The sequence below is a fragment of the Hemitrygon akajei genome, unplaced genomic scaffold (assembly GCF_048418815.1).
Source record: "Hemitrygon akajei unplaced genomic scaffold, sHemAka1.3 Scf000158, whole genome shotgun sequence".
Lineage (NCBI taxonomy): Eukaryota > Metazoa > Chordata > Chondrichthyes > Myliobatiformes > Dasyatidae > Hemitrygon > Hemitrygon akajei.
The window spans coordinates 844,491-988,669 of record NW_027332044.1 but is presented as its reverse complement, the minus strand read 5'-3'; the positions used below and the strand labels follow the sequence as shown (position 1 = coordinate 988,669).

The following is a 144,179-nucleotide window of genomic DNA, read 5'->3' as shown; positions in this document are numbered from 1 at the left end:
TTCTCTGACAAGCAATGCAACACCTCCGATTCAATCAAACCTGAAGCAGTGAAATCAACGAATATTTAGTTGCCAATCACACACCTCCTGCAGCAATATTTCACTAATTGCTACAACATCATATTTCCAGGTATCAATCCATGCTTTAAGCTCATCCACCTTTCTTACAATGCTCCTAGCATTGTAAGAAATAGATGCATTTAAAAAACTCTCCACCTGTTCCTCTCTGTTTATCCCTAACGGTGCAAACAACTTTGTTATCATTTTCTTCCTTCTCCCCTATATCTTCGGTCTGAGCGCACCGCTTCTCTATCAGCTGCCTATCCTCCCTCACACACTGTCTACAAGCTTTCTGTATTTGTGAACTAACCTCCTCTGCCCTAGTCTTTTCAAATTGATTCCCATCCCCCAACCATTCTAGTTTAAAGTCTCCCCAGTAGCATTAGCAAATCTTCCGGCCAGGATATTTGTCCCCCTGGATTCAAGTGTAACCCGTCCTTTTTGTACAGGTCACACCTGCCCTAAAAGAGGTTCCAGTGATTCAGAAACTTGAACCCCTGACCCCTGCTCCAATCCTTGAGCCACGAATTTATCCTCCAACTCATTCCATTCCTATTCTCACTGTCGCGTGGCACAGGCAGTAATCCTGAGATTACTACCTTTGCGGTCCTTCTTCTCCACTCCCTTCCTAGCTCACTATGTTCTCCGTGCAGGAACTCTTCCCTTTTCCTACCTATGTCATTGTTACCTATATGTACCACGACCTCTGGCTCATCACACTCGCAATTCTGGATATCATGGACGCGATCAGAAACACCCCCGACCCTGGCATCAGGGAAGCAAACTACCATTCGGGTCTACTGACTGCGATGACAGAATCGCCTATCTGACTCCTTAACTATCGAGTCCCCTATTACTACTACCTTCCTCTTCTTTTCGCGACACTTCAGAGCTACAGAGCCGGACTCTTTGTGCCGGTGGCTCGGCCACTGTCGTTTCCCCCAGTTAGGTTGACCCAACCCCCCCCCCCCCCCCCCCAACAGTACTCAATTAGGAGTACTTAATGTTATGGGGTACAGCCACTGGGGAACTCTCTAGTGCCTGACTCCTCCCCTTCTCTCTCCTAACCGTGACCCACCTGCCTGCCTCCCGTGACTCTGGTGTGACCACCTGTCTGTAACTCATCTCTATCATCTCCTCCCTCTCCCTGACCAGACGAAGGTCATCAATCAGCGGTTCCAGTTCCCTAACACGGTCCCTTAGGAGTTCCAGCTCTGCGCATCTGGCGTAGATGTACACGTCCGGGAGACTCGGAGACTCCAGGACCTCCCACATCCGACACTGAGAACAATATGCTGCCCTCACACTTATAATTCCCCCTTTTTTCAAATAACAGGAAAATGAAAAGCTAAACCGCTGACTGCTGGATAAGGCTTTGTTCCTTTTAAATCTTCGCTGCATCACTGCCCAACGTCACACGCCTGCGCAGTCCCGCCTCTCTTAAGTCGGATGAGAAGTAGAAAAAACCAAAATGGCTCCCGCCTCTCTCCCGTTCTGATCCTCAGACTTCCTTCTCCAAATGTGGGAACTGACATGGGCTGTGGGAAGAGAGTGCGAAGCGGGAGTCTTTTGGTGGTTGACACAGATCTTTAGGGAGAAGGCAAGGCATTGGGATTATTTTGGGGAGTCGCACGGGAACTTGAGTTGAGAGTGGGAAGTGCAAGTATTTGGGGGACCAGCACGGGGCCGTGGGGAGAGAGTGGAGCTATGGAGCTCTTTTGGGATCTGACCCAGTTTGTGGGACAGAGTGGAGCTATGGAGCTCTTTTGGGAACTGACCCAGGTTGTGGGAGAGAGTGAAGCTATGGAGCTCTTTTGGGAACTGACCCAGTTTGTGGGAGAGAGTGGAGCTTTTGAGCTCTTTTGGGAACTGACCCAGTTTGTGGGAGAGACTGGAGCTATGGAGCTCTTTTGGGAACTGACCCAGTTTGTGGGGAGAGAGTGGAGCTATGGAGCTCTTTTGGGAACTGACCCAGGTTGTGGGAGAGAGTGGAGCTATGGAGCTCTTTTGGGAACTGACCCAGGTTGTGGGAGAGAGTGGAGCTATGGAGCTCGTTTGGGAACTGACCCAGTTTGTCGGAGAGAGTGGAGCTATGGAGCTCTTTTGGGATCTGACCCAGGTTGTGGGAGAGAGTGGAGCTATGGAGCTCTTTTGGGAACTGACCCAGGTTGTGGGAGAGAGTGGAGCTATGGAGCTCTTTTGGGAACTGACCCAGGTTGTGGGATAGAGTGGAGCTATGGAGCTCTTTTGGGAACTCACCCAGTTTGTGGGAGAGAGTGGAGCTATGGAGCTCTTTTGGGAACTGACCCAGTTTGTGGGAGAGAGTGGAGCTATGGAGCTCTTTTGGGAACTGACCCAGGTTGTGGGAGAGAGTGGAGCTATGGAGCTCTTTTGGGAACTGTCCCAGTTTGTGGGAGAGAGTGTAGCTATGGAGCTCTTTTGGGAACTGACCCAGTTTGTGGGTGAGAGCGGAGCTATGGAGCTCTTTTGGGAACTGACCCAGTTTGTGGGAGAGAGTGAGGCAGTGGGAGCACTTTTGGGAGCTGACCCAGTTTGTGGGAGAGAGTGGAGCTATGGAGCTCTTTTGGGAACTGACCCAGGTTGTGGGAGAGAGTGAGGCAGTGGGAGCACTTTGCGGCCTGGATCATGTCTGTCGGGAGAGAATGATGGGACTTTGGGGACAGACACAGATCTGTGGGGAGAGAATGGTTTAGTGGGAGTACTCTGGGGACAGAGACACGTTCGTGGGGAGAGCATGGGAAGCGGGAGATATTTTGGTGATTGCCACAGGTCTCTTAGAAGAGGGTTGGGCAGTGGGATTATTTCGGGGACCGGCACGGGGCTGTGGGGAGAGAGTCAGGAAGTTGGTGTAGTTTGGACTGACACCGATCTGTGAGGTGGGAGTGGTGAGTGTGAGTCCTTAGGCAGAAAACACAGGCTTGTGGGGAGACAGTAAAGATGTGGGAGCATTTTGAGGACTGTCATGGGGCCTTGGGAGACACTGGCGCTGTGGGAATATTTTGTGGACCGACACGGGCCTGTGAGGAGAAGGTTGGGTACTGTTATTATTCTTGTCTCTGACACCGATCTGTGAGTAGAGAGTGGGGCAAGTGATTACTTTGGCGACTGACACTAGGCTGCAGGGAGAGTGTGTGTCAGTTGGCGTCTTCTTGAGACTGACACAGGGCTGTGCTGGAAAGTGGGTTTGTGGGAGATGTTGGGGCGCCACAGGTCAATGGCGAGGGAGGGCTTCAGTGGTTTTGGGGACTGACTTCTGGAGGTGCGTTAAAATTGTTTACCCCTCTTTGACAGGAAAGTGGCTTCGAATGTCGTGTACAGGATGTACGGTGGAGACCCCGAGTGCGTTGTATGTTCATATGACTTTGAGAATAAACCTTGCAGTCAGGTTCGTTATCGCTTCATCTGTGAGAAGTCTGCAGCTTCGTGCACAGATATGACTGGAAAGATCCAGGAACTGTGTCAGCAACCAGTGGGACCGACTTGGATATAATGATAAATCCCTCTTTCTCCACATTTCTCTTAACCACTCGCACTGACCATCCCGCGCCGCTGCCCCTCACTCTTACCCTGTTCTCCTCTTTCCTTCTATCGCAATCTTACTCACCATATTGCCCTCTCTTTACCCTCGTCTGTATAAAGTCTCACTCTCATCCCTGTCTTGTCTCGCCTTCTCTGTTTCATCCCCATTTTTCTCACCTCGCTTTTTTGCCTCCCTCTCCCAAAATTCCCCCTTCTGTTCCCGGTCTCTCTCTCGATTCTCTACTCAGTCTCTAACCACTCTCCCCATCCGACTGTGTCTCTTTTATCTAACCCAGCTCGCTCCCCCCTTCTGTCTTAAGCTACTCTCACCTCAATCATGTGTGTTAATGTTCTCGATACCCCAGTCCTGGGGAAATAGATTGCACGCATTCGCCGTATCTGTGTTCCTCGTGGTTTTGTACACCTCTGTAAGGTTACCGAAAAAGGTCTCAGAATTCCCACCCTCGCTCCATAACTCAGTCCCTCCTGTCCCGGCAGCATCCTCGGAAATGTCCCTCTGCAATCTTTCCAGTTCGTTGAGATTTCTCTCAGAGCAAGGCAAGCAGAACTGAACTCCATAATCCAAGTGCGGCCTGACCGACGTCATCTGCAACTGCAACGTGACCTCCGACCCCCGTACTCAGTGTCCTGACTGATGAAGGCAAGCGTGTCAAATGTCCTGTCCACCTGTATCGCATCTTTTCTACCGGATTCACGGTCTGTTTTATTATCTGTGACTTTGACCACCTGAGATTTGTTCTTTTGAAGAATCAGTAGGGCGCAAATATGTAAAATTAATGTCAAATGCAAAAAGCTAATAAATGCCGCAAAAATGTGGAGGTGGTGCTGATGCGTTCAGGAATATGTCGACGGAGGGGAAAAAGGCGTTCCTGGTTCATTGAGTTTTCAGTCTCCTGTTCGTCATCAACCCCCCTTCCCAGCCGACCATCCTCGTCACCGTCATCCGCCACTTCCCCTGCAGCCTTCCCCGTTTCCGCCTCCGCCATCTTCTTCTACGCACCCTGTCTCCATCACCCCTCCTTCCCCTACACACCGTTCCGTCTCCGTTATCTCCTCCTTCCCCAACTCCTCTCCCCGTCTCCCTGACCCGCTCTATCCCCTGCAGGTCCTCCACGGTTCCATTAACACTCTCCCTCCTCTACACGTCTCCCTCTCACTGATTATATGGAATTATGGGGAGGAGGGGGAGAGGTGACGTCTGGTGTTACACCACCCAGCTCCCCTTCCTCCGGATCTCTCGGTTCTGAGCCTCTGCACTGTTCTGTGTGAACAGGCCGATCGTTTGGTTCGACAACACTTCATCTCAGTGACTGATATTTGAACACCACGTCCGTTCCCCCACCAAAACCACCCCCACTTCCAAATCTCTCCTGTTCCCTGCACATCCTCTGAACAGAAACGCACGCATATTCTCACAGCCGGCACACAATTCAAGACTTCAGGAATGGCGAAGTTTTGGGGATTTGTGATAGGGAAGGAGCTTCGCAATATCGGAGTTTCTGAAGGGATCCAGGGGGAGTGAGCTTCAATTTGTGTCTGAACCCGGGTGTGTCCGATAGGACGTTTCGGAGAATGCGTCACCAGTGTCTAACTTCAGGAGAGTGTGATGCGACTGTGTGAAGGGAGCTTCACTGTGTCTGAACACAAGAGCGTGTGATGGGATAATGTGGAGGGAGCTTTACTCAGTGTCTGACCCCGGAAGTGTGTGTTATGGCAGTATGGAGGGAGATGCACTCTGTGTCCGACCCTGGGCGTGTATGATAAGACGTGTGTGTGTGTGTGTGTGTGTGTGTGTGTGTGTGTGTGTGTGTGTGTGTGTGTGTGTGTGTGTGTGTGTGTGTGTGTGTGTGTGTGTGTGTGTGTGTGTGAGAGAGAGAGAGAGAGAGAGAGAGAGAGCGAGAGAGAGAGAGAGAGAGAGAGAGAGGGGGGGGGAGAGAGAGAGAGAGAGAGAGAGAGAGAGAGAGAGAGAGAGAGAGAGAGAGAGAGAGAGAGAGAGAGAGAGAGAGAGAGAGAGAGAGAGAGAGAGAGAGAGAGAGAGATGAGCTAGATAAGAGGGAAAAACTGGCGGGAATTGGATTTGAGTGGAAGTCAGAGGGTTTATCTCTTTGAATCTTCAAGGAGGAGATTCTCGGGTGAGAGAAGACACAGAACTGTTGGTTGGTTTGTTTTCTGTTTAATTATTGTTTCTTTCTGTATAATCGCAAAGTCAGAGCAGTAGCAATGTCTGGCAGGAGAGTTCAATAATCCTTTACGAGATGTGGGAAGGCAGGGAGACCTCGAGAACCGCTGACAACTTCACCTGTAAGAAGGTCATCCAGCTGCACCTTCTAACACACTGCGTTACAGAGTTGGAACTGGAACTGGATGAACTCGGGATCATTCAGGAAGGCGAGATTGTGATAGGGAGGGCATATAGAGCTGTATTTGCACCCAGTGTGTAGGATACAGGAAACTGGGCGACGGGCAGTAAGATGAAAGGGATAAAACAGCCAGAGCTAGTGCAGAGACACCTTGTGGCCAAGCTGCTCGAGTAGCAGGTAGACCATTTTGGATACTTCTGGATGCGAGGAGAGAGGTGCAAATGACCAAGCAGGGGAAAGGCTCACCGGTCAGGTCTCTGGCACTGAAATATGGCGAGCTGTGTCAATAGGGTTGTCCTTTTTAGGGGAACGGAAAAAGATACTGTGGACGAGAGGGAGATTCTTCGATGGTATGCGTTCGTTATCGTCCCCCGTATATCGGTAGGAAAAGGCAGCAGGTTCTTCAAAATTATGTATGTGCAGGAGTGGACAAAATTAGAAAGAATATTCAGTTTAAGATGTGGTTATAGAGGTAGGGTTGGAACGAGGTATTCAGACTTGTGTATCTCTGGGCTCCCTTCTTCCGAATGTGCGCCCTCTACAGGCGAGACAGTTTAATTTCATTCCAATTCAATTCACTTTATGTTCAATTGCAATTCCATCACACATGACCGCTAGAACAGCTAAACACAGTACCTACTGTCACACGAGGTACAAAGCACGCTTAATATGTATAAAATTGAAAGACATACAGCATATGTAGGATATCAATAAAATACTGTAGTGCATTATGTGCATACACACACACACACACACACACACACACACACACACACACACACACACACACACACACACACACACACACACACACACACACACATAAGCAGCTTAAGGGTCTGGGCACTTTAAAAGCCACTGAAATATGCAAACTACAACAGCTGAGCTTTTCTTCCGCCAAGCGAACACTGGGGGGCAGCACAGAGTCCTGACTGGAGGCCGCACCACACCGCCCCCACGTTGTGCAACTCCTTCATTTTCTCTGCCATCGAGCAACTTTCTCAGTTTACACCTGAACCGGAGTGGAACTAATATCCTAGGGGGATATTAGTTGTCACAGAGATTGGTGGGTGATTGGAACGTGCTGACAGTGCTGGTGGTGGAGGGAAATCCATGAAGGCGCTTAACTGGCTCTTTAACAGGCACGTGGGTGTGCAGGGAATGGATGGAGACGGATGTTGTGTCGGCAGAAGGAATTCAGTTTAATTGGTATATCACAACACTTGGGCCGAAGGGTCTGCTCTGTTGTGTAATTTACGTTCTCTGCTCTGTAGAAAGAGCAGAGACATTTGAGCTCATCGGGTGGGTAGAGCAGTGTGTTGGGTAGAACAAAGAACTCGACGATTTATCGACAAACAGAGAGAAAGGCCAATTCACTGACTGCATAGGCCGTGAAAAAAGACACACACCGACACAATCTTCAAAGGGACACTGACTCCTTCTTCCCCATCTCCTCTTCCCGTCTCCCTGATCCGTTCCGTCCCCTACACTCTCCACGGTTCCATCAACCCTCTCGCTCCTCTACACCCCTCGGTTCATCTGGAATTCTGGGGAGGAAAGGGGAGAGGTGACGTCTGGTGTTACAATACCCAACCCCCTCCTCCGGATGTCGATCTCTGGGTTCTGATCCTGTTCACTGCTCTGTGTGGACAGGCCGGTCTTGCGGTTCCACGCCACTTTCTCCCATGATCATTATCTCAACACCACGTCCCTACTCCCTCCCCTCAACCTCTTCCACTTCTCTGCTCTTCACTGCTCATCATCTGAACAGAAAAACAGCGCAGTCTCCGAGACAGACACACAATGAAGGACTACTAGAACGGAGGAGAGCTGGGGGTGGGCAGAGAAAACCAGCTTCTGAACCCCGGAGTGTGTGAAAGGATCGGGGGTAGGGAGCTTCAATCTGTGCCTGACTCCCGGTCTGGGTGATGGGGCGGTGTGGGGTAAATTTAATTCATTGTTTGAATCTGTATCCGTGTGATGAACCGGAGCAGAGTGGGCTTACCTCGGAGTAAAGGGGTGGGCAATCGCAGCAGCCATTGTTAGAGTAATCTGAGTGAAAAATAGAGGGCTATCAATTTGATGCGATAAGGAGGAGAGTCTAGGGTCAGAGCAAGCCCAAAAAGAAACTGTTGGTAGATTTGTTCTCAGTTTATTTATTGTTTTGTTTATAATTGCAGTTTGAAGGAGCAGTAAGCATGCCTGGCAGGAGAGTTGACTGCTTGCCTTGCGGGTTGTGGGAGGGCATGGAGACCTCCAGCGTCCCTGACAACTTCACCCGTAAGAAGGTCATCCAGCTGAACCTTCTAGCACTCTGCGTTACAGACTTGGAAATGGAACTGGATGAACTCGGGATCATTCGGGAAGCTGAGGGTGTGATAGGGAGGACATATAGAGAAGTATTTACACCCAAGGTGTAGGATATAGGAAACTGGGTGACAGAAAGGTAGGTGAAAAGGGTTAAACCTCCAGAGACAGTGCTGAGACCCCTTGTTGCCAACCTGCTCAATTAAAGATAACGCACTTGGATACTTCAGGATGGGAGGAGAGAGGTGCAAATGACCAGTCAGGGTAAAGTCTCACCGGTCAGATCTCTGGCACTGACTATCGTTCTGTAGCTCAGAAAGGAATGGGGTGAGATGTGGTGAGCTTTATCGATAGATTGTTCTTTTTTAGAGGAACAGAAAAGAGGTACTGTGGACGAGAAGGAGATTTCTCGATGGTATGTGGTACCCAGATTTACAGCGCTGTGGCCCGGATTGGGGAGAATGCCTTATGAGATTGAAATGAACGCGACGCTTTCTCCTTGGAGCGACGGAGGATGAGTGGTGAACTGATAGAGGTGTGCAAGATAATGAAGGCCATTGATCGTGTGGATAGACAGAGGCTTTATCCGTGGGCTGAAATGGTGAGCACAAAAGAACATTGTTTTCTGGTGCTTGGAAAGAGGTACAGAGGAGGACTCAGGATCATTGTTGTACGCAAGGAGTGGTGAGTGCGTATAATGGGCCGCCGGCGGCGGTGGTGGAGGCGGAAATGATAGGGGCTTTAGTGATACTCCTGGATAGGTACAAGGAGCTGGTATAATAGAGGTCTATGGGTAAATCCCAGGCAGATCTATGATAAGGACATGTTCGGCACAGCTTTGTGGGCCGAAAGGCCTGTGCTGTGCTGTAGGATTTCTATGTTTCCATGTTTCTATGATCTTGGCACCAGGATATAGGAAGGAAGAGTGAGCCGGTTCTGCAAATTATGTATGTGCAGGCGTGCCCAAAATCATAAAGAACATTCAGTTTAACATGTGGCTAAAGAGTTAGGTCTTTATATATGTGAATCACTGCACTCTCTCCCACGGAATGTGCGACCTCTACCGACGAGGCGGTTTCATTACATTTCGTTTCAACTCAATGTGTTTAATTATAATTCTGTCACACAGAAATGCCCATGAATACAGCCAGGATCAAGCTGCTGAGCACAATACAAACAGTCACACACGGCACAAAGCACACAGTTGATGTCACAAGTTCACGTACACCTTAGCCAAATGTATTTATACTCAGTTTTTCACAACTCCTGATATTTAATCCTAGGAAATATTACTTGTATTAAGTCTGTTAGGATCACTACCCTTTTTTAAGAATGCGGAATGTCAGAATAATGGTAGAGAGAGTGATTTATTTCAGCTTTCATTTCTTTCCTCACATTCCCAGTGGGTTACAAGTTTACATACACCTCGGGTGAAGTCATTAAAACTTGTTGCTTAAACACTCCACAGATTTCATATTCGCATACTACAGTTTAGGCAAAACGTTGAAAACATTTGCTTTGTGCATGACATGTGTAACTCTTCCAGCAATTGTTTACAGACAGATTATTTCACTTTTCTTTGACTATATCACAATTCCAGTGGGTCAGAAGTTTACAAACAACAAAATAAAGCAGTCAAGACGTCAGAATCGAGATGTGGACCTCCACAAGTCTGATTCCAAACGCCTGAAGGTCCCTCGATCATCTGAACAAACAGTCGAAGGCAAGTATAAACACCATGGGACCATGCAGCTGTCATACCGCTCAGGAAGGAGACGCATTCTGTTTCCTGCAGATTAAAGATTAAAGTACTTCGGCGCAAAAAGTGCAGTTCAATCCTAGAACAACAGCAAAAGACCTTGTGAAGATGGTGGAGGAAACAGGTAGACAAGTGTCTATATCCAAAGTAAAACGACGTAATCTGAAAGGATGCTCAACAAGGAAGAAGCCACCGCTCCAAAACCGCCATTAAAATCCAGGTTTCTGTTTGCAAGTGCACGTGGGGACAAAGAACTTACATTTTGGAGAAATGTCCTGTGGTATTATGAAAGAAAAATTGAATTATTTGGCCATAATGACCATCGTTATGTTTGGAGGATAAAGGGTGAGACTTGCAAGCCGAAGAACACCATCCCAAACGTTAGGCATGGGGGTGACAGCATCATGTTGTGGGGGTGCTTTGCTACAGGAGGGACTGGTGAACTTCACAAAATATATGGCATCACGAGGAAGGAAAATTATGTGGATATATTGAAGCAATATCTTAAGACATCAGCCAGGGAGTTAAATCTTGGTGGAAAATGGGTCTTCGAATTGGACAATGACCTCAAGCATGTCTCCAAAGTTGTGGCAAAAATGATTCAGGACAACAAAGTCAAGGTATCCGAGTGGACATCACAAAACACTGACCTCAGTCCGATAGAAAATTTGTGGGCAGAACTGAAGATTGTGTGCGAGGCAGGAGGCCTACAAACCTGACTCAGTTACATCAGCTCTGTCTGGAGGAATGGAACAAAATAACAACCTATTGTGAGAAGCCGGTGGAAGACTACCCAAAAAGTTTCACCCAAGTGAAACTATTTAAAGGCAATGCTACCAAATACTAACAAAGTGTATGTAAACATCTGGCCCACTGGGAAAGTGGTGAAAGAAATAAAAGGCGAAATAAATAATACTCTCTACTATTACTCTGACATTTCACATTCTTAAAATAAAGTAGTGATCCTGACAGACCTAAGGAAGGGAATGTTTTCTAGGATTAAATGTCAGGAATTGTAAAAAAAAACTGAGTTCAAATGTATTTGGCTACGGTGTATGTAACCTTCTGCCGTCTGCAGTCAACTGTACGTGTTATGCATAAAACAGAAAGATAGCATTCATATGCAGATATCATTAAGATATAATCACGCATTATGTACATACACACACACACACACACACACACACACACACACACACACACACACACACACACACACACACACACACACACACACACACACACACACACACACACACACACACACACACACACACCTTGAGCCTCCAGGCACTTTTGTCTTTTGTCGAGCGAACTCTGTCACAGGCAATTCTGGGGATTATGAGTGAGAGTTGACGTCTGGAGTTACACCTCCCCCGTTACACCGGATATCTATCACCAGGATCTGAGCCTCTCCACAACTTTACAGGCACAGGCCGGTCGAATGCTTCCACACCACTTGCATCAGTGTCTGCAACTTCACCACCCATTCCCTGGCCTCCTCTCTCCTCCCCTTCCTTCCTCTAACGGCAGCACACAATCCGCTCACACACACACACACACCATCTCCGAGAGACACACACGATTCAAGCCGAAAATCGTGTTGAATTTCGGCTTGAATCAACACGCCGAAAGGCTGGGTGTTGGTGAGTGGGGAGACCGGAGGAGGGAGAGGGTTTCGTACTTTTTTCGAATTCTAGTAGAGTGTGCTGCGATGGTGCGGGAGGTACTTCACATGTCTGACCCCGGGAGTGTGATGGGATAATATTTGGGGAGCGTTGCTGGTTATGTGACCCTGGAAGTTTGTGATGCGACAGTGTGGGTGGAGCTTCACTCTGTGTATGACTCCGGAGTGAGTGCTGATACAGTGTGGAGGGCGCTGCACTCTGTGTCTAATCCCGGCAGTGCGTGATGGATCGTTGCGGAGGGAGCGTTACTCAGTGTATGTTACCAGGGAAGTGTGATGGGATTGTATGGAGTGATTCTCGCTCTGTCTTTGACTCCTAGTCATGGGTCAGTGGATTTCGGCGTTTAAACAGTCCAATCAGAGATAGTGACCAGGAAAATGGCAACTTGCACGTTCTGCTCCAAAGGCTAAATCTGACCCATTTCTCTGACCTGCACTCTCCTCCCCTTCCTTCCTCTTGTCGCAGCACACCATTCATTCTCTATGATTCTCATGTGGGTGAGTGAGCAGCACGATGTCCTGTTCCATATAGTTACCAATGAAATCGGCATGCATGGGAAGGTGGTTCTGCAAAGTGAGGTCAGGGATTTTGTAATTAAATGAAAGAACAATAGCCCTACCCGCCCTATTGAGGCCGTCCCAGAAAACGGCAAGAATCAAAAGTTTGAGCATGATGCGACTGGTGCCCTGACCTGCGTATATTTAAAGGCAAGAAGCTTTAAAGAAAGGGCTGGGGAAATAAATCAACACTTTGAATTATGACATTGTAGACATTGTTGAGAATGAGGGTGTAGAGGGAGCAAGCAGGAAATCACGATATTTCGGGATTCACTATTTTTAGACATGAGAAAGAGGAAGGAATTACAGGAGGAGGGGTGACATTACAGGGCTGAGAAAATGTCACCGCAGTGCACAGTCAGAACAGACAAGAGAACTCGTCTCGGTGAGGCTTTATCGGTGGAAATGAAGAATAAGCAATGTATGACGGTGATCATGGGGCTACATTATAGACCAGACAACAGTCCGCTGGATGAAGATGAAAAAAATCTGTCGAGAGATCGCTGACTGTTGCAGGAAAAGTAAGATTGTGTTAGGAGGTGATTTCAGCTTTCCACCTGTTGACTGAGTCCCATACTGAAACAGGACCAGTGGGACAGTGTTTGTCAAACATGTTCAGGGAAGATTCCGTAATAAGTACGTAGAAGTCCCAATGAGAGAGAACAACGCTTAATCTCCTACCAGGGCATGAAACAAGTCAGGTGTCGGAGGTATTTGCAGGGTGTTCTTTGTATCCAGTCATGATGATCATAGAGAATAGGACAATACAGCACAATACAGGCCCTTCGGCTGACAATGTTTTGCCGGCCATTAATCCATGCCTGACATAAATGGATAATACGAGGGATATAACATTAAGGTAACTGGAGGAAATTGTAGAGCGGATTTCCGATGTAAGGCTTTTTTTTCCCTTTCGCTTACACAGAGAATGCTCCGGGCTTCGCACATGCTGCCAGAGCCGGTGTACTTGACTGAAAGATTCCGGGAGTTTAGGCGACACATGAATGAAAGTGAAATAGAGGATTATACAGAGGAGTCATTTGTTATATCTTGGAATAGGTTCAGTGACGGTGGGACTGGTGCAGAAAAGACGGCTTGCATCTGAACTGAAAGGAGAGTAATGTCCCAGCGGCAAGGTATGTTAGTGCTGGACGCCAGGTAAAGGGGGGGGGGAGAGGAGGTGTAATTTTAATAACCAGGGGAATGCGAATCGGACTGCCAGATCACTGGAGAACTCACCTAGTGAGGTGTTCCCTGTCCAAAGTTTTTCGAGGAATGAATTAGTAGAGTTCGCAAACTGTTGAACGAAACAAAAGGTGATGAGAGGTGATTTTAACTTTCCAGATTTTGACTGGGAATCCCACACTGTAAAAGGACTGGGGAGAGTAGAGTTTGTCGAATGTGTTCCGGATAGTTTATTACATCAGTACCTGGAAGTCACAAACGCGGGAGTGCGCGATACTTGATCTGTTTTTAGCTCGATCTCGACGTTTAAGAGATAGTTTAGAAGGAAGGGGTATGGTCGGTATGGTCCCGGTACAGGTCGACGGGAGTAGGCAGTTTAAAAAGCTCGGCAGAAGGGCCTAATTCTGTGCTGTACTTTTCTCTGACACTTTAACTCTGACTCGTTGATTCCTTGGTCGCTGATTCACAACAGACCACAGGTTGATCACACAAAGGACAGAGAAAATATCAGAAGTTGAATTATTGGACCTAAATTCAAAACGACAATTCGCGGATATTTTTGGGTATGTTTCGAGGTGGTTACAAACTGCCCCGCCCACTGCTCCAACCGCTCCCTCTCGCCGATCTGGGAAGAGGCCAGATGATGAATTGATTTGGAACATGCGGGTTGTTTTTCTGTGAGAATCGGGGCTCAGGTATGTGTGTCAGTAGCTGACTGGCCCTGCACATTCTTCAGAACAGGGAGCGGCCTTTCTGCTGAAACCAAATCCAGACAGTTCGACGATTCACTCTCATTCGACCCTAAATAAAATCACTTTAATATTGTATTTAAGCAGCTCTGCTTCAGAGAAGAGCGATAGGATCTTTAACGTGATTCAATGAAAACTACCTGGAGTCTCGAACCAGCAACGTTACCGGTGACAGCTGCTGCCCTATTTGCAGGGAGTTTCCAGTATTTTATTTTTTACACCAGACTCGCATCATCTGCAGCAGTTATTTGAACTATATATATATATACACTCAATATATATAATAAAACAAATATTTGAAAATTATAAAGAAGGATTGAATAGATTCGAAATGTATTCCTTTGAATAAAGATCTCACAAAGGTAGTCAATAGCATAAATGCAAGCAGTCGGTTTCCACTGAGGTTGTGTGGAGCTACAAGCAAGAGGTCATGGGTTAAGGGTTGAAGATGAAAAGGTTAAGGAGAGCATGAGAGGAACCATCTTCACTAGGCGGGTCGTGAGAGTGTGGAACGAGCTGCCAGCTACACATGTCCATGCGAGTTCGATTTCAACATGAAGAGATAGTTTGGATGGAAGGGAAACGGAGGACTTTGGCCCAGTACAGCTCCAAGCAATTAGGCAGTTTAAGTGGCTGAGTCGAAAGACCTGGTTCTACCATAGAACGATAGAACCATCGAACATTACAGCACAGAAACAGGTCTTTTGGCCCTCCTTGGCTGTGCCGAATCATTTTGTTGCCTAGTCCCACTGATCTGCACCTGGGTCATATACCCTCCAAACCCCTCTAATCCATCTACCTGCCCAAGATTTTCTTAAATGTCAAAAGTGAGCCCGCATTCACCAGTTCATCTGGCAGCTCATTCCACACTCCCACCACTTTCTGCGTGAAGAAGCCACCCCATGTTCCCTTTAAACTTTTGCCCCTTAACCCTTAACCCATGACCTCTGCTTTTTTTCTCACCTGGCATCAGTGGAAAAAAGCCTGGTTGCGTTCATTCTATCTACACCCATCATAATTTTATACACCTCTATCAAATCACTCCTCTTTCTCCTACGCCCCAGAGAATAAAGTCCTAACCTATTCCTCCTTTCTCTGTAACTCAGTTTCTCAAGTCCCGTCTACGTTCCTATGTCTCCTTGATCTCTGATTCAAAACAGAGAAAACGGGATGATTAAACAAAGATCAGAAATAATTATCAGAAATTTAATTTTTCACAGCTTACATTCCCCAATAATATTCTAAGAACTAGTATATGTTCTGAAGTCTTTTCAAGCTGCCACTTCCTGCTACACCACACGCTGATCTTCGTAACCATGGTAACACACAAAATTGTGGAGGAACTCAACAGGAACGGTAGCATCTTTGAAACTGATAAATAAGTCGAACTTTCGGGCCAAGACCTTTCAGTGGGGAACTGGAAAGGGAGAGTGAAGACGGCAGATCATGGACTGATTTAGAAGATGCGGGTGGTTGTTCTGTGAAACTCGGAGCTCAGGGTCTGTGTGTTTTCATCCGCTGGACCCGCAAATTCCTTCGAACAGGGAGCGGCCTTTCTACTGAAACCAAATCCAACCGGTTCTACAACTCACTGTCATTCAGGTGTGAAATCATTCACTTTTATAATGTATTTAACAATTTCTGCTGCAGGGAAGGCCGATAGAGCCATTAATTTGTCTTAAGAACCTGGGGTCTCGAACCCGCAACGTTACCCGTTACCGTGTTGCGAGTGTTTGCTGCGAGTTTCCAGCATTTTACGTTCCCCTCGGACTCGCATCATCTGCAAGTATTCTACAAGTTTTTTCAGGATTCCTTCAAATAATTAGTCCTTGGCATTCGTTACTGCAACATTAACTTGGCTATGTTCCCAGTTACCGTTGCCAGTAATTTTTAAATGTTTCCTGTAACCTTGAGGGTAAGGGGGAGGGAGAGGCTGATGGAAAGGAGGAGAGTGCGGTTTGATGGAGTGAGCAGGCGGAGGAGGAGCAGGACGAGTGCCTAGAAGTTGGAGAGGGGAAAGAGGAGGGTCGGGTGAGGGAGAGGAAGGGTTGTGGACGAGGCGGGCGAGTGGGAGGGGTGAGAGAGAACTGCAGTGAGCAAGAATGGTGAGTGACTGGGAAGCAGAGGAGAGAGGAATGAGTGAGGTGGGCGGCAAGGAGGGAGGGATGAGTGAGGTGGGCGGCAAGGAGAGAGGAATGAGTGAGGTGGGCGGCAAGGAGAGAGGAATGAGTGAGGTGGGCGGCAAGGAGAGAGGATTGAGTGAGGTGGGCGGCAAGGAGAGAGGGGTGTGTCGGGGTACTGTTTGCATCTCGTGATCACTATGCCACCAGATTCAAAGCAAATATGGAAAAGGGTATCTGCGTGGGTTCAAATTAGAATTTGGAAGGGAAAGTTTTGATGGTATCGGAAATGACACTGTGGAAAGGACAGGCCTTTTTTTGGAAAAGGCGTTCTAATAAGCGGGAGACATTCAAAGGTCAAATTTTGAGAGTATGGTATATATGTGCCGATCAGAATAAAAGGCAAGGGTAAGTGGTTTAAGGAAACTTTTTTTTTTGGAGAGATGCTGAGGCTCTGGTTACACGATAAAAGGAGTTCCACAGTAGGTATGGGCAGATAGGTAATGACCGAGTGTACGAAATGCAAGGTAACACTTAGAAAGAAAGCAAGTGTGCTAAATGAACGCTTTGGGTGAAGGCCAGTACTAACGGATTATACAGATCAGAACAAAAAGTTTGCAAGGGATAGCACTGGTTTTCTGAAGGATCAGAACAGTAAACCATACATGGAGCCAAAGGAGAATGGGGAGATGAGGAGATGGAAGAGATGGATTTCCTGCATCTGAATTTACTCGGGACAAGGATACAGAGTGTGCATAAGTCGTGAGGTCCTGGTTCCACTGTGGATTAGAGAGGATCCTTTGTTTCAGAAAAGGTCTAAAACACTGTGAGAATGTTATTGGCATGTGAGTCTGATATCATTAGTGGGAAAGATATTAGGAGCTATTCTAAGGGACAGGATATATGAATTATTTGATAGACATTGATTATGGATAGTCGGCATGGCGTCGTACGTTGTTGGTCTTGTCTCAGCAACCTTATAGATATTTTTGAGGGTGCTACCGCAAAAAGATGATGATGTCAAGGCAGTGGAGATAGTCTTCATGGACTTTAGAAGGGAATTACTAAGGTCTCGTATGGAAGGAGTCTCAAGGCAGCCCAATCACACGGCATTCAATAAACTGGGTGAGACATTGTATTGGTGGGAGAAACCGGAGAGTAGCAACATCTGGTTACCTCTCTGACTGGAGTCCTGTGACTAGTGAAAAGCTGCAGAGATCAGTGCTGGCTCGGCTTTTCTTCGTCATCGAAAGCGACAATCTACATGATACTGTAGTTAACTGGGTCTGCACATTTGCAGACAATGCCAAGATTAGGGGCGTAGTGGATAGCGAGGAAGGTTATCATGGCTTGCAGCGGGAATTGGACCAGCTGCAAAGATGGTCTATAAGACGTCAAACGTGATTTAACGCAGGCAAGTGCGAGGTGTTACACTTCGGTAGGAACAGCCAGGGTAGGGACTACAACAGTGAACGATAGAGTACTGAGGAGTGCGGAAGAACGAAGGGATCTGTGGTTACAGTTCCATAATTCATTGAAAGTAATGCGGCTGTTAGATAAGGTAGAAAAGAAAACATTTTCAAATACACGCCTTCAAAAATCTATGTATTGCGTACAGGAGATGGGATGTTATGTGGAAGTTGTATAAGACTTTGGAGAACAGTGTGAAGGATTGGTCACCGATCTGCAGTAAACATGTGAATAAGGTTGTCGGAGTAATGAAAAACATTTTAAAGGATGTTGCCAGGTCTGGGTGACCTGAATTATAGGACAGATTGAATAGATTGTAAGATTGGGAGGATATTTGATCGAGGTATAAGGCATATAGGTAGGGTAAGTCCAAGCAAGCTTTCTCCACTGGGACTGCAATCAGAGGTCGTGGGTGAAGGGTGAAAGATGAAAAGTTTAAAAGGAACATGAGCGGAAACTTCTTCGCTCAGACGGTTATGGAAGGTGCGACCAGCAAATATAGTGCATGCGCACACGATGTCACAGTTTATGCGATTGTTTGGTTGGTAGGGGTATGGTGGACTGTGGCCCAAACACAGGCCGATGAGATTAGGCAGTTTAAATTCCTCCGCCGAAGGTCTGTTTCTGTGCGATACTGTTCTATGACTCTTTGACTCCTTGATCTCCGATCCATAATGCAGACAACAATCTGATTAAATGATGGCCCAGAATAAATATCAAAATTCACGACTAATTCCCCAAGCATATTCCAACAGTGCAGATATGTTCGAAGTCGTTTCACACTGCCTTTCCCACTGCCCCACACGCTCCCTCTCGACAAGGAAGGGAAGAGTCGGAAGTGGACAGGTTGAATTTGTGGGCAGGGTGGAAGTTACAGGCAAAGGGGATGAAATCGAGGAACTCAGCAAGGGTGCAGGAAGCAGCACCAATGCAGACGTCAATGTTGCGGAGGAAAAGTGCGGGACAGTAATCCGGATGTGTGTGCGCAGTTAGTGATGGCGTCGCTGAGAGAATGGTACATGTAGGGGCTGATGAGGGTTCACGGAATCAGGGATTAATAGGGCAGCGTGGCTACAGCGTTGTATCCTGCTGGGATCTGATGAGATTACTGGGAAATTTTCATGGGAAGGATTAAGGCCATTGCCATATGTCGCTCGTAAAGAGTTAGGTTCAGAAGGAGGGATCAGTGAGGCTGTGTGAGGTCTTTAGGTGTCTGTAAATCATCACGGGTGTCCGCGGTTTCAATGCGGAATTGATAGTGCGTTCTGGTGTGGGAGGTTTGGGCTCAGTAAGACGGGCTTTTGGGAAAACGTGTTCTTTTGGGAACTGGTAGAGGATGGATGGGTTTATTGAGAGAGCGTAGTAACGGGGGTGGTCAGTGGCGGAGGCTTGTGGCGAGATCTGGTTCAACGGGTACTGCAGATGATTGGTGATTGGAAGAGGCTAATGAAAGAGTTGGGGTGTCTGTGTTAACGATCTAATGCCAAAGATCTGTCTGTGTGGCTTCCTGAAGACATGCGCAGTCAGTGCGAGAGTGTGGTGAAACTCTCGTGACTTATTATTGGGAGTCACATGAGGCGGCGCAGTGAGCGAACCCAAATGTACGACACAGACACTGAAGCACTGGGAACAGGACTAACATTATCCAGAAAGCAAGGGAACTCGGGACATGGACATGGGCACAGCAGCCTGGAATAATACTCCGAGCCAGAGAGTGGACAGGGACCTGGAACCTGAGTCTTGACTCGCGCTCGGACCCCGGATCTGGGCGAGAACGAGACTTGGCTACAGGACTGGACGTGGAACTCCTGCAGAGGACGAGGCACATTGACAGGACGAGAACACAAAGCCTTGACTTGGACAGGACGCGGGAACTCCTGCACAGGAAGAGGAATCTCCAACATCGGGCTGGGCGAGGTACCCCTGGACTAGAAGAGGCACCAGAACTGGGTGAGTACATGAAGTACTGGACTGGAGCACAGGAACACAGAGCCTTGGACTGGAACATAGGAACACAAAACACAGAGCCAGGACCCATCATTGGGAACAGGGCGTAGGTCTGGGGCTCATACACGGAACGCAGAGCCAAGATACCTCCTTGGGAACAGGACTAAGGGCCGGGGCTTTACACGGAGTCAGGACACGTCCTTGGAGACAGGACGTAGGGCTGGAACTCGTACACGGAACACAGAGTCAGGACCCCGCCTTGGAAATAGGACCTAGGCCCGGCCTCTTCTTTGACATGGACACTTAAACATGGGGCCACAAATGGACAGTTCCAAGCTCAACGATAGATAGTTCCTTATCTTGGCATGGCAAAGCTCCGGTCTCACTCCGGCTGTTCATCTTGACGGCGATACAGGCGAGGACGCAGGCAAGGTAGCAGGCGAAGCTAACAGTGGAAGATTAAAGACGAAGGTTAGTGTCGAAGTAACTGCCAGGGATTCAGAAGGGAGGGGATAGGAGGAAAGGGAAGAACAGTCCAGCAGCCTGAAGCTGAATCCCGAAGCTATTTATGGAGCCAGCCTAAAACGAGAAACAGGTGTCTAACTCAATTAAGGCACCAAATGGAACCAGGGAAAACTGGAAAACCCGGAATACTGATGTACGGACCGTGAACCAGAATGCGGATTTCACGGACTGGACCATGACAATAACACTGGTTAATATTTTAGCATTGTCATATTTCCGCTATTCTATTCACCTTCCTCTACATCACTGTTATGCTCCTCCAAACATTTCCCGGTCTTCATTAATATTTATAAAAATGTGTTCCTGCTAAGTCTTCCACTAGTCCAGAAAAATTGCAACGTATCAGGATTCTGCATTGTTTCTGTAGAATAGCGGTTCCTGTTATTCCACGATAGAAAATCTTGTTGGCAACCCTGGGCTTTAAAAAGTCAGTAATCGCCCCTTTTTATTTGCTTGCTTATCTTCTGCTTCATCGAAGGATTCCATCCTGTTAGTAGTAATCAATTTGGATTTACCAATCCCGTGCCACGGTTACTCTAACAATGTAGCCATTGTCCAAGTGAATGCATATACAATTCATTCTCTGCATTTCTATTTGCTGTGTGGAATCTGCTTGGATCGTTGGTTAGATTTTTTCGAGACACATTCATTCAATTCTTCCAGTTCGGACCGACCACAATGAGATCAGAAACGCTTTATCTACCTTGCTTCTGCCCTTCAAACTCATATATCACCCCGGTAGATTCCGTCACTATTTCTATATTTCAAGGGTAATCGATCCCTCCCTCCATACCTTCACACAGAACGGAAACTCAATAGCTCTCAGAATTTATGTTTTCTTGTTTAGTTGGCTAGAAAAGTAAAGATAAAAGAAATAATAATGTTTAGTACTGTGATTTATCTTTCTGAAGCAAAATTGAAAGACGCACTTTAGTTCTGTCAAAGCTAATGTAAAAGACATCGTTATAACAATAACTGACGCATCAATGCCGCTTTCCGGAAAAAGTTAGTGTCAGGTTTTTTCTATTCGTCCAATGGGATCGCAGGTGATAGTGTCTTACATAGAAACATGGAAAACCTACTGCGCAGTACAGGCACTTCGGCCCACAAAGCTGTCCCGAACATGTCCCCACCTTAGAACTACCTACGGTTTACCCATAGCCCTCTATTTTCTAAGCTCTATTTGGCCATCCAGGAGTCTCTTAAAAGACCCTATCGTTTTCGCCCCCATCACAGCCGCCGATAGCCCATTACACACACTCTCGACTCTCTGCATAAAAAAAACCCGACATCTCCTCTAAACCTACGTCTAAGCACGTTACAACTATACCTCTCATGTCTTGTCTCATCCACTTAATTTAATATCCCTCAGCAGTGAGCAACTCCTTCAATTATGGAAGCAGTGGATCAGCTGCATGAACCTCCTGCTGAAACTTTCACACTGCGGAATATCAATATCCACGAATCGACATTGATCGTTGTGTTCATAAAATAACGTGGAAATACTTTCCGTCATGCAGTTAGCATTGAGCATGGGAATGTATTCATCACCTCACAACGTTGCTGGAAATTTGAATTCAATTGGAATAAATCAACAGAATAAAATCCCTCCTCCCACTTTGTCTGGGAAGTTGGTTCCACAGGGACATTTCAGTTGTTTCACTCGGGATGTTCAGGTGTGTAGACCTACGGCCCGGTCTGCTCCGGACCAACAATGACTTGACCTGCTGCAAGTTCAATCTGCGTTTGCACAGCTGTGTACAGTCTGTCGTTGCTGATGTTTACACGATATAGTTACTGTTCTATAGGTTTGCTGAGTATACACGCGCAACAAAAAAAAAATCTCGGTGTTATGTATGGTGACAAGTAAGCACTCTGATAATAGATTTTACTTTATACTGTTGGAACACAGCAGGCCAGGCAGCATCTATAGGGAGAAGCACTGTCGACGTTTCGGGCCGCGACCCTAAACGTCGACAGTGCTTCTCCATGTAGATGCGGCCTGGCCTGATGTGTTCCACCAGCATTTTGTGTGTGTTGTTTGAATTTCCAGCATCTGCAGATTTCCTCGTGTTTACTCTGATAATAGAATTTACTTTGGAATTTGAACTGGAATGTCAAGGCTTTGAAGACGGTGCAGACGACTTTATCAGGGCATGGACTATAACATGAATTTGGATAAACTTGGGTTATTTTCTCTGGAGGGGAGGAGAAGGAAGGTACAGATGACAAGTTCATGAGAAGCATGGACGTTGTAAACGGACAGTATATATTTCGCAGTTGAAATGTCAAACAACAGAGGGCATACATTTTAAGTGAGACGTGACAATTGCAATGTGGATATGGGGTAATGTTTTTTTTTAACGCAGACTGTGGATCGTGCCTGGAATACGTTGCTTGGGATGGTGGGTGAAGCAGGTACATTAGGGATTTTAAAGAGACACTAATATAGGCACAACTGTTTACATTAAGCGGAGGAAGATTTAGGGTAAGTAATTTTTAAATAAATTTCCACAGAGAGAGGGGAAGTCAAGAATGCCCTGCCGAGGGTTATTATGGAGCAGATGCATGAAGAACAATTAAGAGACTCTCAGATAAGCACAGGGACGACAGAAATATGGAAGTTTGTAGGCTGTGAGTGGGGAGAGGTTCGAGGTAGTTCGGCGCAGGAGAGGGATTTGGGTGGCTGGAGCAGGTAGAGTGCTGGGGTCAGCGAGGAGAGTTCGGCAGGAGAGGCGAGTGAGGACAGCGCAGTTGCGGTGGTGGGGGAAGGGAGTGTTTCGGGCATGCAGAGTGCGGGCCGGTGGTGGGAAGTGAGGTGAGCGCAGTCGCCGGAGGTGGGGAACGAGATCCTGGGCATTATACTCTTAATGAAGATACATTCCAGATTTTTAAGAGACTTTCATAGGCGTGGGGATGATGTGACAATGGAGAGTAATGGGCTGTGCAGTACGGAAGGGTTTGACACCACAGCAGCGAAAGAGCGTGGATATGGTGGGCGCAAGACGAGCGCGGCATGCTACAGCAAGGACAGTAGGCCGGTGGCAGGTGCAAAGAGTGACCCCAGGCGGATAGGCGTGCACGTTGAGCAGGCGGATGGGGGCGGGAGAGCGTGGGGAGTTAGCGAGGAGAGCGCGGGTTAGGGAGCGAGGAGATAATGGGAGAGGGAGCGAGGGAGGAGAGCGCGGGAGGCAATGAGACTCTGTGAGACTGCCCTTCATTAGGCTGGAAAGGAGATGATGCTGTGCCGTGAGGTTATATGGACCGCTGTCACAGTGCACTGGGTGCGCGGTGCAGCGGGAATCTCAGGTCTGTGTTCGTTCCTCTTAGCTGAGTCACCGACACCAAGACAGAGAGTTACAGCGGTTTATTGATTTCATCGTGATAAACGTAAAATAAACAATGTGTGAGCTGCTGACGTGCGGGAATGAATAAGCTGCTCCCGACTCACTCGCAGTCGCACACAATTAACTGACCGGCGACAACGAGTGACAATTTGAATAATCAGTCCCGTTTCTCACCGTCACTCTGCATCGGGGAACCGATGATTATAAAATCACACCAGGGCAATGTCCGAGATCGCTGCAGACCCAGGGTTACTACCAAGGCACTTGCTAATTTAACATCATTATCGAGGCAAGACTGCCGAATGAACTGTCCTCAGACCAAAGTGACAAAAACGATCCCCTTCCCGGATAATCCCACCCAGGACAGTAGTGTTCCAGACTGACAATGGCTTCCGATGTAATTCCGGTCTGTGTAATTCCACGGTTCCCCTTGGCGAAACCTGAACCAGGACATCCGGCGGAAGCAGGGCCACTGCACTGTGGACGGAAACACTGGCTACGGGACTGTCTCTGACGTCAAGGCACGCTCCGCTGGAGCCGGAGTCTATTGGAAATAATTCTGGAGAACGGCCGTTAATGGCGACAGTTAAAGGTAAAACCGGGAAGTCTGCCTGAATGTCCCCATTAGACGTGCGAAAATGTTCACATATCCCGATGGTCAAGTATCACTCTCAGTCCAGGTCTGGGTTCCTGGAGATAACTCAATTCCTTCTCCCCGTTTTTACTGAACATATTCCCCACCAGCCTGAAACAGATGGGAGAATAAAGATGAAATAAACAGATTATACAACAGTGTTAGTAACAGGGGACTGGGGTTAATGTTTAAACAACGCTGACAGACAAATAACACCAGAAAACGCACGCATCCGCTGTTTGTTAATCATATTGAACCTTAACACTTACACGATCCGCTCCAGACTCGGGAGTGCTAGTATAAGGCGACGAAGAGCGGGGACAGATCGGTCTGTGAGCCAGTTTGATTCCAGGTTCAACCGCGTTATTAATCGGTTTATAATGATAGCTGAAACGAGATCCTCGACGCCAGAATCTGATAGATGGACACCAGCCAGCCTGGAGATGAGAGAGAGTGAGGGTGAAGGACACAGAGAGACAGGAGACGGTACAAATCCCCAGTGTTTAACAGTAACACAATTACTGATCACAATAATGCTCAGTGTCAGACACCCAGTGACTGTAAACACTATCTCCCACAGTATGGCACTTACCACAGTCTCTGAATTTTACATTCCGGGTTCCTCAGAGCCGCAGACAACAGTTTCACCCCTGAATCTCCCAGTGTATTGGCACTCAGGTCCAGATCCGTGAGTGATCGATTTGTAATGAGATCGCTGGCGAGATCCTCAGCCCCAGAATCTGTCAGACCGACTTTGTTCAGCCTGGAGATGAGAGAGAGTGAGGGTAAAGGACACAGAGAGACAGGAGACGGTACAGATCCCCAGTGTTTATCAGTAACACTATCACTGATCACATTAATGTTCAGTGTCAGACACCTAGTGACTGTGAACACAATCTCCCACAGTCTGGTACTTACCGCAATTTCTGTATTTTACACTCTGGGTTCCTCAGAGCCGCAGACACCAGTCTCACTCCTGAATCTCCCAGTTCATTATCACTCAGGCTCAGCCCCATCAGTGATGGGTTTGTACTGAGAGCGGAGGCGAGATCCTCGGCCCCAGAATCTGTGAGACCGACATTCCCCAGCCTGAAGATGACAGAGAGTGAGGGTGAAGGACACAGAGAGACAGGAGACGGTACAGATCCCCAGTGTTAATCAGTAACACAATTACTGATCACATTAAAGTTCAGTGTCAGACACCCAGTGACTGTAAACACAATCTCCCACAGTCTGGTACTTACTCCAGTTCCTGTATTTTACACTCCGGGTTCCTCAGAGCAGCAGACACCAGTTTCACTCCAGAATCTCCCAGTTTATTCTTCCCAAGTCTAAACACAGAAAAATTGATGAACAAAGTGATTCAAACCGTGAGTCACTTGGATATTTCAGGAAACATTAAACCCTTCCGTAAATCACTGATCGGAGTTCCCATCACTGTCAATGTCCCGCACTGCCCAGCACCAGGGTATTCACCCAATGTCAGTAATTTAGTCTGTCGGAGTGACACTGTAAACTCCACGTATTCTGGCTCATTCCCTGAATGTTAGAAAAGTGTTCCTGACCTGAGAGGGTCGGAGGGAGCAGTGTTGAAAGGTGGGAGGAAGTCCCACAGTGAGAAAGATTTGTGAATGAGGAATGCGTCGATGGGAGAAGGTGGGGGAGATCCCACCTGAGGTAAAGGGATGTGAAGTCTGAAGCTGCAGAAGGAAGGGGGATGAAGTAGAGTGATCCCACAGAAGAAAGGAAAGCACATCCTATAGAAGGAAGGAGGATGTTGAAGAGATCCCAGAGGAAGATACCGATGGGAAAAGATATTCCGACAAAACGATCCGATTCAGAAATAGATTTCACGGGAGGGGTGGGTCTGAACTGAGGTCCACAATCGGTAGAGGAGTTACCCGAATGGGATCTGGGTATCTGCTAGTGAGCCGTCACACGGTTAGACTGAGGGTGAGAGTCACACACGGGAAAGTGTGGGGTAGGACAATCTCTCAATGATATTTCTTTCCTTCTCACCGGGGCAGTCTGCTGATGGTCTCTTGTTCCTGACAGGGAAGGCTATGTGAAGCTCCGACCCATCTGCTACAGTCAGTGTCGGTCTGGGTGTCAGTAACAGTGAGAAGGAACATTGCCAATGGACGTGTCATGGGCAGCGAGAAACACGGCCATTCCGGTGTTTTACTGCCATTAAACCAACGGCCGTTGTTCACTGAAGTCACCAACATCCAACAAATTCTTGATATCCTTGGATAATTACTCACCAGTTGTTTGTCACATTATTTGAGTTTCTGAAATTTACATATAACCATATAACAATGACAGCACGGAAACAGGCCATCTCGGCCTTTCTAGTCCGTGCTGAATGCTTACTCTCACATAGTCCAACTGACCCGCACTCAGCCCATAAACCTCGATTCCTTTCTTGTCCATATACCTATGCAATTTTATTTTAAATGACAATACCGAACCTGCCTCTACCATTTCTACTGGAAGCTCGTACCACTCAGCTACCACTCTCTGAGTAAATAAATTCCCCCTCGTGTTACCCTTAAACTTTTGCCCCCTAACTCTCAACACATGTCCTCTTGTTTGAATCTCCCCTGCTCTCAATGGAAAAAAAAACTGATCCACGTCAACTCTATCTATCCCCCTCGTAATTTTAAATACCTCTATCAAGTCCCCCCTCAACCTTCTACGCTCCAAAGAGTGAAGACCTAACTTGTTCAACCTTTCCCTGTAACTTAGGTGCTGAAACCCAGGTAACATTCTGGTAAATCTTCTCTGTACTCTCTCTATTTTGTTGTTATCTTTCCTATAGTTTGGTGACCAGAACTGTACACAATACTCCAAATTCGGCCTTACAAATGCCTTGTACAATTTTAACATGATCTCCCAACTCCTATACTCAATGCTCTGATTTATAAAGGCCAACATAACAAAAGTTTTCTTCATCACCCTATCCACAATTTTACCAAATTTGAAACAACACAATGGGACTATTTCACAGTTCAGTGCGAGAGATAAATCAAGTTACCTCAACTCCTGACACTTGTGCAGCCCGGGTCCCAGCCGCTGGATTCCTTCACACTGAATGTTGCATTTCTCCAGGTTGAGGTGTTTTATTGTATCACAGAGTCCGAAGGCATGAGACAGGACCGCGCAGTCAACCGGGGTCAGTGTCATTCCACTGAATGAAATTGTGTCCACGGACTCCAGTGCGTCCTGAGCCAGTCCACGATTCTGAGACTCAAACAGGTAGTGCAATGTGTTCAGGAGGCGCCTTTTACCAGCTTCATTCCATGTGTTTCCACTCTGGCGTTTAACCTCCTCCCTCACCCAGTCAATCACGCGGCAGGTTGTTTGATTAGGAAATGGGCCCAAAAACTCCACCAGGCCCCGAGCTGTCATTGGGTTGGAGAGACCAGCAACAAAGCGGAGAAATACCTCAAATCGTCCATCTGTCGTGTTGCGGTCTACAGTGAGGAATTTCAGGATATCCCCAGGATGTGGATTCAGGAATTGTGCGACTGCAGCTACAAACTCTTGGATGGTGAGGTGTGGGAATGTGTACACCACGCTCCGGGCAGAATCCTCTCTCTCCAAAAGCTCCATCAGGAACCCGGACAGGAACTGGGAAGGCTGCAGATTGTAGTTGATCAAATCTCCACCTGTAAACACAATCTTCTTCTCGAACACTCCTCTGTAGGCCATCTGTCCAAGCCTGAGTAACACATTACGGGGGTTTCCAATCTCACGGCCGTGGTTTTTCAGGATGTTGTAAATATAGTAGGAGTACAGTTGAGTGATGGTCTTGGGAACTCGCTGCGGGTCCCTGACTCTTTGTGTAAAGACGGGGCCCAGTGTCAGAGCGAGGATCCAGCAGTAAGAGGGGTTGTAACTCATGGTATACAGGATCTCGTTCTCCTGCACGTGTTTGAAAACAGCTGCGGCTAACGTCTGATCTTCAAAATACCTGATGAAATATTCCTTCCGTTCCTCACCAACAAATCCCAGGATTTCAGTCCAAACACTGATATCAGCCTTTTCCAATAAATGTAACACAGTGGGGCGTGTGGTCACCAGCACTGAACACCCTGGGAGCAGCTTGCCCTGGATTAAATTGTACACAATGTCCGACACTTCACACCACCACTCGGGATCTGGGCACTGGTGCTTGGGTTCTGTGTCTCTCCGACTGTCAGCAAAATCGATTCTGTGTTTGAATTCATCCAAACCATCGAATATAAACAGCAATCCCTCTGGGTTGTTCCAGACCTCTCTCAGGATATTCCCAAAGTAAGGATACTGATCCAGAATCAGTTCCCTCAGGTTTATTCTGCAGTTGCTGGAGTTTAAATCCCGGAATTTGAAACAGAAGACAAAGTGGAATTGTTGGTATATTTTCCCTGTGGCCCAGTCGTAAACAATCTTTTGTACCATTGTCGTTTTCCCGATCCCCGGGACTCCGGCCATTACTACCGAGCACCCCGAAGTTAATCGTGTGAAGAATCTTTTCATTTTGTCCCGAAAACTGTGTGAGTGACTATTACGAAATAGATGAGGAATTTGGACTTTCTCCAGCTCTTTGCGGAGATGTTTCTGTCTCCACTCCTCGTGGTCTCTGCCTCTTGCCAGCAGCTCATGTTCCACCAGTGTCCGATCTCGAACTGTAGAAATGACCGTGAGCTCAGCGTATCGATCAACCAGCTGGAAAACCTTCACCTTCTCCCTCATCAGGATCGTGTTCACTCTGAGTGTTTCAGTCTGTGTCCGCAGAGTCTCCATGTGCTTCTGTCGAAGATCTGAGGACGGACAGAAGTAGGTGGTCAAAGCCTGATCTGATGAACACGGAACATCCACTTATTTCCCCTATTTTTTTAAAAAAGGCATTGTTTGGGTGAAATCGGGAAATCAGAGTTAAGAGTGTGTGAAACTCAACGATGTCCCAGAAACGTCTCTGATCTCATTCAGATCCGCTGTTGGTGTTTGCAGGTTCCCCGGTGTTCCAGCGAGCACCAAGTGGACACGTGATCCTGGAGAGGAGAGTGTTGTGTGGAGTTGGTGGTTTCACTGCTTTCGCTGCCCAGCTTATGCTGTACTCTGCAACACTGCAGACGGTAGCAGTGGGTACGGGGGGCGTACCGTTTTGGATACTGTTTGTGGGGATGACCTACCAGGGACAGGTTGCAGTGGTTGTGTCTCCGGCACCGAGACTGGATCCTCAGCTCAGAAGGGAAGGAGGGAAAAGAGGCGTGGGTGAATACCCGGATGTCGAGGTCCAAGTAGGGACCAATGCCGTGGATAGGAAGAAGGTGGAGGTCCCGCAAAGACAGTTTAAGGATGTAGGTGCAAAATTGAAGGACAGGACTTTCAGGGTTGCAATCTCAGGATTAGCGTGCTGCGTGCTAGTGAGGCTAGAAATAGGGAGATAATGCAGCTAAATACGTGGCTAAAGAGTTGCTGTAGGAGGGAGGGCTTTATGTTTCTGAAAGATTGGGCTTTGTTCCAGCGAAGGTGGGACCTGTTTCGACGGGACGTGTTGCACCTGGACTGGAGGGGGACTAGCATCCTTGCGGCAAGATTTGCTAGTGCTGCTCAGAGGATTTGGACTAGACTTTCGGGGGAGGGGAACCAGAGTGTCAGAGCACATCCTGAGGTGTTAAAGGATACTGATCATGCGAGAGCTGCAAATATAGTAAAGCCAGATCTAACATATAGGGGCTTTGATAAAGAGAAGCAGGATAAAGTGTATAAAGGTAGCAAGGCAGAAGGGCTAAAGTGCGGGTATTTCTTTGCAAGAAGCATCAGGAGCAAAGGTGATGAACTGTGAGCTTGGATACATACATGGAATTATGATGTAGTGGCCATTACAGAGACTTAGCTGGCACCAGAGTAGGAATTGATTCTCAATATTCCCGGATTCCAGTGCTTTATAAGGAATAAGGGGGGTGGGGGGAAGAGGGGTGACATTATTGGTCCGGGATACTATTACAGCGACAGAAAGTTTGGGTAATGTAGCAGGAATCGCTTTTGAGTCAGTATGGGCGGGGGGCAGGAACAGGAAGGGAGCAGTTACTCTATTGGGAGTATTCTGTAGGCCCCCTAGTAGCAGCAGAGATACCGAGGAGCAGATTGGGGTGCAGATTTTGGAACCGTGCAATAATAACATGGTGTTATCATGGGTGACTTTAACTGCTCGAGTACTGATTGACATTGATTAGTTCTGATGGTTTAGATGGGGCAGAGTTTTTTAAGTGTGTCCAGGAAGGATTCCTGTCACAGTATGTTGACAGGCCGACTAGCGTGAATACCATACTAGATGTAGTATTAGGTAACGAACCGGGTCAATTCACAGATCTCTCAGTGGGTGAGCATCTGGGGGACAGTGATCACCACTCCTTGGCCTTCAGCATTATCATGGAAAAGGTAGAGTCAGAGAGGACAGGAAATTTTGAGCAGGGCAAATTATAAGGGTTTAAGGCAAAAATTTCCGGGTGTGAATTGGGATGATGCTTTTGCAGGGAAATTTACTATGCACATGTGATCGCTGTTTAAGGATCTCTTGCAGGATGTTAGGGATCCATTTGTCCCGGTGAGGAAGATAAAGAATGGTAGAGTGAAGGAGCCATGGGTGACAAGTGAGGTGGAAAAGCTGGTCAGGTGCAAGAAGGCAGCATGGTTTGGGAAGCCACGATGAGATGGTTCTATAGAGGAACAGAGGGTAGCAAGAAAGGTGCTTAAGAAGGTGCTGAGGAGAGGAGAAGGGGGCATGAGAAGACCTTTGCGAGTAGGGTAAAGGAAAACCCCAAGGCATTCTTCAATTATGTGAAGAACAAAAGGATGACAGAAGTGAAGGAAGGACCGGTTAGAAATAAAGGTGGGAAGATAAGACTGGAGGCTGTGGAAGTGAGCTAGGCTCTCAATGAATACTTTTCTTCGGTATTCACTAATGAGATAGAAACTGATGACGCTGAGGACAATATGAGTGAGGTTGATGTTCTGGAGCATGTTGATATTAAGGGAGAGGAGGTGTTGGAGTTGTTAAAATACATCAGGACGGGTAAGTCCCCGGGGCCTGATGGAATATTCCCCACTAGCCCAGCGAAGATATTGCGGAGTGTCTGGCTAGGATCTTTATGTACTCGTTATCCACGGGAATGGTACCAGAGGGTTGGAGGGAGGCGAATGTTATCCCCTTGTTCAAAAAAGGTAGTAGGGATAGTCCAGGTAATTATAGACCAATTAGTCTTACGTCTGTGGTGGGATAACTGTTGGAAAAGATTCTTACAGATAGGAACTATGGGCATTTAGAGATTTATGGTCTGATCAGGGACAGTCAGCATGGCTTTGTGAAGTGCAGATCGTGCCTAACAAGCCTTATATAGTTCTTTGAGGAGGTGTCCCGTCATATAGATGAGGAGAGTGCAGTGGATATGATCTACATGGATTTTAGTAAGGCATTTGTAAAAGTTCCACACGGTAGGCTTATTCAGAAAGTCAGAAGGCATGGGATCCAGCGAAGCTTGGCCAGGTGGATTCAGAATTGGCTTGCCTGCAGAAAGCAGAGTGTCATGGTGGAGGGAGTACATTCGTTTTGGAGGTTTGTGACTAGTGGTGTCCCTCATGGATCTGTCTGGGACCTGTACTTGTCTTCATTTTTATTAACAAATTGGATGTTGGGGTAGACACTTGGTGGTGTTGTGAATAGTATAGAGGACTGTCGCAGAGAGACATTGATAGGATACAGAAGTGGGCTGAGAAGTGGCAGATGCAGTTCAACCCGGAGAAATGTGAGGTGGTACACTTTGGAAGGACAAACTTCAAGGCAGAATACAACTTAAATTGCAGGATATTTGGTAGAGTGGAGGAGCAGAGTGATCTGGGGGTACATGTCCACAGTTCCCTGAAAGTTGCCGCACAGGTAGATAGGGTAGTTAAGAAAGCTTATGATGTGTTAGCTTTTATAAATCGAGGGACAGAGTTTAAGAATCGCGATGTAATGATTCAGCTCTGGTTAGGAAACACTTGGAGTACTGTGACCCGTTCTGGTCGCCTCAACTAGGAAGGATGTGGAAGCATTGGAAAGGGTACAGAGGAGATTTACCAGGATGCTGCCTGGTTTAGAGAGTATGGATTATGATCAGAGATTAAGGGAGCTAGGGCTTTACTCTCTGGAGAGAAGGAGGATGAGAGGAGACATGATAGAGGTATACAAGATATTAAGAGGAATAGATAGAGTGCACAGCCAGCGCCTCTTCCCCAGGGCACCACTGTTCAGCACAAGAGGACATGGCTTTAATGTAAGGGGTCGGGAGTTCAAGGGGGACATTAGAGGAAGCTTTCTTTACTCAGAGAGTGTTTGGTGCGTGGAATGCGCTGCCTGAGTCAGTAGTGGAGGCAGATACACTAGTGAAATTTAAGAAACAACCTGACAGGTATATGGGGTAATTTAAGGTGGGGGGGGATGTTACATGGGTGGCAAGGTTTAAAAGTCAGCACAATATTATTGGCCGAAGGGCCTGACAGTTGTATACTATTCTGTGTTCTATATTCTATGCTTCTTCTTTGACTGACCGGAATGTCTGTTTAGCAAACTCATAGATTTCTCCAGGTGCACAGCCGAAGACCTGGACGGTAAAAAGGTGTTCTGAAAAAAGCAAATGGTTATCCGTCCGCCAGCCACAGCTCAAGGAGTGTCGCCTGAACTCTGACAGTCTCGAAACATGCCTCTAAAGACAGGTATTCAGGCTCTCAGTGTCATGGTCCGGTCCGTGAAATCAGCATTCAGGTTCACGGTCCGGTCCCGTTCCTTATTCCAGGTTTTCCGGTTATCTCTATTTTCTGTTGAGGCAGCTTATTCTCGTTTGGGCTTGCCTCATAAATAGCTTCGGGATTCATCCTCTGGCTGCTGGATTTCTCCTGTCCAAACCCCCTGTCTGTATCCCTTCCCTTCAACTTCCGCCTGGAGACCTGCCTTGCCTCGCCTTGCCTCGCCTCGACTCTGCCTGGAGCCTTTCCTTGTCTTGCCTGTGTCTGGAGCCTCGCACTGTTTTCAACTCTCTGTCTATGTCCACGCCTTCGCTAGGTCGGTTCGGCCGATTTGCCGCTACCTAGCGTTGGGAACTATGGCGTCGTGTGCAGCGTTCTGCGTAATGAGTCCCGGCCTTGCGTCCCGTACCCAAGGAGGGGTCCAGGCTCTTGGTTTTCTGTAATGAGTCCCGGATTTGCGTCCCGCACCCAAGGAGGGGACCTGCTCTGTGTTCTGTGTTATGAGTCTCGGCCCTACGTCCTGTACCCAAGGAGGTGTCCAGGCTCGGTATTCCATGTTCCTGTCTCTTCCTCGACTAAAGCTCGAGGTTCTTGTCATGTCCATGTGCCTCGCTCAACACAGGAGTACCTTGCCCAGCCCGGTGCTGGGACTCCCTCGTCCTTTGCTGGGGTTCCCTTGTCCAGGAGTCTCACGTCCAGTCCTGTTGTCTCTCCCTCGACCAAGGTTCTGGGTTCTCATTACGTCATGTGCCTCGCTGAGTACAAGAGTACCTTGCCCAGCCCTGTGCTAGGATTCTCTCATCCTGTGCTAAGTTTCCCTTGTCCCGTCCAATAGTATCTGGTCCCGTCCTGTTGCCTCTTCTCGTCCTGTAGCCTCGGCTTGCCCTCGCCTTGTTTTGGAGTCCGAGCCCGAGGCAAGACCCAGGTTCTGGGAACTTGTCCAGTCTCTGGCTCGGAGTCCAAGGCCAGACTCCTAGTTCCCAGTTCCATGTCCTGGTTCCGCTATCCTTGTCAAGTCCTAGCCCAGGCCCGGAATCGTTGTCTCGTCCGGGGCCTGTGTCATGTCCAGCGTCCTTTCCTCCCCATTTCCCTTGCTTCCTTCTCAGCCTAGTCCTGTTCCTGGTAGTTCAGTGTCTGTGTCATGCTTTTGGGTCCACTCCCAATTCCCCCCCCCCCCCCCGTATGACTCTCAGAGCGAAATAAAGACTTTGAAATGTCCTTTCCATCGCTTACCTTTCAGATGCTTGGGCACTTCAGATAAACCCCGCTCAGTGTCCATGTAGGCGAACTGGCCGTCACCTGTTCAAACAGATTAAACTGCATGAGGTCTGTACTGTGTAATACTGGAAATTCATCAGCATTTACATCTGCAACACACAGTGTATTGTTCACCCTACCATGTTCCCGTATTTCATTCAGTATTCTGCTCAGCTTCGGTAAATGGTGATGTAGTTTCACAAAGGATTCCCACATCACCCTCCGGGCCCCCGGACCCTTCTCCATTACCAGATCCAGGAGGAGTTTGGAAGCGCCCGCTCGGTTTGCCTTCTCCACCAGCTCAGTCACGCTCTGTAATGAACAATGGGTAATACATTGAGTAGCGGAGGGGTGGGTACAAATCAACCCTGAACATGGACAGACCCACCACATTCTACTCACTGTAGATCACTCACAACCATTGAAGTGTTCATAGCGGGGTAAAGATTTTAAAAGATGCGAGCGGGGCCAGTCAGGAGTTCCTGCACGCCACAGATGGCGGGGTAATTATCCACTTGACGAATTTTAAGCGGAGCACACATAGCGTGAGTGAGCCAGAAATAGAGTGGGGATTTGAGGTTTTGTGTCAGAGAGGGTTCAGTGCGGAGAGGCGGAGGCTTTAGGTAGATATTGGGTAATACTTTACCTCTTTTTCATGATTAGAACAGTGGGAATGCCAGGCAGAATAGTGGAATGCTCTTCCTACAGGGTGCAGCAAGACAGGGGTAGCCCGACTACTGCCCCTTCAGGCATTTCGTCCAGCTGCAGCTTCTTACAGACTGTGCTGAGGAATTGGAGCTGGAACTGGATGACCCCACGATCACTCAGAATGCTAAGAGGTTGACTGACAGACTGTTCAGGGACGGAGATATACCCAAGGCGCAGTCCATATGTAATTGTGTAACTGTCAGGAGGGGGGAAGGGGATAGGCAACCACTAACGAAAACCCCTCTGTAACAGGTATATATATCATTGTGCTTCGGGGTATTGCCCAGCAGAGGAAAGCCACTGCGATTATGCCTCTGGCACAGAGTTTGGTTTTGCGACTCAGAAGGGATGAGAAGTGGTGAGCTGCACTGACAGGGGGAGTTCAATGGTCAGGAGAACAGACTGGAGATTCTTTTTACGAGAACGAGACTGTTGAATGCTGTCTTGCCAATGTCAGGGATATCTTCCATCGAGTCTGACACATTCTTAAGGGCAGGATGAGTTGCCAGCGATCATGGTCCACGTTGGCACCAATGACAAGAGTAGGAAATGTGATGAGGTCCTGCAAAGTGAGCTTATGTCATTAGATGCTAAGCTAAAGGGCTGGAACTCCAGGGTTGTGTTCTCAGGATTGCACGTGCGAGTGAGGTCTGAAGTAGGACGATAATACAGTCTAACGTGTGGCTGATCAGATGTTGCATTATGGAGGGCTTTAGATATTTGGATGATTGGGCTCTCTTCCAAGGAAGATGGGACATGGAGAGAGGTGATCGTTTTGCACCTGAACTGGAGGTGGACTGATAACCTTGCGGGAAGGGTTGTTAGCGCTGCATAGGGATAGGGGAGGTGTTAAACTAGAGTTGCAGGGGGATGAAGAACAAGAATGGATGATGGAGTGGCTGTGTAGGAAACATGTTGTTAAGCCATCTTCCAGAGTCAGGACACTAAAGGGTGAACATGGGAAACTAATGCTCCGAGTTGTTTATTATTTCAATGCAAGGATTGTTGTAGGAAAGGCAGATGAACTTAGAGCGTGGATCAGCACATTGAATTACAACATTGTAACCATTGATGTGATTTGGTAGGAAGAGGTGCAGGTCAGACTGATCAGCTTTTCTTTGCGATACACGTGATTCCATAGAGCGGGAGGAATTAAAGAAGGAATTGAAAGATACTTTGCCGGCTACAGAAAGAGTTTACAAGCTGTGATACTTGCCAAAGGGGGTGTTACTAAGTACTGACCATGCAGGGTGCCCTGAATTTTGCATGGCACTGTATCTATTCAGGATATACACAGAGTATTTAGAGTGAGGCAAAATTGTAGTTAAATCATGGACGCTATATTAATTACAGATGAGGAGGTATTCGCTGTCTTGAGGCAGATTAGGGTGGACAAATCCCCGGGGTTTTCCTTCGCATCTTGTCTGAGGCTAGTGCAGAGACTGCAGGAGCTCCAGCAAAGAAATTTCAAACGTCCGATGCGAAAGTGTTGAGGGATAGATAATGTTCTGCTGTTTGAGAAGGCTGTATGAATAAGCCAGGGAATTACAGGTCGGTGAACCTGACACCAGTGGTAGTAAAGTTATTGGCAGCTATTCTAAGAGACTCGATATGAGTATTTGGATGGACAAGGATTGATTAGGAATTGTCAATATTGATATGTACCTGGTAGATCCTGTCTAACCAATCTTATCGATTCTCGGGTCAGTTACCAAGCATGTAACGAAAACACGTCAGTGGATGTTGTCTACATGAACTGCAGCAAGGCCTTTGGCAAGTCCATCATAGGAGCCTGGTCAGTACGATTAAGTCGCTTGGCATTCATGACATGGCAGCAAGTTAGTTTAGATATTGGGCTTGTGAGAGAAGCTAAGACAGGTAGTGGAGGTTTGCTTTCTGACTGGAGGCTTATGAGTAAGTGGTGTGCTTCCGGGACCAGTGCTGAGTCTGTTGTTGTCTGTCATATATATCACATATTAAAACTCTGGATGATACTGTGGTAAACAGGGCCAGCAAATCCGTGGATGACACCAAAGTAGGGATAGCGTGGAAGGTTATCAAAGCTTCGAGAGGGACTTGGAACAGCTCGAAAAGGATGGATTACAATTGTCAGTTAGAATTTAATGAGCGCAAGTGTGAGGTTTTGCATTTTTTGTGGGCAAACCATGATAGCACGAAGACATTTATTGGTAGGGCATTGAGCAGTTTGGTAAAACCAAGGTATCAGGGAGTAGAGATCCAAAATTTCTTGAAACTGTTGTCAAAAGTAGATAGCTTTGTAAAACATTAAGGGCTTAGGTCTTCATAAATCAAAGTTTTGAATACAGAAATTGGAATAGAGGCAGATTTATTAGAGTTGTTAGGGAGGGTTTAAACTAATTTGGCGGGGAGTTGGGAACCAGAGTGTTAGGGTTGAGGACGGGGAAAACATAGATGATAGAAAGGATATGGCAGGCGATAAGGACAATAGCAGCCAGTGCATGAGTTACAGAGTAATAGACGCGTGGTGCTGTTAGAACAGGGAGCAGCAAATGCTGGACTGAAAGTGTTATACTTGAATGCACGCAACAAAAGTAATAAAATGGACGATCTTGAAATTCCGCTAAGATTTGCAAATATGACATAGTGGCCATCTCTGAAACTTGGCTAAAGAATAGTTGCAATTTTGAGCTGAAAGTCCAAGGATATATGCTATATCAGAACGATTGGATAGTAGGTAGAGGGGGTAGTGTGGTCCTGTATACATGAAATAATATTAAATCATTAGAATGTGTTGAGATAGGATTTGAAAGTGTAGAAACTCAATGGGTTGAGTTAAGACATAGCAAGGGTAAACGGACCATAATGGCAGTTGTATAGAGGCCTCCAAACAGCAGCCGGGATGTAGATTACAAATTACAGCAGAAGATAGAAAAGGCGTGTCAAAAGTGCAACGTCATGATAATCGCTGGCGATTTTAAATGACAGTGGATTCTAAATACCAGACCACAACTGGACATCAAAAGTGGGAATTTGTAGATTGTCTGAGAGATGGCCTTTTTAGAACTGCTTGCTGTTGAGTCCACTTGGGGATCGGCTGTGATGGATTGGGGGTTGTGCAATGATCGGGACGTGAAAAGAGAGCTTAAGGTTCAGGAACATTTAGGATTCAGTGGTCAGAATATGTTCGAGCACTTTGAAATTTGAGAAGAAGAATTTAAATTCTAATCTGTCGGTATTTCAGTGGAATAAAGGAAATTATAGTGGCATGAATGGGGAACTGGTCAAAATTGACTGGAAAGAAACACTAGCAGGAAGGACAGCAGAGCAGCAGTGGCTGGGGGTTACGCGAAAATAAGGAGGGAAAGACAAGACAGCTATATTCCAAACAAGAAGAAATTTTCGAATGGAAGAAGGAGTCTACCGTGGCTGGCAGGTGAAGTCAGAGCCAAAGTGAAAGCAAAAGAGAGGACATACAAGGAAGCCATAGCCCGTGGGAAGATAGAGGAATCAGATGCGTTTAAAAGCTTGCAGAAGAAAACTAAGAAGATCATTTGGCAGGAGAACATGAATTATGAAAGGAAGTTGTCGACTAATGTCAAAGAAGATACTAAAAGTTTTTTTTTAAGTATATAACGTGTAAAGAGAGATAAGGGTCGATATGGGACCAATAGAAAATGACGTTTTTAATATTGTAATGAGACACGCAGAAATGACAGAGGAACTGAATGTGTATTTTGCATCAGTCTTCACAGTGGAAGATGTCTGCAGTATAGCCGACATTGAAGAGTGTCAGGGAAGTAAAGAATGTGCAGTTTAAATTACGACTGAGAATGTGCTCAGGAAGCTTAATGTTCTGAGGGTGGATAAATCTCTAGTACCTGATGGAATGCACCCTCAGGTTCAGAAGGAAGTTGTTGGAGACATTGTGGAGGTATTAACAATGATGAATAGTCGATAGATTCTGGCATTGTCCACGATGACTGGAAAATTGCAAATGTTACTGCTCTATTTAAGAAGGTTGGGAGACAGCAGAAACGAAACTGTTAGCTTGACATCAGTGGTTGGGAAGTTGTTGGAATCGATTGTTAGGGATGAGATTACGGAGTAGCTGGAGGCACAGAAAAAGTTAGGTCAGTGAGGACTAGATGGGTCAAAGAGCCTGTTGTTGTACAGTGGAGTTCAATGTCTACGACTAGGTCGAAGTATGAGAGGGTCGTTGTTGATTTTCCCCGGGGTAACTGTTGATGAACCACAGAAGGTTCACACTTCACTCCCAGGCTCCATGAGGTGTCCAGTGTCAGCAGACAGCTGGGAATTGGCAGTGAGGAGCAGACAGCAAATTCTGACCTTTTGTGCACGTGTGGTAATGTTGAGAAAGAAGTTTGGATTGAAATTGTCGGCTGTCTCCTGTGGAATGTCGAGTTTGGTATGGTCTGGCTGGCAATAGGTGAATGCACTCCAGTATCAGAAGGACGACTGGAAAGCTGTTTATTTGTAATTCTGCAATAGCTTTAGATGCTTGGAATATTTCCAGTGATACTGATTTTGCACTTTTCAATGTTAGTAGTACATGTGGTGGTAGTTACAAACTCATTGTGGAACAGTCACAAGGATCGGAACGGAACGGAACCATGAGGCATGTTGGGATATTAACCAACAAAACGGTTCAGCAGTTTAACAGAGACGATATTCAGCTCTGCCTGGTGAATTGATGATGGGGTTTAAGGTAGACTCGAGAAATGAGCTGTGAAACTATTCACTATATATTTGATTTGTGGGACACCCGGGGGTTTTCAAGAGAATACAGGCTAATGAATGGCCCTTAAGGTCGAGCATTGGGAGCATGATGTGATGTCAGACAGAGAGGTGTAAAGTAGTTCTCTGTCCGTCAAGTGTCACACACTAGAGTCACCTGTCAATCCTAACCTGTCCAAAATTGAATGTGTTCAGAAAACTGGTCAGAGGCTTGTATTGGTGAATAAAGGCTCAGTATATCCGCAAACGAAAACTCTTTTCTTGATGTTGACCACAAACATTGAAGGATTTTCATAGCCCAGAGGTGCAGTTACACGGGTTCTGTCGGTCTATGATAAATTCAGTAGAATCTACACTCAGTGTACTTCCCTCTCACTTACGTGATACTCTGGCCCGGTGAAGTGATGATCATGTGTTAACATGAAGCCGACTCCCTCCACACCCTCCTCAATCGCCTGCTCCAGTCGCCCCTTGTAGAATCTCGTCAACCGGAACAGTTGGTGATCCTCACAATTTGACAGGAAGGCGGAGATGGCGGAGTTCAGATCTGTAGTCAGTCAAAGAACATAAAATAGTAGATGTACCATGCGCAATGAGACACGATGCCAAATTAAACCAATCCCATCTTCAGGAACATGGTCAATATCCCTCCGTTCCTGGCCTACGCATGAGTTCAAACGCTTCTTAGATGCTGCCGAGTGTCCGTTTCCAGTCCCTCCCTCGGCAGCACATTCCAGAAACTGATCTATCTCTGAAGACAACATGTTTCCTAGATCCCTTTTGACCTTTCCCTTCTAACCTTAAGCCTATTCGCTCTGGTATTTAACATTTACCACGAGTTACAGATTATTTACCTTAGCTATGACTATCATGAATTCATACATTTCTCTGAGAAAAGGTCTGTGTCCACAGGTCCAGAGAAAGCAACCCAAGGTTGTTCGACCTCTCTCGGAAGCCAATATTCTGTATTCATTGCGAAACACATTTGCACCCTCTCCAGAACCTCCACATCATTCACGTGATGTGTTTATCAGATCAGTGCACAATACTGATTTTTTTTCTTAACCAACGTTCATCCAGCTACAACACAATTTTCAAAAATACATACTCACACCACCACTTGTCGTTGCACGCTACCAATTGTGTTGCCAATTCCAGGAAACTATGCACATCCATCACATGACCCGTCCGTACATCAATCTTCCTAACGGTCCCAGCATACACTGTGCACATTGCTCGCGAACTTCACCTCCCAACGTTCAACTCCTCATATTTGCCCTAATTAATTGTACCTGGTGACTGTCTGTTCATATTTATAATTGGATGTTGAATATTTCGACAACAGTCTCAAATATACACGACACCGCCAACTTCTGTAAATCGACGAATCAGTCCACCCATGTGATTATGTAATCGTTTTGAGTAATGCATAGTTAATTATTAATGTATTTACATCACACACGACACATGGCGAAGCAGTGACCCTTGCGGACACGGCTAGTCACATACCTTCACCCAGAGGAATGCTCCTCCAGTCCTGACTCTACTTTATGTCAGCAAGACATCTTTGAAATCAATGTACAAAGTCTCTGCTTAACATTCCTCCAGCGGAAATGTCGATTGTTGATTTCCCTCTAGAGATGCTCCCTGACCTGCTGTCCGTCCAGTATTGTGTGCGTTGCCTTCTCTACTTACCCTCTTGTCTCAATTTTATCTCATTCACTATATATTGGTAGCGCACTCAGATTCCCTGTTTAAAATTTCTCCTGCTCGCTGTCTCCTGCACAGCCACAGAAAATAGACTGTGGGAAACACCCCGCACCTCCACTGTCAGACAACCCAAAAATCCGGGGAGAATTCACCATTTCCCTTCTAAACGAGAAAACAACATCTGTTTCTCTCACTGGCTGTCGGAGGCGTTTCGCACATCAGGGCGTACCTAATACTGACAGAAATTTCATCTGCTCCCTGGACCGTTACATTGCGCGCTGTTGTACTCCTGTCTGAGTTACCCACACCCACCTTATTCAAGAGCTCCTTCTCCTTTCAGTCAGGTGAAGATTAGCCTGGAGTTAATCGACTATTTCCGTTGTTAGGTCCCTGCGCTGGACCTGATGAATTGTTCCATTGCTCAAGGCGCTTTACTAGTGCGATCAATGACCCCGTCTGTTATCACTTTTTGTGCCCCTTTAGCGCCCACGTTTATTACTGTGAATTATTGATGATTTGACTAGACGTGTACCATGATGACAGAGTTTTAATGAGAAAAAGCCCAGTGAGCATACCTGTGTCCATTCTGACTCTGACTGACGTTGGTTGCTTATCGTCGGCTTGTCCGCCTTCCGGGTGGAAGAAAGCACCACCTGCTGGCGATTATCTGAGTTACACAAATAAAACAGAGAGAGTCAGTTACTCTGCCCTTCATAATTTAAAACACTTCTGTAAGGTCGCTGCTCAGTTTCCTACATTCCATGGAGGAAAGACTCAGATTAGCATCCTCCCCAGCCTTCTGGCCCTGACAACATACTCGCAAATCTGCCCTGCACTGCTTCCACTTTAATCAAGCCTTTTCAAACGGATTGGCTGGAACTATAATTTGTACTGCAAAGACAGTCTCACCAACGACTTATACAACGGACCTATAGTGGTTAACGCAACTCTTTACAGTTGGAACTACCCGGTTTCAATTTCTGAAAGTTTATGAGAGTTTGCATGTTCTCACCGTGATCGTTTGGTTTTCCTCCGGGTGATCCAGTTTCACCCCAGTCTTAAGACGTGCAGGTGGACAGCTTGTAAATTGTCCTGTGACAAGACTAGGGTTAAATCAGGGGACTTACTGGGCACATGTTATCTCAATGAGAATAGTGTCCCAACTCCTGCACTCAGTACCCTGACTGATGAAGGACAGCGTGGCAAACACCCCTTCACAGCCCCGTGTCGCCGCAGTGAGTGAACTCATCAGTCCCTCTGGCCTCTGACAATCTCAGACCAGGAGCTCCCAACTCCGGCACTCAGTACCCTGACTGCTGAAGGACAGCGTGGCAAACACCCCTTCACAGCCCCGTGTCGCCGCATCGAGTGAACTCTTCAGCGCCTCTTGTCTCTGACAATCTCAGACCAGGAGCTCCCAACTCCTGCACTCAGTACCCTGACTGATGAAGGACAGCGTGGCAAACACCCCTTCACAGCCCCGTGTCGCCGCAGTGAGTGAACTCATCAGTCCTTCTGGTCTCTGACAATCTCAGACAAGGAGCTCCCAACTCCTGCACTCAGTACCCTGACTGCTGAAGGACAGCGTGCAAACACCCCTTCACAGCCCCGTGTCGCCGCCGTGAGTGAACTCATCAGTCCCTCTGGTCTCTGACAATCTCAGACCAGGAGCTCCCAACTCCGGCACTCAGTACCCTGACTGCTGAAGGACAGCGTGGCAAACACCCCTTCACAGCCCCGTGTCGCCGCATCGAGTGAACTCATCAGTCCCTCTGGTCTCTGACAATCTCAGACCAGGAGCTCCCAACTCCTGCACTCAGTACCCTGACTGTTGAAGGACAGCGTGGCAAACACCCCTTCACAGCCCCGTGTCGCCGCATCGAGTGAACTCTTCAGACCCTCTGGTCTCTGACAATCTCAGAACAGGAGCTCCTTGTTGCAATATTCAGAATGAAACTGAAGACCATCAGGAAAACCTACGGACCAGAAGTTTGATGTTGATCGCATCCCTCAAGAACATGACGTGGAGGTGAAGAACAGATTCATGGATTAAACTTGGTGGAGAGAAAGCCAGAAGAACTATGGATAGAAGTAAGGATCGTTATACAAGAGGTGCCAACAAAAAGTATTGCAAACACAAAGGAGGCCGGGAAAGCAAATTGGCTTTCTGCGGAGGCTGAGCAGTGAAGAGACGTGAAGGCCAATGGAGATTGGAACAAATACCTCCAACTGATCACAAAGTTCAAGAAGATATCAAGGAAAGATACGGAAACTTCCTCAAAGGAGCGATGCAAAGAAGCTGAAGAAGCCAACATTAGAGGAAAAAAAAACAAGAGATCTATTCAAGAAGATTTCAGAAATTAAAGGAAGATTTTATGCAAGAATGAGTATAGGAAAAGACAAAACAAAGGAAGGACTATTTTGAAGAAAAGATATCAAAAAGAAATGGCAGGAGTACAGGAAATATCCCAGTAGCAAATACACCTGTAGTGAATTCCTCATCGATCTAGAGCCAGATATTCTGGAAAGTGAAGTCGAATTGAAAACTTTGCCAATAATAAGGCTGCAGGATGAAACAGGAGTTCAGCTGAATTGTTTAAAACGTTAAAAGTTATGCTGTAAAAGTGCTGCATGCAATTTGCATGCAATCTGGTAAACGTAAAAATGGCCTTTAGACTGGAAAAAAAGAACAGTTTATATCCCAATTCCCAAGAAGGGAAATGTAAAGGAATGTCATATTTCCAACAATTTCACAAATCTCACATGCGAGCAAGGTATTGCTAAAGATCATGCAAGCAAGCCTCCAGCAATACACAGAACGACAACTGCTGGATGTACAAGCTGGTTTTAGAAGAGGTAGAGGCAGTTGCGCTGTGCTCCAAATTGCTAACTTACACTGGATAACAGAGAAATCGAGAGAATTCCAGAAAAGTATTTATCTGTGTTTTATTGGCGATTTTAAAGCCTTCAACAGTGTGGACCACATAAACTGTGGCAAATCCTTAAAGAAATGGGGATACCTGGACATCTGATCTGCCTTATGAGAAACTTGTACGAAGATCAGGAAGCAACAGTTAGAACTGACCACGGAACAACAAACTGGTTCAGGATTGGGAAATGAGTGCAAGAAGACTGCATACGGCCACCCTGCTTGTTTTATTCCTATACTGAACACATCATGAGCAATGCTGGCATCGAGGACTCAAAGTGTTGGAATCAACAGACAGACAGACAGACATACTTTAATGACCACGAGGGAAAAAGGGTTTCGTTGCAGTCGCACCAACCAAGAATAGTGTAGAAATTTAGCAATATAGAAACCATAAATAATTATATAACAGTAAGTGGAATAAGTGGAATTAGTCCAGGGCCAGCCTATGGGCTCAGGGTGCATGATACTCCGAGGGAGGAATTGTAAAATTGCCGGATGAAACATTAACAGCCTCAGACATGCGGGTGATGCTACTCCAATGGCTGAAAGTGAGAAGGATCTGTGGAAGCTTCTAATGAACGTGAAAGAAGAAAGTGGGAAAGTTGACTTGTTCCTCAATATTAAGTATACCGGCCAGCCCTATCAACTTCGTGGTAATAAATGGAAAGGAAGTTGAAACAGTAACAGATTTTGTCGTTTCAAAGATTTCTATAGATGGTAACTGCAGCCAGGAAATTAAATAGCTCTTGTTTCCGGACAGGGCAGTAATAGGAAATTTAGATAAAATTCAGAAGCGCAGAGACATAACATCGTTTACGAAGAACCGTAGAGTCGGGTCTATGGTATTTCCAGTTGCGATGTATGGCTGTGAGAGCTGGACTGTTAGTGAGGCTGATTACAAAATAATCGTCGACTTTGAAATTAGGTGCTGAAGGAAAGTGTTAAGAGTACATCAGACAGCAAGAAGATCGGACAAGTCAACACTTGAAGAAGTAGAGGCAGACTGCTGACCAGGAGTATTGAAAAGCTCCAATGTTTTGGCCACATGTAGTGCGCGCGAGGGCAGTGGGCGGGCGGTGAGCTGGTGCGCGCGAGGGCAGTGGGCGGGGCGGTGAGCTGGTGCGCGCGAGGGCAGTGGGCGGGGCGGTGAGCTGGTGCGCGCGAGGACAGTGGGCGAGGCGGTGAGCTGGTGCGCGCGAGGGCAGTGGGCGGGGCGGTGAGCTGGTGCGCGCGAGAGCAGTGGGCGGGGCGGTGAGCTGGTGCGCGCGAGGGCAGTGGGCGGGGCGGTGAGCTGGTGCGCGCGAGGGCAGTGGGCGGGGCGGTGAGCTGGTGCGCGCGAGGGCAGTGGGTGGGGCGGTGAGCTGGTGCGCGCGAGGGCATTGGGCGGGGCGGTGAGCTGGTGCGCGCGAGGGCAGTGGGCGGGGCGGTGAGCTGGTGCGCGCGAGGGCAGTGGGCGGGGCGGTGAGCTGGTGCGCGCGAGGGCAGTGGGCGGGGCGGTGAGCTGGTGCGCGCGAGGGCAGTGGGCGTGGCGGTGAGCTGGTGCGCGCGAGGGCAGTGGGCGGGGCGGTGAGCTGGTGCGCGCGAGGGCAGTGGGCGGGGCGGTGAGCTGGTGCGCGCGAGGGCAGTGGGCGGGGCGGTGAGCTGGTGCGCGCGAGGGCAGTGGGCGGGGCGGTGAGCTGGTGCGCGCGAGGGCAGTGGGCGGGGCGGTGAGCTGGTGCGCGCGAGGGCAGTGGGCGGGGCGGTGAGCTGGTGCGCGCGACCGCAGTGGGTGGGGCGGTGAGCTGGTGCGCGCGGCAGATGTGGAGGCTGTAGAGTCAGGGATAGGGAACGGGGAGTGCGTCCCTCGGTCCCGGACTGTGCTGGCTCGCTCACTGAATGAGTCAGAAGTTCGACACCTTAATACAGCTGGGGCAGACGTTTAACACACAAAGCTGAACGCAAATCATTAAATCAAGCAAATCGCTTGTGTTCAGTTCAACTGTATAAATACAATAATATCTCCCTTCACATACTAGTAAGCTTACATTAATTGAATTGTCAGAGTTCTTCCAGTCAACGCAACAAAACCCACATTTGGACCACCCGTCCCCTCGAAACTGCTGTGCAGATAATGAGATCACGGCTGAACTGATCTAAAATGTCATTACGTATTCCCCCATGTGGATCCCTGCATCACTTCAAAGCCGTCTTTGCCTCCACTGGCCATTGTGGAGAAGAGTTCAAAACACCCTCAATCGACACAGGAACAATAGATGTATTGTTCTAAAATGGGAAATTCCGGAAACGGAGTAGGTGCTTGCTGTTTGCATCTCACACCCTTGCTTTGAAACTGGTGGGGGCTAATCTTAAACTTCATCTGACCGGTGGAAAATGTCACTCGTGCAAACAGAAAACAGCAGGAACACAAAGAGCACCAGCAGCAGAAGTAGCTTAAAAAACCACAAATATCTCCGTGTTCGCTGATGCAAAGCACAGACAACTGGTTAGTTGGAAATAAATATGAAAAATAAATATCAGAAGTTGAATTATTCTCACCTTAATTCCCCAAGAACATGCTGACAATGTGGGTACTGTGGGCCGTTTCTGTGGGCCCCGCCCACCGCCCCACACGGAGCTTTCGTAACCATGGCAACACAGAATGCTGGAAGGAACTCAGCAGGTCAGGCAGCATCTATGGATATGTGTAAACAGACGACATTGCGGAACCAGACCTTTAATCAGGACTGGAGTGGAAAGGGTAAGAGGGCAGATGATTGACTGATTTGGAAGATGGGGCTTGTTGTTCTATGAGACTCGGTGCTCAGGGTTTGTGTGTAAGCGGCTGCCCGTCAGTGCGCGTTCCTCAGAACAGGGAGCGGCCGTTCCGCTGAAATCCAATCCAACCGGTTTGACAAGACACTGTGGTTCAAATGTGAAGGCAGTTTAATATTGTATTTAACCCTTTCTGCTGCTGGGAAGAGCGGTGGAACCAATGGCGCGATGTAAAGAAAACTACCTGTGGCCTCCAAGGTGACTGGATTGTTTCTCCACAGATGCTGCCTGGCCTGCAGAGTTCCTCCAGCATTGTGTGTGTGTTGCTCGGATTTCCAGCATCTGCTGTTTTCTCTTGTTCGAGAGAGATCGGTGACGGGTCGCTGCCCCGTGGGATATTTCATATGTTTCTACCAGGGCGAAAGATTCCTTCTGCTCGCTCTCAGTATTACCCAGCTCGCGTCTCTTAATCCATTTGGACAATTGACTCGTTAGCACGAACACGTCAGGACTCCCTTCCCCGACGAAATCCACTCCCGATCCCGAACAGAGCCTAGCCTCGCTGAATAGTTGTGCAGAATCATAGACAACACTTACCTCTGATGTCGTAACCGGTTGGTGTTCAGTGTGGTCCCGGAAAAACAGTCCGATATCCGGGTGTGACGGACAATGATCCTGGAACCGGTTTGTTCTCCCTGTACGGAAAGTTGAGTCTATGCTGCTGCTCCCGAGGACATTCGGCTGTGAACCGATGGACAGGGCCGGGTGAACTGGGGTAGAGCGGGACTGCCGCGGTCCGGGTCACACTAACTCTCACCGGCTCAGGACGGGTCTGACTGCGGGAGGAGGCGGGAGTGTGATCAATGTAGCAACCCTAAAGAGGAAAACAAACAGGCTGCGTTAACCTTTCTGTCGGACTTCCGCCCAGATCCCTCCTTTTTCTTTCATCGCAACCAGTGGGGCGGAGTTTCTCTGTTTAACCCAGTCAGTCCCAGGCTAAGAATTTGATCCAGCCCGGGTTCTGGGAGGGTCTGAGCTTCCGCCCCCTGTGTGTAAACAGGACTGCCCGGCGTAGGTAGTTTCAGCTCCAACGTCACTCACCTGTTCAGGTGCGGGGAGCCGCCTTTCTGCTGAAATTAATCCAAACACATCCGACCATATATATTCACACTCAACTGTAATAAATCTGGTCAAAGATTTCCTCAGCGCCTCTCGATTCAGGGGAATTGATTAACTCTAACACTAGAGATTATTGCAGTTCCATCTGGACAACTATTATTACAAGGAACCCCGTCGCCCACGGTTAACAGCGGGTTTCTTTCCACAAGCAATGTTTGTTGGTTCACACCCCGCCGGTAATACTTGTGGAATTGGTTTCCGGCCATTCCAAATGGCCAGACGTTTTCCCGGGAAAGGTCTCCTGGACCGGTTTATTTTAAAAAAAAATCCTTGAAGAATATTTTCAAGCCAACTGCAGACGGTTCGAGTTTGAGATAAACATAAGGTGCTGGAAACTCGCGGCAAACAGGACAACAGCTGTCACTGGTAATGTTGCGCGTTCGGGACCCTGGGTCAATCATGTTAGAGATTATCTCGCTCTTCCCTGCAGCAGAAAGGGTTAAGTACGATATTGAAGTGACTTTCTTTGCGTCTGCAGGAGGGTGTTATGCCATGCTGACCATCCCGGATCAGTCAAAGTCTATCCACATAGTCACAGATCTGGTCCCTTACAATAGCTTTCAATGACTTTTCCACTACTTACATCAGGATTCCCGGCCTCCAATTTCCTGGTTTATTTTTGGAGGTTTTCTGAAGCAGTGGAACAACATTATCTATCTTCCAGTCTTCCGCTCCCTCACATGTCGCTGTGGATGATTTAAGATCTCTGCTCGGGCCCTGCAATTTCTGCGCTTGCCTCCAGACCATGCAGGGGAGGACCTTGTCAGGTCCTGCAGATTCATCGTCCCTAAGACAGCAAAAACTCCTTCTCTCTAATCTGTATGGGGTCCATCTATTACATCAAGTCCTTTTACAGTATGGGCGTCCCAGTGCATATGAGAAAAGTTAAATTCACCTACCATCACAAGTTATGTTTCTACAACAGACTGCAATCTCTCAGCAAATCTGCTCCACTAAATCCCACAGAATGTTGGGTTGTGTAATATAGCCCCATTAATGTGGTCGTATCTTTCTTATTCCTCAGTTCTGCCCATAAAGCCTCACCAGAGGAGTTCTCCAGTCTTTCCTGACTGAGCACTACCGGGACATTTCCCTGCCACCCCTCCCCCATTTAAAACAATGGAAACCCAGAGCAGCCAGTCCTGCCTCTCCTGCAACCAAGCCTCACGAATGGCTACAATGTCATAATTCCACGTGTTGATCCATGCCCTGAGCCTATCGGCCTTTTCTTCAATACTTCTGGCACTGAAATGTACGCAGCTCAGAACATTATTCGCACCGTGGTTAACCTGCGATTCCTGACTTTGTCTGTGGTCCTAACAACATCTGTTTGCGAAACCTGGATAAGTACATGGATGGTAGGGGATGGAGAGCAGTTCAATGGGGCTTGGCAGACTAATAGTTTGACAGGGAGACCGGGAACCCTGCACAGCAAAACGCAAGGTGTTTGATATAATGACTGTAAATCATGCACGGTAAAGCTCCCGGATTGGGATATGGTGATTGATAATAGCGCTTAACGAGATAGAGAGACTGGGAATCGTGTCTGGTAATAGTCCCCATGTGGGCTACGGAGATTGGGAACCGTGCATGGTAAAACACCCGCTCGGGGATGGAGACGGGGAACAGTGGGCGGCAAAACTCCCCATGACGAATCGCGAGACAGGGAACCGTAACCTCACTGTGGATTTGTTCAGTGATGTGTGATAGACCATGACTAACATCCGTGCCTCTGTGAATGGATGAATAGTTTGTCTGATAATTCTGACCAGACTCAGTGCCTCTCTCACTCATCCATGTCTCTCTCACTCTGGTCTCTTCTATATCCCTCTCCCTCTCCCCTCCAAACTCACCACCATTCACCCTCACCCCTGCTTGCTCGCCACCCGCTCGTACTCACCCTGCTTTCTGCACCACACACTTTCAGTCCTACCTCGAACCCTTCCTCACCCCTCTTTCATTGGCGGCATTCTCACTCAGCTATTTTTCTTCGCCGCTCATCTCAGTCACCCTCCATCTTCACTTCATAGTCCACACCGCACATGCCTGTCAGCCATCTTACTCATCCCTCTCTCCTCACCTCCCCAATCACTCAGCCCTTCGTGCTCACTACCCTGTCCGTCACCCATCCCACCACACCCCCACGTACTCAACACTACTCCCTTACTCCCTCTCTCACCTCACAATCCTCAGCTCCACTCTCTAACTTACACAATGTCACTTCATCTTTACTCCTATCCCTCACACTCTCCCTTGGGCTCACACAGCACCTTACTCCTTCCTCTGTCTCCCCCTCTCTCCCATTTCTTTCAATCTCCACACCTCTCTCCCCTTCTCACTCGACCACACACCCACCGCCCACTCCATTTCTCTCCCTCTATCTCCCCTCCTCTCCAGCTCTCTCTCCCATCTCTATCTCCCTTTCTCTCTAACCCTTCCCCCCTCTCTCTCCCTGCTGTCTCCCCTTACACTCACTTTCATCTTCAGCTTCCTGTTATCCTGTTCACACCTCACTCTGCTCCTGCCCCTCACCCTCACCTCGACAGCACTGAAAGGATTCGGGGAATCTGTAACTGGGAACGCGGCAGGTTCCAGCTCCGTGGTGATGTCCTTCACATTAAGGGAAGACGCGATTGGGAGAGACATGGACTGATTTATTTAAAAGATCTTTGGAGATTATTTTAACCCAACTGCAGATAATGTGAGTCTGAGGTAAACACAAGATGCTGGAAAGTTGCAGCAAACACGGCAGCAACTGTAAATGGTAGCGTCACGGGTTCGAGACCCTAGGAAATGTTCTTTAAAACACGTTAAAGTTTCTAACACTCTACCCTGTAGCTGAAATGGTTAAATACAATATATAAAGTGACCTTGTTCACACCCGAAGGAGAGCGAATTGTTAAACTGATTAGATTTTATTTCAGAAAAGAGCCCTTCCCTGTACTGAGGAATGTGCCCGGACCAGCAGAGCAGGAACGCAGACCCTGAGCTCAGAACAACAACCCGCATCGTCCAGGTCAATGATCTGGCCTCTTCCCCCTTCCTTTCCAATTCCACAGAGGGATCTCGGCCCGAAACATCAAATTCTTATTCAGTTTCATAGATGCTACTTGACCTGCTGAGTTCCTCCAGCATCTTGAGTGTGTCCCGTGGGTACGAAAGATCGGCGAGAGGGAGCGTGTGGGGCAGTGGGAAGGGCAGTGTCAAACGACTTCAAGCATATCTGCACTTTTGGAATGTTATTGGGGAATTAGGTGTGAATAATTCAACTTTTGATATTTATTCTGGGCCATCATTTAATCAGACTGTTGTCTGCATTATGGATCGAAGATCAAGGAGTCAAAGAGTCATAGAACTGTACTGCACAGAAACAGCGCTTCGGCCGAGGAATTTAAACTGCCTAATCTCACAGGTCTGAGTGTGGGCCACAGTCCACCATAACCCTACCCACCAAACGATTGCTTAAACAGCGACATCGTGCGCACATACACTGTCTTTGCTGGCCGCTCCTTCCATAACCGTCTGACCGAAGAAGTTTCCACTCATGTTCCTCTTAAACTTTTCATCTTTCACCCTTCACCCATGACCTCTGATTGCAGTCCCAGTGGAGAAAGCTTGCTTGCACTTACCATACCTATCTGCCTCATAATTTCGAATACCTCGATCAAATATCCTCTCAATCTTCCAACCTATTCAATTTGTCCTTTAACTCAGGTCACTCAGACCCGGCAACATCCAAATAACTACAGTGTCATGTAGATTGTTGCTTTCGATGACGAAGAACAACCGAGCCAGCACTGATCTCTGCAGCTTTTCACTAGTCACAGGGCTCCAGTCAGAGAGGTAACCAGATGCTGCTACTCTCCGGTTTCCCTCACCAAGACAAAGTCTCACCCAGTTTATTGAATGTCTTGTGACTGGACCGTCTTGAGAGTCCACCCATGCGAGACCTTGGTAATGGTCTACTTTCAATTCAATACAATTACTTTCTAAATTCGATGAAGAATATCTCCACTGCCTTGACTTCATCAACTTTTGTGGTAGCACGCTCAAAAGTATCTATAAGATTGCAGAGGCAAGACCAACCACTTACGACGCCATGCTGACTATCCATAATCACTCAATGTCCATCAAATAATTCATATATCCTTTCTCTTAGAATAGCTCCCAATATCTTTCCCACTACTGATATCAGACTCACCTGCCTATAACGTTCTCACAGAGCTTTAGACCTTTTCTGAAACAGATGATCCTCTCTAATCCACATAGGATCCAGGACCTCACGACATATACACACTCTGTATCCTTGTCCCGAGTAAATTCAGATGCAGGAAATCCATTTCTTCCATCTCTTCATCTCCCCATTCTCCTTTGGCTGCATGTATGGTTTACTGTTCTGATCCTTCAGAGGACCAATACTGTCCCTTTCAATCCTTTTGTTCTGATCTGTATGATCCGTTAGTACTGGCCTTCACCCAAAGCGTTCATTTAGCACACTTGATTTCTTTCTAAGTGTTACTTTGCATTTCGTACACCCGATCATTACCTAGCTGCCCATAACTACTGTGGTGGGTATGGTAAAATCTGTGGTACTGTATGGGTATGGTAAAATACTGTGGTAAAATCATCCTTTTATCGCGTAACCAGAGACTCAACATCTCTCTCTCAAAAAAAGTTTCCTCAAACCACTTACCTTTTATTCTGATAGGCACATATATACTTCATACTCTCAAAATTTTACCTTGGTATGTCCCCGCTTATTAGAACGCCTTTTCCAAAAAAATGGCCTGTCCTTTCTACAGTGTCATTTCTGATGCCATCAAAACTTTCCCTTCCAAATTCTAATTTGAACCCACGCAGATACCCTTTTCCATATTTGCTTTGAATCTGGTGGCATTGCGATTACGAGATGCAAAGAGTATCCCTACACACCCCTCTCTCCTTGCCGCCCACCTCACTCATTCCTCTCTCCTATGCGTCCCAATCACTCACCATTCTTGCTCACTGCAGTTCTCTGTCACCCTTCCTACTCGCCCGCCTCGTCCACAACCCTTCCTCTCCCTCACCCGACCCTCCTCTTACCCCTCTCCAACTTCTACACTCTCATCCTGCCCCTCCTCCGCCTGCTCACTCCATCAAACCGCACTCTCCTCCTTTCCATCAGCCTCTCCCTCCCCCTTACACTCAAGGTTACAGGAAACATTTAAAAATTACTGACAACGGTAACTGGGAACATAGCCAAGTTAATGTTGCAGTAAGGAATGCCACGGACTAACTATTTGAAGGGATCCTGAAAAAAGCTTGTAGAATACTTGCAGATGATGCGAGTCCGAGGGGAACGTAAAATGCTGGAAACTCGCAGCAAACACTCGCAACACGGTAACGGGTAACGTTGCGGGTTCGAGACCCCAGGTTCTTAAGAAAAATTAATGGTTCTATCGGCCTTCCCTGCAGCAGAAATTGTTAAATACATTATAAAAGTGAATGATTTCACACCTGAATGACAGTGAGTTGTTGAACCGGTTGGATTTGGTTTCAGTAGAAAGGCCGCTCCCTGTTCCGAGGAATGTGCGGGTCCAGCGGATGAAAACACACAGACCCTGAGCTCCGAGTTTCACAGAACAACCACCCGCATCTTCTAAATCAGTCCATGATCTGCCGTCTTCACTCTTCCTTTTCAGTTCCCCACTGAAAGTCTTGGCCCGAAAGTTCGACTTATTTATCAGTTTCAAAGATGCTACCGTTCCTGTTGAGTTCCTCCACAATTTTGTGCGTTACCATGTTTACGAAGATCAGCGTGTGGTGTAGCAAGAAGTGGCAGCTTGAAAAGACTTCAGAACATATACTAGTTCTTAGAATATTATTGGGGAATATAATCTGTGAAAAATTACATTTCTGCTAACTTTTTCTGATCTTTGTTTAATCAACCCGTTTCCTCTGTTTTGAATCAGAGATCAAGGAGACATAGGAACGTAGACGGGACTTGAGAAACTGAGTTACAGAGAAAGGATGAATAGGTTAGGACTTTATTCCCTGGAGCGTAGGAGAAAGAGGGGAGATTTGATAGAGGTGTATAAAATTATGATGGGTGTAGATAGAATGAACGCAACCAGGCTTTTTCCACTGAGGCCAGGGAGAAAAATAAAACAGAGGTCATGAGTTAAGGGTGAAGAGGCAAAAGTTTAAAGGGAACGTGGGGGGGGGGCTTCTTCACGCAGTAAGTGGTGGGAGTGTGGAATGAGCTGCCAGATGAAGTGGTGAATGCGGGCTCACGTTTGACATTTAAGAAAAACTTGGACAGGTATATGGATTAGAGGGGTTTGGAGGGATATGGCCCAGGTGCAGATCAGTGGGGCTAGGCAACAACATGTTTCGGCACAGCCAAGAAGGGCCAAAAGGCCTGTTTCTGTGCTGTAATGTTCTGTGGTTCAAGAACCAGGCCTTTCGGCTCAGCCACATAAACTGCTTCATTCCTTCGAACTGTACCGGGCCAAAGCCCTCCGTTTCCCTTCCATCCAAACTATCTCTTCATGTTGAAATCGAACTCGCATGGACATGTGTAGCTGGAAGCTCGTTCCACACGCCTAGTGAAGATGGTTCCTCTCATGGTCTCTTTAACCTTTTCATCTTCAACCCTTAACCCATGACCTCTTGCTTGTAGCTCCACGCAACCTCAGTGGAAACCGACTGCTTGCATTTATGCTATCAACACCCCTCATTTTGACTACCTCTGTGAGATCTTCTTCATTCAGAGGAATGCAATTCGAATCTATTCAAGAAATGCTTAAATACAATATTAAAGTGATTTTGTTCAGAGTCGAATGAGAGCGAATCGTCGAACAGGCTGGATTTGGTTTCAGCAGAAAGGCCGCTCCCTGTTCTGAAGAATGTGCAGGGCCAGACAGCTACTGACACAAATACCTGAGCCCCGATTCTCACAGAAAAACAACCCGCATGTTCCAAATCAATCCATCATCTGGCCTCTTCCCAGATCGGCGAGAGGGAGCGGTTGGAGCAGTGGGCGGGGCAGTTTGTAACCACCTCGAAACATACCCGAGTATATCCGCCAATTTTCGTTTTGAATTTAGGTCCAATAATTCAACTTCTGAAATTTACTCTGTCCTTTGTGTGATCAACCTGTGGTCTGTTGTGAAACAGCGACCAAGGAATCAACGAGTCAGAGTTAATGTGTCAGAGAAAAGTACAGCACAGAATTAGGCCCTTCGGCCGAGCTTTTTAAACTGCCTACTCCCATCGACCTGTACCGGGACCATACCGACCATACCCCTCCCTTCTAAACTATCTCTTAAACGTCGAGATCGAGCTCACATAAACCACTCGTTCCGGCAGCTTATCCCACACTCTCATCACCCTCTGAGTGAAGAGGTTTCACATCGTCCCCCTTTATGTCTGCACCTTACACCGTAACCAAACACGCCTGGTTGTAGTCCAGCCCCATATGAGCGGACCAGACCTATCTTTTATGCATATTTACTTTGAGTCTAATGGCATTCGGATCACTGACTGGAAAGTGTCCCCTACGCAAACGTCTCTCATCGGATCTCTCTCGTTTCCTAAAAACAGATCAAGTATTGCACACTCTCACGTTTCTGACTTCCAGGTTCTGATGTACTAAACTAACCGGAACACATTCGACCAACTCTACTCTCCCCAGTCCTTTTACAGTGTGGGATTCCCAGTCAAAATCTGGAAAGTTAAAATCACCTCTCATCACCTTTTGCTTCGTTCAACAGTTTGCGATCTCTACTAATTCATTCCTCGAAAACCTTTGGACAGGGAACACCTCACTAGGTGAGTTCTCCAGTGATCTGGCAGTCTCGTTCCCATTCCCCTGGTTATTAAAATTACACCCCCCCCCACCCATACCTGGCGTGCAGCACTGACATACCTTGCCGCTGGGACATTACTCTCCTTTCAGTTCAGATGCAAGCCGTCTTTTCTGTACCAGTCCCACCGTCACTGAACCTATTCCAAGATATAACAAATGACTCCTCTGTATAATCCTCTATTTCACTTTCATTCATGTGTCGCCTAAACTCCCGTAATCTTTCAGTCAAGTACACCGGCTCTGGCAGCATGTGCGAATCCCGGAGCATTCTCTGTGTAAGCGAAAGGGAAAAAAAAGCCTTACATCGGAAATCCCCTCTACAATTTCCTCCAGTTCCCTTAAATTATTTCCCTCGTATTATCCATTTATGTCAGGCATGGTTTAATGGCCGGCAAAACATTGTCGGCCGAAGGGCCTGTACTGTGCTGTATTGTCCTATCCTCTATGATCATCATGACTGGATACAAAGAACACCCTGCAAAAACCTCTGACACCTGACTTGTTTCATGCCCTGGTAGGAGATTAAGCGTTGTCCTCTCTCGTTGGGACTTCTACGTACTTATTACGGAATCTTCCCTGAACATGTTTGACAAACTCTGTCCCACTGGTCCTGTTTCAGTATGGGACTCAGTCAACAGGTGGAAAGCTGAAATCACCTCCTAACACAATCTTACTTTTCCTGCAACAGTCAGCGATCTCTCGACAGATTTTTTTCCTCGTTATCCAGCGGACTGTTGTCTGGTCTATAATGTAGCCCCATGATCACCGTCATACATTCCTTATTCTTCATTTCCACCGATAAAGCCTCACTAAGACGAGTTCTCTTGTCTGTTCTGACTGTGCACTGCGGTGACATTTTCTCAGCCCTGTAATGCCACCCCTCCTCCTGTAATTCCTTCAGATTTCTCATGTCTAAAAACAGGGAATCCCGAAATATCGTGCTGTCCTGCTTGCTCCTCCTACACCCAATTCTCAATAATCGCTACAATGTCATAATTCAATGTGTTGATTCATTTCCCCAGCCCTTTCTTTAAAGCTTCTTGCATTTAAATATACGCAGGTCAGGGCACCAGTCGCATCATGCTCAAATTTTTGATTCTTTCCGTTTTCTGGGACGGCCTCAATAGGGCGGATAGGGCTGTTGTTCTTTCATTTAATTGCAAAATCCCTGATCTCACTTTGCAGAACCACCTTCCCATGCATGCCGATTTCATTGGTACCAATATAGAACAGGACCTCGTGCTGCTCACTCACCCACATGAGAATCATAGAGAATGAATGGTGTGCTGAGAAAACAGGACGGAAGGGGAGGAGAGTACAGGCCAGAGAAATGGGTCAGATTCAGCATTTGGAGCAGAACGTGCAAGTTGCCATTTTCCTGCTCACTATCTCTGATTGGACTGTTTAAAAGCCGAAACCCACTGACCCATGACTAGGAGTCAGAGACAGAGCGAGAATCCTTCCATACAATCCCATCACACACTCCTGGAAACATACACTGAGTAACGCTCTATCCGCAAAGATCCATCACGCACTGCCGGGATTAGACACAGAGTGCAGCGCCCTCCACACTGTACCAGCACTCACTCCGGGGTCATACACAGAGTGAAGCTCCACCCACACCGTCGCATCACAAACTTCCAGGGTCACATAACCAGCAACGCCCCCCAAATATTATCCCATCACACTCCCGGGGTCAGACATGTGAAGTACCTCCCGCACCATCGCAGCACACTCTACTAGAATCAGAAAAAAGTACGAAACCCTCTCCCTCCTCCGGTCTCCCCACTCACCAATACCCAGCCTTTCGGCTTTCCAGTAGTCTCGAATTGTGTGTGTCTCTCGGAGATGGTGTGTGTGTGTGTGTGTGAGCGGATTGTGTGCTGCCGTTAGAGGAAGGAAGGGGAGGAGAGAGGAGGCCAGGGAAAGGCTGGTGAAGTTGCAGACACTGATGCAAGTGGTGTGGAACCATTCGATCAGCCTGTGCCTGTCAAGCTGTGGAAAGGCTCAGATCCTGGTGATAGATACCCGGTGTAACGGGGAGGTGTAACTCCAGACGTCAACTCTCCCTCATACTCACCAGAATTACCTGTGACAGAGTTCGCTCGGCAAAAGACAGAAGTGCCTGGAGGCTCAAGGTGTGTGTGTGTGTGTGTGTGTGTGTGTGTGTGTGTGTGTGTGTGTGTGTGTGTGTGTGTGTGTGTGTGTGTGTGTGTGTGTGTGTGTGTGTGTGTGTGTGTGTGTGTGTGTGTGTGTGTGTGTGTGTGTGTGTGTATGTACATAATGCGTGATTATATCTTAATGATATCTGCATATGAATGCTATCTTTCTGTTTTATGCATAACACGTACAGTTGACTGCAGACGGCAGAAGGTTACATACACCATAGCCGAATACATTTGAACTCAGTTTTTTTTTACAATTCCTGACATTTAATCCTAGAAAACATTCCCTTCCTTAGGTCTGTTAGGATCACTACTTTATTTTAAGAATGTGAAATGTCAGAATAATAGTAGAGAGTATTATTTATTTCGCCTTTTATTTCTTTCACCACTTTCCCAGTGGGCCAGATGTTTACATACACTTTGTTAGTATTTGGTAGCATTGCCTTTAAATAGTTTCACTTGGGTGAAACTTTTTGGGTAGTCTTCCACCGGCTTCTCACAATAGGTTGTTATTTTGTTCAATTCCTCCAGACAGAGCTGATGTAACTGAGTCAGGTTTGTAGGCCTCCTGCCTCGCACACAATCTTCAGTTCTGCCCACAAATTTTCTATCGGACTGAGGTCAGTGTTTTGTGATGTCCACTCGGATACCTTGACTTTGTTGTCCTGAATCATTTTTGCCACAACTTTGGAGACATGCTTGAGGTCATTGTCCAATTCGAAGACCCATTTTCCACCAAGATTTAACTCCCTGGCTGATGTCTTAAGATGTTGCTTCAATATATCCACATAATTTTCCTTCCTCGTGATGCCACATATTTTGTGAAGTTCACCAGTCCCTCCTGTAGCAAAGCACCCCCACAACATGATGCTGCCACCCCCATGCCTCACGTTTGGGATGGTGTTCCTCGGCTTGCAAATCTCACCCTTTATCCTCCAAACATAACGATGGTCATTATGGCCAAATAATTCAATTTTTCTTTCATCATACCAGAGAACATTTCTCCAAAAAGTAAGATCTTTGTCCCCACGTGCACTTGCAAACAGAAGTCTGGATTTTAATGGCGGTTTTGGAGCGGTGGCTTCTTCCTTGTTGAGCATCCTTTCAGATTATGTCGATATAGGACTCGTTTTACTGTGGATATAGACACTTGTCTACCTGTTTCCTCCAGCATCTTCACACGGTCTTTTGCTGTTCTAGGATTGATTTGCACTTTTTGCGCCGAAGTACTTTAATCTGCAGGAAACAGAATGCGTCTCCTTCCTGAGCGGTATGGCAGCTGCATGGTCCCATGGTGTTTATACTTGCCTTCGATTGTTTGTTCAGATGATCGAGGAACCTTCAGGCGTTTGGAACCAGACTTGTGGAGGTCCACATTTCGATTCTGACGTCTTGACTGCTTTATTTTGTTGTTTGTAAACTTCTGACCCACTGGAATTGTGATATAGTCAATTAAAAGTGAAATAATCTGTCTGTAAACAATTGCTGGAAGAGTTACACATGTCATGCACAAAGCAAATGTTTTCAACGTTTTGCCTAAACTCTAGTATGCGAATATGAAATCTGTGGAGTGTTTAAGCAACAAGTTTTAATGACTTCACCCGAGGTGTATGTAAACTTGTAACCCACTGGGAATGTGAGGAAAGAAATGAAAGCTGAAATAAATCACTCTCTCTACCATTATTCTGACATTCCGCATTCTTAAAAAAGGGTAGTGATCCTAACAGACTTAATACAAGTGATATTTCCTAGGATTAAATGTTAGGTGTTGTGAAAAACTGAGTATAAGTACATTTGGCTAAGGTGTACGTGAACTTGTGACATAACTGTGTGCCTTGTGCCGTGTGTGACTGTTTGGATTCTGCTCAGCAGCTTGATCCTGGCTGTATTCATGGGCATTTCTGTGTGACAGAGTTATAATTAAACACATCGAGTAGAAACGAAATGAAATGAAACTGCCTCGTCGATAGAGGTCGCACATTCCGTGGGCGAGAGTACAGTGATTCACATACATGAAGACCTCTTTCCAACCCTAACTCTTTAGCCACATGTTAAACTGAATGATCTTCATGATTTTGGGCAAGCCTGCACATACATAATTTGCAGAACCGGCTCACTCTTCCTTCCTATATCCTGGTGCCAAGATCATAGAAACACGGAAACATAGAAATCCTACAGTACAGTACAGGCCTTTCGGCCCACAAAGCTGTGCCGAACATGTCCTTATCTTAGATCTGCCTAGGTTTTACCCATAGACCTCTATTATACCAGCTCCTTGTACCTATCCAGGAGTATCACTAAAGCCCCAATCATTTCCGCCTCCACCACCACCGCCGGCGGCCCATTCCACGCACTCACCACTCTTTGCGTACAACAATGATCCTGAGTCCTCCTCTGTACCTATTTCCAAGCACCAGAAAACAATGTTCTTTTGTGCTCACCATTTCAGCCCTCGGATAAAACCTCTGTCTATCCACACGATCAATGGCCTTCATTATCTTGCACACCTCTATCATTTCACCACTCATCCTCCGTCGCTCCGAGGAGAAAAGGTCGCGTTCATGTCAATCTCATAAGGCATTCTCCCCAATCCGGGTCACAGCGTTGTAAATCTGGGTACCACATGCCATCGAGAAATCTCCTTCTCGTCCACAGTACCTCTTTTCTGTTCCTCTAAAAAAGAACACTCTATCGATTAAGCTCACCACATCTCACCCCGTTCCTTTCTGAGCCACAGAACCATAGTCAGTGCCAGAGACCTGACCGGTGAGGCTTTCCCCTGCTTGGTCATTTGCACCTCTCCTCCCATCCAGAAGTATCCAAGTGTGTTATCTTTAATTGAGCGGGTTGGCAACAAGGGGTCTCAGCACTGTCTCTGGAGGTTTAACACTTTTCACCTACCTTTCTGTCACCCAGTTTCCTGTATCCTACACCTTGGGTGTAAATACTTCTCTATATGTCCTCCCTATCACACCCTCAGCTTCCCGAATGATCCCGAGTTCATCCAGTTCCATTTCCAACTCTGTAACGCAGAGTGTTAGAAGTTGCAGCTGGATGACCTTCTTACGGGTGAGGTTGTCAGTGACGCTGGAGGTCTCCATGCCTACCCACAACCCGCACGGCAAGCAGTCAACTCTCCTGCCAGGCATGCTTTCTGCTCCTTCACACTGCAATTATAAACAAAACAATAAATAAACTGAGAACAAATCTACCAACAGTTTTTTTTGGGCTTGCTCTGACCCCAGACTCTCCTCCTTACCGCATCAAATTGATAGCCCTCTATTTTTCACTCAGATTAATCAAACAATGGCTGCTGCGATTGCCCACCCCTTTACTCCGAGGTAAGCCCACTCTGCTCCGGTTCATCACACGGATACAGATTCAAACAATGAATGGCATTTACCCCACACCGCCCCATCACCCAGACCCGGGGGTCAGGCACAGATTGAAGCTCCCTCCCCCCGGTCCTTTCACACACTCCGGGTTTCAGAAGCAGGTTTTCTCTGCCCACCCCCAGCTCTCCTCCGATTTAGTAGTCCTTCATTGTGTGTCTGTCTCGGAGACTGCGCTGTTTTTCTGTTCAGATGGTGAGCAGTGAAGAGCAGAGAAGTGGAAGAGGTTGACGGGGAGGGAGTAGGGACGTGGTGTTGAGATAATGATCACTGGGAGAAAGTGGTGTGGAACCGCAAGACCGGCCTGTCCACACAGAGCAGTGAACAGGTTCAGAACCGAGAGATCGACATCCGGAGGAGTGGGGTTGGGTATTGTAACACCAGACTTCACCTCTCCCCTTCCTCCCCAGAACTCCAGATGAACCGAGGAATGTAGAAGATCGAGAGGGTTGATGGAACTGTGGAGAGTGTAGCGGATGGAGCGGGTCAGGGAGACGGGAGGAGGAGATGGGGAAAGGAGGAGATAACGGAGACGGCAATGAGTGCAGTGAACGGAGGGTTGATGGAGACGGTTGGTAAAAGAAGATGGCGGTGCTGAAAATGAATGTTGGGAAGATCGATATCGGGTGTAGGGTGTGGGGATGTGGTGGTGTGACACCAGACGTCACCTCTCCCTCATACTCCCACAATTGCCTGTGAACACAGAGAGGGAGGAGATTGGAGGGACGACGCATGTGGGATATTTTCGGGGATTGAGGAGGTAAAGGATCCAGGAAGATCGGCGATTAGCGAGACGGGACGTGTGCAGGGCAGGGAATGGGTCACGGAGACGTGGTAGCCTGTAAGGGAAGGGGGCTGAATGAAAGTGAATTGGTGTTGTGTAAGGAGAGTGTGACAGAGTCAGGGAGTAGTGCAGGAGAAGGAGAGGTTGACGAAGACGGCTTCGGGTTTAAGTGATGGGGTGGGTCACGTGGACGGGGAGGGGCGTAGTGAATGTTGGGGATGATCCAGACGGAGAATGTTTGCAGGGTAGGGACTGTGTCGCGGAGACGGGGTAGATTGTAAGGAAGGGACGGGTGACGGAGACGGGAGTGATGTAGTGGAGGGATTATCTGACGTGGACAAGGAGTAGTGTAGGAGAGGGAGTGTTTGAGGGAATCGATGAGGGGTTTTGTGCAGGGAGGTTTTTGTGCACACATCGAGGAAGTTTCCTTGTTGCAGTGCAGGGTCTGTCAGTGTGTGGGTGTGACGATGAGGGGCGAGTTCGTATCACGACGAGGGTTGTGTTGGTGACACAGAAACACTGTTTTTTTCTGTTTCACTTTGAAGATGGTGTCGGTCTGTCTCTTTTTCACAGCCTCTGCCGTCTGTGAATTGGTCGTTCCCTCTGTTTTTCAATAGATAGATAGATAGATACTTTATTCATCCCCATAGGGAAATTCAACATTTTTTCCAATGTCCCATACACTTGTTGTAGCAAAAACTAATTACATACAGTACTTAACTCAGTAATAATATGATATGCAGCTAAATCACTAACTCAAAAGCATTAATAATAGCTTTAAAAAAAAGTTCTTAAGTCCTGGCAGTTGAATTGTAAAGCCTAATGGCATTGGGGAGTATTGACCTCTTCATCCTGTCTGAGGAGCATTGCATCGATAGTAACCTGTCGCTGAAACTGCTTCTCTGTCTCTGGATGGTGCTATGTAGAGGATGTTCAGGGTTTTCCATAATTGACCGTAGCCTACTCAGCGCCCTTCGCTCAGCTACCGATGTTAAACTCTCCAGTACTTTGCCCACGACAGAGCCCGCCTTCCTTACCAGCTTATTAAGACGTGAGGCGTCCTTCTTCTTAATGCTTCCTCCCCAACACGCCACCACAAAGAAGAGGGCGCTCTCAACAACTGACCTATAGAACATCTTCAGCATCTCACTGCAGACATTGAATGACGCCAACCTTCTAAGGAAGTACAGTCGACTCTGTGCCTTCCTGCACAAGGCATCTGTGTTGGCAGTCCAGTCTAGCTTCTCGTCTAACTGTACTCCCAGATACTTGTAGGTCTTAACCTGCTCCACACATTCTCCATTAATGATCACTGGCTCCATATGAGGACTAGATCTCCTAAAGTCCACCACCATCTCCTTGGTCTTGGTGATATTGAGACGCAGTAGTTTGAGTTGCACCATGACACAAAGTCCTGTATCAGTTTCCTATACTCCTCCTCCTGTCCATTCCTGACACACCCCACTATGGCCGTGTCATCAGCGAACTTCTGCACATGGCAGGACTCCGAGTTATATTGGAAGTCTGATGTGTACAGGGTGAACAGGACCGGAGAGAGTACGGTTCCCTGCGGCGCTCCTGTGCTGCTGACCACCGTGTCAGACCTACAGTCTCCCAACCGCACATACTGAGGTCTATCTGTCAAGTAGTCCACTATCCAATCCACCATGTGAGAGTCTACTCCCATCTCCGTTAGTTTGTGCTTTAAGATCTTGGGCTGGATGGTGTTAAAGGCACTAGAGAAGTCAAGGAATGTAATCCTCACAGCACAACTGACCAACTGACAACTGACAAAAGAAAATAAATCGTCGAGTTCCTTGTTCTCCCCAACCCCCTGCTCTTCCCACCCGATGAACTAAAATCACTCTGCTCTTTCTACAGAGCTGAGACCGTAAATCACACAACAGAGCAGACCCTTCGGTCCAAGAGTTGTGATATACCAATTAAACTGAATTCCTTCTGCCGACAAAACATCCATCTCCCTCCATTCCCTGCACACCCATGTGTCTGTTAAAGAGCCACTTAAACGCCTTCTTGGATTTCCCTCCACCACCAGCGCTGCCAGCACGTTCCAATCACCCGCCAATCTCTGTGACAACTAATACACCGCTAGGATATTAGTTCCACTCCGGTTTAGGTGTAAACTGAGAAAGTTGCTCGATGGCAGAGAAAATCAAGGAGCCGCACAACGTGCGGCGGTGTGGCGCGGCCGAGAGGCGGGACTCTGTGCTGCCCCCCAGTGTTCGCTCGGCAGAAGAAAAGCTCAGTTGTTGCAGTTTGCATATTTCAGTGGCTTTTAAAGTGCCCAGGACCTTAAGCTGCTTATGTGTGTGTGTGTGTGTGTGTGTGTGTGTGTGTGTGTGTGTGTGTGTGTGTGTGTGTGTGTGTGTGTGTGTGTCCACGCACATAATGCACAAATAATGCACAAAAGTATTTTACTGATATCCTACATATGCTGTATGTCTTTCAATTTTATACATGTTAAGCGTCCTTTGCAGCTCGTGTGACAGTAGGTACTGTGTTTGGCAGTTCTAGCGGTCACGTGTGATGGAATTGCATTTGAACTTAAAGTGAATTGAATGGGAATGAAATGAAACCGTCTCGTCTGTAGAGGGCGAACATTCGGAGAAGGGAGCCCAGAGATACAGATGTCTGAAGACCTCGTTCCAACCCTACCTCTTTTACCACATTTTAAACTGAATATTATTTCTAATTTTGTCCACACCTGCACATACTTAATTTTGGAGAACTTGCTGACTTTTCCTACCGATATAGTGGTGACGATAACGACCGAATACCATCGAGGAATCTCGTTCTCGTCCACAGTACCTCTTTCCGTTCCCCTAACAAAGACAACCCTATCGATACAGCTCGCCATATTTTATTCCCTTCCCTTCTGAGCTACAGAACCACTGTCAGTGCCAGAGACCTGACCGGTGAGACTTTCCCCTGCTTGGTCATTTGCACCTCTCTCCTCCCATCCAGAAGTATCCAAAATGGTCTACCTGTTATCGAGCAGCTTGGCCACAAGGGGTCTCTGCACTAGCTCTGGCTGTTTAACCCCTTCCATCTTCCTGTCTGTCGCCCAGTTTCCTGTATCCTAAACACTGGGTGCAAATACAGCTCTATATGCCCTCCCTATCACCCTGTCGGCTTCCTGAATGATCCCGAGTTCATCCAGTTCCAGTTCCAACTCTGTAACGCAGAGTGTTTGAAGGTGCAGCTGGATGAGCTTCTTACAGGTGAGGTTGTCAGGAGCACTTGAGGTCTCCCTGCCTTCGCACATCTCGCAAAGGATTATTGAACTCTCCTGCCAGACACTGCTACTGCTCTGACTTTGCGATTATAAGGAAAGAAGCAATAATTAAACTGAAAGCATATCAATCAACAGTTCTGTGACCTCTCTCACCCGAGAATCTCCTCCTTGAAGATTCAAAGAGATAAACCCTCTGACTTCCACTCAAATCCAATTCCCGCCAGTTTTTCCCTCTTATCTGGCTCATCTCTCTCTCTCTCTCTCTCTCTCTCTCTCTCTCTCTCTCTCTCTCTCTCTCTCTCTCTCTCTCTCTCTCTCTCTCTCTCTCTCTCTCTCTCTCTCTCTCACACACACACACACACACACACACACACACACACACACACACACACACGTCTTATCATACACGCCCGGGATCAGACACAGAGTGCATCTCCCTCCATACTCTCATAACACACACTTCCGGGGTCAGATACTGAGTAAAGCTCCCTCCACATTATCTCATCACACACTCTTGTGTTCAGACACAGTGAAGCTCCCTCCACACAGTCGCATCACACTTTCCTGAAGTTAGACACTGGTGACGCATTCTCCGAAACGTCCTATCGCACACGCCCGGGTTCAGACACACATTGAAGCTTACTCCCCCTGGATCCCTTCAGAAACTCCGATATTGCGAAGCTCCTTCCCTATCACCAATCCCCAAAACTTCGCCATTCCTGAAGTCTTGAATTGTGTGCCGGCTGTGAGAATATGCGTGCGTTTCTGTTCAGAGGATGTGCAGGGAACAGGAGAGATTTGGAAGTGGGGGTGGTTTTGGTGGGGGAACGGACGTGGTGTTCAGATATCAGTCACTGAGATGAAGTGTTTTCGAACCAAACGATCGGCTTGTTCACACAGAACAGTGCAGAGGCTCAGAACCGAGAGATCGATATCCGGTGGAAGGGGAGCTGGGTGGTGTAACACCAGACGTCACCTCTCCGCCTTCCTCCCCATAATTCCACATAAACAGTGAGAGGGAGACGTGTAGAGGAGGGAGAGTGTTAATGGAACCGTGGAGGACCTTCAGGGGATAGAGCGGGTCAGGGAGACTGGGAGAGGAGTTGGGGAAGGAGGAGATAACGGAGACGGAACGGTGTGTAGGGTAAGGAGGGGTGATGGAGACAGGGTGTGTGGAAGAAGCTGGCGGTGTTGGAAACGGGGAGGGCTGTAGGGGAAGTCGTGGATAACGGTGACGAGGAAGGTCGTCTGGGAAGGAGGGTTGATGACGAACAGGAGACTGAAATCTCAATGAACCAGGAACACCTTCTTCCCCTCCGCCAGCATATTCTTGAACGCATCAGCACCACCTCCACATTTTGCGGCATTTATTAGCTTTTTGCATTTGACATTAATTTTACATATTTGGTCCCTGCTGATTCTTCAAAAGAACAAATCTTAGGTGGTCTAAGTCACAGATAATAAAACAGACCGTGACTCCGGTAGAAAAGATGCGATACAGGCGGACAGGACATTTGACACGCTGGCCTTCATCAGTCAGGACACTGAGTACGGGGGTCGGAGGTCACGTTGCAGTTGCAGATGACGTCGGTCAGGCCGCACTTGGAGTATGGAGTTCAGTTCTGCTTGCCTTGCTCTAAGAGAAATCTCAACGAACTGGAAAGATTGCAGAGGGAGATTTCCGAGGATGCTGCCGGGACAGGAGGGACTGAGTTATGGAGCGGGGTTGGGAATTCTGAGACATTTTCGGTGACCTGACAGAGGTATAGAAAACCACGAGGGACACAGATCAGGCGAATGCGTGCACTCTATTTCCCCAGGACTGGGGTATCGAGAACATTAACGCACATGATTGAGGTGAGAGTAGCTAAAGGCAGAAGCAAGGAACGAGTTGGGTTAGATTAAAGAGAGACAGAGGGAAGGGGAGAGTGGGTAGAGACGGAGTAGCTAATCTTGGGAGAGACAGGAAACAGAAGGGGGAATTAGGGGAGAGGGAGGCAAGAAAGCGAGGTATGGAAAATGTGGATGATACAGAGGAGGCGGGAGCGGAGAGGGATGAGAGAGAGGATTTATACGGAAGAGGGTAAAGAGAGGGCAAGATGGTGAGTAAGATTGAGATGGAAAGAGAATAGGGTAAGGTGCGGGGCAGTGGCGCGGAAGGGATAGTGTGAGTGATTAAGAGGAATGGGGGAGAAAGAGGTGTTTATCATTTGTTACGTACCCGTGGGTAGAGACGGAGTAGAGAATCGAGGGAGAGACCGAAATAGACGGCGAAGGGTTGGAGAAAAGGGAGACAAGAAAGCGGGGAGTGGGGGGGGGGAGGAAACTGCGGATGAACTAGAGGAGGCGGCAGTGAAGAGGTATGAGAGAGAGAGAGTTCAGAGGGACGAGGGTAAGTGAGGGAGTGATGGCGAGTAAGAATACGATAGAAGGAAAGAGGAAATAGGGTTAGGGTGAGGGGCAGCTCGAATGGGGTAGTCGGTAAGAGCACTGGGCAGAAAGAGGGTGTTGCATTTGATTCAAGTCTAACCCACTGGCCGTTGACAAACATCCTGGATCTTTCCCTTTTACATTCGCTGCATTTGAACCTTCCAGCGTTCATATGGTACACAACTGTCGTGGCCACTTTCCTGTCAAGGAGGGTTAAACAATTTCAAAAGGAACTTTCCCTAAAATATGTGACACGCTCCCTCACCATTGAACTGCGGAATAACCCAAAATCTCCAAAATCACTGATGCCCTCCCTCGCCGTTGACCTGTGTCACGCCAACATCTCCCACAACCCCACTTTCCCAGCACAGCCCTGTGTCAGTCTCCAGAATACTCCTACTGACCCACTTTCTCCCTACAGCCCTGTGCAAATTCCCAAAGTAATATCATGTCCTACCCTCTCTCCACAGACCGGTGACAGACACCAGAATAATCCCAGTACCCCAGCGTCTCCCCACAGGCCCCAAAATACACCCCTAGCGCCACTCTCTCCGCAAGGACACATATCAGTCTCCAAAATGCTCCCACTGCTTCACTCTCTCCCCACAGGCCTGCTTTATATCCCAAAGTACTCTGACCTCCCACTCTCACCCCGCAGATCAGTACCAGGTCAAAGTACACCGTAGGTTACAGGAGGATATAGACAGGCTGCAGAGCTGGGCAGAAAAATGGCAGACGGAGTTCAATCCAGACGTGTGACGTGATGAATTTTGGAAGGACAAACCAGACTACTGAGTACATGGTTAATGGTCAGTTACATAGAGTGTGGATGAACAAAGGCTATTTGCTGTTCATAGCCATACATCCCTTATGGTCGCTGCACAGGTTGATAGGGTAGTTAAGAAGTCCTATGGATGGCAAGCTTCATTAACAGGGGGAATGAGTTCAAGATTAGACAGGTCATGTTGCAACTCTACAAATCTCTGGTGAGACCGCACTTAGAGTATTGTGTTCAAAACCCTGCAGTGTATAACGGACACCTTCCTCCCTGACACCATAACCCACTTCATCTTCAAATCCCTCCGCGTTTCCCTCAAACCCTCACTCTCCTAAAATCCTCCCTGCCTGTCACATAGAACCTCCAGAGCCGCCTCCCGTCTGTCACACCCTCCCATATAAGCTACCCCGTGACCCATTCCCTTCCCCACGACCCTCCCTGTTTCCGTGAACATCTCCATCCCCGACAGCATACCACATCTCAGTCGCTTCACCCCATCCGCAGATCTCCATCCTGGTGTTCACAGGGAATTCTGCCGGGAATGGGGTGGAGTTTACACCTGCTTCCCGCCACAGGTTATCGTTCTCTCGGTTCTGAGCCTGTCCACAGCTCTGAATATACAGGTTGATCGTGTGCACAAACAACACTTTCTCCAATTGCTACAATCGCACCATCTTTTCTCTAGCCTCCACTCTCCTCCTCTTCCTTCAACTTCCCTCAACACACCATTGGATCACACGCACTCACAGACATCGACACACACACACACACACACACACACACACACACACACACACACACACACACACACACACACACACACGCACACACACACACACGCACGCACGCACGCACGCACGCACGCACGCACGCACACACACACACACACACACACACACACACACACACACACACACACACACACACACACACAGATAAGCTGCTTGAAACCCTGTGCACTCAATGCCACCGAAATCTACCACAACAGAGCTTGTCTTCTGCCGAGCGAACACGAGGGGGCAGCACAAACTCAATAGCTGGAGTCCGCGCCACACCGCCCCGGGGTAGTGCAGATCCTTCATTTCCTCAGCCAGCGAGCAACTCTCTCAGTTTACTCCTGAATTGCAGTGAAACTAATATCCCAGTTTGAAAGTTGTATCATTAAAAAGGAAACACGAGTGCATCTGCAGATGCAGATCTGTTAGTTCAACCCACCAGTTTACCGCTGTTTCAGTCATGCTAATGTATATATGATTTAGGCTGGGTGGCGGCTTTAATGGTTAGGATAAACATCGCGGCGGTGCTCAGTTAGGAGAGACTGAAGAACTCTTCGAGGTGAGGCGTTGAATGTGCAACTGAGGAATAGGGAAGGTATGTATATATAATTCAGACAGAGGCGAGGCTTTAAAGGTGGAAGTGAGGAATGAGAGGGCATGAACTCCTTCACGGGGCGACATTATCGACCACCGAACAGTCTGGGGATTTAGCGGAACAATCCTGTGGAGAGTTCGGAGTCTGTTGTAAGAGACATCAGGTTGTGACATTGGGTGAGTTTAACATTCTTGGTATTGACCATGAGCCTCACACTGTGAAAGGATCTAAGGATAATATGTCAAATGCTTTCAGGAAAGCTTCCTACCACCGAGAGTGGGTAATAGTTGATCTCCAGCTACGGAATGGGACAAGGCAGCGGACAGAAGTTTGTACAGGGGACCACTTTGCATCTAGATATGGTAATGCCATTAGACAAGAGGTAACTCGGAAAGGATTGCTGTGAGCGCGGGTTTACTTTCATATCGAGGTTTATAGCATTACGAGACGTATATAGAACAGATAGTGTGCATTTTTTCCTCGCAGGGTTGAAATATCCGATACCGGAGGGTCCGCATTAAGGTGAGAGGGTGTAAGTTCAAGGGAGATGAGTGTCGCAGGTTTTGGTTGTCACACAGATTGGCGGGTGATGGAACCCGCTGCCAGCGCTGGCGGTGGAGAGAGAACCATAGAGGCGTTTAACTGACTCGTTAAAACACACGTGGGTGTGCCGGGAATGGTGGAAGAAGGACATGGTGTCGGCAGAAGGAATTCAGTTTAATTGGTACACAATAACCTTTGAACTGAAGCGTCTGTTCTGCTCTGTGGAAAGAGAAGGGAGTGATTTCTATTCATCGGATGGGAAGCGAGGCGGGATGCGTAGAACACGGAATTTGAAGATTTATCGACAAACAGAAGGAACAACCAATTCACGGACGGCCTAGGCTGTGAACAAGTCACACACTGACACCATCTTCACAGTGTTACTGAAAGACCTGTTACAGTGTTTAAGTGAAACCGACACAGACCTCGTCGTGACACGAACACACTGACAGAACCTGCTCTGCAACAAGGAAACCTCATGGTCTTGTCATAACGCCCTCCCACAACAAAACCCCTCCACGACTCTGTCAAACACACGCTCACCTTAAATGTGTAAATGGTTATCTGGCCAAGCGACTGCGTTTCGTGACGGTGGAGGGAAATTCGTTATGTGCCTGACCCAGGAAGTGTGAAATGGAACAGTGTAGAGGGAGCTTCACTCTGTGTTTGACCCCGGGAGTGTGTGATTGGACGGCGTGGAGGGAGATTCACCTTGAATCTGTCCCCGTGTGGGTGTGGTGGGACGATGTGGAGAAGCTTCACTCTCTGTCTGAAACCGAGAATGTGAAGCGACGTTTTGGTTGGAGCTTCCCCCTGTGTCTCACCCGGAGAATGTGTGATGGATCGTTGTTGTCACACAGGGCATGATTCCAAGTGTGTGTAGTGGGATTGCATGGAGGGAGCGTCGCGCTGTCTCTGGCTCATAGACATAGGTCAGAGAATTTGGCGTTTAAACAGAGTCCAATCAGAGACAGTGAGCAAGAAAATGGTGACTCACACCTTCTTCTCCAGAGTCTGCAATCTGAGAACCCTTTCTGTGGCCTCCACTCTCCTCCGCTGCCTTTCTCTTCCCTCAGCACACCCTTCCTTCTCTATAGCCTTTAAGAGGGTGTGTGAGCAGCCAGAGAACCTGGTCCATATTGGTACCAACGACAATGTATAGGGAGGAGGTTCTGCAAAGTGAGGTCAGGGTTTTAGTTATTACATTGAAGGACAGGCCCACCACCCGTCCCATTGAGGCCAGACTTTGGGATATCATGCTGTTTAGCGCTTGGCTCAGGAGTTGGTGTTTTTAGGTGGGCTTCAACATTTGGGAACCTTGTGTTTTTTTTTTCCCAAGGAAGTTAGGATCTGTACAGAGAGATGGAAGGCAGTTAACACCTAAGCTGGAGGGGAACTAATAGATAGATAGATAGATAGATAGATAGATAGATAGATAGATAGATAGATAGATAGATAGATAGATAGATAGATAGATACTTTATTCATCCCCATGGGGAAATTCAACTTTTTTTTCCAATGTCCCATACACTTGTTGTAGCAAAACTAATTACATACAATACTTAACTCAGTGAAAAATATGATATGCATCTAAATCACCATCTCAAAAAGCATTAATAATAGCTTTTAAAAAGTTCTTAAGTCCTGGCGGTAGAATTGTAAAGCCTAATGGCATTGGGGAGTATTGACCTCTTCATCCTGTCTGAGGAGCATTGCATCGATAGTAACCTGTCGCTGAAACTGCTTCTCTGTCTCTGGATGGTGCTATGTAGAGGATGTTCAGAGTTATCCATAATTGACCGTAGCCTACTCAGCGCCCTTTGCTCAGCTACCGATGTTAAACTCTCCAGTACTTTGCCCACGACAGAGCCCGCCTTCCTTACCAGCTTATTAAGACGTGAGGCGTCCCTCTTCTTAATGCTTCCTCCCCAACACGCCACCACAAAGAAGAGGGCGCTCTCCACAACTGACCTATAGAACATCTTCAGCATCTCACTACAGATATTGAATGACGCCAAACTTCTTAGGAAGTACAGTCGACTCTGTGCCTTCCTGCACAAGGCATCTGTGTTGGCAGTCCAGTCTAGCTTCTCGTCTAACTGTACTCCCAGATACTTGTAGGTCTTAACCTGCTCCACACATTTGAGCGGGAAGATTTGCCGGGACTGTGCAAGGGAGTTTGGTGCAGACTTGTTGAACCCGAGTTGCAGGGGTTGGGGTTTAAAGCTTGAGAGCAGGCAGCGAGTTGGTATGGTCAGATGTTGTAAAGAGCTCAGACAGAGGCAGGAATCAGAAGGTTGAGCATGATGCGACTGGTGTCCCGAGCTGCGTATATTTCAATGCTGGAAGTTAAAGAAAGGGAGGTGAGCTCAGGGCACGAATCAACACTTTGAATTATTACATTGTAGCCATTGTTGAGGATTGGAGGCAAGAGGGAAACACGGGACAGCACAATATTTCTGCGATCCCTATGTTACCGCAGTGCAGAGTCGGGATAGACAGGGGAACCCGTCCAATTGACGAATTATGGGTGGAGATGAGGAATCAGAAATGTATGAGCATGTTCATGGGGCTGCATGAGAGACCAGACAGCAGTCCGCTCGATTAGAAGGAACAAATCAGGAGAGAGATCGCAGACTGTTACAGGAAACATTAAGATTGTGATAGCAGGTGATTTCAGCTCCCCACGTATTGACTGAGTCCCATACTGCAAAAAGACCAGTTGGGTGGAATTTGTGAAAAATATTCAGGGCAGATTCCATAATGAGCACATAGAAGTCCAACGAGAGAAATATTAATACATGATCTCCTACTTCGGAATGGGACACGGCAGGTGTCAGAGGTTTGTGCGGGGGGCACGTTTTGTATCTACTGATCATAACGCCATTTCTCTCAAGGTAATTATGGAAATGCATGGGGCCAGTACTCGGGATTCGACTCTCAGCTGGATCAAGGCCAAATTTGTTGGGATCAGAAAGGACTGGAATGTGTGGATTTGGACAAGCTGCGGTCTGGCAAATGTGCATTTGGTAATGTCGAACCCAAGCGCTGTTTTATCTCAGTGTCGAAGGGAGCGGACTACACCGTGAATAGCGGGAAGTGTTGAAGGTGAGAGGGAGTTCTGTGTATAAGGTTGGGGAACACACACTATGAATGGGACAGGGCCCCAGTGCCCTCAATGGGACACTGAAAACCGCTTGCGATGACACTGCCACACACCCCACAGTGAGAGCGACACGTCTTTCATCGTGACACCATTTTACCAACACGCCACAGTCCACCCCATCTCTTCCCCTCATAAACACCTCCGATCACCGTGAGACACGGCCTGCCCTGCACAACTGCCCTTCCCCGGCATTCTCACCTGCCCCATTCCGCCGGTTATCCGTTTCTCGGTTCTAGGGGCACAGGCCGGTCGTGTGGACCGACACCACTTACTCTAAAGTTTGCAATCTGAACACTCTGTCTGTGGGCTCCACTCTACTGCCTTCCTCCCTCTTCCCTCAGAAAACCATCGCGTCACACGCATACACAATCCCCGAGGGACACACTCAATTCGGGACGACTGAATGCCGAAATGCTGGGTATTGTGAGAGGGGCGTTAGGGGGATGGAGGGAGTTTCGCCCTTTTTTGACTCCGGTAGAGTGTGTTAGGGTTAATGTTAGGGTTAATTCGAGACTGCCATTACAGGTCAGGAGTGGCTCACGTAATGCGAGGGAGGGGGGAAGCGAAACTGGGGATTCCGCTACACCGAAACTACCAGTGTCACGCGATTCAGTAAACAAAAGAAACAGGTAACTCGTGAGTGTATGGCGTCGGGCCAATAAGATGAACACAAGTGCCCGATATTACCTAATATGTAGCGGGGGGTTGTGCTGGGGGGGGGGGGAAGGGATATAAATAAGAGCAGATTGTAAGGGGAAGTCGGAACGCGCCTTCTCCAGCGACTCCGTCGATTCGCTGTGCCAGTTACGGATTCTGCAATAAACCCAAGTTTTGTAATATTCCGGTGTTGGTTGTCTCTCTTCCTAAACGAACACAGGGCAGAATTTCAAGCCCAACATTTGGTGACCCCGACGTGGGGAGGGAGAGACAACACAGGCCGGCGGGTCCGACAGCAGACAACCTGCGGCCGCAAGCTCGACTAAGGTCAGGAAGTGCCTGTTATATCGAAGACTTCCACTAGATAGTTAAATCACTGAGTTAGATCTTGTCTGCTGACGGATCCTCACCAACCCCAAATTACCCTGGGAGAGATCATTCCCGGTGCAGAATCGTGACTGGTAAGTACTAACTCTTATCTGTTTTTAGGAAGATCCTCCGCCCGTGGAAAAGTCTTCTGAGTGAGGGTACCCGCCGCCCACGAAGGGCATAAAAGTCTCAGGAGTGAGGAGGAGAAGAGAAAAGTGTCGCGGTACACCATAGTACACAGGGATACTGACGGCGCCTACCTTAGACTGGTTGTTAAGAGTAGAAATCTCCCACGCGAAGGTCAGGTTTTGAAAGGCGACCGTCCAACATTTGATCCTCTCTGTGTACTAGGGAGCCATGGAGCACTTCAATTTCGAGTTACCAAAACTCAGACATTTGTGTGTTGAGTAACAGAGTATATGAGAGTTTTAGAAATATGGTAAAATTGATAACTGTGCGAGTTCAATAATCTAACAGTGAGCAGCCGCAGGGGTCGGACACCATCAAGGTAGGAGTGGAAGTGTTCCTCCGAGGCCGGGGAAGCTCACCTGGAACGGAAAACGGTGGCATGGTCCATACCCTGTCACCGAGGTCTCCAACAGGGCATTAAAAGGTAAGAAGGGAGGGGGACAATAACTGGCATCATTTTCTACTGGCTAAATAAGACCTCTGGCAAGTGGGGAGCGTTTCTGGGACAGTCGGCTCTAGGACTATCTATTTCAATTGCTATCTTTATCACGTGTGGTTGTTGTTGCATACCCTGTATTAGGACCCTAGTCATCCGGACTATAGATCGAGCCTTGACTGGAAAGAATGGACCTCCACCGGCGTAACAGGCACCCTTGTTCCCGGTGGAAGGGGAGGACACGGCCCTCCCGGAAAGCGGACGCGCTATGGGAGGACACGGACTGAAATGGACCATGGCAAGGGGGGGATTGTGAATTTGTTCTTGAATAAGTTTTCTGAAATGTTGCATGCTACTTGTAAAAATTGCGGATGTTTAGGGAACCCCTACCCATATTTTGTGACCCTAGGTCGGACAAATCAGGATAAGCAAATAGGGAGGACACGCCAAAGAGTGCCGGTGGACGCTCACCTCCCTGCCTGATCCCGGCAGCCGCGGAAAAGCATGTAATGGATGTGGCCTCTGGGAGGCCAAGGGAGGGAGTGTTAGGGTTAATGTTAGGGTTAATTCGAGACTGTCATCACAGGTCAGGAGTGGCTCACGTAATGCGAGGGAGGGGGGAAGCGAAACTGGGGATTCCGCTACACCGAAACTACCAGTGTCACGCGATTCAGTAAACAAAAGAAACAGGTAACTCGTGAGTGTATGGCGTCGGGCCAATAAGATGGACACAAGTGCCCTATATTACCTAATATGTAGCGGGGGGTTGTGCTGGGGGGGGGAAAGGGATATAAATAAGAGCAGATTGTAAGGGGAAGTCGGAACGCGCCTTCTCCAGCGACTCCGTCGATTCGCTGTGCCAGTTATGGATTCTGCAATAAACCCAAGTTTTGTAATATTCCGGTGTTGGTTGTCTCTCTTCCTAAACGAACACAGGGCAGAATTTCAAGCCCAGCAAGTGTGAGGCGATGGTTCGGCATTTAATCAGGTTCCAGACAGCGGCAGGGAACGAGAAAATGGGAACTCACGCATTCTGCGGAGCGCATAGAAAACGGTACTTTACCGAAGTGTTGGGGTTTGAGCAGCGACCAATCACGGAACGGGATTCATCAGCAAGTGGAAACAAACACAAGGCAGCGGCAAGCGGAGCGGCCATTGTTGAAGAGGCAGTATCGGACTGGTTGTTAGAGGCTTTATCACTTAGATGCTTCAGTTAGGAGAGATTTCAGCGAGAAAAGGCATCAAACTTCAAAAATATGTTTGCAGTTTATGAATTGTTTCCTTCTCGATGATGCTTAATTCGGTGTGCGGACAACTGGACGTCATGGTCCATGTCCGGACCAATGACATCGGTATGAGTAGGGAGTTGGTTCTGCAAAGTGATGTCAGGGATTTGCCTGTGAATTTGATGCCCCGGTCCACTACCCGTCCCAGTGAGACCAGACTAGCGCTAGGGTTGACTTTGTTAGGGTAACAGAGAAATGGCTCTGCGGACGAGAACGTGGTTTCCTCAATGGTATGCGGCCGTTAAATGTACCTGTATTGTAGGTAGGAAGAAAGAGGCCGTTCAGTATGTGCTGGCGTAGTCAAAAAATTAGAAAGAACATACAATTTAACAGGTGGATTAAGCGTTTGGGTCGGAACGAGGGCTTCAGATTTGTGGTTCATTGGGCTCGCATCCAAGGAAGCTGCGACCTCTACAGGCGAGATGATGTCAGTTCATTTCAATTCAATTCAATTTAAGTTTATGACGTCAAAAAGTGAAAGGAATTAAAGGAGGAGGGGTGACATTACAGGGCAGAGAAACTGTCACCGCAGTGCTCAGTCAGGACAGACATGAGAACTCGTCAACATCAGGCCCTTATGGGTAGAAATTGGGAATAAGAAATAAATGACCATGTTCTTGGGGGTAATTTCTATGTAATTACGAGAGACACAGGTAGACCAGACAGCCGGTATACTTTTTTTTCTGGAGCGGCGTAGTCTGAGAGGAGAGCAGATAAAGGTCTATATCATTTCGAGAGACAGATAGACGAGAGAACCGGTACATTTCTCCCCTAGGATGGAAATGTCAAATACCGCAGAGTTTAAAGTGGGAGGGGGTATGCTTATAGGAGCTGTGATGGGCAAGGTCTTGCTTGCACAAATAGCGTGTGTGACTGGAATGTTTTCCCAGGGTTGGTGAGTGAGACAGATCGATAGAGGTGTTTAAGTGCTTCTTTGACACTGCGCGTGGATGTACAGGGAATGGAGGGAGATGATGATTGTGTAGGCAGAAAGGATTTATTCAATTGGTTTAGCACAAGATTGCGGGCAAAAGGTTCTCCTTTGTTCTGTTGTCTGATTTCACTGCTCTGCGGGAGGGGTAGAGAGAGATCTGAACTCAGAGGGCGGGTAGAGCAGGTGTGACGAAGATCAGGGAATATGACGATGGATTGACAAAGACAAGGAACGATATTTCCACAGACGACATGGGCAGTGAACGGCCCACAGGGAGAGCCTGTTCAGACTCAAGCAGATGGCTAATCTGCGTTTTAACAGATTCCTCATTAGTTCTTCATGTTTTGCAGACAGGGAAGGGGGGTGTGAAACTAGGGTTGCAGGCGGATGGGAAGCAGAATGCCAGAACATTTAGTGCAGAGGTGTTGGGAGCGACATCTGTCCCACATCTGCGAGTGCACGACCAGGGGTGCGCCGTTCACAAACTCGGCCGGCGAGGTGTGCAGATCCTCTTTGCACACTGTGCGAATTCGAAGCAGGACCCAGGGATTCTCGTCCACCCAGTTAGGTCCTCTCAGGCGGGCCATGAGTGCTGACTTCAAGTGACGGTGGAAGGTTCCCACTACTCCGTTCGACTGTGGGTGGTAGGCAGTTGTGTGGTGTAGCTACATTCCCAACAGCCAAACCACAGGCTGGAGGTGAACTGCGGCTCTGTCGGAGGTAATGTGGACCGGTACCTGTAGAATTCTGAATTCCTTCTGCCGACACAACGTCCGGCTCCCTACATTCCCTGCACATCCACGTACGTGTTAAAGAGCCACTTAAACGCCTCTATGGATTTCCTCCACCATCAGCCTTGCCAGCACGTTCCAATCACCCGCCAATGTCTGTGACATAAAACTTGCCAAATTCATCTCCCTTGAACAGAAGCTCTCTCACCTTAATGCAGGTCATCTCATATTAGACATTTCCAATCTGGGGGTAAAAGATACAAGATGTTTGGGCTCTTTGCGTCTCGTATTGTTATAAACCTCGAAAAGAAGCTTAACTCGAGATTACACCTTTCCTTTTCCATAATTACATTGTATCTAATGGCATTACCATCACTAGAGTCAAAGTGATCACCGACACAAACTTCTGTCCCCTGGCTTGTCCTGTTCGACAGGATGAGATCAAGTATTGCACTCTCTCATTGGGACTTTCTATCTACCGATTAAGGAAACTGTCTTAACTGATTAAGAAATCTATCCCAGCGGTCCTTTCACAGTATGAGGCTCAAGGTCAATACCAAGAATGTCAAACTCACCCGATGTCACAACCTGATGTCTCTTACAAAAGACTACAAGCTCCCAACAGATTTGTTCCTCTAACTGCACAGGACTGTTCGGTGGTCGATTATATGTGCTTTCGCAAGACTAAAGCAGCGGCACACTGGAAGGTTGAGCAAGCAAATCTGCGTCTCCTACAACCAAGTCTTACTATTGGCAAAACTACGGTGCTTCCAATTTTTGGCCCCTGGCCGGAGCTCATCTGCCTTTCGTACAATACTTACTGCTTTTAAATGGACGCAGCTGAGAACATGAGGCCCAACGGGCTCAACATTTTGCTTGCTGACTTTATCTGAATTCTTAACAACATCTGTCCCAACAATGAGTCTACAATCTGTTTAATCATTCTGGTTATCATCCCCCTACATCTTTAGCTTAAACAGCACAACGACCCATCTTTTAATGGCAAACCTTCCCACTGGTACATTAATTCAGCTCCGGTTCAGGTGTAAACTGAGAGAGTTTCCAGCTGGCGGAGAAAATGAAGGAGCTGCACAACGAGGGACGGTGTGGCGCGGCCTTCAGTCAGGACTCCGTGCTGCCCCCAGTGTTCGCTCGGCAGAAGACAAGCTCAGCTGTGGTAGAATGTAGATTTCGGTGTCTTTTATAGTGCCTAGGACCTCAAGCTGCTTATGTATGAATCTCTTCGCGCGCGCTTGCTTGTGTGTGCGTCTACATAAAGCATGAAAGTATTTCACTGATATCGTACATATGTTTGCAAACTTTCTATTTCATACATATTATGTGTGCTTTGTGCCTCGTGTGACAGTTGGTTTTGTGTTTAGCAGCTTGGCCCTGGCGGTCATGTGTGATGGAATTGCAATTAAAATTAAATTGAATTGAATTGAAATGAAATGAATTCGTCTCGTCTGTAGAGGCCGCACCTTCCGAGGAAGGGAGCCCGGTGACTCACATATCTGAAGAGCTCGTTCCAAACCTAACTCTTTAGCCACATTTTAAAGTGAATGTTCTTTCTAATTTTGGCCACACCTGCACACACATAAGTTTGGTGAACCGGATCCCTTTTCCTACCTATAATCTGGTGAGTATATTGACCGCATACCATCAAGAAATCTTCTTCTCGTCTAACATAACCTTCATTTCCCTTCCCCTAACAAAGACAACAGTATCGAAACAGCTCAACACATTTCACCCCCTCCTTTCTGAGCCTCAGAACGATAGTCAGTGCCAGAGAACTAACGGGTGAGACTTTCCCCTGCGTGGTCATTCGCACCTCTCTCCTCCCATCCAGAATTAACCAAAGTGGTGTATCTGTTATTGACCGGGTTGACCACAAGGTGTCTCTGCACCGGCTTTGTCTTTTAATCCCTTTCACCCTCTTGTTTGTCACCCGGTTTCCTGCATCCTACACCTTGAGTGTTAATACTTCTTTATATGTCCTCCCTATCACCCGTCAGCTTTCCGAATGTTCCCGAGTTCCTCCTTTTCCAGTTCACACTCTGTAACGCCGAGTGATAGAAGGTGCAGCTGGAAGGCTTTCTTTCATCTCGCAAGAGGAGCATTCAATTCTCCTGCCAGGCATTGTTACTGTCATGACTGTGCGATTATAAAGAAAGAAACTATAATTAAACTGAAAACAAATCAAACAAGTTTTTTTTTCCTTCAGTCACCCAAGGTGCAAAGAGGTAAACCCTCTGACTTCCACTCAAATCTAATTTCCCGCCACCCTTTAGGGTTATCTGGCTCATCACACATACACACACACACACACACACACACACACACACACACACACACACACACACACACACACACACGCGCGCGCGCGCGCACGCACACACACACACACACACACACACACAAACTCTCTCTCTCTCTCACACACACACACACACACACACACACACACACACACACACACACACGCGCGCGCGCACGCACACACACACACACACACACACACACACAAACTCTCTCTCTCACACACACACACACACACACACACACACACACACACACACACATTCAGGCACAAAGTGAAACTCTCTCCACACAGTCGCATCACACATTCCTGATGTTAGACACTGGGTGACGCATTCTCCGGACAGTCCTATCGCACACACACTGGTTCAGACACAATCAGAAGCTTACTCCCCCAGGTCCCTTCAGAAATTCCCATGTTCAGAAGCTCCTTCCCTATCACCAATTTCCAGAACTCCGCCGTTCCTGAAGTCTTGAATTGTGTGCCGGCTCGGAGAATGTGCGTGAGTTTCTGTTCAGAGGATGTAAAGAGAACAGGAGAAAATTGGAAGTGGCAAACACGAGGAAATCTGGAATTTCAAGCAACAAACACAAAATGATGGTGGAACGCAGCAGGCCAGGTAGCAGTATTACCCGCTGAGCTTCCCGAATGATCCCGAGTTCATACAGTTCCAGTTCCAACTCTGTTAAGCAGAGTGATAGACGGTGCAGCTGGATGAACTTCATACAGGTGAAGTTGTCAGCGACTCCAGAGGTCTCCATGCACTCCCACAACCCGCAACCGGAGCATGCAACACTCCCACCAGGTATTGCTGCTGCTCTCACTGCGATTATAAAGAAGGAAACGATAATTAAACTGAAAACAAATCAAGCAACAGATTTGTGCCTCTCTCATCCAAGACTCCCATCCTTGTAGATTCAAAGGGATAAACCCGCTGACTTCAACTCAAATCCAATTTCCCTCCACTCTTTCCCTCTAGTCCGGCTCAGCTCTCTCTCTCCCACACACACACACACACACACACACACACACACACACACACACACACACACACACACACACACACACACACACACACATTCAAAGACTGAGTGAATATCTCTCCACACCGTCCCATCACATATTCACTGGGTCAGACACTGAGTGATGCTCCTTCCACACAATCCCATTGCGCACTTCCATTATCAGACAAGAACTGAAGCTCCCTCCATACTGTCCCATCACACACTACCGTGGTCAGTCACAGACAGAAGCTCCTTCCACACCGTCACATCACACATCCCCAAGGTCAGACACAGAGTGAAGGTCCCTCCACACCTTCCCTTTCTTTGACAACAGAAACTCGCCAAACTCATCTCTTTTGAACGTCCCCCCTCTCACGTTAATGCAGGTACTCTGGTGTTAGTCATTAACCCCCCCCCCCCATGGGTGACAGATACAAGCTATCTGGGCTATTTGCGTCTCGTATTGTTATACACCTCAAAGAGAAACTTAATTCGTGGTTACAACTATCCTTTTCCATAATTGCCTTGTATCTAATGGCATTACCATCTCTAGATGCAAAGTGTTCTCCGACACAAACCTCCGTCCCCTGGCGTGTCCTATTCGATAGGATGAGATCAGGTATTGCACTCTCTCATTGGGACATTAATCTACTGATTAGGGAACCTTTCTTAACTGATTAAGTAAACTATCCCAGTGGTCCTTTCACAGTGTGAGGCTCACAGTCAATACCAGGAATGTTAAACTCACCCGATGTCACAACCTGATGTCTCTCACAACAGACTCCGAACTCTCCACAGGTTTGTTCCTCTAAATCCCCAGACTGTTCGATAATGTAGCCCCATGAACGAGTTCATACCTTTCTCATTCCTAATTTCCATCTTTAAAACCTCGCCTCAGCCTAAATTATATGTACATCAGCACGACTAAAACAGCGGTATACTGGAAGGTTGAGCTTACAAACCCGCCCCTCCAACAACCAACTCTTACTAATGACTAATCTATCATGCTTTCAGTAGTGGGCCCCTATCCTGAACTCATCTACCTTTCGTACAATACTTACTGCTTTGAAATGGACGCAGCTCGGAACATGAGTCCCAGCGGGCTTAATATTTTGCTTGCTGACTTTATCTGAGGTCTTAACAACATCTGTCCCAACAATGATTCAGCTATCTGTTCAAACATTCTGGTTATTATCCCCCAGCAATTCTAGCTTAATCACCACAACAGCCCTTTTTTTAATGGCAAACTTTCACGCTGGGATATTAGTTTCACTCCAGATCAGGTGTAAACTGAGAGAATTGCAAGATGACGGGGAAGATGAAGGAGTTGCACAATGTGGGGCGATAGGGCGCGGCCTCCAGGCAGAACTCGGTGCTGCCCCCAGTGTTCGTTCCGCAGAAGACAAGTTCATTTGTCGTAGTTTTTGGATTTCGGTGACATTTAAAGTGCCTAGGACTTCAAGCTGCTTATTTATATACGTGCGTGCGTGCGTGATGACCTCCTTGCAGGTGAAGTTGGCACAGACTCTGGAGGTCTCCATGCCTTCACACATCTTACAAGAGGAGCATTCAACTCTCCTGCCAGGCATTGTTACTGTCATGACTGTACGATTATAAAGAAAAAAAACGATAATTCAACTAATGTTTTCTTTTTCTTTCATTTTCTTATATATACACTTTTTACGTTGCGGGGGGGACGGGGAGCTTTGAATCGGTTACTACGGGATTCACGTGTGTAATCATGGCGATTGCCATGACCCGTACAACAGAGGGGGGTAATGTTGTGTTTTTTTTCTTTCACAACATTAGTAGGGGGGTATTTTGTTTTTTTCGTTATACTCTATTTTTCTTTTACTTTTTTGCCTGGATGATTGGTGGGGACACACATAGCAACATGGAGACTTCTAAAAGGATTTCCCAAGATACCATGAAAGTTGAAAGATTAGGTATTATTATAGATTGGAGTAACATAATTAAAAATAATGACTAACTTATTGAATTTTTTAAGTTTTAATGTTAATGGGCTTAATGGACCAGTAAAAAGAAAAAGAATGTTAACATATATTAAAAAAATGAAAATAGACATAGCTTTCTTACAAGAAACTCATTTAACGGACATAGAACATCAGAAATTAAAAAGAGACTGGGTTGGAAATGTTATTGCAGCTTCATTTAATTCAAAGGCGAGAGGAGTTGCAATATTGGTTAATAAAAACTTACCAATTAAAATACAAAATGTATTAATTGATTCGGCAGGAAGATATTTAATTATACATTGTCAAATTTTTTCAGAACTATGGACACTTATGAATATTTATGCACCAAATGAAAACGATGTAAAATTTATACAGGAGGTCTTTCTGAATTTGGCTAATGCACATGATAAAATATTAATAGGTGGAGATTTTAATTTTTGTCTAGATCCAGTTTTAGATAGATCAATAAAGGCTACTACAAAATCAAAAGTAGTAAAACTAACTCTATCATTGATGAAAGATCTAAATTTGATTGATATATGGAGAAGAATCAATCCAAAAGAAAGAGATTATTCATTTTATTCAAATAGACATAAAACATATTCAAGGATAGATTTTTTCTTATTATCAACGAATATTCAAGATAGAGTGAAAAATGTGGAATATAAAGCAAGAATATTGTCTGATCACTCTCCTTTAATAATGACAATGATTATGATAGATAAAGAGGAATCAATTTATAGATGGAGATTTAACTCAATTTTACTAAAACGACAGGATTTTTGTGATTTTATGAAAAAACAGATTCAGTTCTTTTTCGATACAAATTTACATTCAGTTGATGATAAATTCATACTGTGGGAAACAATGAAGGCATATTTGAGAGGTCAGATAATAAGTTATACTTCTAAAATTAAGAAGGAATATATGATAGAAATAGATCAATTGGAAAAAGAGATTATAAAATTAGAAAAAGAATCTCAAAGAAATATGACAGAAGAAAAACGAAGACAACTTATCAATAAGAAGTTAAAATACAATACACTCCAGACATACCGAACAGAAAAAGCAATTATGAGAACTAAACAGAGATATTATGAACTAGGTGAAAGATCACATAAGGTCCTTGCATGGCAATTAAAAACAGATCAGGTTTCCAAAACAATAAATGCAATCCGAACAAAAGTGAATAAGGTTACTTATAAGCCTCTAGAAATTAATGAGGCTTTTAAGAACTTTTATTCTGAGTTGTATAAATCAGAATCAAACAACGATGATGCTAAGATAGAAAGATTTTTAGCACAAATAACTCTTCCAAAATTAGATATGGAAGAACAGAAGGGATTGGGTATGCCTTTTACAGTGAAGGAAGTTGAAGAAGCTCTAGGATCACTTCAAAGTAATAAATCCCCAGGAGAAGATGGTTTTCCGCCTGAATTTTATAAAAAGTTTAAAGATTTATTAATTTCTCCTTTTATGGAGTTAATACATCAAGCGGAAAGAACACATAGACTTCCAGAATCTTTTTCAACAGCTGTTTTAATAGTGTTGCCAAAAAAAGATAGAGATCTTTTAAAACCAGCATCATATAGACCTATTTCTTTATTAAATACTGATTATAAAATAATAGCAAAAATCTTATCTAATAGATTATCTAAATGTTTACCAAAATTAGTGCATATGGATCAAACAGGATTTATCAAAAATAGACAATCGGCAGATAATGTAACCCGATTAATTAGTATAATCCATTTAGCGCAAAAGAGGGAGGAAATGAGTGTGGCAGTTGCTTTAGATGCAGAAAAAGCATTTGATAGATTGGAATGGGATTTTTTATTCAAGGTATTGGAAAAATATGGATTAGGAACACCTTTTATAAGATGGATTAAAACCTTGAATACTAATCCCAAAGCTAAAGTAGTGACAAATGGTCAAATTTCGACACCATTTCAGTTAACAAGATCAACTAGGCAAGGTTGTCCATTATCACCTGCTTTGTTTGTGTTGGCAATAGAGCCATTAGCTGAATTAATTAGAATGGACCCAGATATTAAGGGTTTTAGAGTTAATAGGGAAGAATATAAGATTAATTTATTTGCTGATGATGTTCTACTTTATTTAACAGATCCATTACACTCATTGGGTAAATTATCTTATAGACTAGAAGAATATGGGAAAATATCAGGTTATAAAGTAAATTGGGATAAAAGCGAAATTTTACCTCTTACTAATGGAGACTATAGTCAATGTCGATTAATAACTCAATTTAGATGGCCGGCAAATGGTATAAAATATTTAGGTATAAGAATTGATAATGACACAAAAAACTTATATAAATTAAACTATTTACCACTTTTAAAAAAAATTCAGGAGGATCTTGATAAATGGATGGCATTACCAATAACATTAGTAGGTAGAGTAAATACTATAAAAATGAATATATTCCCTAGACTACAATATTTATTCCAATCATTACCAATACAATTACCCCAGAAGTTTTTTCAAGAGATAAACAAATATGTGAGGAAGTTTCTTTGGAAAGGTAAGATGTCAAGAATATCGTTGGAAAAATTGACATGGAAATTTGATCTAGGAGGGTTACAACTTCCAAATTTCAAGAACTATTATAAAGCAAATCAACTTAGATTTATTGCATCTTTTTTTGAGAAAGATAAACCGGCATGGATTAGAATAGAACTGGACAAAATAGGAGAAAACGTACCAGAAGATTTTATATATAAATGGGAATCTAAATGGATACGGGAAAAAAAGAATCTCCTATATTAAAACATTTGATTGATTTATGGAATAAGATAAATGTTGATGATGAGACAAAAAAATCTTTATTAGTAAACTATCCCAGTGGTCCTTTCACAGTGTGAGGCTCACAGTCAATACCAGGAATGTTAAACTCACCCGATGTCACAACCTGATGTCTCTCACAACAGACTCCGAACTCTCCACAGGTTTGTTCCTCTAAATCCCCAGACTGTTCGATAATGTAGCCCCATGAACGAGTTCATACCTTTCTCATTCCTAATTTCCATCTTTAAAACCTCGCCTCAGCCTAAATTATATGTACATCAGCACGACTAAAACAGCGGTATACTGGAAGGTTGAGCTTACAAACCCGCCCCTCCAACAACCAACTCTTACTAATGACTAATCTATCATGCTTTCAGTAGTGGGCCCCTATCCTGAACTCATCTACCTTTCGTACAATACTTACTGCTTTGAAATGGACGCAGCTCGGAACATGAGTCCCAGCGGGCTTAATATTTTGCTTGCTGACTTTATCTGAGGTCTTAACAACATCTGTCCCAACAATGATTCAGCTATCTGTTCAAACATTCTGGTTATTATCCCCCAGCAATTCTAGCTTAATCACCACAACAGCCCTTTTTTTAATGGCAAACTTTCCCGCTGGGATATTAGTTTCACTCCAGATCAGGTGTAAACTGAGAGAATTGCAAGATGGCGGGGAAGATGAAGGAGTTGCACAATGTGGGCCGATATGGCACGGCCTCCAGGCATGACTCGGTGCTGCCCCCAGTGTTCGTTCGGCAGTAGACAAGATCATTTGTCATAGTTTTTGGATTTTGGTGACATTTAAAGTGCCTAGGACTTCAAGCTGCTTATTTATATACGTGCGTGCGTGCGTGCGTGATGACCTCCTTGCAGGTGAAGTTGGCACAGACTCTGGAGGTCTCCATGCCTTCCACATCTTACAAGAGGAGCATTCAACTCTCCTGTCAAACATTGTTACTGTCGTGACTGTGCGATTATAAAGAAAAAAAAAACGACAATTCAACTAAAAAAAACAACCAATAATGTTGTGCCTTCTCTCACCCAAGACTTATTCTCCATGCAGATTCAAAAAGATAAGCCCTCTTACTTCCACTCAAATCCAATTTCCCGGCATTCTTTCCCTATTACTTTACCTCATCTCACTCACACACACACACACACACACACACACACACACACACACACACACACACACACACACACACACACACACACACACACACACACACACACACACAGATACAAACACTGAATGGAAATCCCTCCATATCGTCCCATCCAACACTGATACGTTCAGTCAGAGACTGAGTCTCGCTCCACACCGTCTCATCATACACTTCCGGGGTCAGACATGGAGTGCATTTTCCTCTACACCGTCATAACACACACTCCCGGGGTCAGACAAGTACTGAGCCTCCCTCCACACCGTCCCATCACATATTCACGGGGTCAGTCACAGAGTGAAGGCCCTACACACCGTCACATCACACATTCCCGGTATTCGACACTGAGTGATGTTCCCTTGACAAAAACGCAGCACACATTCCCAGGGTCAGACACAGAGTGAATCACCCTCCACACCGTCCCATCGCACACTCCTGAAGTTAGACATCGGGTGACGCTTTCTGTGGACCGTCCTATCGCAGACACCCTGGTTCATACACAAACTGAAGCTTACTCCCCCGGGTCCCTTCAGAAACTCCCATGTTCAGAAGCTCTTTCCCTTTCAACAATACCCAGAACTCCGATGTTCCAGTAGTCTTGAATTGTGTGTCGGCTCGGAGAACGTGCGTGTGTTTGTGTTCAGAGGATGTGCAGGGAACAGGAGAGAATTGGTGCGGAAATGGACATGGTGGTAAGGTAGCAGTCACTGGGATGAAATGTTTTCGAAACAAACGATCGGCCTGTTCACACAGAGCAGTGCAGAGGCTCAAAACCGAGAGATCGATATCCGGTGGAAGGGGACTGGGTGGTGTAACAACAGACGTCACCTCTCCCCCTCCTCCACATAATTCCATATAAACAGAGAGAGAGGGAGACGTGTACATGTGGGAGAGGGTCAATGGAACCGTGGAGGACCTGCAGGGGATGGAAGGGGTTAGGGAGACGGGGAGAGGAGTTGGGGAAGGAGAAGGTAACGGAGTCGGCACGGAGTGTAGGGGACGCAGGGGTGATGGACACAGTGTAGAAGAAGATGGCGGTGGCGGAAACGGGGAGGGCTGTGGAAAATCGTGAATGACGGTGACGAGGATGGTCGGCTGGGAAGGAGGGCTGACGACGAACAGGAGACTGAAAACACAATGAACCAGTAACACCTTCTTCCCCTCCACCAGCATATTCTTGAACGCATCAGCACCACTTCCACATTTTTGGGGCATTTATTAGCTTTTGTGCATTTGACATTAATCTTACATACTTGCGCCCAACTGATCCTTCAAAAGAAGAAATCTCAGGTGGTCTAAGTCACAGATAATTAAACAGACCATGAGTCCGGTAGAAAAGATGCGATACAGGTGGACAGGACATTTGACACGCTGGCCTTCATCAGTCAGGACACTGAGAACGGGGGTCGGAGGTCACGTTGCAGTTGCAGATGACGTCGGTCAGGCCGCACTTGGAGTATGGAGTTCAGTTGTGCTTGCCTTGCTCTAAGAAAAATCTCAACGAACTGGAAAGATTGCAGAGGGAGATTTCCGAGGATGCTGCCGGGACAGGAGGGACTGAGTTATGGAGCGAGTTTGGGAATTCTGAGACTTTTTTCGGTGACCTTACAGAGGTGTAGAAAACCACGAGGGACACAGATCAGCCGAATACGTGCACTCTATTTCCCCATGACTGGGGTAACGAGAACATTAACGCACATGATTGAGGTGAGAGTAGCTAAAGACAGAAGCGGGGTGCGAGTTGGGTTAGATAAAAGCGACACAGTAGGATGAGGAGAGTGGGTAGAGACAGAATCTCTAATCGAGGGGAGAGAGTGGAGCTATGGAGCTCTTTTGGGAACTGATCCAGGTTGTGGGAAAGAATGAGCTAGTGGAAGTGAAAGCTAATCGAGGGAGAAACCGGGAACAGAAGGGGGAATTGGGGGCGAGGGAAGCAAGAAACCAGGCTGAGGAAAACGGGGATGAAACAGAGGAGGCGGGAGTGGAGAAGGATGAGGGAGAGACATTAGAGGGACGAGTGTACAGAGATGGTAAGATGGTGAGTAAGACTGTGATAGAAGGAAAGAGGAGAATAGGGTAAGGGTGACTGGCAGCGGAGCGGAGGGGTTAATGTGAGTGGTTAAGAGAAATGGAGGAGAAAGAGGGTTTTATCATTGTATTCAAGTCGGTCCCAGTGGTTGGTGACAGAGATCCTGGATCTTTTCAGAAATAACTGGGCACGAAGGTGCAGACTTCTCACAGATGAAGCGCGTGCGAACCTCATCGCAAGGTTTACTCTCACTCTGCCATGTACATACACCACACTCGGGGTCTCCACCGGTCAGCCGGAACATGACATTCGAAGCCACTTTCCTGTCAAAGAGTGGTAAACAATGTCAACACACCTCCAGCAATCAGTCCCCCAAACCACTGATATCCTCCCTCGACATTGACCTGTGGCACCCCAACATCTCCCACAACCCCACTGTCCCAGCACAGCCCTGTGTCAGTCTCCAGAATATCCCACTGACCCACTCTCTCCCTGCAGCCCAGTGTCAGTCACCAAAGTAATCCCTTGCCCGCTCTAACAGCAGATCGGTGTCAGAGACCAGAATTATAACAGGACCCAACATTCTCCTCACAGGCCCGTGTCAGTCCCCAAATTATTCCCACAGCGCCAGTGTCTTCCAAGGCCCCATGTCAGTCCTCAAAATGCTCCCACTTCTTTACTGTCTCCCCACGGGCCTGTGTTCTCTGCCTAAGTGCTCACACTCACCAATCCCATCCCACAGATCAGTGTCAGTCCAAACTACACTCACCGCCTGACTCTCTCCCCACAGCCCCGTGCCGGACCCCCAAATAATCCCACTGCTCAACCCTCTTCTCAGAGACCTGTGTCAGTCACCAAGACACCTCCCGTTTCTCATGCTCTCCCCACGGACGTGTCTCAGTCCCCAGAGTACTCCCATTGAACCATGCTCTCCCCACAGATCTGTGTCTGTCCCCACAGTACACCCCTCCCTCATTCTCCGCTCACAGACAGGTGCCAGGCCCCAAAGTGTTCCCACTGCCTCACTCTCTCCCGCAACCTGGGTCAGTTCCCAAAAGAGCTCTATAGTTCCACTCTCTCCCCACGGACACGTGCTGGTCCCCAAAATAATCCCAATGCTTAGCCTTCCCATAAAGACCTGTGTCAACCACCGAAAGACAGCCACATCCCACTCTCTTCCCACAGCCCATGTCAGTTCCCACATTTGGAGAAGGAAGTCTGAGGATCAGAAAGGATTTTTTTCTTCTTCTCACTGCAGTTAAGAGAGGCGGGACTGCGCAGGCCTGTGACGTTGGGCAGCGAAGCGGGGAAGATTTAAAAGGAACACAGCCTTATACAGCGGACAGCGGAGTGAGCCGGGAGCAGAGTAAAGGGCTCTTAAGGGATTTGGCGTACCAGGCTTAGGTGGAAACGGGCGAAGCAAGGTAGGTTTTGTTTTAATTTTTCCTTTTATTTGAGGAAAGGGGGAATTATGAGTGTGAGGGCAGTTTGTTGTCCTCGGTGTCTGATTGGGAGGTCCTGGAGACTCGTAGCCTGCCGGACGTCCGCATCTGCGTCGGGTGCGCCGAGTTGTAGCTCCTAAGGGACCGTGTTAGGGAACAGAAGCTGCAGCTCGATTACCTTCGTCTGGTCAGGAAGAGTGAGGAGATGATAGAGATGAGTTACCGGCAGGTGGGCACACCAGGGCCACAGGAGGCCGAAGGTGCGTCAAGGTTAGGAGAGGGAAGGGGAAGAGTCAGGTAGTAGAGAGTACACCAGTGGCTGTACCCCTTGAAAATAAGTACTTCTGATTGAGTACTGTTGGGGGGGGGGGGGTGGGGACAACTTACCTGGGAGAAACGACAGGTGCCGTGCCACTGGCATAGAGTCCGGCCTGTAGCTCAGAAGCGTAGGGAAAGGAAGAGGAAGGTAGTAGTAATAGGGGACTCGATACTTAGGGGGTCAGACAGGCGATTCTGTGGGCCCAGTCAGGAGACCCGGATGGTAGTTTGCCTCCCTGGTGCCAGGGTCCGGGATGTTACTGATCGCGTCCAAGATATCCTGAAGTGGGAGGGAAAGCTGCCAAAGGTCGTGGTACATATCGGTACCAATGACATAGGTAGGGAAAGGGAAGTGGTCCTGAAAGGAGAATATAGGGAGTTAGGAAGTAAGTTGTGAAGAAGGACCGCAATGGTAGTAATCTCGGGATTACTGCCTGTGCCTCGCGACAGTGACAGTAGGAATGGAATGAGATGGAGGATAAATGCGTGGCTGAGGGATTGAAGCGGGGGTAGTGATTCAAGTTTCTGGGATCTCCATTAGGGCAAGTGTGACCCGTACAAAAAGTATGGGTTACTCTTGAATCCTAAGGGGACAAATATCCAGGCGGGGAGATTTGCTAAGGCTACGGGGGAGACTTTAAAATAGAACGGTTGGGGTGTGAATCAATCTGAAGAAACTGGGAGAGGGCAGGTTATTTCACAAATAGAAAAAAAGCTAGTAGACAGTGTCAGAGGGAGGATAAGCAGGTGATGGAGAAGAGGAGCGCTCAGACCGAGGATGTAGGAGAGAAGGAAGAAAAAGATAATAAAGTTGTTTGTACCGTTAGGGATAAACATAGAGGAAGAGGTGGAGAGTTTTTTCAATGTATCTATTTTAATGCTAGGAGCATTGTAAGAAATGTGGATGAGAGAGCATGGATTGATACCTGGAAATATGATGTTTTAGCAATTAGTGAATCATGGTTGCAGGAGGGGTGTGATTGGCAACTAAGTATTCGTTGATTCCTATGATGAAGAGATGCAATGGGACATCTTCCTCGACTGCGCAATCTCACCTCTGAACGCACGAGAACTAACTCCATATTTTTCTATCAGGTCTGATAGAACCGGGGGGGCAAGAGGGGGTGTCTTACATTATTTGTCAGAGAAAATATTACAGCAGTGGTAATACAGGATAGATTAGAGGGCTCGTTTAGGGAGGCTATTTCGTGCGAATTGAGGAATGTGAAAGGTGTAGTAAAAATTCTAGACCAGCTAATGGGGAGCGAGAATTGGAGGAGCAAATTTGTAAGGAGATAGCAGATATTTGTAGTAAGCACAAGGTTGAGATTGTGGGAGATTTTAATTTTCCGTACATGGACTGGGAAGCCAATTCTGTAAAAGTGCTGGATGGTTTGGTGTTTGTAGAATCTATGCAGTGTAGTTTTTTTGCAGCAATGCATAGAGGTACCAACTAGAAAAAGGGCAGTGCTGGATCTCCTGTTAGGGAGTGAGATAGGTCAGGTGATGGAGGTATGATTTGGGTTCCATTTGTCATTTAAACAAATGGATAGGCATATGGATAGGAAAGGAATGGAGGGTTATGGGCTGAGTGCAGTTAGAGGGGACTAGGTGAGAGTGAGCGTTCGTCACGGACTAGAAGGGCCGAGATGGCCTGTTTCCGTGCTGTAATTGTTATGTAGTTATATGGTTCTATTAATTTTACTGCACACTCTGTACCAACAGCCCTCGTCGATCCTCAAACAAATCCAATTGCCCATTCACTCACCGCAGAACTTTCTCTATCTCCAAAAGTCCCCGTTTTCCCAGTCTCTCCCCACAGCCCTTGTCAGTCCGCAAACTCATACCAATGTCCACTCCCTTTAGCAAACCGTGTCTGACCACAAACTAATCTCACTACTCACAACCTTCTCGCAGCCTGTGTCAGTCCCCAAAATAAATGCACTGCCCACTCGCTTCTGGCAGCCTGTATCAATCCGACGACCCACTTTCATATCAGAAACTTGCACAATCCCAAATCTCACCCGTCTTTGCATTCGCCAATCCAGTGTGAAATGCCTTCGTCGCGGATAGCTTTGGCAACAAAATTCTGTGAAATTAAATTGCTATCATCAATGATTGAATTCCAAAGATATTTACGTTGCGTCCCTTTATGAATGAACCCGGGAGAGTGTGAAGGGATGTTGTTGAACGAGCTTAATACTGTGACTCACCACGCGAGAATGTGAATGGCACGGTGTGGAAGGAGCCTCACTCTGTGTCTGAACCGGGGAGTGTATGATGTGACGGTGTGGAAGGAGCCTCACTCTGTGTCTGAACACGGGACTGTATGATGTGACGGTGTGGAGTGAGCCTCACTATGTGTCTGACCCCGGACATGTGTGATGGAACGGTGTGGAAGGAGATTCACTCAGTTTCTGACAGCAGGAGTCTGTGCTGGGACGAGAAGGAGGGAGCATCACTCTGTGTCTGAGCCCGGAAGTATGAGGTCAAACTGTGTGGAGGGAGATTCCCTCTGGTGTGGATATATCTTCCGTCCATCTGACACGTACCTCTTCTTCTGCTGAATTTATCTCAAGAAGTTTAGAATCAGATTTCGAACAATTCTGCTTCGCTTCATCGTAGGAAGTGCTAACCGTGGATATAAAATAACACGGGCCTTCATTTCTGATCCAGTTCTGGGAAAACGCTTGCGCTGGAAATTGGTAAAAAAGAACAGTGAATCTCACTACGTACCGTCCATTAAATCCATTGCGTGTCAGACAGCGAAAGAGGATCCATCCTCACCGACCCATCACACACACCTGGTCAAGTACAGAATGAAACACACACCTCACCGGTCCCTTGACAAACTGGCTCTGGAACTTCCAAACAAGTCGCCGTAAATCCGCCGGGAGACAGACACCGACCCAACACACACTCCCGGGGTCAGACACAAAGTAAAGCTCACTCCACACCGTCCCATCACATACTCCCGTGGTCAGAAACAGAGTGAATCTTCCTCCACACCGACCCATCACACACTCCCGGGGTCAGACACAGAGTGAATCTCCCTCCACGCCGTCCCATCACAAACTCCCGGGGTCAGACACAGAGTGAATCTCCCTCCACACCATCCCATCACACACTCCCGGGGTCAGACACAGAGTGAGAGTCCCTCGAAACTGCCCCATTATATGTTCTCGGGGTCAAATACAAACTACCCTCACACTGTTCTCTCACGCATTCCCGTCGTCAGAATCAAACTAAAGCTCGTTCACACCGTCCCGTCACACTCTCCTGCTGTCAGACTCAAATTGAAACTCTCGCCACGGCACCCAATTACACATTCGCGGGACCCGTCACCAGGTGTAGCTTCCTCAACTCCGCCCCATCACTAACTTCAGGAGTCAGTTAAAAGCTCCTTTTCGCCATACAATCACAGAGATCCTGAGGGACAGACACAAATAGAATTTCAATCCATACCGTCCCGTCACACATTCCCGGGGTGAGACATGAATTAGCTCCCTCCGAAATTTCCAATCACGCAACCCCTTGCCAGACACTGAGGGACTCTCCTTTAGCATTGCCCCATTACAGAATCCAGGAGTAAACATAGAGTGGAACTCCCTTATACTATTACATCATGCTCATTCCCGGGGTCAGACACAGAGTGAAGCTCTCTCTCGCTCGACGGCCCCAACACACACTCATGGGTTCAGTCTGCACGCTGCTCACTGTCAAATCACACGCTCTTCCAAATCTTCTTCCACACCGACCCTTCACACACTCTGAGGTTCAGACAGAGAGTGAAACTCCCTCCACACCTTCCTACCACACACTCCCAGATTCAGATACAGAGTGAATCTCCCTCCACACCGTCCCAGCACACACTCCCAGATTCAGACACAGAGTGAATCTCCCTCCGCACCGTCCCATCCCACACTCCCGGGGTCAGACACAGAATGAATCTTTCTCCGCACCGTCCCATCACACAATCCCAGGTTCAGACATAGAATAAATCTCTCTCCGCACCGTCCCATCGCACACTCCCGAGATCAGATTAGCAAAGAAACTACCTCATCACCGTCCCATCACAGGCACCCGGAGTCAGTTATAGAGTGAAGGTCCCTGCAGGCCATTCAATCACACACATTCCTGACGGGTCAGACTACAAATTTGGGTTCCATCCACAATGTCACGTCACACACTCTCGGGGACAGACGAAGAATGAGGCTCTTGTCTCACGGACTCATTATACTCTCCCAGTGTCAGACACAGACTGATTCTCCTTCCATACTGTCCCAACACACACGATCGGTGTCAGCCTCAGACTGAATCTTTCACTCCACCAGACTGTCAAACACTCCTTGGGTCAAACATGGAATGAAGATCACTTCATGCTCTTCCTTCACACAGTCCTGCAGATAAACACAGAGTGAGCCTCCCTCCACATTTCCCCAACACATCCTCCCCATTGTCAGATAGGAATTGAAACACTCTCTGCACCATCCCGATGCACACTCCCGTGGTCAGATAGGAAATGAAAAACTCTCTGCACAATCCCGATGCACACTCCCGTGGTCTGATAGGAAATGAAATACTCTCTGCTCCATCCCGATGCACACTCCCGTGGTCAGATAGGAAATTAAATACTCTCTGCATCATCCCGATGCACACTCCCGTGGTCAGATAGGAAATGAAACACTCTCTGCACCATCCCGATGCACACTCCCGTGGTCAGATAGGAAATGAAATACTCTCTGCACCATCCCGATGCATACTCCCCTGGTCAGATAGGAAATGAAACACTCTCTGCTCCATCCCGATGCACACTCCCGTGGTCAGATAGGAAATTAAATACTCTCTGCATCATCCCGATGCACACTCCCGTGGTCAGATAGGAAATGAAATACGCTCTGCATCATCCCGATGCACACTGCCGTGGTCAGATAGGAAGTGAGACACTCTCTGCACCATCCCGATGCACACTCCCGTGGTCAGATAGGAAATGATACACTCTCTGCACCATCCCGATACACACTCCCGTGGTCAGATAGGAAATGAAATACTCTCTGCACCATCCCGATGCACACTCCCGTGGTCAGATAGGAAATGAAATACTCTCTGCACCATCCCGATGCATACGCCCCTGGTCAGATAGGAAATGAAACACTCTGTGCACCATCCCGATGCACACTCCCGTGGTCAGATAGGAAATTAAATACTCTCTGCATAATCCCGATACACACTCCCGTGGTCAGATAGGAAATGAAACACTCTCTGCACCATCCCGATACACACTCCCGTGGTCTGATAGGAAATGAAACACTCTCTGCACCATCCCGATGCACATTCCCCTGGTCTGATAGGAAATGATACACTCTCTGCATCATTCCGATGCACACTCCCGAGGTCAGATAGGAAATGAAACACTCTCTGCACCATCCCGATGCACACTCCCGTGGTCAGATAGGAAATGAAACACTCTCTGCACCATCCCGATGCACACTCCCGTGGTCAGATAGGAAACGAAACACTCTCTGCACCATCCCGATGCACACTCCCGTGGTCAGATAGGAAATGAAATATTCTATGCACCATGCCGATGCACACTCTCGTGGTCAGATAGGAAATGAAACACTCTCTGCACCATCCCGATGCACACTCCCGTGGTCTGATAGGAAATGAAATATTCTATGCACCATGCCGATGCACACTCTCGTGGTCAGATAGGAAATGAAACACTCTCTGCACCATCCCGATGCACACTCCCGTGGTCTGATAGGAAAAGAAACACTCTCTGCACCATCCCGATGCACACTCCCGTGGTCAGATAGGAAATGAAACACTCTCTGCACCATCCGGATGCACACTCCCGTGGTCAGATAGGAAATTAAATGCTCTCTGCACCATCCCGATGCACACTCCCGTGGCCAGATAGGAAATGAAATACTCTCTGCATCATCCCGATGCACACTCCCGTGGTCAGATAGGAAATGAAACTCTCTCTGCACCATCCCGATGCACACTCCCGTGGTCAGATAGGAAATGAAATACTCTCTGCACCATCCCGATGCACACTCCCGTGGTCTGATAGGAAATGAAACACTCTCTGCACCATCGCGATGCACACTCCCGTGGTCAGATAGGAAATGAAATACTCTCTGCACCATCCCGATACACACTCCCGTGGCCAGATAGGAAATGAAATACTCTCTGCATCATCCCGATGCACACTCCCGTGGTCAGGTAGGAAATGGAGCACTCTCTGCACCATCCCGATGCACACTCCCGTGGTCTGATAGGAAATGAAACACACTCTGCACCATCCCGATGCACACTCCCGTGGTCAGATAGGAAATTAAATACTCTCTGCACCACCCCGATGCACACTCCCGTGGTCAGATAGGAAATGAAACACTCTCTGCACCATCCCGATGCACACTCCCGTGGTCAGATAGGAAATGAAACACTCTCTGCACCATCCCAATGCACACTCCGGTGGTCAGATAGGAGATTAAATACTCTCTGCACCATCCCGATGCACACTCCCGTGGTCTGATAGGAAATGAAGCACACTCTGCACCATCCCGATGCACACTCCCGTGGTCAGATAGGAAATTAAATACTCTCTGCTCCATCCCGATGCACACTCCCGTGGTCAGATAGGAAAATGAAACTCTCTCTGCACCATCCCGATGCACACTCCCGTGGTCTGATAGGAAATGAAACACTCTCTGCACCATCCCGATGCACACTCCCGTGGTCAGATAGGAAATGAAACACTCTCTGCACCATCCCGATGCATACATCCGTGGTCAGATAGGAAATGAAATACTCTCTGCACCATCCAGATGCACACTCCCGTGGCCAGATAGGAAATAAAACACTCTCTGCACCATCCCGATGCATACTCCCGTGGTCAGATAGGAAATGAAATACTCTCTGCACCATCTTGATGCACACATCCGTGGTCAGATAGGAAATGAGACACTTTCTGCACCATTCCGATGAACACTCCCGTGGTCAGATAGGAAATGAAACACTCTCTGCACCATCCCGATGCACACTCCCGTGGTCAGATAGGAAATGAAACACTCTCTGCACCATACCGATGCACACTCCCGTGGTCAGTTAGGAAATGAAATACTCTCTGCACCATCCCGATGCACACTCCCGTGGCCAGATAGGAAATGAAATACTTTCTGCACCGTGCCGATGCACACTCCCGTGGTCAGATAGGAAATGCAATACTCTCTGCATCATCCCGATGCACACTCCCGTGGCCAGATAGGAAATGCAATACTCTCTGCATCATCCTGATGCACACTCCGGTGGCCAGATAGGAAATGAAATACTTTCTGCACCATCCCGATGCACATTCCCCTGGTCTGATAGGAAATGATACACTCTCTGCATCATTCCGATGCACACTCCCGAGGTCAGATAGGAAATGAAACACTCTCTGCACCATCCCGATGCACACTCCCTTGGTCAGATAGGAAATGAAACACTCTCTGCACCATCCCGATGCACACTCCCGTGGTCAGATAGGAAACGAAACACTCTCTGCACCATCCCGATGCACACTCCCGTGGTCAGATAGGAAATGAAATATTCTATGCACCATGCCGATGCACACTCTCGTGGTCAGATAGGAAATGAAACACTCTCTGCACCATCCCGATGCACACTTCCGTGGTCTGATAGGAAATGAAATATTCTATGCACCATGCCGATGCACACTCTCGTGGTCAGATAGGAAATGAAACACTCTCTGCACCATCCCGATGCACACTCCCGTGGTCAGATAGGAAATGAAATGCTCTCTGCACCATCCCGATGCACACTCCCGTGGCCAGATAGGAAATGAAATACTCTCTGCATCATCCCGATGCCCACTCCCGTGGTCAGATAGGAAATGAAACTCTCTCTGCACCATCCCGATGCACACTCCCGTGGTCAGATAGGAAATGAAATACTCTCTGCACCATCCCGATGCACACTCCCGTGGTCTGATAGGAAATGAAACACTCTCTGCACCATCCCGATGCACACTCCCGTGGTCAGATCGGAAATGAAATACTCTCTGCACCATCCCGATGCACACTCCCGTGGTCTGATAGGAAATGAAACACACTCTGCCCCATCCCGATGCACACTCCCGTGGTCAGATAGGAAATTAAATACTCTCTGCACCATCCCGATGCACACTCCTGTGGTCAGATAGGAAATTAAATACTCTCTGCTCCATCCCGATGCACACTCCCGTGGTCAGATAGGAAAATGAAACACTCTCTGCACCATCCCGATGCACACTCCCGTGGTCTGATAGGAAATGAAACACTCTCTGCACCATCCCGATGCATACATCCGTGGTCAGATAGGAAATGAAATACTCTCTGCACCATCCAGATGCACACTCCCGTGGCCAGATAGGAAATAAAACACTCTCTGCATCATCCCGATGCATACTCCCGTGGTCAGATAGGAAATGAAACTCTCTCTGCACCATACCGATGCACACTCCCGTGGTCAGATAGGAAATGAAATACTCTCTGCACCATCCCGATGCACACTCCCGTGGCCAGATAGGAAATGAAATACTTTCTGCACCGTGCCGATGCACACTCCCGTGGTCAGATAGGAAATGCAATACTCTCTGCATCATCCCGATGCACACTCCCGTGGCCAGATAGGAAATGAAATACTCTCTGCATCATCCCGATGCACACTCCCGTGGCCAGATAGGAAATGAAATACTCTCTGCATCATCCTGATGCACACTCCGGTGGCCAGATAGGAAATGAAATACTTTCTGCACCATGCCGATGCATACTCCCGTGGTCTGATAGGAAATGAAACACTCTCTGCACCATCCCGATGCACACTCCCGTGGTCAGACACAGTATGATGCTCCTTCCACCCGGTGACTTCAAATTACACAGGGGTCAGAAAACGAGTGAAGCTCCCCCCACACCATCCCATCACACACTCCCGGGGTCAGACACAGAGTGAATCTCCCTCCACACCTTCTCATCACACGTTCCCGAGCCTAACAGAGTCTAAATCTCCCTCCTTACGCTCTCCTTATTTCACATACCTGCTGGCTAGTCACAGAGTGAAGCTCATTCTCAACACAAAGTGAGGTTCCGACAACGCTCTCCACACTGACGGGTTCAGAATCGCTCCACAACATCCAATCACACAATCCGGTGTCACATAGAATGAATGTCCCTCTGCACTGTCCTCTCACACAGTCCCGGAGTCATACACAGATCCTCTCTCTCTAGCATCCCATGACGCACACCGGGAATCTGGCACAGAGTAATGCTCCCTCCACACCATCTCATCGCACACTCCCGGGGCCAGAGACACAGTGAATCTCCCTCCACTCTGTCCCATCGCACATTTCCGGATTCAGACACAGAGGGATGCTCCGTCCGTTCCGTCCCATTCCTCACTCTGGGATTCGGACACAGACAGAAGCTGTCTCTCCACGATCCCATCACACACTGTCGGAATTATACAGAGAGTGAGGCCCCCGCAGTACTGTCCCGTCACACACTCATGGATTCAAATGAACTCTGTTTCCATGGTGCCATAACACACTTCAGGGGTCAGACATGGGGTGAACCGCTCTAGGCAATGTCCCAACACACGATCCCGCGGTTAGACACAGAGTGAAGGTGGATCCATACTGTCCCATCCTACATTTCTGGAGTGATACAAAGAATGAAGCTACAATGCTCCGTCTCACAATCCCGCGGTCAGACACAGAGTGAATCCACCTCCACAACGTCTCGTCAGACTCTCCTGGATTCAGTGATAGAGTGAAACTTCCTCCACGCAGCCCCATCACACACTCACCGGGTCAAACACAGAGTGAATCACCCTCCATAACATCTCTTCACACACTCCCGATGTCAAGCACAGAGTGACGCTTCCTCTCTCCATGCCTGCCCTGTGATGAGGAGCGGGTGAAAGAGGGGGATGATGTCTCACCTCTTCTGCTGGTCAACAATTCACAGATTCGAGCCTTGGTTTCGTTGAGAGATCTGTACTTCGTTTCCATCTGAGTAAACTGGTGACGGAGATCACTGTGCATTCCTTCAAGATCGGACAGATTAGAGTTGAGCGCAGAAAGCTTGGATTGAAGGGTTGAGTTTAACTCAGGGTAGTTTCGGTCGGTGGTGATCTTAGACTGACGAATCTGTGATACTGAGAGACATGGTAAAGGATGTTTACACGTGAGTCAGCGTCACGCTACCGAACGGGTCACAGAGAGTGCTGTGTCAGTGTCACGGTGAAGGGTGTCACAGTGAAGGATGGTGGCAGAGTGAGAGGCGTCGGCGCCGCATTGAGAGGCGTTTCTGTGTCACGCTGAGGGGTATATCAATGTCCAGTGGTGTCACGATGGTAGAGTATATGTGTCTGTTCTTGTCTGGTTTTGTCTCTGTCACGGTGAGAGACATGTCGTGGCCACGGTGTGTATGAGAGGGTCACGCTGAGCTGTGTGACGGTGTCACGGAGAGTACTATGTTGGAGTCAGTGTGAATTTAGGAGTCGGTATCACGTTCAGGGGTTTTCCCATGTCAGGGTGAGGTGCGGGAAATTTCCTCGGTGAGCGGTGCCTCGGTGTTATTTTGAGGGGTGATACTGTCTTGCTAAAGGGTGTTACAGTGACGCGTGAGTCTTTGTCACGATGCGGTGCAGAGCGGTTCACGTTGAGGAGCGTGAAGTTGTCCCGGTATACGGCACCTCAGTGTCACGGTGAAGAGCGTGACGGTGTCATTCTGAAGAGTGTGTTTCTGGTCGCCTTGAGGAGTTTATCAATAACACGGTCAGGGGCATGTCGATGTTAGTGAGGGGTACGTTGCGGTCAGTGTGATTGCCATGTGTGTGTCCTTTTCGCGGTTAGCAGTGTAAATGTGTCTCGTTGAAGGTCGTGAACGTGCTGAAGCGACAGGATTGCTGAAGTTATGGTGAATGGCGTGTCGGTGTCAGGACAAGTCTTGATTTTGTTACGGTAGGGTCCGTGTTTTTATCACGGTTAGGTGTGTGTCGGTTTTACAGAACATAGAACATGGAATAGTTCAGCACAGTAAAGGCCCTTCGGCCCACAATGCTGTGCCGACCCTTACACCCTGCATCGCATATAACCGCCCATTTCAAATTCCTCCATATACCTGTCTAGTAGTCTATTAAATTTCACTAGTGTATTTTCCTCCACCACAGATTCAGGTAGTGCATACCCGGCTCCAAAATCGCTGTGAGTAAAAAACCTTCCTCTAATATCCCCTTTGAACTTCCTTCCCCTTACCTTAAAGCTATGTCCTCTTGTATTGAGCAGTGGTGCCTTGGGGATGGGGCGCTGGCTGTTCACTCTATCTATTCCTCTTAATTCTATACCTCTATCATCTCTCCTCACATCCTCCTTCTCTCCAAAGAGTAAAGCCCGAGCTCCATTAATCTCTGATCATAATGCATACTCTCAAAACCAGGCAGCATCAAGGTAAATCTCCTCTGTACAGTTACCTATGCACATACCTCCTATAGTGAGGCGACTAGATAGGACACAGTACTCCAATTGTGGCCTAACCAGAGTTTTATAGAGGCGCATCATTACCTCGCGACTCATAAACTCTATCCCCCGACTTTTTCCACTTTGGGAGTAAGAACAGGAAGGCAGATTATTATCTGAACGGTGTAGAGTTAGGTAAGGGAGAAATACAAAGAGATCTCGGAGTCCTAGTTCATCAGTCACTGAAGGTGAATGAGCAAGTGCAGCAGGTAGTGAAGAAGGCTAATAGAATGTTGGCCTTTATTACAAAGGGAATTGAGTACAAGAGCAAGGAAATCCTCTTGCATTTGTACAGAGCCCTGGTGAGACCACACCTGGAGTATTGTGTACAGTTTTGGTCTCCAGGGTTAAGGAAGGGCTTCCTGGTTTTAGAGGAAGTACAGCGTAGATTCACGAAGTTAATTCCTGGGATGTCTGGACTGTCTTACGCAGAGAGGTTAGAGAGACGGGGCTTGTACACGCTGGAATTAAGGAGATTGAGAGGGGATCTGATTGAAACATATAAGATTATTAAAGGATTGGACAAGATAGAGGAAGGAAAGATGTTCCAAATGCTGGGATTGTCCAGTACCAGAGGGCATGGTTTGAGAATAAGTGGTAGGTCATTTAGTACAGAGTTAAGGAAAAACTTCTTCTCCCAGAGAGTTGTGGGGGTCTGGAATGCACTGCCTCGGAAGGTAGTGGAGGCCAATTCTCTGGATGCTTTCAAGAAGGAGCTAGATAGGTATGTTATGGATAGGGGAATCAAGGGATATGGGGACAAGGCAGGAACCGGGTATTGATAGTAGTTGATCAGCCATGATCTCAAAATGGCGGTGCAGGCTCGAAGGGCCGAATGGTCTACTTCTGCACCTATTGTCTATTGTCTATTATGAAAGCTAACTCTCCATATGCTTTCTTAACTACCGTATCTACCTGTAAGGCAAATTTCATGGATCTGTGGAAATATCTGCTCCTCCACAGTAACAGGTATCCTGCCATTTACACTGTACTCTGCCTTAGAGCTTGTCCTTGCAAATTGTACGACCTCACACTTCTCCGTGGAACTCCATCTGATATTTCTCAGCCCACTTCTGCATCTTATCAGTGTCTCCCTGCAATCATTGACAATCCTCCACGTGATCCACTACACCACAAAAACTTCGTGTTGCTTGAAAACTTCCCAACGCAGACCTCTACCCCCACATCCAGGTCGTTAATAAAATTCAGGAAAAGTAGGGGTGCCGGAACCGATCCTTGTGGGACACCACTAGTCACAGCCCTCCAATCCGAATGTACTCCCTCTGCCACGACACTCTGTTTTCTGCAGGCAAGCCAATTCTGAATCCATATGGCCGAACTTCCCAGGAGCCCATGCCTTCTGTCTTTCTGAATAAGCCTACCGCGTGGAACCTTATCAAATGTAGGTTCCGGTAAGTTTTGTTTCGTTAGTTTAGAGTAGAGATAATACCAGGTAGGATGCTGGAATGCTCTTCTGCAGGATGGGGGAAGTCAGGGAGAACTCTGGTGTTCCCGACAACAACACCTGCAGGAAGTGCTTCCGGTTGCAGCTCCTAACAAACCGCGTTACGGAACTGGAGCAGGAGCTGGATTACCTTCGGATCATTCCCGAGAATGAGGAGTTTATAGATAGTCGTTTCAGGGAGGTAGTTACGGCAAAGAAGCAAGACACAGGTAATTGAGTTATCGTCAGGGGAGGGAAGGGGAAAGGGCAGACAGAGCAGGGATCCCCTGTGGCCATTCCCCTCAACAACATGGATACAGATTTAAATGTTGTTGGGAGGGATGACTTACCTGGGACAAGCTGCGGCTACCGGATCTCTGGCACTGAGTCTGGTTCTGCAGTGCAGAAGGGAGGGGTTAGATGAGGAGAGCGGTAGTGATAGGAGACTCGATAGTTGCATGTACACACAGGAGTTTCTGTAGTCGTGACAGAGACTCCCGGATGGTTTGTTGCCTCCCGTGTGCCAGGATCAGGGATGTCTCTGATCTTGTGCACAGCATTCTGAAGTGGGAGGGTGAGCAGCCAGATGTTATGGTTCTCGTCGGTACAAATGACGTAGGAAGAAAGAGTGAGGAGCTCCTGAAGATTGAGTATGGAGAGCTTGGTAGGAAGTTAAAAAGCAGGACCTCGAGAGTAGTGATCTCAAGATTGCTTCCTGTGCCACGTGCCAGTGAGGGTAAGTGTAAGATGATCTGGAGGATGAACACGTTGTTGAGGAACTGTTATAGGGGGTACGGTTTCAGATTTTTGGATCTTTGGGATCTCCTCTGAGCAGGTGGGACCTGTTCAAGAGAGACGGGTTACACTTGAACTACAGGGGGACCCATATCCTTGCAGGGAGGTTTGCTAGTGCAATTGCGGATGGTTTAAAATAGATTTGCAAGGGGATGGGAACCAGAGTGCCAGAGCAGACAGTGGAGCGTCGGTGAAAATATATGATGTTAAAAGTTCATGAGAAGTCAGAAACAGAAGAGCCGTGTGTGGTGGCAATAATCTTCTGCGATGTGCCTATTTAAAAGCGAGGAGTATTTTGAGGAAGGCAGACGACCTGAGGGCGTGGATTAACACATGGAATTATGACTTAATATCCATTAGTCAATCTTGTCTATAGGAGGGGCAGGACTAGCAGCTTCATGTTCCAGGGATACGAATTTTCAGAGTTGGTAGAGATAAAGTGTTGAAGGGTGTGTGTTGGAATTGCTAGTCAAGGAAAATTTTACAAGAGTGCTCAGGCAGATTACAGGGCTTGTCTACCGAGGTCATCTCGGTGGATCTGAGAAACAGGAATGGTATGACCACATTAATGGGATTGTATTTCAGAACACGCAATCGTCAGCGAGAATTGGAGCTGCAAAACTGCAGAGATAGCAGACAACTTCAGGAAACATAAAGTTGTGATAGTAAGATATTTTAATTTTCCACATATTGTTGGGGCTCCCATACTGACTGGTCAGATTTTGTAAAATGTGATCAGGAAAGTTTTCTAAATGAATATATAGAGGTACCAACTAGATAGGATGCAATAGTGGATTTCCTATAAGGCATATATGTCAAATGCAAGGCCCACGGGTCAAATCGGGCCCGCGGTGGAATTAGCTTTGGCCCGCGAGATAATATCTAATTACTATTAAAGCTGGCCCCAGTAATCGAAGCGCCTATGGCGTATGATATGGCTAATGCTGAGTTTATTCAGGTACCAGGTTTTCAAGGTTTTTAGTGTTTATTCGGCAGTCTTGCTCGGCAGTCTTCTTCATAAGAAACGGAATTTGTAAAGTGAAACACTTTGTAGTTATAGCAGAGACTGAGACACATGAGAGCAGGCTGAAAAAACGGAGGCAACGAAAGCTGCGTTCGCACGCGTCCGACTGATCCGGCCCGCATGAAGCTGCATTTTGCTCAATCCGGCCCGTGACCTAAAATGAGTTTGACACCCCTGCTTAAGGAAACGAGTTAGGACAAGTGACGGGAGTGTGTGTAGGGGAATTCTTCGGGTCCAGTGATCATAACACCATTATTTTCAACTTGGCCATGGATAAAGATGGATCAGGTCTTCGGGTTGATGTACTAAACTGGAAAAAGGGGAAATTTGAAGAAATGAGAAACGATCGAAAAAGACTGGAATGGAAATCTGATAAAGAAGAAGAGAGGGATGTATGAAAGTTATAGGCAACAAGAAGCAAATAAGGTGCTTGAGGAGTATACAATTGAGGGATAAAATTGGTCCTCTTGAAGAGCAGAGCATTCAGCTATGTATGGAACCAAAATAAATGGGGGAGATTTTAACTGATTTTTTTTTAGCATCTGTATTTACTAAGGAATTGCAAGGAGCCTCTGGAAATAAGGCAAACAAGTAGTGAGGACTCGGAACCTCAACAGTTAAAGAGGAGTATGGGCTTGCTGTCTTGAAGCAAATCAGAGTAGATAAATTCCCATGAGCAGACAGAGTATTCCCTTGGTCCTTGAAGGAGAGTAGTGTTTAAATTTCTGGGGCCCTGGCAGATATATTGAAAATGTTGGTATCGACGGGTGAGGTGCCGAAGGATTGGAGGGCACCTCATGTTGTTCCGTTGTTTAAAAAAAAACTGTAAATGTAATCCGGGAAATTATAGGCCGGCATGTGCGACGTCAGTAGTAGGTAACCAATTGGAAGGAGTACTAAGAGATATGATCTACAGACAGTAACTTATTAGGCAGAGTCAACATGGCTTTGTGCGTGGTAGGTCATGTTTAACCAATCTATTAAAGTTTTTCGAGGAGGTTACCAGGAAAGTAGATGAAGGGAAGGCAGAGGATGTTGTATACATGGACTTCAGTAAGGCCTTTGACATGGTCCCACAAGGGAGGTTAGTTAGGAAGATTCAGTCGCTAGGTATTTATGGTGAGGTAGTAAATTGGATTAGACATTGGCGCAATGGAAGAAGCCAGGGACTGGTAGTGGAGAATTGGTGCTCTGAGTGGAGACCTGTGACTAGTGGTGTGCCACAGGGATCAGTGCTGTGTCCATTGTTATTTGTCATCTATATTAATGATCTGGATGATAATGGGGTGAATTGGATCAGCAAATAATACAAAGATTGGAGGTGTAGTGGACAGTGAGGAAGATTTTGAAAGCTTGCAGAGGAAATTGGATCAGCTGGAAAAGTGGGATGACAAATGGAAGATGGAGTTTAATGCAGACAAGTGTGAGGTATTTCACTTTGAAAGGAAAAACCAAGGTTGAACATACAAGGTAAATGGTAGGACACTGAGAAGTGCAGTAGATCAGGGGGATCTGTGAATACAGATGAATAATTTCCTAAAAGTGGCGTCATAGGTAGATAGGGTCGTAAACAGAGCTTTTGGCACATTGACCTTTATAAATCAAAGGATTGAGAATAAGAGTTGGAATGTTATTGCAAGGTTTTATAAGACATTGATGAGGCCGAATTTGAGTGTTCCGTTTAGTTTTGGTCACCTAATTAGAGGAAGGATATTAATAAGGTTGAAAGAGTGCAGAGAAGGTTTACAGGGATGTTGCCGGGACTTGAGAAACTGAGTTACAGAGGAAGGTTGAATAGGTTAGGACTTTATTCCCTGAAGCGTGAAGAATGAGGGGAGATTTGATAGAGGTGTTTAAAATTATGATAGGTATAGATAGAGTGAATGCAAGCAAGCTTTTTTAAACTGAGTTTAAGGGAGAAAAAAAGAAACGAAGGACATGGGTTAAGGGTGAAGGGCTAAAAGTTTAAAGGGCACATTAGTGGCGGCTTCGTCACACAGAGAGCAGTGGGAGTGTGGAATGAGCCGCCATTTAATGTGGTGAATGCAGGCTTACTTTTATCATTTATGAAAAGCCTGGACTGGTACATGGATGAGAGGTCTATGGAGGGATATGGTCTAGCTGCAGGTCAGTGGGACTAGGCAGTAAAAATTGGTCAGAAGAGCGAAAGAGCCTGCTTCTGTGCTGTAATGTTCTATGGTTGGCAGTTGTGTGTCGGTATCACTTTGAGCGATGTGTTGGTGGGGGCTGTGTCGCGGTCACGGTGAATTATGTGTCGTAGTACTTATAAGTGGCCCGTCAGTACCACAGTGAGGGGTATCTTGGTATCACAGTGAAGGTGTTTCGGGTAATGTTGGTAATGTGTCACTGTTACAATAGCCATTCTTATTCTCTGCGGTTTGGTCGTTGCGACCGGTGTGAAACTCACCATGAATCCTCCAGCAGATACCCGTGATAATGAGGGTCGCTGTTAAAACGCAGATAAGCCATATGCTTGAGTCTGATCGGTCTCTCCGTTTGGGTCGTTCACTGTCCATGCCGTCTGTGGAAAAAAAAATCGTTTCGTGACTTTGTTAATCATCATTTTCCCTGATCTAATCCATCGCTGCTGGTTATAGATTATACTGTTCATTCCAGGCAGCGTCCCGGTGAAGTTCTTCTGCATTCTCTCCGAAGACCCCCACACTCTTCCCGTAACGAGGTAACAAGAAACTAGTTTGTGGACTCGGAAACTTGAGACTCTGTCCAAATTCCCGTCGCTCGTTTCCTCGGCTCTCCTCACCAGTCACAATGTGTGTATCCCAGCAGTGTACACCCAAGTCCCAAATCCCGTCGCTCGTTTCCTCGGCTCTCCTCACCATTCACAATGTGTGTATCCCAGCAGTGTACACCCAAGTCCCAAATCCCGTCGCTCGTTTCCTCGGCTCTCCTCACCATTCACAATGTGTGTATCCCAGCAGTGTACACCCAAGTCGCTCTCTCCGTCAGCCCTTCCCACCATTGACGGTCTGGGCCTTTCCCTTGGGCACTGAGGTTAAATGGCGCTTGGGCTTCAAATTACCAGCTATACCTCTGCAAGAAAATAGCCTCTCCTAATCCACTTATTGCCCAGGAATTTGGCCACAAGAATATTCTGCCCTGGCTGCGTAACCCCTTTCAGCTTCCTGACTTTCATGCCATTTCCTCTTTCCTACACGGTGGGTCTAACTACTTCCAATATGCCCTCCTTATCATCCCCTCAGCTTCCCGAATCAAGTTCCAGTTCCAGCTCCTTAACCCCGAGTGTTAGAAGCTGAATCCGGATGCACCTCTGACAGGTGAAGTCGTCAGGGACGCTGGAGGTCTCCCTGCCGTGCCACGTCCTGCAAGAGGAGCATTCAACGCTCCAGCCAGCCATTGCCTACTAGTCTAACTGTGCAATTCTGAAGATGGAAACAATAAATGAAACGAAAACAAATCTCTCAACAGTTTCCTGCTTTCTCTCACTCCAGACTTTCCTCCTCGAAGCACCAAAGCGGTAAATAATCGCCACGATGACACTGCCCACTCCAACAATGCCCTCTCCGCTTGCACCCGCCATATTTTTTATTTGCACTTGCTCATGAATCCCAGACCCGGCGGTTGCTATTTAAACGCTGATACTTCCGTGAATCGCTGCTATTTAATGGCCACTCACCGACACGTGTGAGTGACATTTACCTGACTCCTTCTCTTTGCTTGGAAACACCAAAATCACCTGTCTCCATCACTCAGACACAGGGGGGGGGGGGTCTCACTCCATGCCATCGAATCACACAGTTCCCCGGTGAATCTCCTTCCACATTTTCCCGTGACACGCTTCCGGGTACAGACACAGAGAGAAGCTCCTTCTTTCCCGTCCCGAACACCCACCCGTGGTCAGAGAAGAACTGACGCTCACTACAGGCAGCCCCATCACACACATCTGGAGTTAGACACTGAGTGAATCTCTCTCCACACAGTCGTGCCATGCACTGCCAGATGTCAACCACTGGGGGGTGCTCCAACCACACCGTCTCAACACAGGCTGTTCGGTTCAGTTGTTTTGTGAAGTCCATAACTTTCACCCCTCTCCACGGATGGGGTGTGGAGAACAGAGGCCGGAATGAGTGCAGAGCGCTTTGCAGGAAGGGCTGGTGAGATTACAGCCAATGGAGGATGTTGGGGTGAAACCGTATGATCGGCCTGAGCACACAGAACAGTGGAGAGATTCAGAACCGGGAAATCGATATTCGGGGGGAAAGAGGGAGGTGTGACAACAGACGTGATCTCTCTCGCTCCCTCGTCACAGTTCCTACTGAATACATGGAGGGGTATAGGGGAGGTGAGGGATGACGGAAAGAGGCCGAGTGTAGGACAGATGGGGGTGTGTAACGCATACGAGGAAAGATATGGGAGTGGGATTACGCTCGAGGATATAGAGGTTAGTTAGTGAGGAGACGGGAGGGGTACGGGTAATGGAGACCGAAAGGAGTGTGTCAGTATTATGATGCAGAGTGTGTCAGACTATCGGTGTCACAATGAAGGACGTGTCGGTTTCACGGCGAGGCTGTGTCGGTGTCTAGTAGGACGTGTGTCAGTCCCTTGGCACTCCTCACCATTCACAGTGTGTGTACCCCAGACTTGTACAGCAAAGTCCCTCTCTCCTTCAACACTTCCCACTATTCAGAGCATAGGCCATTCACTTGAACACTGAGATGAAAATGCGCTAGGGATCTAAATTACCAAGTGCACCATTTGCAGAGAAAAAAAAAACTTGTCCAAATCCACACTTTCCCGATCCATTCTGATCCAAGGTAAAATTGGCCTTGTTCCAATTTGGAATCAAAACCCGATGACCGGACCTCTCCTTTTTCATAACTACCTTGAGACGAATGGTATTTTAATTAATAGATTAAAGACGTTCCCCTGCATAAACCTCTAACACCTTAGTATTCCCAGTATTCTCAAGAGGGAGGGTGAGCAGCCAGATGTCGTGGACCATGTAGGGACCAATGAAGTGAATAGGAAAGAGGACGATGTCCTGCAAAGAGAGTTTAAGTAGTTTGGTGCAAAGTTGAAGGACAGAACCTCCAGGGTGGCAATCTCAGTATTGCGAACCGTGCCACGTGCTAGGGAGGCTATAGATAGGATGATAATGCAGCTAAATACGTGGCTAAGGAGTTACTGCAGGAGGGACGGCTTCATGTTTCTGGGTAATTGGGCATGGTTCCAGGGAGAGGTGGGGCCTGTTCAGATGGGACGGGTTCCACCTGAACTGGAGGGGACCTAATAGAATCATAGAACCACGGAACATTACAACATAGAAACAGGCCTTCTGGCCCTTCTTCGCTGTGCCGAAGCATTTTTTACTGCCTAGTCCCACTGATCAACAACTGGGCTTTATCCCTCCATACACCTCTCATCCATGTAGCCGTCAAGTTGTTTTTATTAAATGTTGACAGTGAGCATGCATTTACCACTTCATCTGGCAACTCATTCCACACTCCCACTACTCTCTATGTGAAGAAGCCCCCCGCCCCTTAATGTTCCTTTTAAACTTTCCCCCTTCACCCTTAACCCATGACCTCTGTTTTTCTTCTCCCCTAGACTCAGTGGAAAAAGCCTGCTTGCATTCACTCCATCTCTACCCCTCATAATTTTATACATCTCTATCAAATCTCCCCTAATTCTTCTGCGCTCCAGGGTATGAAGTCCTCACCTATCCAACCTTTCTCTGTAACTCAGTTTCTCAAGTTCCGGCAACATCCTTGTAAATCTTCTCTGCACTCTTTCAACCTTAATAATATCCTCCCTGTAATTCGGTGACCAAAACTGCACAGAAGACTCCAATTTCGGCCTCACCAATGCCTTATACAGCCTCAGCATAACATTCCAACTCTTATACTCTACAGATTGATTTATACAGGCCAATGTACCAGAATCTCCCTTCACTACCCTATCTACCGGTGACGCCACTTTTCGGGAATTGTGTATCTGCATTCCTGGATCTCTCTCTTTTACTGCACTCCTCAGTGCCCTACCATTTTCCTTGTAGGTTCCAGCTCGTGTTTCCTTCCAAAGTGCAAAACCTCACACTTGTCTGTATTAAACTCCATCGTACTCCATCAGCACTGTACGAAAGTAATGTGACAAATGTTCAGGGCGTATTTGCGTAGAGTTCTGCATAGGTACGTTCCAATGAGAAAGGGAAAGGATGGTATGCTACAGGAACCGTGGCGTGCAAAGGCTACTATACATCTAATGAAGAAGAACATAAGGCTTCACGAGAGGTTCAAAACACTACTTGATGACCAAGGTCTAAAAGATTATACAGCTAGCAGGAAGGAGTTTAAGAAAGAAATTAGGAGAGCCAGAAGGGACTTTAAGAATGCTTTGGAGGATAGGATTAATGTAAATCGCAGGACATTCTATAAGTATGTGATGAACAAGAGGGTAAGTCTTGAGAGATTAGGACGAATCAAGTGTGAAAGTGGAAGAATGTGTATGGAACTGGAGGAGATAGCAGAGGTACATAATGAATACTTTGCTTCACTTTTCACTAGGGTAAAGGATTCTGCCGATTGTCAGGGTGACATAGAGCGGGGTGAAAAGCATGACCATGTAGATATTAATAAAGACGATATACTGTCGCTTTCAGAAAGCATCAGGTTGCATGGGTCACCGGGAAAGGCCGACCAGGCTACTGTGCGATCCGAGAGAGGAGATTGCTGAGCCTCTGGCGATGACATTTGTACCATCAATGGGGACGGGAGAGATTCCGGAGGATTGGAGTATTGCGGATGGTGTTCCTTTATTTTTGAAAGGGAGTTGAGATAGCCCAGGAAGTTACAGACCAATGAATAGTACTTCAGTGGTTGGTAAGTAGATGAAAAAGATCCTGAGAGGCTGGATTTGTGAACATTTGTAGAGGCATAATATGATTAATCTGATCAGTAAGTCATAAGGATTTCTGAAAGTCCTTCCGAGAGTGATTGAATATTTATCGGGATGTGACTGAAAAAAATTAAGGTAGCGCAGTCGATGTAGTGTATATTGATTCCACCGAGAATTTGATAAATTACCCATGGAAGGCTTATTGAGAAGGTAAGGAGGCATGGGTCCCGAGGGGGCATTGCTTTGTGGATCCAGAACTGGCTTGCCCACAGAAGGCAAAGAGAGGTTGTTGGACGCGTCATATTCTGCATGGAGGCCGGTGAACAGTGGAGTTGCTCAGGGATCTGTTCTGCGACCCTTACTCTTCCTGATTTTATAAATGACTTGGATGAGAATGTGGAAGTGTGGTTTCTTAACATGCGGATGATAGAATGGGTGGGGCTGTTGATACCCGCAATTTTGACGTCTGTCAGAGCTTACTGCAGGACATTCATAGGATGTAAACGTGGGCTGAGAAGTGACAGATGGCGTTCAACCCAGGTAAGTGTGAGTTTGTTCATATTGGTAGGTCAAAATAAGATGACAGAAGATAGTAGTAATGGTAATGTTCTCGACAGTGTGGGGGTCAGAGGGATCTTGGGGTCCGAGTCCATAGGACACTCGACGCTTCGGCGCAGGTTGTCTCTTTGGTTAAGGTAGGATATGGGGCATTGGTCTTCATCAAGCGTAAGATTGAGTTTAGGAGCCGAGAGGTAATGTTGCAGCTATAAAGGACCTTGGTCAGACCCCAGCTGAAATACTGTGCTCAGTTCTGGCCGCCTCTCTACAGGAAAGACGTGGAGAGGGTACAGAGGGGATTTACAAGGACGTTGCTTGGATTGCAGAGCCTGCCCTATGAGAATAAGTTGAGTAAACTCGGCCATTTTCTCCGTGGAGCGACGGAGAATGAGAGAGGACCTGATAAGGTGTATAAGATGATGAGAGACATTGATCGTGTGGATAGTCAGAGGCCTTTTTTCCCTGCGGTGAAATGGATAGCTCTGGAGGGCACAGTTCTAAGCTGCTTAGAAGCAGGTACAGAGGGAATGTCAGGGGTATTTTTATTTTTGTCCGGAGAGTGTGGTGAGTGCGCGTAATGCGCTGCCGGACACGGTAGTGGAGCCTGATACGACAGGCATTTTTAACAGTCTCCTGGACAGGTAAATGGAGCTCAGGAAAATAGAGAGCTATTGGCAAAACCAGGTAATTTCGACGTCCAATCTGTAAAAGGGCTGGATGGTTCGGAGGTAAGTACATGTTCTCACAGTTTGTCGGCCGAAAAGCCTGTACTGTGATCTAGGCATTCTGTGTTTCTATGTTTCTATGACCGCTGGACGGTCATAGTTTTTACAGTTTCACAGTTTTTAAGCGTCGTACAGCATCCACCCAAATGAGATTTCGAAAGTTTCTCGGGCTGGGGGCTACCATCACCCGGATGAAGACGCGAGCCGAAACGATGATTGCATTCCAAATGTTTTTTTTATTTTCTTGTAAGCCCTTTCTTTAGCTTTTACAAGAGTTTTGAGTTCCCTTTTCGGCCAAAGTTGACTTCTTCTTGAGTACTGAGAACTTCTTCATTTTGGAATACACATGTCCTGTACCTTCCTCATCATTTCCAAGAAACGAAAGCAATTGCTGCTCTGCTGAAATCCCTTGCAGATGTGGTTGGAGAAATGGCAGATGAGTTCAACCCGGACAAATAGAAAGATATAGCACACTATTAAAGACAAGACAGTGTCGATGAGCAGAGGGATCTTACTGTCCATGTATGCAGCTCCATGAACGTGGCTCCACAGTTTGCAGACGATATGTGGATAAGTGGAGGGAAAGGTAGTTTTGAGGAAGTAGACAGGCTACAGAAGGACTTAGACAGGGCAAAGTAATGGCAGATGTACTGCTGTGTTGAAACATGCATGGTCATGCTTTAGTTTAAATTAAAAGGGTTAAATATTTTATAAATGGAGAGAAAACAAAAAAAAAAACAGATTCAAAGGGACATAAAGGTCCTTGTGCGCGATTTCCTGAAGGATAATTTGAAGGTTGAACATGCAGCACATTCCCGGCCCCTCAGCCCACAATGTTGTGCCGATGATGTAACCTTCTCAGGTTGAGTCTGTGGTGAGGAGGGCAAATGCATGTCAGCATTTCGACTGGAATATAAAAGGAAAGGTGTGATGCTGAGACTTTATAAAGCACTGGAGAGGCCTCACGTGGAGTATTGTGAACAGTTTTGGGCCCCTTATCTTAGAAAGATTGTGCTCAAAGTGGAGAGGGTTCAAACGAGGTTCGCAAACATGATTTCATTATTGAAGGGCGTCATATGAGAAGTGGTGGATATCTCTAGGCCTGCACTCACTGGAATTTAGAAGGAAGAAGGGTGACCCCATTGAAATCTATTGAATATTTAAATTCCTTGATCGAGTGGGTGTGGAGAGGATACATTCTATGGTGGGGGAGTCGAAGACCAGAGGGCAAAGACTTAGAAGAGCGGCGCGTCCTTTTAGAACAGAGACAAGGAGAAATTACTTTAGCCAGAGTGTGGTGAATCTGTGGATTTATTTGCCACCGGCGGCCGTGGAGGCCAAAGCTTTCATTTTTTTTTATATTTATGGCAGAGGTTCTTGATTGGTCTGGGCTTGAAGGAATACTGGAAGAAGGGAGGGGATTGAGGCTGAGAGGTAAATCGCATCAGGCACTATGAAATGGTGCAGCAGACGAAATGAGACAAATGGTCTAGTTTTGCTTCTAAATCCTACGTTGTCATGATAAGTTACTTTGTCTGAAAGTGAAAAAAGCAAATGCTTTTACCAAGCTGTACTGGCTGAAGATTGAGTTCATGAAGGTCACATGATAAGATGCAGAGGCTGCCTTGCTTGTGCGAGCTGACAAAAGCTAGCAACATTTCATACCAAGAATGAGGTAATGTTAACTTTTGTTCAACACTGTTTTGGTAAAAGAGGAACTGACTGCAGACGCGCAGTTCTAATTTTGTACACCGACCAGAAGCATTCGTAGACTGTCTGATATCTAACAAGTGCTTCTTGAAATCGCTCACTGAATATTTTTGGCTGTTGGCTATTGCCCAAAATTCACTGTATAAATTTAAGACATAACCTGACATTGGCGGAGTCGTAAGACAACGTGATCACCTATTCAAGGTTTAACCGTACACCGATGTCTGTGTCTTTATTTCTGTTTGACCCCGGGATGGATTCTTTTACAGTCCAATTCGGTAAAACAGGGTAAATCCTTCGGGAGTAATGATGTGGGACCCTGGGAGAGATGACCGGCTGATTTGATTGTGTAGGAGCTATTTTTTGCATTGGTATGTGCATTAAACATAGACATGTCCTTTAAGAATATCCCAGATGGTAGACACCCTGGGAGATGGAAGGTTGGGAGAGACGGACATGAACTGGAGTGGTGAGAGAGGGAAAAGCGGAGGAGATTGGGAGCGTGGAACATCGAAGGGGAGGGAGGTATCGGATGACGTGAGACCCAGGGAGAGTTGTCGGTCTGATTTGACCGGGGAAGGTAGATCACGCACGGATAGTAGATGTGAATTTCATGGAATTTAACAAGGCTTTTGACAAGGTCCAGTTTGCAGACTACACTGGAGGATGATGTGGAACCCGCGATCACCTCTCTGAGCAGTTTGATTGCGTTCAGCTATAGGGCGGTTTGCATGATAATGTACAAGGAGCTGTGAATAACCTTGCCGAAGAGAGTAATGTTGGTGGCGTTGTCTCTAACTATCCACACGATCAATGCCTCTCATCATTTATACACCTCTTTCAGGTCACCTCACATCTGCAAGGAGAGAACTGCGAGTTCACCGAAACTATTACTAGATGGCATGATCCACAATCCAGGCAAAATCCTTGTAAATCTCCTCTGTACCATTCCTATAGATTCCACATTATCCTTGTAGTGTGTTGACCAGAACTGAGAACAGTTCTCCAAAGGGAGGGGGGGGGGGTCAGACCGGTGTGCTATAGGGCTGTAACATTACCTCTCGCTTTTGAACTCAATTGCACGGTTGATGATTATCACTGCATCGTATTCTTAAACACAGAGTCAAACTGCGCAGCCGCTCTGAGTGTCTGACGGACTCGGACTCCAACATCCCTCTGATCGTCCACACTGCAAGGTTTACCGTTAGTAATATATTCCGCCATTATATTAAACCTACACAAATGAACCACCTCCCACTTACCTGGGTTGAACGCAATCTGCCACTTCTCAGCCCAGTTTTGCATCCATAAGACAAAGGAGCAGAAGTCGGCCATTCGGCCCATCGAATCTGCTCCGCCATTTTATCATGAGCTGATCCATTCTCTGATTTAGTCCCACTCCCCCGCATTCTCACCATATGCTTTGATGCTCTGGCAACTTAGATAACTATCAATCTCTGCCTTAAATACACCCAATTACTTGAAATCCACTGCCGCCCGTGGCAACAAATTCCACAGATTCACCACCCTCTGGATGATGAAATAAAAGCTTCGCATCTCTGTTCTGAATGGGCGCTATTCAATCCTTAATTCTTGTCTTTTCGTACTGGACTCCCCCACCATGGGAAACGACTTTGCCACATCAACTCTGTCCATGCCTTTTAACATTAGAAATATTTCTATCTGTCCCCCCCCCTCATTCTTTTAAACTGCGAGGAGTACAGTCCAAAGCGGTCAAACGTTCCTCATATGTTAACCCTCTCATTCCCGGATTCATTCTAGCGAATCCTCTCTGAACCCTCTCCAACGTCCAAACATCCTTTCTTAAATAAGGAGCCCAAAACTGCACACAGTGCTCCAGGTGAGGTCTTACCGGTGCCTTATAGAGCTTCAACATCGCATCCTTGATCCTGTCCTCTATTCCTCTAGAAATAAATGTCAACATTGCATTCGCATTCATCACCAACGATTCAACCTGAAGGTTAACATTAAGGGTATCCAGCACGAGGACCCCCAAGTCCAGTTAAATCTCAGAATATTGAATTCTCTCCTTATTTAAATTATATTCTGCCCGTTTATTTAACCATATAACCATACAACAATTACAGCAGAGAAAAAGGCCATCTCGGCTCTTCTAGTCCGTGCTGACGCTTACACACACCCATCCCACTGGCCCACACTCAACCCATAAGCCTCCCTTCCTTTCCTATCTATATACATATCGAATTTTAATTTAAATGATAATACCGAACCTACCTCTACCACTTCTACTAGAAGCTCTTTCCACACAGCTACCACTCTCTGAGTAAAGAAATTCCCCTTGTGTTACCCTTATACTTTTGCCCCTTAACTTTCAACTAATTTCCTCTTGTTTGGATCTCCCCAACTCTCAATGGAAAAAGCCTATCCACGTCAACTCGATCTATCCCCCTCATAATTTTAAATACCTCTATCAAGTCCCCCCTCAACCTTCTACACTCCAAAGACTAAAGAGCTAACTTGATCAGCCTTTCCCTGTAACTTAGGTGCTGAAACACAGGTAACATTCTAGTAAACCTTCTCTGTACTCTCTCTCTATTTTGTTGATATCTTTCCTATAATTCGGTAACCAGAACTGTACACAATACTCCAAATTCGGCCTTACCAATGCCTTGTACAATTTTAACATTACATCCCAACTCCTATACTCAATGGTCTGATTTATAAAGGTCATCATACCAAAAGCTTTCTTCACCACCCTATCCACATGAGATTCCACCTTCAGGGAGCTATACACCATTATTCCTAGATCACTCTGTTATACTGCATTCTTCAATGCCCTACCATTTCCCATGTCTGTCCTATTTGGATTATTCCTACCAAAATGTAGCTCCTCACATTTATCAGCATTAAACTCAATCTGCCATCGTTCAGCACCCTCTTCTAACTGGCCTAAATCTCTGTGCAAGCTTTCTTCTACCAAAGTGCATGACCGTGCACTTTCCAACATTGTATTTCATTTGCCACTTCTTTTCCCGTTCTCGCAATCTATCCGTCTCTCTGCAGACTCTCTGTTTCCTCAACACTACCTGCCCCTCCACCCATTTTGAATCATGAGCAAACTTTGCCAGATAGCAATCTATTACCTAATCCAAATCGGTGCTATGCATCGTAAAAAGTAGCGGCCACAACACAGAGCCCTCTTGAACACCAAAGGTAACCGGCAGCAGATCAGAATGGGATCCCTTTATTCACACTCTCTGTTTCCTGCCAATCAGCCAACGCTCTATGTACGTATGTAACTTTCCCGTAATTCCATGGGCTCCTGTCAAGCTCATAAGACACGTCCTGCCCTTGACAAAGTTATACTGTCTGTTGCTAAACATATTATAGCTCCCCAAATGTGCATAAATCCTGCCTTTTAGGATCTTCTCCATCAACTTACCAACCACTGAGATAGAAATCGCTGGTCTGGAATTTCCTGGGCTGCATCTACCCCCTTTCTGGAATAAAGGAATAATATCCGCAACCCACCAATCCTCCGGACCCTCGCCCGTCCCCATTGATGATGCAAAGATATCATCGCCAAAGTCTCAGTAACCTCCTCCCTTACTTCCCAGAGTAGCCTTGGGTACATCTCATTGGGTCCCAACGACTTATCCAAATGATGCTTTCCAAAATCTCCAGCACATCCTCTTTTTTAATATCTACGTGCTCAAGCTTTTCAGTCTGCTGCAAGTCATCACAACGATCACCAAAATCATTTTCCATAGTGAGATCTCACTGAGATCTAACACCTGACCAGGAATTTTCCAATAACAAATCAAGAAGCTTCTCGTCCTGCAGGCTTATTTGCATATTGTGTCAAGAATCCTTCCTGAACACACCTAACAGACTCCAACCCATCTAAACCTCTTGCTCTAGGGAAATGCCAATCGATATTTGGGAAATTAATATCTCCCATCGGGACTACTCTGTTATTATCATACCTTTACAGGATTTGTTTCCCTATCTGCTCCTCGATATTCTTGTTACAATTTGGCGGCCTATATATATATATATAAAACACCCAGTAAAGTTATTGAACCTTTCCTGCTCCCAATCTTCACCCTAAGAATCACCGAGATAATTCCTCAATGGTGTCCAACTTTCCTGCAGCTGTGTCACTATCTCTGATCGACAGTGCCACGCCCGCACCTCTTTTGCACCCCCCCCCCCCGTATTTCTGAAACATCTAACGGTCGGCAATTGAAGTATCCATTCCTGTCTCTGAGCCATCCAAGTCTCTGTAATGGCCACCACATCATATCTCCAAAGCATGACTTCGGCTGCTTGAACGGGGCACGACTGCGCAAGCGCGTGAAAGTCTGCCCGTCAGGCAGCGGGAGAGTTTAAAAAGCGAGCAGATTAACAGAGCCGGGGACGTAGTGGAGGGAGACAGGGTAGGAAGGCATTGGCTCCAGAGGCTTTGGCGAGCAGATGCTGAGGACTAGCTTGCTCCCAGTGAGGTAAGGCCGGATAATCTCCTTTAATTAATCTAATTATTTTAGGAGTAGGTAATGGAGGCAGCAGTTAGGGCAGTCGAGTGCTCAGTTAGCAATGTGTGGGAAGTCCGGGCGAGCACAAATGTGCCTGATGACCACCCCTGCAAAAGGTGCATCCAGCTGCAGCTCCTGACAAACCGAGTTATGGAACTGGAGCTGGAGCTGGATAAACTTCGGATCATTCGGGAGGCAAAGGCAGAAATAAACAGGAGTTACAGGGAGACATTTACCCCGAAATGTCAGGAGGCAGGTAGCTGGGTGACTGTTAGCAGGGGGAAAGGGAATAGACAGAATGAGTAAATCACCCCTGCGGCCGTTTAGGGAGTTGGGTGCAAAGATGAAGGACAGGACCTCCATGGTTGCAATCTCAGTATTGCAACCCGTGCCACGTACTAGTAAGGCCAAAAACAGGAAGCTAATGCAGCTGAATACGTGGCTAAGGAGTTTGTGGAAGAAAGATGGCTTCATGTTTCTGGACAATTGGGCCCAGTTCCAGGGAAGGTGGGGCTTGTACCGACGGGACGGGTTGCACCTGAACTGGTGGGGGCTAACATCCTTGCGCGAATGTTTGCTAGTACTGCACCGGGGGGTTTAAACTAGATTTGCAGGGGGATGGGAACCAGAGTGTTTGCGCAGATGGTGAGGTGGAGAAGGATAGAGTTCATGCGAGAGCTGCAAGTACAGTGCATGGTGTAAAGCCAGATCTAGCATTTGAGGAAAGAGAAACAGAATAAAGGTTGTAAAGGTAGTTAAGTAGAAGGGCTAAAGTGCGTGTACGACAATGTAAGAAACATCAGGAACAAAGGTGATGACAAATTGCCCTTACAATTTCTCAGTTCTATCCATACTGACTCTACATCGCCTGTTTCTATGTCACATCTCGCAAGGGACTGAATTTCAATCCTCACCAGCAGAGCCACCCCGCCCCCTCTGCCCACCTGTCTGTCCTTTCGATTGGACGTATACGCTTGATTATTCATTTCCCAGTGAAAAGTGGCAGATACGTTCACCTCGGGGAAATGTGAGGTGGTATAATTTGGAAAGACAAACTCAAAGGCAGAGTACAAATGGGAGGATACTTGGTAGTGGAGAGGAGCAGAGGGATCTGTGGGTACGTGTCCACATATCCCTGAAAGTTGCCTCACAGATAGATAGGGTAGATAAGAAAGCCTATGGGGTGTAAGCTTTCATAAGTCGAGAGGTAGAGTTTTAGAGTCGCGATGTGGAGATGCAGCTCTATAAAACCCTGGTTAGGCCACACTTGGATTATTGAGTCCAGTCTGGTCGCCGCACTATAGGAAGGATGTGGAAGCATTGGGAAGGGTACAGAGGAGATTTACCAGGATGCTGCCTGGTTTCCAGAGTATGCAATTTGATCAGAGATTAAGGGAGCTAGGGTTTTACTCTCTGGAGAGAAGGAGGATGAGAGGAGACATAATAGAGGTGCACAAGATATTAAGAGGAATAGACAGAGTGGACAGCCAGCGCCTCTTCCCCAGGGCACCACTGCTCAGTACAAGAGGACATGGCTTTAAGGCAATGGGTGGGAGGTTCAAGGGGGATATTAGAGGAAGGTATTTTTTTTTTCACTCATTGAGTGGTTGGTGCGTGGAATGCACTGCCTGAGTCAGTGGTGCAGGCAGATACACTAGTGAAAGTTAAGAGACTACTAGACAGGTGTATGGGAGAATTTAAGGTGGGGTTTATATGGGGGGGGCATTGTTTAAGGGTCGGCACAGCATTGTGGGCTGAAGGGCCTGTAATGGGTCGTTCTATTCTATGTTCTATGTTGTAACATTGCCATAAATTTCTTATTCATCATTTCCACCCGTAAAGCCTCACTTAGTCGAATTTTCTCGCCTGCCCTGACTGTCCACTGCAGTAAAAATTTCTCAAACTAGTAATGTCACCCCTCATCCTTCAATTTCTTCCTCTTTCTCACGACTAAAAATAGGGAAACCGAAAGATCGTGCTGTCCTGCTTGCTCCTCCTACACCCAATTCTCAGTAATGTCCACAACTCAAGTTCAGCAACTCTCCAAAAAACTCTCATGCACAGTCCTGACAAACCTTCGCGCTGGGATATCAGTTCACCTCTAGTTTATGTGTAAACCGTTTTCCATCTCTTCTATACAAATCCCAACTTCCATGGAGAAAAATTCTATGATTCCAATTTTCGGAGCCCTCCCACCCACAGCTCGTGCTAAACTGTATGGTTGTCATATATCTGGGCACACTGGGGCGGGTAGTGGTCCTCTCCTTTAATTTAATAGCTAAATCCCTGACCTCACTTTGCAAAACCAGCTTCCCATTTGCTGCTCACATACTCACTTAAGAATCATAGAGAAGGAATGGTGTGCTGAGAAAAGGGAAAGGAAGGGGAGGAGATTGTGGCCACAGAAAGGGTGTTCAGATTGCAGCCGTTGGAGCTGAACATGTGAGTTACCATATTTTGCTCCCTATCTAGGATTGGAGTCTGCTTAAACGCCGAAATCCATTGACCCACGACTAGTACTCAGAGACAGAGCAAGAATTCCTCCATACAATCCCATCGCACACTCCTGGAAACATACACTGATGAACGCTCCCTCTGCAACGATCCATGGCACACTGCCGTGGTCAAACACAGAGTGTAGCTCCCTCCACATTGTCCCAACAGACACTCGGAAATCTTACACGGAGTGAAGCTCCGTCCACACCGTCCCAACACAAACTCCCAAGGTCAGATAACCAGCGAAGCTCTCTAAATATTATCCCATATCTCTCCCGGGGTCAGACATGTGAAGTACCTCCCGCACCATCACAGCACACCCTACCGGAGTCAGCAAAAGTACGAAACCCTCTCCCTCCTCCGTTCTCCCCACTCACCAATACCCAGATTTTCGTCTTTCCAGTAGTCTTGAACTGTGTGAGTCTCTCGGAGATGGTGTGTGTGTGTAAGCGGATTGTGTGCTGCCGTTAGAGGAAGGAAGGGGAGGAGAGAGGAGGCCAGGGAAAGGGTGGTGAGAATGCAGACACTGATGCAAGTGGTGCGGAAGCACATGACCGGCCTGTGCATGCAGAGTTGTGGAGATATTCAGATCCTGGCGATCGATATCCATGGGACGGGGGGAGGTGAAACACCAGCCATCATCTCTCCATCATACTCCGCACAATTGCCTGTGACACAGAGTGGGAGGGGAGTGGAGGGACGACGTAGATGGGGAGCGTTTAGCGGGTGGAGTGTATCACCGAGATGGAGAAGGGGCGTATATGTACGTACGGGATGATGGAGACGGCGAAGTGTACAGGAGGGGGTTTGGGTCACGGAGACGGGGTTTCTTGGAACGCAGGGATGGTTGACGGAGACGGGAGTGGTGTACTGGAGACGGGGAGTAGTGCAGGAAACAGAGAGTTTGACGGAGTTGGGCAGACATTTTGCCGAAGGAGGGTGTTATGCATACGGGGTGATGTTTTCGATTGTTTTCGAATTATAGTGCAGGTTAACCTTCTCCAAATATGTCCTCTCTATCACACCCTCGGCTTCCCGAATGTCCCTGAGTTCATCCAGTTCCATCTCCAACTCCTCAACGCGGAGTGTTAGAAGCTGCAGCTGGATGCACTTAAGACCATAAGACCATAAGACAAAGTAGCAGAGGTCGGCCATTCGGCCCATCGTGTCTGCTCCGCGATTTATTTTACATGATCTGATCCATTCATCCATTTCGTCCCACTTACCCCGCCTTCTCACCATAACCTTTGATGCCCTGGCTACTCAGATACTTATCAATCTCGGCCTTAAATACACCCAATGGCTTGTCCTGCACTGCCGCCCGTGACAACAAATTCCAGAGGTTCAACACCCTCCGGCTGAAAAACAAAATAAGAAACACCCCCATCTTGGGAAACCACTTTGCCACATCCTTTCTGTCCATGCCTTTCAACAGTCGAAATGTTTCTGCGAGGTCCCCCCTCATTCTTCTAAACTCCCAGGAGTACAGTCCAAGAGCGATCAACTGTGCTTCATACGTTAACCCTCTCATTCCCGGGCTCATTCAAGTGATTTTTTTCTGAACTCTCTCCAACGTCAGCGCATCCTTTCTTAAATAAGGAGTTTAAAACTGAAACACAGTACTCCAAGTGAGTATTTACAAGTGCCTTATAGAGCCTCAACATCACATCCCTGCTCCTATAATCTATTCCTTTAGAAACAGACAATAGTCAATAGACAACAGGTGCCGGAGAAGGCCATTCGTCCCTTCGAGACAGCACCGCCATTCACTGTGATCGTGGCTGATCATCCACAATCAGTACCTCGTTCCTGCCTTCTTCCCATATCCCTTGCCTCAGCTATTTTTAAGACTTCTATTTAACTCTTTCTTGAAAGCATCCAGAGAATTGGCCTACACTGCCTTCTGGGGCAGAGCACTGCATAGATCCACAACTCGCTGGGTGAAAAAGTTTTTCCTCAACTCCGTTCTAAATGGCCGACTCCTTATTCTTAAACTGTGTCCTCTGGTTCTGCACTCCCCCATCATCGGGAAAATGTTTCCAGCATCAAGCGTGCCCAATCCCTTAATAATCTTATATGTTTCAATCAAATCCCCTCTCATCCTTCTAATTTCCTGTGTATACAAGCCCAGTCACTCCAATCTTTCAATACCTGACAGTCCCGCAAACCCGGGTATCAACCTCGTGAACCTACGCTGCACTCCCTCAATAGCAAGAAAGTCCTTCCTCAAATTTCGAGACGAAAACTGAACACAACACTCTCGGTGTGTTCTCACCCGGGCCCTGGGCAACTGCAGAAGGATCTCTTTGCTCCTCTACTCAATTCCTCTTGGTATGAAGGCCAACATGCCATTAGCTTTCTTCACTCTCTGTTGTACCTGCATGCTTACTTTCAATGTCTGATAAACAAGGACACCTAGATCTCGATTTACTTCCCTTTTTCCTAACTTGACACCATACAGATAGTCATCTGCCTTCCTGTTCTTGCCATTAAAGTGGATAACCTCACATTTATCCACATTAAACTGCATCTGCCATGCATCTGCCCACTCAACCAACCTGTCCAAATCACCCTGCATTCTCCTAACATCCTCCTCATATTTCACACTGCCACCCAGCTTTGTGTCATCTGCAAGTTTGCTAATGTTACTTTTAATCCCTTCACCTGAATGATTAATGTTTATTGAATATAGCTGCGGTCCCAGTACCAAGCCTTGCGGTACCCCACTAGTCACCACCTGCCATTCCGAAAATGACTTGTTAATCCCTACTCTTTGTTTTCTGTCAGCCAACCAATTTTCTATCCATGTTTGTACTCAACCCCCAATACCATGTGCTCTAATTTTGCCCACTAATCTCCTATGGACCCTATCAAAGGCTTTCTGAAAGTTCAGGTACACAACCCTGTCCATTTTCATAGTTGCATCCTCGATAAATCTGCAGAAGATTAGTCTTTCGGGGTCAGACAATAGGTATGACGCCCACCACACCAACCCAAGACACACCACCAGATCGGAGACTGAGCAAGCCTCTCTCTCTCTCTCTCTCTCTCTCCTCTCTCTCTCTCTCTCTCTCTCTCTCTCTCTCTCTCCTCTCTCCTCTCTCTCTCTCTCTCCTCTCTCTCTTCTCTCTCTCTCTCTCTCTCTCTCTCCTCTCTCTCTCTCTCCTCTCCCTTCTCTGTCTCTCTTTCGGTCTCTCTCTGTATGTCTCTCTCTTTCTCCTTTGAGAATATGGTTCAAGCGGTTTGTGGAGGGAGCTTCACCTTGTCTGACCCCGGGAGTGTGTTATGGGACGGTATGGAGCAAGTTTCACTCTGTGCCTGACCCCAAGAGTGTGTGAGGGGGAGGGATCTTCCATCTGGGTCTGACCCTGTGGCTGTGTGATGGGACAATGTGCACCGAGTTTCACACTGTCTCTGACCCCAGTCTTGTTTGTTCGGACGGTTCAGTGGTTCTTGTCCCCTCTCCCTCCTCTCTCTCTCTCTCTCTCTCTCTCTCTCTCTCTCTCTCTCTCTCTCTCTCTCTCTCTCTCTCTCTCTCTCTCTCTCTCTCTCTCTCTCTCTCTCTCTCTCTCTCTCTCTCTCTCTCTCTCTCTCTCTCTCTCTCTCTCTCTCTCTCTCTCTCTGTCACTCACTCAAGATTAGGAGCGGGGTAATGAGGGATGTTAACTCACTTTTCATGCAAGTCAACAGTTGGCGGATTAATTTGCTTTTGGGGACAGAGCTGTTGTAGTTGAGATTAGGGGGAATGTGGGATTTTACCTCACCTTTCCTGCTGGTCAAAGTCGGCAGAATAATTTGCTTTCGGGGATAGAGCTGTTGTGGTTGAGGATGCACGCATTCCTGAGACAGGTGGCCTGGCAGAAGTCCCAAAGGGAATTCGCGATTGTCCTGGATTCAAGGGTCGAATACAACTCAAGGCCTTTTAGTCGATATTGGCACCTGGTCCTGTTCATCTCCCAAGATATTGTTCCCCAAGAGTCTGGTAGTCTCGTTCGGAAGTGATCAGAGAGAGGCGAAACTCTGTCAAAAAGAAAAGAGAAATTTACAAATGTTTCAGAGGGCTAGGTAATGTTAGAATCTAGAAGATTATAAGGCAAACTGTAAGGAACGTAAGGGGGAAATTATGAGAGCCAGAAGTGGCCATGCAAAGTTTTGGTGGCAGGATTAAGAAAAAACACCAGGCATTCTACAAGTACATGAGGAACAGGAGGATAAGACGTGAAAGAATAGGACGTATCAAGTGAGGCAGTGGAAAGGTGTGCATGTAACCGCAGGAAGTAGCAGAAGTACTTAATGAATACTTTGCTTCAGTATTCACTATGGAAAAGGATCTTGGTGATAGTAGTGACGACTTGCAGCAGACTGAATAGCTTGAGATTGTGGATATTAAGAAAAAGGATGTGCTAGAGCTGTTGGAAATCATCAGGTTGGATAAGTCGCCGGGACCGGATGAGACGTACCCAAGGCTACTCTGGGAAGTAAGGGAGGAGGTTACTGAGACTTTGGCGATTATCTTTGCGTCCGAGTCCATAGGACGCTCAAAGCAGCTGCGCAGGATGACTCTGTGGTTAAGAAGGCGCATGGTGTATTGGGTTTAATTCGTGGAACTGAATTTCGGTGCACAGAGGTAATGTTGCCGCTATATAGGACCCTGGCCAGACCGCGCCGAGTACTGCGCTCAGTTGTTGTTTCCTCACTGAAGAAAGGATATGGAAGCCATAGAAAGATTGCAGAGGAGATTTACAAAGATGTTGACTGGATTGGGGAGCATGCCCGATGAGAATAGGTTGAGTAAACTCGACCTTTTCTCCTTGGAGCGACGGATGGTCAGAGGTCACCTGATGGAGGTGTATAAGATGATGAGAGGCATTGATAGTGTGGATAATCAGAGGCTTTTTCCAGGGTTGAAATGTTTGCCACAAGAGGACACGGGTTTAAGGTGCTGGGGAGTAGGTACAGAGGAGATATCAGGGGTAAGTGTTAGACGCAGAGAGTGGTGAGAGTGTGGGATGGGCTGCCGCCAATGGTGGTGGAGGCGGATACAATATTCACTTTTAAGAGACTTTTGTATAGGTGCATGGAGCTTAGAAAAATAGAGAGCTATGTGCAAGCCTTGTAATTTCTAAGGTAGGGACATGTTGGGCGCAACTTTGTGGGCTGGGCATGTATTGTGTTGTAAGTTTTCTATGTTTCTATATTTCCACCCATAAAGCCTCACTTAGACAAGTTGTCTTGTCTGTTCTGACTGTGTTTTGTAGTTTACGTGTAAACCGTCTTCTATCTCTTCTGTAGAAATTTCACGTTCCTTGTAATAAACACAATGAATTCTGAAACCCTCCCACCTGCACCGTAGCTTGAGCCACGTGCTGAACTATATGGTCTTCCTGTGTCTGGGCACACTGGGACGGGTGGTGGTCCTGTCCTTTAATTTAATAGCTAAATCCCTGACCTCACTCTGCAGAACCACCTCCCCGTACATACCGATTTCATTCGTACATATATGGACCAGGACGTCGAGCCGCTCACTCACCCACTTAAGAATCACAGAATATTTTTGCAATAGCAGTTGAGCCTCTTTCTGTTGCACTTAAGTCAACTACATTATTTCAAGGTGTTAGGAGAGGGGTCATAGAACATTCCCATTGAAATCCTCTCAATTCACATCTAACCCTGTCGTGCTCTCCACCCTCAAAATGTTTAATCAATTTCGCGGCCACTATACGTTCACATCAGTTCAGTTTTGGGCCCCGTTCATAGAAACCATCTATTTCTTCCCTCCACACTCGATTCACTTTTTAGACAATGGGGTTTGAACGGTCTTATGTGCATTAAGGATTTGTGCACTGAAAATATATTTAATAGTTTTGATAACCTGTGCAGAACATATGGCCTTCCGCATAATCATTTTTTTTTCAATACCTGCAGATTCTCCACTTTGTCAAGGAAAATTTTTCCTCTTTTCCTGATCTACCACCTGCTATGTTGTGGGACAAACTCACTCATAGCTTTAATAATAAAGGGTTGATCTCTGTACGATACTCGCAGCTGATGTCTTTGGGTGTTCAAAATCTAAAGAAAACTACGACTAGCAGGGAGGATGACCTTGGTGTGGATCTGGCTGAGGAATATTGGGCAAAAGCACTGAATAGGGTTCATTCCTCGTCATCATGTGCTAGACTCGGGCTCATACAATTTAAAGTTTTACACTGTACATTTAAGTAAAGCCAGGCGTGCTGACATATATCCTGGGACAGACGCTGGCTGTGACAGGTGTTCCTTCTCTCCGGCTGGTTTAGTGCATGCATTTTGGTCTTGCCCTCGGCTTGATGGCTGCTGGGCACTGGTTTTAAAATTATCAGTGAGGTTTTGTGGTTACACCGAGACCTTGGCTGCTTATAGTTGTATTTGTATTTGATGTTTTGGATTTAAATGCAAACCAATCGGATATCATTTCACTTACATCGCTTTTGGTCCGTAGGAGAATCTTGCTGGTCTGGAAATCTGCCACTCCCCCATCTGCTGCTGCTTGGTTAGAGGAGTTAATGTTTTTTTTTCCTGAAATTAGAAAATATTAAATTCACTCTGAGGGTGTCTGCGAGAAAGTTCTATTGGAAATGGGGGCCTTTCTTGTCATATTTTGGGAGTCTTAAGGAAGTACCTACCAGTTGAGGGCCTTTGATTGTACTTGGGAAGTTGCTTCCCTTTTAATACGCATATGGTTTTCCTCACAGGGTGGTTGATCAATTGTAATATGAGTGTATTCTGGTCATCTGAGATGTTGTAGATGTGTGTGGGACTTCGTCTACAATTAGTGTGGGGGTGTGGCTGTGAAATGTCCGTACTTGTGTTTGTGAAGTGTTGTATTGTAAATACATTAGCTGCCATTGTATGTTCCGGGAGGGCGGGTGAGGGGAGGTTTGTTTAGGGGAAAGATACAAAAGCAAAATGGAGGAAAATGTAATCCATTATGTATTCTATATTGTGCTGGTTGCTTCAGTAAAATATATTATAAAAAAAGAATCATAGAGAAGGAATGGTGTGCTGTGAAAAGAGGAAGGAAGGGGAGGAGAGTGGAGGCCACAGAAAAGGGTGTTCAGATTTAGCCGTTAGAGTAGAACGTGTAAGGCACCATTTTCTTCCTCCCTGTTTCTGATTGGAGTCTGGTTAAACGCCGAAAAACGCCCCATCGCTAGAAATCACAGACAGAGCGAAAAACGCTCCATACAATCCCATCACACACTCCTGGAAACATTCACTGAGTAACGCTCCCTCCGCAAGGATCCATCACACACCCCCGGGATCGTACACAGAGTATAACTTCCTGCAAATTGTTTCAGTCCACACTACGGGATCACACACAGAGTAAAGCGACGTCGATACCGTCCAACAGCACAGTTCCTGGGTCGGATAACCAGCGAAGCTCCCTAAATATTATCCCATCACTCTCCCGGGGTCAGAGATGTGAAGTACCTCCCGCACCATCGCAGCACACCCTACCGGAGTCAGCAAAAGTGCGAAACCCTCTCCCTCCTCCGGACTACCCACTCACCAATACCCAGACTTTCGGCTTTCCAGTAGTCTTGAATTGTGTGTGTCTCTCGGAGATGGTGTGTGTGTGTCTGTGAGCGGATTGTGTGCTGCCGTTAGAGGAAGGAAGGGGAGGAGAGAGGAGGCCAGAGAAAGGGTGGTTGGTTTGCAAACACTGATGCAAGTGGTGTGGAATCACATGACCGGCCTGTGCATGCAGAGTTGTGGAGAGATTCAGATCCTGGCGATCGATATCCATGGTACGGGGGGAGGTGAAACACCAGCCATCATCTCCCCATCATACTCCGCACAATTGCCTGTGACACAGAGTGGGAGGGGAGTGGAGGGACGACGTAGATGGGGAGCGTTTAGCGGGTGGAGTTTATCACCGAGACGGGGCGGGGCGTATGGGTACGGACGGGATGATGGAGACGGCAAAGTGTGCGGGGAAGTGGGTGGGTGACGGAGACGGGGAGTGGTGTACTGCTTTCTGTGTGACGGTGACTGGGAATAGTGTAGGAGTAGGGTGACGGAGTCGGGGAGTGGTTTAGGTGAGGGAGGGTGTTATGCATACGGGGAGGACTGTCTTCGAGTTACAGAGCAGGACCTGACTCTGTGTTGGTATCGTTGAGTGGTGAGATCCTGCTCTGGTGCAGAGCCTGTCAGTGTGTCAGTGTCACGATGAGGGGCGTGTTCATCTCAGATGTGGGTTGTGGCAGTGACACCGAAACAATTTCAGTGTCCCATTGAAGAACATCTCCGTGTCACAGTGAGAGTTGTGTGTCTCGTTCATAGCTTATGCAAACGGTACTGTCCCGCCTGCAATCAAGTCTCACTAATATCTGTCGTGTCAGGCTTAGACGCGTTGACCCCTGACCTGAGCGCATCTGCCCTTCAAACACTACTTCCTGCATTGAAAGTCTTAGCATCATCTGCCTCAACAACCACTCAGCTATCTGTAATGGCGTTCTTGTTTACATGTCCCTGCAATGCTAGTTTATACCACCACTCTCCCCTACTAATGGCAAACCTTACCGCTGGGATATTAGCTCCGATCCAGTTCAGGTGGTAAACTGACCGAGTTGCTAATGGCAGAGGAAATGAAGGATCTGAGCGAGCAGGAGTCTATACTGACGCCCAGTGTTCGTTCAGCAGAAGACAATCTCTGCTGTGAACAACTGAAGATTACGGTGGCATTTAGTGTATCCAGGGGCCTCAGGCTGCAAAGGTGTGTGTGTGTGTGTGTGTGTGTGTGTGTGTGTGTGTGTGTGTGTGTGTGTGTGTGTGTGTGTGTGTGTGTGTGTGTGTGTGTGTGTGAGTGTGTGTGTGTGTGTGTGTGTGTGTGTGTGTGTGTACATAATGCGTGAAAGTACTTACTGATATCCTAGATATGTTTGCTCTCTTTATCATTCATACATATTCTGTACGCTTCAACCCAAACTCTTTAGCCACATTTTAAACTGAATGTTCTGTCTAATTTCGGCCACACCTGCACATACATATGTTTGGAGAACCGTCTTCCTTTTCCTACTGATACACTGGTGACGATAACGACAGCATACCATCGAGGAATCTCGTTCTCGTCCGCAGTACCTCTTTTCCGTTTCCCTAACATAAACAACCCTAACGATACAGCTCGCCACATTTCACCCCTTATCCCCTGCTGAGCCACAGAACCATAGTCAGTGCCAGAGACCTGACCGGTGAGACTTTCCCCTGCTTGATCATTTGCACCTCTCTCCTCCCATCCAGAAGTATCCAAAGTGGTCTACCCGTTATTGAGGGGGTTGGCCACAGTGGTCTCTGCACTGGCTCTGGCTGATTAACTCTTTTCACCTTCCTGTCTGTCACCCAGATTCCTGTACCCTACACCCAGGGTGTAAACACCTCACTACGAGTCTTCCCTGTCACCCCTCAGCTTCCGGAATGATCCCAAGTTCATCCAGTTCCAGTTCCAACGTTGTTACACAGATCGTCACAGCGAGATGCGTGTGGGTGTCACGGTTTGGAGTCGCTTAGCGTCCGGTCGGGGTTGAGTCCATGTCATGGTGAGGGGTGTGTAGGTGTCACAGTGACAGCTGTGTGGCTTGCTGACTGCCTATGCTGTCTGTGAAGTGGTTGTTCTCTGTGTTTCGCAATCTATCGTCAAAGTCCTTGATAAACCCCGCCCACCTCTGCTCACTCGATGAGTTTAGATCTGTCGTTTTGCCCCTCTTGCAGAGCAGTGAACGTAAATCACCGAACAGAACAGACCCTTCGGCCCACAAAGTAGTGATATGCCAATTGAGCTAAATCACTTCTCACTGCACAACAACCCTGAATTCCCTGCACATTAACGTCCCTGTCAAAGAGGCACATGAACCCCTCTCTCCATGTTTGTCAATGAATCTCATGTGACCAGTAAAGCCGCCCCTCAACTTTGAATACTTCCCGCTTCATCACGACTAATACAACCGAAACGGGGAATGTTGAGCTGACGCTCCTGCCCGCCCTGCAATGGCGTCTCGCCGATGTCTACAATATCATAATTCCAGCCGTTGATCCCTGCCCTGAGCTCATCTTTCTTTCGTACAATACCTCCAGCATTGAAATGGAGGCAGCTCAGAACATGAGTCCCAGCAGCCTCAGCCTTTTGTTTCCTCACTTTGTCTGTGGGCTTAACAAAATCTGTCCCAACAACCACTCTACTATCTGTTTTGCATTCTGCTTTTCATCCCCCTGCATCTGAAGTTCAATCCCTACCCCTCCTCCTCTTTAATGGCAGAACTTCCCGCTGGGATATTAGTTCCAGTCCAGTCCCGGTGGAAACGGTGCGAATTGCTCAGTGGCGGAGAAAAGGAAGAGGTTGCGCAAGGTGAGAGCGTTGTGGCGAGGACTCTGGGCAGGTGTATGTACCGCCCCCTAGTGTTCGCTCGGCAGAATACAACCTATGTTGGTGTCGAATCCAGATTTCGGTCGCATTCTGTGGACGGCGGGCCTCAAGCTGCGTTGTGGCCTATTTTAAGCCTCATATATTCTAGGTGTTTTTGCACCTTCGTCCTGGAGTAACGCTGTTTCGTCTAGCTGCACTTGTCGCTATTCATGTAAGATTAAATGAAAGTTAAATTTGCATTGTATTGAAATAGGCCTTATACCCTGGTCGCACCTTACTTGGAAGAGAACCCAATGATCCAAATATCAGAATCCCTCATTCATAACACGACACATTCGCCACGTGTTAATCGGTGTTGTCTTCCTAATTCTGGCCACACCAGCACGTACCGAACTTCGCCTGCTCACCCTCCCATTAAAGATTGCTGAGGACCCGCTCAGAGTGGCAGTGTCCCTTACACTCGGGAAGCAAAATACCATCCAGAATCTATCTCACATAGAACCAATGATCCCCTCTCACCACAGCTCTCCTCATCTCGCCCTCTCCCTTCACTTCTGAACCACAGAGACAAAATCAGTGCCAGAGACCAGACCTGAGATACTTCCCTCTACTTGGTCATTTGTATACAAGGTGGTAGACCTGTTATTGAGGGGTTGGCCGCAGTGGGCATTCTACCCTGGGCCTGGCTGTTTAACCCCTTTCATCTTCCTGACTGTCACCCAGTTTCCTGTGAACTGTACTTTGGGTCTAACTTCCTCCCATTATGTTCCCCCTATCATCCCTGAGCTTCCCGAATGATCCCAAATTCATCCAGTTCCAGTTCCAACCCCTTAACGCCGATTCTGAGAAGCTGCAGCAGGATGAACTTCTCACAGGTGAAGTCGTCAGAGACACTGAGGTCTCCCTGCCGTCCCACGTCCTGCAACAGGAGCATTCAACTCTCCTTCCAGGCATTGCCTACTTCTCTAATTGAAGAAAACAATAAATAAACTGAAAACAAGTCCGTCAACAGTGGCCCCTGTATTATATATATATTTTTTCCCTGGCTGATGAACCCGCTTCCCTGATTGGTTGTGTTCAAAGAAATGCGAGACGCTGTCCCAAGGGAAAAAAATGAGTCTGTGACTCCGTCAGTCAGACTCAGAGCGAAACAACCACTTGAACCCCTCTTCCCCTGAGTTTGTCAATGCACCTGATGTGACAGTTAAAGCCGCCCATCTCCCTTGAATTCTTTCCTCTTCAACCAAAATCCGGAATGTTGAGCTAACTGCCCGGCCCGCCCTGCAACGACCTCCCACTAATAACAGTAAAATCCAGACTTTGTCCCGGTCCTGAGCTCATCTACCTATCGGACAATACTTCCTGCATTGAAACGTCCGCAGCTCCGAACGTGAGACCCAGCAGGCTCAACCTTTTGCTTCCTGACTTTGTCTGAGGACTTACATCTGCCCCAACAATCACTCCAATATCTGTTATGACAGTCTGGTTTTCATTACCCTGCAACTGTAGCTTAAATCCCAGCACTCCCCCTTTTTAATTTCAAACCTCCCGCTGGGGTGTTATTGTCCACTCCAGTTCAGGTGAAAACTGAGAGATTACTCGGTTGGAGAGACAGTGAAGTGGTTGTGCAACGTGGGGCGGGTGGCGCGGCCTCCAGGCGGAGGTATGTGCTGCCCTCTAGTGTTCACCGAGTGCTAGAAGCTGCAACTCGATGCGCTCCTATGACTGGAGATCAACGGTCTAACCCTGTCATATCTTTCTTGCCTTTGCCAATGAATCGGCTTCGTCGATTGCTTGCTTTAAAAAAAACGCTTGGGCTGTTTTATAATGCTCTGTCAGTGAAACCTGTCCTAACGAAAGATATTTATGGGTAGATGACTCCGACAGTCATACACAGAGCGACGCCCTCTCCAAAACATCACAGCACGCACTTCCGGGGACAGACACAGAGTGCAGCTCTCTGCAGACCAACCTATTACAGATTCCCGGGGACAGACACAGAGTGAAGCTCCCTCCACAAGATACCATCACACACTTCCAGGGTCAGACACAGATTAAAGTTTCCTCAACACATTCCCATCATGTACTGCCGGGGTCAGACACAAACTGATGTTCCTTCACATCTTCCCATCACACTCGCACTCCCGGAGTTAGAAACAGAATGAAGATCTCTTCCACCATCATGTTACACACTCCCGGGGTCAGACAAAGACTGAAACCCTCCACGGCGCACCATCACACAATGGCGGGTCGGACAGAGAGTAAATCTCCCCTGACAACTTCCCTTCCCATACTCCCGACGTCAGACACGGTGACGCTCCCGGGGTCAGACACAGAATGGATCTCCCTCCACACCGTCCCATCACACACTCCCGGGGTCAGACGCAGAGTGAATCTCCCTCCACACCGTCCCATCACACACTCCCGGGGTCAGACACAGAGTAAATCTCACTCCACACCATCCTATCACACACTCCCGGGGTCAGACGCAGAGTAAATCTCCCTCCACACCGTCCCATCACACACTCCCGGGGTCAGACAGAGAGTTCATCTCCCTCCACACCGTCCCATCACACACACCCGGGGTCAGACACAGAGTGAAGCTCCCTCCACACCGTCCCATCACACACTCCCGGGGTCAGGGTCAGAGTGAATCTCCCTCTACACCGACCCAACACACACTCCCGGGGTCAGACAGTGAGTAAAATTCCCTCCACACCGTCCCATCACACACACCCGGGGTCAGACACAGAGTGAATCTCCCTCCACACCGTCCCATCACACAGTCATGTTTCAGATATTATGTTTAATTTCCTTCCAGCAAGTCATTTGGAGAGGACTAGGACGTGAACGCAACGATATAATTCTAAGGCTTAATAAGGAACTGTGAGGCCACATTTGGAGGATTGTGAGCAGGTGGAACAAAGTATTTGCTTATATTGGAAAGGGTTCAAAGGAGGTTCACGGAAATGATCCAGAATTGAGTGGCATGTCACATGAAGACGGCTTGATTGCTCCGGGACTGTAAACGCGGGAATTCAGAATAATGAAGGCTGACATTGAACTTTTTCGGATTGTGAAAGGTCATGATAGAGTTGATGTTCAGAGAATGTTTCCTATTGAAGGTGAGTCTAGGATCAGAAGACACAGCCTGAGAATAGACAGATATCTTTTAGAAAGGCGATGAGTAATTTCCTTCGCCAGAGCGTGGTGAATCTGCGTAATTCAAAGGCACAATCAGCCGTGGAATACCAACCATTCGTTATATATAAGACATAATTTGAAAATTCTTCCCTATTGAAGACATGAAGCTATGCAGGGGGAAGCCGAGAGATTGGAGCTGAAAGGACAATGGACCTTCGATGAAACGACCAGCAGACACGATCTCCTAATTCTGCTCCTGTGTCGTATGGATTTAATTGAAGTTCCTCGGATACTGTGTGTCAGCAACTCAGAGGATCTATAGTGGCCCAACACGTTCATGCAAACACAGAGAAGGTGTCATGTGCCCGACTGAACAGGACAGGCATCCGCGTTTCCGCACGTCCATTTCCCGGAGTACGGTTCACTCTCACTTTTCTTCTAAGATTCAGAGATATAATTGTTTTCTTCATGGAAAGTCTATCGTTAAAGGACGGTAGCTGAGCACTCAGTGCTCAACCGTAAGAATCCCGTCTCCAGTCCGACTGCTTGTGATGTCGTCTTTGGTTTGGGTTGGTGCCGTCTCGTTCACTTCGAGTCTGAGTCTGAATTAATTCCTGACCTTACTCTGCATTTGGGTTCAACCCCATCCACAGCTGTCTCGTTAGAGAAGGTATCACAGCTTTAGGAGTTAGAGGGGATGTGCTCTCTCAGTGAAGATGAGGAAAATTCTATGGATGTTCGGTGGGGAACTTTCTGACTAGCCGCATCGCCGCCTGGTGTGGATGCTGCAACGCACAGAATAGTAACGGGCTACAGAGGGTTCCAGCCTCAGCCGCCACTCTGACGGTCACACCCCTCCCTACCATCGCGGACATTGTCCAGAGGCGATGCCTCGGGTAGGCGGCATCCATCACTGAGTACTCTCCCCACTCGGGAGAAGCTCTCTGCTCCTTACTACCATCAGGGAGGAGTCGCAGGAGCCTGAACACCCACACACAACGATTCAGGAACATCTTCTCACCCTGCGCCATCACATCTCTGAACGCACGATCACACACTCGGCAATTTTGCGGTGTTTATTAACGTTTGCAATTTACATTAACTGCACATATTTTGCCGTACTGATGAAGCTAAAGAACAAATACCCGACCGTATAAATTTCAGGTAAAACAATCAAATAGCGTTTCTGCTTAAAGATATTCGAGGCGGCGGAACCCTTGTCACGCTGGTCTTCACCAGTCACACTGAGCACAGGAATCGGGAGATCAGACTGCAGTGGGACAAGACGTCGGCGAGGCTTTCTGCTTTAGTAAACAAATGCCACTGACCTGGAAAGGGAGTTCTACGGGGATATTGCAGGAAATCGAGGGTTATGGAGAGAGGGAGGGAAGGTTGGGACTTTATTCCCTGGAGCGTTGTTGTAACATTACAGAGTGCATAAACCTGAGAGGGGCACAGACAGAGGGAATCGGCATAGTCTTTTACCCAGAGTTGGGTTATCAAGACAAGACTGCACATGATTGTGTTGAGAACGGTTGGAAAAGAGAAAGGGAGAGATATCAGGGAGACAGGGGTTCAGAGAGAACGGAGAGGGAAGGGGAGAGAAGGGTAGAGAAGGAGTTGGGAGGGGGCGAACGTGGGGAAAAGTTGGCAATTGGAGAAGAACGGGACGGGGCGGAAATGGCGAGAAAGAAGGGAATCGATGAGGACAGAGGTTTGTTGGTGTGTGGTGGGGAGAATGGGGATGCGACAAAAAGAAGAGAATGGAGTAGGAGGAAGGGACAGAGAGGGTGAGGAGGGAGATCGAGAGGATGGAGGAGTGATAGTTGACGAAGAGAGAATGCGGAAATAGAGGGGTAGTTATTTGATTCAAACCGGCCGCACTGGCACAGACGGCACAGGATTGAGGCGAGAGTGGATGGAAAGGAGAAAGAGAGGGAGGCATCAGGGAGACGGAGAGTTTAGAGAGATCGGGAAGGCGGAAGTTAGTCACTTGATTCATGTCGACTCCACTGGCTGTTGACAGAGATCCTGGATATATTCAGGAATCTCCGGAAACAAAGGCGCCGATTTCTCGCAGATGAAACGGCGATCATGACTGCAAGGGTTACTCCCTGGGTACGAGTTGCAGTCTCTGCATTGGGACGTCCTCGAGGACAACTTGTACAGGAGACCCCAAGACACGTTCCTATCCAAGAGGGTTAAACAATTTCAACAGAGACAAAACAGCTCCAGCAGAGAACCGGAGCCCAGACCGTCCCCAAGCTAATCACATGAAATCACTCTCTCCTAACAGCCTGTGTCACTCCCCAAACTCATCCCACTCAACTACGCTCTCCCCACGGCCTCGTGCAGCACCCGGACAGATACCACGGTTCCAATGTCTCCCCACAGTCCTGCGTCCTCCACACTAATCACACTGAACCGCTTCCTCACCACAGTTCTCTGTGAGTCCCCTTTCGAATCGAACAGGTCCACCCTCTCCCTTCTGATCAGTTTCAGTCCCCGCACAAACCCCACTATCCCTCCCTCTCACCACAGAGTTATGTCTGTCTCGAAATGAATCCCACTGTTCCACACTCTTCCCTCAGCTCTATATCGGTTCCAGATTAATCCTGTTGCCCCTCCCTCTATCCAGAGCTTCGTGTCTGTCTCCTAACATATCCCACTACTCCGCGCTCTCCCCTCAGCCTTCTGTCGGTCCCGGATTAATCCTGTTGCCCCTCCCTCTATTCAGAGCTTCTTGTCAGTCTCCTAACATATCCCACTACTCCGCGCTCTCCCCTCAGCTCTATATCGGTTCAAGATTAATCCTGTTGCCCCTCCCTCTATCCAGAGCTTCGTGTCTGTCTCCTAACATATCCCACTACTCCGCGCTCTTCCCTCAGCCTTCTGTCGGTCCCGGATTAATCCTGTTGCCCCTCCCTCTATTCAGAGCTTCGTGTCAGTCTCCTAACATATCCCACTACTCCGCGCTCTCCCCTCAGCTCTATATCGGTTCAAGATTAATCCTGTTGCCCCTCCCTCTATCCCGAGCTTCGTGTCTGTCTCCTAACATATCCCACTACTCCGCGCTCTCCCCTCAGCCCTCTGTCGGTCCCGGATTAATCCCGTTGCCCCTCCCTCTATCCAGAGCTTCGTGTCAGTCTCCTAACATACCCCACTACTCAGCGCTCGCCCCTTAGCCTCTGGTCCGCCTCCAGAGTTATATCACTGGCACCCTCCCTCCCACATCTTTGCGTCTCTAATCTCGTTAACCGACTGTGTTTCCACGGCCCTGTGTCGGTTTCTAAACTATTCCAGTTGTCCTACTCTCGCCCCCTCAGATCTATGTCATTCACAAATCTAATCCCACTGTTGCTCCCTCTCCTCACAGCCCGGCGACTATCTCCTAAATAATCCCACTGCACGGCGCTGTGCTCACCCACATGCGCCTGTACCAAAATAATCCCTGTGTACTGATCTCTCCCCACTGCCCCCTGCCAGTTTCCGAAATATTTCTACTGCCCTGTCCTTCCCCGACAGACATGTGTCGACCCCAAAATATACCCATGGTACCACCCTACCCCCTACCCACATACAGTCTACAAACAAATCCCAATGCCCCTCCGTTTTCCCAGAAAACTACTTCGGTCCGTAAACGAATCCCATTTTCTCCCGTCAGGACTATCACAATACCAAAGTCTCACCCCACAAATCAGTCAAACTCTCACCCGTCTTCGCATTTTCCAATCCAGTATGCACTGTTTCCGTCGACAAGTTTGCGGGATACAAAGCTCTGGGAAATTAAATTTAATCGGTTAATGCTAAGAATCGAAAAATGTGATACGGAGCTTCTCTCAGTTGATTACGACAGGAATCCGTGATGGGACGGTATGGATAGAGCTTCACTCTCAGGTTAACCCGGGGAATGTGTGATGTGACAATGTGGAGGGAGCTTCACTCTGTGTCTGACGCCGTGTGTGTGTGTGTGTGTGTGTGTGTGTGTGTGTGTGTGTGTGTGTGTGTGTGTGTGTGTGTGTGTGTGTGTGTGTGTGTGTGTGTGTGTGTGATAGGACGATGCAGTGGGAGATTCCCTGTGTTTCTGACACGGGAGTGTGTGATGGGACGGTCTGGAGGGAGATTCACTCTGCGTCTGACCCCGGGAGTGTGTGATGGGACTGTGTGGAGCGAGCTTCACTCTGTGTCTGACCCCGGGAGTGTGTGATGGGACTGTGGGGAAGGAGCTCACACCGTGTCTGACCCCGTGTGTGTGTGATAGGACGATGCAGAGGGAGATTCTCTGTGTGTCTGACCCCGGGAGTTTGTGATGGGACGGTGTGGCGGGAGATTCACTCTTTGTCTGACCCCGTGGTGTGCAATGATTCCTGTGTTACTGTGGGATCTTCTCGTGCTGTGACACATACCGCTTCATCACTTGAATTGATTTCGAGCAGCCTTGAATCACGGTTTGAACATTCCTGAATCGCTTTGTGGAAAGCTGTTTCAAACGTGGATATGTAATAACACCGGTCTTTATTTCTGATCCAGTCCCGGGAACAGGTTTGCTCTGGAAATCAGGGACGAAGAACAGTGAGACACAGACTGAATCTCCCTTCACAGTTTCCCATTACGACACCCAGTGGAACACACAGAGTGAATTTCTCTCCACGCTGTCCCATCTCACGCATACCTGTGTTCAGATACAGATTAAATCTCCACCCACACCGTCCCATCGCACATTAACAGGATGAGGCAGAGTGAAGTTCCATCCACATCATCCATAACAGTCTCTCCCGTCAGGCATAGACTGAGGCTACCTCTACACTCCCCTGATACGCTCACGGAGTCAGACACAATGTGATGCTCCCTCCACACCGCCTCATCACAGGCCCCTGGATCAAAGACGGAGTGAAACTCATTGCACAAGGCCTCATCACACAGCCTCTTGGTCAGACCCAGAGTGAAGTTCCCTCCACTCTCTCCCATCGTACACAACCCCGGGGTCAGACACATAGAGAAGCTCCCACCACACCTTCCCTTCCCGGCGCACAGTCCCGGGGTCAGACACATCGTGAAGCACCCACCACACCTTCCCTTCCAGGCGCACACTCCCGGGGTCAGACACATAGTGAAGCTCCCGCCCCACTCTCCCTTCCCGGCGCACACTCCCGGGGTCTGACACATAATGAAGCTCCCACTACACCTTCCCTTCCCGGCGCACAGTCCCGGGGTCAGACACATAGTGGAGCTCCCACTACACCCTCCCTTCCCGGCGCACACTCCCGGGGTCAGACACATAGTGAAGCTCCCACTACACCCTCCCTTCCCGGCGCACACTCCCGGGGTCAGACTTGTAGTAATGTCTCACCTCTGCTACTCGCCAGAAATTGGCAAATTTCACCCTTTATCCCTTTGAAAGATCTGATCTTCGTTTCGAAGATGGGGAGGTTGTTGTTGAGGGCAGAAATATTCCGGAGACAATTGGAGTTGGAGAGATTCAACTCTTGGGCCTGTTGTCGATATTGGGTCTGTGTCCTGTTCATCTCCAGATATTGCTCCCAAAGCAGCTGGTATTTTACGTCGGAGTTGATCTGAGACTGACGAATCTGTGAAACTGATGGAGATGGGGAAGGATGTTTCGCGTTTATAGTGACGTGTCAGACGGCGTCACGGTGCGGGGTGTTCTCGCTAATTGGTGTGATAGTGTCACCTTGCGGTGCGGTGCAATGCACGTAGAGGAGCGTGCAGTTGTCACGGTGACGTGAGTTACAGTGAGAGGCGTGCTTTTGTCACGGTACAGATCGTGTATGTGGTATGGTGACGGGCTTGTCTGTGTTTACAGTGAGCCGCGTGTTGATAACAAGGGGACGGGTGCTTTAGTGTCACATTGTGCGGCGCCTGAGCTTCTGTGAAGTCGTGTCTGTGTCAAGCTGACGGGTATATTAATGTCCCGGCGAGGTTTCTGTTGGTGTTACGATGGGGGCTCCGTCAGTATCACGGTGATGAATGATTCCGTGTCACACTGAGAAATATATCAGAGTTGCGGTGAAGGACGTGACGTTGTCACGATGGTACGTGGCTCTGTGTCTCGGGGAGAGCTGTGCCGAGTCAAAGTGAGGTTTATCTCGATGTGAGGGGTTTCTCGGTGTCACGGTGCGTGGAGTGTCTGTGTTATGCTGTCTGGCGTGCTGGTGTCACAGTTGAAGGTGTCGCCTTGAGGAGCCTATCAGTAACCCGGCCGGGGGCATGTCGATATTACAGTGAGGAGTACGTTGTCACTATGAGTGTGATGTCTCTGTCACAGTGAGGGGCATGTCGATGTTACAGTGAGGGGTACGTTGTCACTATGAGTGTGATGTCTCTGTCACAGTGAGGGGCATGTCGATGTTACAGTGAGGGGTACGTTGTCACTATCAGTGTGATGTCTCTGTCACAGTGAGGGGCATGTCGATGTTACAGTGAGGGGTACGTTGTCACTATCAGTGTGATGTCTCTGTCACAGTGAGGGGCATGTCGATGTTACAGTGAGGGGTACGTTGTCACTATCAGTGTGATGTCTGTCACAGTGAGAGGCATATCGATGGAACAGTGAGGGGTACGTTGTCACTATGAGTGTGATGTCTCTGTCACAGTGAGGGGCATGTCGATGTTACAGTGAGGGGTACGTTGTCACTATGATTGTGATGTCTCTGTCACAGTGAGGGGCATGTCGATGTTACAGTGAGGGGTACGTTGTCACTATGAGTGTGATGTCTGCCACAGTGAGGGGCATGTCGGTGTCGCAGCTGGAGTATATCAGTGTCGTGTACAGGGCTCTGACGGCGCTATGCTGACTGGGTTGTTGGTGTTATGGTGAATGGCGTGTCGGTGTGAGAATGAAACTTGATCGTGTAATAGAACAGGTCGTACAATTGTCACGGTTAGGGGGTGTGTCCGTGTCGCGTCGATGGGGGTGTGGTTATCACTGTGAGGTTTTACGCCGACTATCCATCTCGCTCTGTTTGTTTATGGTCGGACTCCACACGGAGGCCGTTCGACTCACCAAATATCGAGAGCCCGGCAACTATCGCGATGAAAGCGAACGTAACCAGGCAGAGTAGGCAGATCTTACGGTGTGATCTGTTTCCGATGTTCTCTTCCGGGTCCTGTTTCTGCGGACCTGTAGAGAGAACATTCAGCGCGTGCGTGAATTCAGCCGTAACCCCCACTGAGTC

General features: G+C 47.4%; 3 protein-coding genes and 1 long non-coding RNA gene across 5 annotated transcripts in view; all 4 read right to left on the bottom strand.

The window, feature by feature from the left end:
• Window positions 1–23,656: 23,656 nt before the first annotated feature.
• On the bottom strand, window positions 23,657–65,791 carry LOC140724076 (NACHT, LRR and PYD domains-containing protein 3-like). The gene is made up of 13 exons (XM_073038561.1): window positions 65,651–65,791; window positions 61,397–61,496; window positions 59,638–59,760; window positions 42,029–42,106; window positions 40,124–40,290; window positions 34,439–34,610; window positions 34,275–34,340; window positions 27,307–29,074; window positions 25,514–25,600; window positions 25,188–25,358; window positions 24,862–25,032; window positions 24,539–24,706; window positions 23,657–24,380 (listed from the first exon to the last, which is right to left on the bottom strand). Exons 1-13 carry the CDS (start codon window positions 65,789–65,791, stop codon window positions 24,278–24,280), a joined length of 3,315 nt encoding a protein of 1,104 aa, XP_072894662.1. The 3' UTR covers window positions 23,657–24,277.
• A 23,493-nt stretch (window positions 65,792–89,284) lies between these two features.
• Window positions 89,285–110,120, bottom strand: LOC140724075 (oxidized low-density lipoprotein receptor 1-like). Its single transcript, XM_073038560.1, has 6 exons — window positions 110,027–110,120; window positions 108,969–109,082; window positions 101,699–101,914; window positions 94,264–94,406; window positions 93,736–93,800; window positions 89,285–90,274 (listed from the first exon to the last, which is right to left on the bottom strand). Exons 1-6 carry the CDS (start codon window positions 110,118–110,120, stop codon window positions 90,082–90,084), a joined length of 825 nt encoding a protein of 274 aa, XP_072894661.1. The 3' UTR covers window positions 89,285–90,081.
• A 17,206-nt stretch (window positions 110,121–127,326) lies between these two features.
• On the bottom strand, window positions 127,327–131,081 carry LOC140724070 (uncharacterized). Its single transcript, XR_012098032.1, has 3 exons — window positions 130,990–131,081; window positions 129,901–129,995; window positions 127,327–127,460 (listed from the first exon to the last, which is right to left on the bottom strand). It is a non-coding gene; the product is annotated as an uncharacterized lncRNA (long non-coding RNA).
• Window positions 131,082–138,044: 6,963 nt separating this feature from the next.
• Window positions 138,045–144,179, bottom strand: part of LOC140724065 (C-type lectin domain family 12 member B-like) — an 11,623-nt gene continuing 5,488 nt past the window's right edge. For both annotated transcript variants that reach the window (XM_073038548.1, XM_073038549.1), the window contains 5 exons: window positions 144,008–144,124; window positions 142,334–142,579; window positions 141,390–141,532; window positions 140,697–140,761; window positions 138,045–139,171 (listed from right to left, as the gene is read on the bottom strand). In XM_073038548.1, coding sequence (XP_072894649.1) covers window positions 138,982–139,171; window positions 140,697–140,761; window positions 141,390–141,532; window positions 142,334–142,579; window positions 144,008–144,124 — 761 coding nt within the window. In that variant the 3' untranslated portion in view covers window positions 138,045–138,981. The remainder of the gene's footprint in view (window positions 139,172–140,696; window positions 140,762–141,389; window positions 141,533–142,333; window positions 142,580–144,007; window positions 144,125–144,179) is intronic.

Bases quoted from the DNA above. Each gene is read 5' to 3' on its own strand.
- LOC140724076 (XM_073038561.1), bottom strand. From the start codon at position 65,791: ATGTGCGAAGGCAGGGAGACCTCAAGTGCTCCTGACAACCTCACCTGT. The intron at 59,761-61,396 runs GTAAGAAGGTCA...TCACAATTCCAG, and splicing joins CGTCACTGACAACCTCACCC to TGGGTCAGAAGTTTACAAAC. The intron at 42,107-59,637 runs GCAAGTATAAAC...AATCGCCAGCAG, and splicing joins ATCTGAACAAACAATCGAAG to GTGGTGCTTTCTTCCACCCG.
- LOC140724075 (XM_073038560.1), bottom strand. From the start codon at position 110,120: ATGGCGGGTGCAAGCGGAGAGGGCATTGTTGGAGTGGGCAGTGTCATC. The intron at 101,915-108,968 runs GTGAGTTTCACA...CATGTCTCTCAG, and splicing joins TATCTGCTGGAGGATTCATG to TATCACAGATTCGTCAGTCT. The intron at 94,407-101,698 runs GTGAGACATCAT...ACCAATTTCCAG, and splicing joins ATTGTTGACCAGCAGAAGAG to CGCAAGCGTTTTCCCAGAAC.